At 36.6% G+C, this 144,179-nt stretch overlaps 2 protein-coding genes and 1 long non-coding RNA gene across 6 annotated transcripts; 1 reads left to right on the top strand and 2 right to left on the bottom strand.

Annotated features, from left to right (window-relative positions):
• On the bottom strand, positions 25,307-67,428 carry LOC109827318. Of its 3 annotated transcripts, none has more exons than XR_002243403.1 (3): positions 66,971-67,428; positions 64,816-64,882; positions 25,307-25,374 (listed from the first exon to the last, which is right to left on the bottom strand). It is a non-coding gene; the product is annotated as an uncharacterized LOC109827318 (long non-coding RNA). The 3 variants fall into 3 exon arrangements; XR_002243402.1 differs by lacking the exon at positions 25,307-25,374 and adding an exon at positions 46,713-46,996 and having other exon boundaries at positions 66,971-67,427; XR_002243401.1 differs by lacking the exon at positions 25,307-25,374 and adding an exon at positions 63,757-64,061 and having other exon boundaries at positions 66,971-67,427.
• LOC109827295 (DNA mismatch repair protein MSH7) lies at positions 69,381-106,174 on the bottom strand. 2 transcript variants are annotated; one of them, XM_020394292.1, is made up of 17 exons: positions 105,484-106,045; positions 103,329-103,869; positions 102,157-102,252; positions 100,883-100,938; positions 100,433-100,499; positions 99,253-99,348; positions 98,075-98,197; positions 97,972-98,005; positions 97,839-97,886; positions 78,297-78,496; positions 77,076-77,202; positions 76,686-76,963; positions 75,043-75,228; positions 72,890-73,306; positions 72,693-72,789; positions 70,901-71,028; positions 69,381-69,977 (listed from the first exon to the last, which is right to left on the bottom strand). In XM_020394292.1, exons 1-17 carry the CDS (start codon positions 105,777-105,779, stop codon positions 69,528-69,530), a joined length of 3,240 nt encoding a protein of 1,079 aa, XP_020249881.1. In that variant the 5' UTR covers positions 105,780-106,045; the 3' UTR covers positions 69,381-69,527. The 2 variants fall into 2 exon arrangements, with proteins under 2 accessions (XP_020249881.1, XP_020249887.1); XM_020394298.1 differs by lacking the exon at positions 70,901-71,028 and having other exon boundaries at positions 69,712-69,977; positions 105,484-106,174.
• Positions 112,615-115,164, top strand: LOC109837062. Its single transcript, XM_020405150.1, has 3 exons — positions 112,615-112,903; positions 113,035-113,231; positions 114,781-115,164. Exons 1-3 carry the CDS (start codon positions 112,615-112,617, stop codon positions 115,162-115,164), a joined length of 870 nt encoding a protein of 289 aa, XP_020260739.1.

Genomic DNA, 144,179 nt, shown 5'->3' with positions numbered 1-144,179 from the left:
AACTCGCAAACCTCACTAGGGCTATCGCCTAGTGCACGTGTGCATGACGCTCCACATGAACTTGAAGCCGGATCCGCCAAAGCTTGTTGGATCGCCTCCAAGTCATCTAACACACCATTGGGCATAGGGGAAATTATCTAATCTAGGAGCAATATTAATGGCATAACCTAAACCATGCATATCCATAATATAAAAGGCAAGCAAGATACAAATAAAGCTCAAAATTAGATTAGCACAATAAGCTAACTTGGATCTTTAACTCAAGGCGATTAGACCTTAAATCAAAGAGCACCAAGCTCTGATACCAATTGTTAGACCCTAGAGGGGGGGTGATTAGGGTCTTATGCTAATCTAATCCGATTTTATGCCAATTAATATATTAACAAGTTATATTCTTGCAAGATAGATATACAAAGAGTTAAGTGCAAGAATATGCAATATACACAAGGTGATATATCCTAGCAAAGAGGTATACTATATGATATATGCAAGGATATATAAACTAACACAAGGGTAAACAATATGAACTAGATAGTGGATCATATAAATAATGAGCTAATGACAATGGCGACAAGAATTATAAACACAAGTATAAATAAACGCCAAAGCACACTCAAACACAAGATATGATCACGGAGTTCGGACCTTCCGTCCTATTCGGCCAAACCTATAAAAGTTAGGGCCGAAATTAGAATTTTACCTCAATAAATGAGGAATTCTTTTCTTGGATTAAGCAACCAATCATATAAAAGTTAGGGTTGCTTGAATCTTTCTGATTCTCGGAGTGGAGATCACACTCCTAGTTTCACTTTTCTGGATTCTTAGGGTGGAGATCCCACTTCGAGTTTCCTTGACAACTGGAGATAGAATATAAAATTTTTCCTCTTTAGTTTTGGGAGATAGAATATAAAATTGTTCCTCTCCCATTTTTTTGACACCATCCTTCAACTCTAAAATCCATGCCTCACACGTACGGGGAATTTTATCTCGAATCCTAAGTAGGGATAAGTCAGCGCCTAACACGTGTTGTCGGTTTAGTCTTTCGCCGAGTGAAAAAGACACCAGAATCCAAGTCTGGTGATTTTTATCCTGAATCCTAAGAAGTGATAAGTCAGCGCCTAACACGCGTTGTCGGGTAGTCTATTCCCATGAGAAAGACGAAGTCTACGTATTCAATATAGTAGCACTAAAAGAGTTAACTCTTTTAGCACAACGTCACATGCGAAATGAACTTAAACAATCCGCACGCAATCCTAATTCAAATGGTAATCGGTAAAGGCACATCAAATCCGTTGAGGGCTGAGGATTTGCCAAAAAATTCTGAGTCTGCATCTGATACATGCGGTCGGATAGTCTATTCCTGTGAGAAAGACGAAGTCTATGTATTCAATATCATAGCAATAAAAGAGTTAACTCTTTTAGCATAACATTACATGCAGAACGGACTTAAACAATTCGCATGCTAGCCCGACTCAAACGGTAGTCGGTAAAGGCTCGTCAAACCCGTTGATGGCTAAGGGTTTGTCAAAAATCCTATAAAGGCAAGAGTTATTGACGCACTAGCTTCATTAGTTTGTCTCATGACTTGAGCATACAACAAACTTCATGATAAGATCTGTTAGACCCTAGAGGGGGGGTGATTAGGGTCTTATGCTAATCTAATCCGATTTTATGCCAATTAAAATATATTAACAAGTTATATTCTTGCAAGATAGATATACAAAGAGTTAAGTGCAAGAATATGCAATATACACAAGGTGATATATCCTAGCAAAGAGGTATACTATATGATATATGCAATGATATATAAACTAACACAAGGGTAAACAATATGAACTAGATAGTGGATCATATAAATAATGAGCTAATGACAATGGCGACAAGAATTATAAGCACAAGTATAAATAAACGCCAAAGCACACTCAAACATACGATATGATCACGGAGTTCGGACCTTCTGTCATACGTCTCCGCTCCCCACTCCCGGGGAGAAATCCACTATCACAACCGGGTTTTCTACGTTCACCCGAATAACGTTTACACCTCACAGTATCGGTTTTCAACGCTCATCGATCAACGTCACTCCTCACAATCGGTTTTCTAGTTCACCGAAAACTTCACAACACACTCTCGGTTTTCTAGCTCACCGAAAACCTTACAACACTCACAATGTAACAAATATAAATTTGTTCTCTACAATAGATGAGAACTCAATTAAGCACAACTCAATGTTACAATCTCTCACACCTCTAATATACTATGTATGCAAATACAATAAGCTCAAAGTGGGTGTGTGTAACAATGAGTGAAATCAAAATTAAATCTAAACTCAAATATAAAATCTAGCTTAAGAACAATGATAATCAAACAAGTATATAAATGTAAAGCTAGAGTTTGAGTTTAGAAAACTTCTCTAGATCAAGATGGAGAGATGGAGATTTTGAGGTCCAAACAATAAGTTAATCTCCTCCACTTGTGAAAGCTAAAACTACTTTAAACCAAACCCTTAAACAAGTTTAAACCCTTTTTAAAACCCTTGTTTAAAAACTTATTTTTCTTAGTTGAAAACTGAGATCAAAGAGAGTATTTATATCCTCCAAAACCTCAGCTAAAAATCCCAAGTCAAAAGACAAAAACAGCCCCAACAACAGTAATAAAACTAGCCGTTGGAAGCTGAAAAAGACATCGTCGGTTGACCGGAAATTTTATCGGTCGACCGATGGAGCTATCGTCGGTCGAACGGAAATTTCATCAGTCGACCGATGGAGCTATCAGTCGATCGGACCGGTCGATCGACAGACTCTCTGTCGCCCAGTGAACACATGAATTCAGGATCGGTCGATCGGATCGGTCGACCGGAAACTGATATGCAGAATAAACAGGTTTTAGAAGCTGATTTTGAGACTTTGGAAAATATGTTAAAAATAACAAATGAAGTCCAAAAATAATGAAACTTTGGGAAATGTATATAAACATGTAAATGAACATGTTACAAAAGGAATTTTCCAAATTGCATTTCCCAATTGTGAAAAATCATCATTTTGCAAAATAGTTCAAAACACGAAAATGTAAACATGTGAAATTTGATATTTTGGTTAAACCATGTTTTGAAACTTTGCACAATGATTATATAGACTTAATAAAATATGTATATGATTATTGTTAAGTCCAAAAACAATGAATACCATATTTTCACAAAATTGCATATTCTATGCAATATTTTCAAAACACTAAATATGATTTCATTAAATATAAGCTTGTTAAAGATGAAATCATATATAGACATATTAACATGAAACAAATTAGTATTTTCCAATTCTATTCATTTGTTTCATATATAAACTTGAAACCTATTAAACCAAAAACATATATGTATATATATAACTGTATATATACCAAATCAAAACCAAAGCGTGTATGTATGTATATGATTGAGCTTAAAGTACTAACACACATAATATAAAACCTAAAACTAATGTTACCCAAGCAAAGATCTAGATCTTCAATTAAGCTTGACTTGGTACACTTGCGGATGAAGCTTGAACTTGATCTTTAACTTGAATTATATAGGCTTCAACCCGACATTCCGCCAACCTCCTTTGGATATCATCGTTGAAGCGTAATCCATCCAACCTCCAACTACGTTGTTTGTCTACAATATATAGGAATGCACAAACACTAGACAAACAACATTAGTAGTAAATTGTTTGTAAATCATCATTAAAACAAGAAGGCCAACAAGATCCATACCTATAGACGAAACAACTTTAATAGTTGGTCCTGTAGCCCAACATTTGGGACCGTCATGCTCCAATACCTTAAGAGCTTAAACTGTATATACTCAAGCAAACGTACGAGTATAAACTATGTCAACGGCAAGCGATCTGAAACCCTAGGTCAATACCGGTCAACACGTAACCCTCGATCAATGCCAGTCAATGCGTTACAATGAAAAGTCAACATCAGGCTGTTCGAAACCCTAGGTCAATGCCGGTCAACACGTAATCCTAGGTCAACGCCAGTCAATGTGTTGCGATGAACGTTAACGTAAGTCAATATATCGTGATGGAGATAGTCAGTTCAAAGTCAACTTGACGATACGAGCCAAAATCAATTCACCAGTTTTGATTCAAGATTTTGATGACGGTCAGACGATAAACGCAGCGTCGAGAGAACTTCAGCTATTCGTTAAAATATTGAATAGATTAAAAAATCAAAGGAGTCAAGAATCAAAGCTAACTACAGGTCCTTTTTCACCGGCTGAAGGTTGGACCGATCATATCCAAAGAATTTCAGGCTCATCTATAAAAGAAACGAGACTGAAACACTTTGGAGGAGGTATCTGTAGGCGTCAAAAATTACCTATTGGTCCCCACACGCGGTTCGAGATGGAGAAGAGATGATGAACATCGCTATTCAAGTCATAGAAGCTCATTTAACAATGACAAACGCATGAAGTGAGTCGACGGACCATGCGAAGCAACGGAATTTCGGAATAATCGAAACACGAATGAATCGGGAGCTGCACGTCGCTTACGAAAGACGAAGCGCCCCTCATGTACCATTTACTCCACACATGATTCAATCATGGAAGCTTGTAGATCTCCTCGTCGGCTTTCCGACGCATTCTGGATCGCGTGATTTTGAGTTCGGATGATGAAAATACGGCGAAAACGGACGAAACACGTGAGACCAAGCCCTGAGCCAAACCGAGACACCACATGGTGTCTCGGCCAAGCCAAGGAGGAGATATCAGTGAATTCTTCAGCATAAAAAGAGGAGTTCGTCAGATCTACAGTCTGGTTCCTTCCCTTGAGATTGCCCCGTTGCGGTGATCTCGAAAAGAGTAATTATCTCACTGTTGCCGAGATAATTGCTTCGGTTTCTTGATTCCTTCACGAATCAACGAAGCTTTGGATCTGATCTGATCGTTTGGTGGTCCACGGATATCAACGTCCCCGTCACAGGCAAAGATCTCACGCAAGCAGTGAGCGATAAACACCCGTTGCGTTTGTTTAAAAGAGAGTTGTATTTTTCTTATTTTCATTATGTAAGAAAGTCTTATAAAAAGACTAATTTTACTTTGAATCTGTAATCGATAAACGTGTAATGGATTCCGCAATGAAGATATCAACTTTCACCGCAAACAGAAGTTAGATCTTAGTACACTATTTTTGGTTTTATGACCCAAAATGTTCAAGAATATTACAAGTTGTTCTTCAATCATAATGTGCCTAGAGTTTTAAGTAGACCCTCTATCGTCATCAAATTTACAAGTTTGTCAAACGTAACTTTACACATCCTTACATAGTCTTTACAACTAGTAGAATAACATTTCAATATCCTAGACAATTGTGCGTCTCAGTAGCTTTCATTTGCTTTCTTTTGTAATCTAGGTACATGAGTGATACGCCTTCTTCTAGATTGTAATCTTTTTAGAAAGGTAATCATCAACACTAACACAATCATAGCACCTCCAGATACAATCCTCATCATCATCTCCTCCTCAATATTTTCCATCTACAACACAATACATGAAAATTACAAACTAAGAGTCTATTTGAAAAATATATACATATAAGCATGAAATTGATCAATGGCCTAGTTGGAAAAAAAATATAAGCAATAAATTGAACACAACTTGTAGCAAACTAACAGTCTAGTTGATATTAAAAAATCATAGACAAAATAAATTAGAGCATGAAATAAAAGCATTAAATTGAACAAATCCAGGTTCAATCAGGTTGGCTAACCACCCAAAATTATATAAAAATATAAACAGTTTGAGTATGAAATTGAAAAATAGCCTACATGAATTAAAATGAAAAGTCTTCACGTCATGTACCAAACTAAGAGTCTAATTGATTAAAAAACTAATTTTTATTAAAAAGACAACTTTTACCTTACTTTTTTCTTTGATTGCAACTGCGTGATAACAACGATCGGAAAATGGGAAGATCTGAACACCAACAAGCTAAAAACAGAGATCTTTAGCCCTTTTAACGATCACCTCTTTTTTCCCCAATTCTAAAGATGAGAACGAGAGAGGGGGGGGAGATGTAGTGACAGGGGAATGTTGGCCTTCTTGTTTTGATGATGATTTGCAAACAATTTATATCTAATATTTTTTGTCTAGTGTTTGTGTTTTATATTTATTCTAGCCAAACAATATATTGGAGGTTGGATGGAATTGCGCCTCAACGATGATATCAAAAGAAGGTTGGCGGATATTGATATGAAGCTATGCACAATTCAAGTCAAGTTCTAGATCAAGCTTCATCCCACTAAGACGAGCCTATATGAAGATCACAAGCTTGGGTATATAGTTTATAGTGTTTGTAGTATAGGTTTATACTTGTGTGTTTAATACTCTAAGCTCAATTATACACACACACATATTTCTAGTTTTTTATTAAAATATGAGTGTTTTTGATAAAATATGGCTTTATTGGTTTATGGACTTAACGTTCATTATATACATCCTTTATTAAGTCTATAAAATCATTTTATATGTTTTCAAGACATGTATATGTATTTGTGAGTTTTTGCAAAATGATGAGATTTCATAAACAGGGAATGATATTTGAAAAATTCCTTTTTCAACATGTTCAATATCATATTTATAAACTTTCCCCAAAAGCTTATATATTTTGGAATTTATTTGATAATTTTAAAGTAGGTTTAAAGTTGAGATTTACTGTGCGTTTCATGTTCATGTATGTTTCTCGTAAAATGATGAGTTTTCATTTTTGGGAAGTGAAAATTGAAAAAATCTTTTTAACATGTTCATTTATATGTTTATAAAGTTTCCCAAAGTTTCATGATTTTTGGAGTTGATTTACTATGTTAAATTGATTTTACAAAATCGTGTGTCTCCCAAAGTTTCATGATTTTTGGAGTTGATTTACTATGTTAAATTGATTTTACAAAATCGTGTGTCTCAGCAGTTTTCAGAATCTGGATTTTACAAAATCGTGTGTCTCAGCAGTTTTCAGAATCTGGAATATCTGTGTTAAAATATTTATTTCTTACAAATGAGAAGTTATATTTTAGAAATTCTTTCTCTAACATGTTTATATACATGTCTGGAAACTTTCCTCAAAAGTTAATAATTTTTTGAGTTGATTTACTATTTTTAATTAATTTTATAAAGACAGTTACGCAAAATTCCAGAACTGCCAGAATCTGTCATGCATGTCATAAGTCGACTCATGAACAGTGTAAGTCGACTTGCTACAGTATAAGTCGACTCATGAACAGTGTAAGTCGACTCAGCAGATGTTTTTCAGCTTGTAACGGCTAGTTTATGAGTCGACTCATGAACAGTACCGAGTCAACTCATAACACTGTAACGGCTAGTTTTTGGCTAAGTTGTTTTTTGGTTTTTTGGACTTTTCACTTGGGTTTTCTTGGTTATTTGGGCTCCTATATATACCCCATATCCTCTAACTTCTGAGAGCACTTAAGAAAGTTTTTAAAAGAGGTTTAATAAGTTTTTTAGTACGTTTAAGGTTTGCTTCAAGATTGTTTAAGTGTGAAGAAGTTTTCACAAGAGGAGATCAATTTCGGTTTGGGCTTTCAATCTTCCAATCTCTCTCTCTTGTATTTAGAGAAGTGTTTCTAAACTCAAATTCCTAGCTTGTTTATGTTTTAAGTGTTATATTCATATTTGCTAGATTAATTTGAGTTTATATTTGATTTTCTCATTGTTTGCGCACACACCCACATGAGCTTATTGTATCTTCATACATAGTATATTTGGGTTGGTGAGAGTTGTAACAATTGAGTATGAGCTTTCATTGTGTTCTCATCCATATTAGAGAATAAACAATTGTTGTAATTATGCTTTAGTGTGAGGTTCACTTTATAATACACTTGTACACCGAGAGGAGTGTGTGGTAAGAGACGGGGTCGAATCCAAGAGGAGTGGCGTCGGTTGACGAACCTAGGGAGAGGTTGTATCCGAGCACTTGAGGAGGAGGACACGGGCTAGGCCAACATTTAGAGGGTGTGAAGTATATTTGCAAGTGTGTGAGTTGTAGAGTTTTCGGTGAACTAGAAAACCGTATTGTGAGGTGTAAACGTTATTCAGGTGAGCGTAGAAAACCCAGTTGTGATAGTGGATATCTCCTCCAGGTGAGGAGCGGAGACGTAGGTCGTGTGGACCGAACTCCGTGAACATATCATTTGTTTGTAATTGCATTGGTGCACTTATTTTCATGTCCACGTCTTATATCGCCATTGTGTATTGCTTATTGTTTATTTAACCCACTATCTAATTTATGTTTATTTTACCCTTGCGTTAGTTTATATATCCTTGCATATATCTCATAGTATATCTCATTGCTAGGATATATCACTTTGCTCATATTGCTTATTCTTGCTTATAACATATTGTATATCTATCTTGCAAGAATAGTTCTTTAATAAGTTTTAATTGGCACAAAATCGAAATTAGATTAGCATAAGACCCTAATCACCCCCCTCTAGGGTCTAACAAGACCCACTTGTACCTACGCGAGATGCTCCGTCGAAGTACAATCGAAACCTCGTCTTGTTCTTTGACGAGATCCCAATGCATATTCCCCAGGATGGAAGCATATTGGAAGTATGACAGAGGGAACATCCTCTCCATATTGGGCAAGAAGAGATTGTAGTCCCCAACTTTCCTCAGCCACTTGTAGTCCTCGTCATACATAAGCCTAGTCTCAATTTCAATGGGATCTCCGAATAAAAAGGCCATCTTGTTGAATTTCTTACGGTCTATGGTCTCTAATTTAATATCCGTGACCAGAGCCCTAAGAGTTATCGAAATTTCTTGAGTAACGGTTTTCGCGCGCTCTTGGTCTTGATCCTGGAAAACAAGAAGTTCTCGACGAAGACTGAGCTTCACATTATGGTCTACGCCACCTTCATGACCAAAGTGGCAATGGAATGAGAGGGGCTCGCCGGAGTAACACACTGCATACAAAAGGATAACAGTCAGTGCTTAAAACAACAGAGGAGCTAAGAGAAGTCTAAAAGACTTAGTTCAAAACGCGAGGGTCAACGCCGCATTTCAAGTTCAAAATGTGAGGGTCAACCCCGCGTTTCAAGTTCTAAACGTGAGGGTCAATCCCGCGTTTCAAGTTCTAAACACGAATGTCAACCCCGCATTTCAAATTTGAAACGCAGAGGTCCACCCTCGCGTTCCAATAATAAAACGCGGGTCTTGCTCATCGTTTAAAGTTCAAAACTTGTTAAAACAAGTTCAATAGTCCAACACTTACCACTAATGAGGGGAACTTGTGGTGGCGGTGCGGCCACCTGGACAGTAGCATTGTCGGCAGTCGAGGAGGCCAGTGTGCTTGAAGCCGTGGCGGCGGTTTTCTTAGAATGGGACTTCGAAGCAATCTTCTTGGGTGCTATCTAATCGACGGTGAATAGTGAAAATCGCCGAAGATTTAAACAAAAATTTTTGTTAAGAAAATTTGAGAAAAACCAAAGAGTCGGTGGACTCTTGATCACTTGAAGCCTTTCATCATCAAACTCTTCGATCTCCCTCAATTCTTTAAGAAACTCTTCCCTCCCTCAGTCTTTAAGGTTTTCCCTCCTTATTTTATCGAAGAATTTGAAAGTGTTGAGAAGATGAGTTCAATGAGAATGTGCACTTTGTTCTTATATCTCCTAAACTATTGAGTATTGATTTTTCTACATACGGCTTTTAGCATTATGTTGAGCGTTTTGTAAAACCCAACCAATAATAAAAGTATAAGAACCAACTATAAAATGTCTTCTACGATAATCACTAAGTTCATGTTGCTATGTTGGCTATCTTGTTCATGAAAAGGCAATTTTGCCTTTGTGAATAGTCCCACATTGGAAAATAAGATGAATAGTAAGGGGTTTATATTGCTTCACCTATTGTTGGGCTTTGAGTAGTGTTTTGGGTTTTGTATTGTTTGTGATTTGCATAACATGCACCGCACGCGCACACTCTTTTGTTTCTCAAACATTTATTTTTTGCACGTTTTACACATTTATTTGACTCAACAATGAACGTGTGTAACGGTAGCAGAGATCGTGCGGGGGTTATGCGGATTATGAGTAACGTGCGCGGATCATGAGCAACGGCTCTGGGTTTGTAAACCCTATAAATAGAGGCGTGATCAGTTTGAGAAAAACACTGAACAAACACAAAAATTCATTCTCTCTTCTGCATTCTCTCCTCCCTCTAGTTACGAAATTTGTGCAACTATATTTTTAAAGCTTTATTTTTGGGCAATCTTCTGCATCTGAGCTGAAGCTCTGCACTCTCGCCCGAGTACAGAGGCCGGTTATTTCTGGGGGCTTTTACCGCTTGGGGAAAGGGACCGACTACGCCAGGGCGATAGGCGACCCTCAATCTTCTAGGGCAGTGCTTGCACGACTGCTACCCGTATCAAGCCAGAATTTCTGATTCTTTATTTTCGGATTCTTAATGCTAATAATTTTCTTTTTTACAACAATTTAGAAAATTGGTCTTATAGTGTTGATTTACAAAATCCGAAATAAATTTTATCTATAATTTATTGCCTTTAATTATTATTAAATATTTTTGTTCATTCGGAAAAAAAAAATTTACTGTTAAACCGAAATTCTATTTTATTGTTTGTTTAAAAAAATTACTATTTATCAAGAAATTTATTTTAAAAATATTATATTCAGTTTCTGTTACTGTTCATCCGAATTTATAATTGCAGTAATTAATTATTATTGCTGATTATTGCTTAAATAATTACTGTTTATTGTAATTAATTGTTAACTTATCATAAATATTTTTGAAATAAATTACTTGATTTTCTGTTCTTGTTAGGAAATTAATTCAAAGAAAAAAAATTATATATATATATATATATTCTTGCAATTATTGCTTAAACTGGTTCATATCTACTAGTTAATTTTGTTCTTTTCATTTTGCATCAAACTCACCCTTTAAAGTCATAATCTTCTAAGTAACTAGTCTAGTGGTATTGACAAAACATTTATTCCCTTCAGATTTCATATACCTAGACTAGTAAAGTTTAATCGGACTTATGGCTAATCCTGATCATTCCAAGAGTATCAAACCTAAGAAGTTCACCGGTGTTAACTATAAACGATGGGCTAATCAGATGAGATACTGGATCACCACCTTAGGTCTCCTATCTGCCATAGACACTCCCGAATCTTCTACTAGTGGTTCTCAACCCTTGACTCTCGATCCTGGACAACCTGCTCCTTCCATTTCTAGTTCTGATGCTAGCTCCTTTTTTAACTCTATGAAACCAGAAGAAATTAACTATCATTGTTGCCATAGGATTCTTAGTGCACTCGCGGACAACCTTTATGGTATATATTATGAGTTTAAAAGTACTAAAGACCTATGGAATGCTCTTGAAGCAGAATATGGCTATGATGATGTCGGAATTCTGCGCTTCACCTCCTCTTCCTTCAATAAGTTCATGATGGTTGATGACAAACCCATTAATGAACAAATTCATGAATTCCAAGATTTCCTTCGTCATCTTCAATCAAAAGGAAACAAATTTACTGATGACTTTAAAATTTCCTGTTTGATTGATAAAATCCCTCCCTCCTGGTCTAGATTTGCTTGAGATCTCCGACACAAGCAAGGAGATCTAACCTTAACTGAAGCCCTCAAAGCTATTCGTATTGAAGACCAGCATAGGCAAAATTCCAAAACTAAGACCGAATGAAAGCTAAAGTAAACTTGGTAGATGATAAGTATAAATCTAAGGATTTCAAACCCAAAGGGAAGAAATTCAAAAAAAAAAACCAGCAATCCTTCAACAAATCATCATCCAAATCCAATGACAATCCTTCCAGACATACGTCTAATGGAAAGTTCCGCTATGTCTGTGGTAGAACCAACCATTTGGCATCCCAACTGTTTCTATCGAAAGAAGGAACCAACCAAACTTGCTCCTAAAGGAAATGGATCTAACAAAGTTAACATGATTGAAGAGAATCCAAATTCCTTCAGGTTTGCCTCTTCATCCTATCTTGTAAATTCTCTTACTTCTTCCACTGACTGGTACTTAGATTCCAGAGCTAATATTCATGTTTGCAATGATCACTCTTGATTTTGAACTTATCAGGAATCATGTGGAGGAAGCATAAGCTTAGCAGATGACTCCACCAAACAAATAATTGAAAGTGGATATATAGAGCTCACCATGACCTCTGAGAAAGCTCTGAATCTGCAAGGCGTTCATCATGTTCCTTCTCTTCGCCGCAACTTAATCAGTGAATCTCTTCTTCTTAGAGATAGCTTTAGGATTGTAAAGGAATCAAATAAATTTGTGATTACCAAGAATAATGTATTCATAGGAAAAGGTTTTATCTGTAATGGTCTTTTCAAAATCAATGTAATCAATTCCGGTTCTAATGAAACTCCTGAGTCTTCTGTTGCTCAAATTGTTGAGTCTTGTGATGTTTGGCATGGACGACTTGGACATGTCAATTTTCAAACCTTGTAGAGAATGACTAAATTGAACCTTATTCCTAAATCATCTCATGATCTCTCATCTAAGTATGAGATTTGTGTGCAAGAGAAACAACTAAAAAACCCTTCAAGTCTATAACTAGAAACTCTGAACCCCTCGAATTAATTCATAGTGGTGTCACTACAAGAAATCGAGTATTTAACGACCAAAATTAGCGAAGGGACCAGTTAACCGTCATTAATGTGTGTAAAATAACGACGGTTTTAAAGCCCTTCATCGAGTTATCATAATTATTAGAGAAATGATGTGAGATGGGATAACGGTTTTCTAATCCCTTTGTTGATTTGGTTCTAATACCGTCGTTATTGGGTCTCCTGAAAGGCGAAGGAGTATATTACCTTCGTTGATGATACTTCTAATCATAATAGGATTGATAGTTTAACCTATTACTATTAATTAACAAGACCCACAATCACAATCACCAAAGCCCCAAGTAGAACCCAAAACCCAAAATCCAAAATCGCCCATAAAATCTCCTATTCATCCCTCTACCGACCTAACGCCGCCAACTGCCGCTCAGTGCCTACCCTATCGTCGACCCGTCATTGGCGTCGCCCCAGCATCGCCAGATCTTCGCTGCAGCCCTTCGTCGCTGCCCCTGCCAGTCGTTCGTTTGTGTGGTATAATTGCACTTAAATCCCTATAGTTTAGCCAACTTTGCACTTTTGCCATAAAGACGCTATACATTAGGTATGAATTATTGTATTATAAGATTTAGATTGTCGGCTAGTCATAAATATTCAGCTATCCGTAAGTGGTGTTTGTCTGTTTGTCATTTTCTCTTCGAAAGAAATGGAGATTGGCTATTACGTATTTAATTTGTGTGGAAATATCTTCTGCCTAAATGGAAATATGTGGATATTTTGATTTTAGTGTTCGTTTCCTTATTAGACACTTAATCATGCTGAATTCTTTACTTTGCATTACAGGTACTCAAAAGATTAGCAATTTTGTTGTCAAGAGGTTACAGACAGTTTAACAAGAAAGCTCGGTTTGTAGGCTGTCGATTTATAGGTATGAAAACTTGCCATTTTTATTTTTCACACTGCCTGAAAGTATGATCTGTCTGTTCCAAATTGGTTGTGTTTCAAACCAACCTCTCTGCTTATAATTTTCTTTTGAGCTAATGGAAAGCAATCTCCTTGAGTTTACTTCTAGTTGATTTGGTCTCTGTTTTATGATATTCCTAGATCACTGCTTCTAGCCTTATCAAGGAGATTGCACGCTTCCTAGCATTCTATTAAGCATTGCTTGTTAGATTTATTATGTGGGCAGAATACATTGGCTATTAACTTGCATTAACTGGAATACACCACGAGTTGAAGGCAGTTATTTCATATTCATGAAGAAGGAACGAGTGTATATATTTACTAATGTTTATATGCTAAAGAAATTATTTATCGCCATAAATACAGTACCCACTCCAGCAAAATATCATCCTGATGGTGACAAACACAAACAAATATGTTTTGGTTAGGTGAAGCGTGACATTCAAAAATTTCTAAAGAATATAATATAATGCTTTGGCTAAAATGACAACTTCAGTAATGTCATGTTGTTGTCATATCTATTTGATGAGGTTAAAATATTTTTTTTAGAAAATTTTAGTACATTGCTTGAAATGGCGCCGAATAAAGATTGGATGGACCTAGTAGATTATGGTAGACTTGATCCAAAATATGAAGAAGGGGTTGATAAGTTTTTAGATTATGCATATGAGAAGCCGTTGGATAGTTTCAATAAAAAGGATGACAATTTTGAAATTCGATGTCTGTGTGTTAAATGCAGCAATGTGAAGTCTGGTAAACGTGAGTCGGTAAAGACCCACTTAATTGTTCATGGAATTATTAAAAACTACAAATTTTGGTGTCATCATGGCGAAAGACAGGGTGAGTCCATTTCGGAGTTTGATGAAGAACAAGAAGAAATGATAGAAGAAAGCCAGAGTGACGATGAAATGCAAGAAATGATTGGAGATTTATTTCATAATTCAATTGGCGTTGTTGCACCTGATGCCACGTCGAGTCAGGATATTCTTGAGCAGGAACCAGATGGACATGCAAAAAAATTCTACAGTCTTTTAGGTGACTCCAAGAAACCTTTGTTTGAAGACTCTAAATGTTCAAAGTTATCTGCTTTAGTGAAACTACATCACATAAAGATCCTAAATAGGTGGAGTAATAAATCATTCTCAATGTTGCTCCAGTTTTTGAATGAGGAGCTATTTCCAGGGGAATCAATACTGTCTAATTCGTATGACGAGGCCAAAGAGTTGATCCGTGACCTTGGCCTATCATATGAAAAAATTGGTTCGTGTCCATTCTCTTGCATGCTGTTTTGGAAAAGTGAAGAAGGTCTTGATACGTGTCAGAGATGTGGTGCTTCTAGGTGGAAACTTAATAAACATGGAAAATAGATCAAGCGAAAGGCAAATGGTAAAAAAATACCTCAAAAGACATTGCGATACTTTCCTCTTAAGCCACGATTGCAAAAGCTTTACATGTCTTCGAAGACAGCTTCTGATATGAGATGGCACCATGAAAGACAAGTTGAGGACGGAGTGATGAGGCATCCAGCTGACTCTGAGGCTTAGAAAAACTTTATTGAGCTACATGAAAGCTTTGCCGAAGATCTCTGAAATGTTAGGCTCATCTTGCAAGTGATTGTTTCCAGCCTTTCACAAATTCAAAAGTTTCTTATAGCATATGGCCTATTTTACTTGTACCATATAACTTACCACCATGGATGTGCATGAAACAATCCAATTTTATTTTATATATGCCCATTCCTGGTCCAACTGGTCCTGAAGATGCTATTGACAGCTACTTACAACCATTGATAGAAGAACTAAAGGAGTTATAGGCCTCAGGCGTTCGAACATATGATGTATCTCTGAGACAGAATTTTATTTTACATGCAACACTAATTTGGACTATTAATGATTTTCCTGCTTATGCAAATTTATCTGGATGGAGCACTAAGGGAAAATTAGCATGTCCTTGTTGTCATAAGCACACTCACTCTATCAGGTTATCTAATGGAGGCAAGCAGAGCTATATGGGACATCGTCGCTATCTTGATGAAAATCACAGTTGGAGAAAGGATAAGAAATCATTTGATGGCACTAGGGAGAGAGGGTATGCAGCGCCAAAGCTGACCGGAGATGACATCCTTAAGCAGGTGGAAGATCTTATAGGAATCACCTTGACCAATCATCCTGAGAAGAAAATTAAAATATCACACGAAAGATGGGGAGATAATTGGAATATGAAAAGAATTTTTTTTATTTACCATATTGGAGAACTCTCTTATTACGACATAATTTAGATGTCATGCATATTGAGAAGAATATTTGTGATAGTCTGTTGGAAACAATCATGAACATTAAAGGAAAGACAAAGGATAATATCAAAGCCCGTCTCGACTTACAAGCAATGGGTTTAAAACCGGAGTTACATCCAATCCATAGAGGAGATAAACTTGTGATGCCAGTAGCTTGTTATACTTTATCCCAAGAAGAGCAAAGCAAATTCTGTCGATTTCTGAAGGAGTTAAAAGTTCCAGATGGATTTTCATCCAATATTTCTTAATGTGTAAACCTTAAAGAGCGTAAGATTTTGGGGTTAAAGAGTCATGATTGTCACATTCTTTTGCAGTGCTTAATTCCTGTAATGATTCGTGGCCTTCTTCCTGCAAAAATGTGTGAACCAATTATTGAACTTTCCATATTCTTCACTATATTATGTGCCAAGACATTAAGGGTGGATGAACTAAAATAAATTGATGAGCAGATTCCACTTACGTTATGTAAGCTTGAGAAGATTTTCCACCTTTAATTTTTGATGTTATGCTGCATTTAGTAGTTTATTTAGCATCTGAAGCCATACTTGGAGGGCCTGTTCGATTTCGATGGATGTACCTAGTGGAGCATTAGCTTTATACTTATAAGTCATATATCAGAAACAGGTCACGTTCAGAAGGGGCAATTGCTGAAGGATATGTAGCAGATGAATGTATGACACTTTGCTCAAGGTATCTAAAAGAATTCGAGACAAAGTTTAATCGCCTTGAAAGAAATTATGAAGATAATAATAGAGAATATCATGAAGCACAACTATCTATTTTCAGACATAGTGGGCGAGCATTGGGTGCTGCCACCACCCGCTACCTTGATGAACGTGAGTGGTTGTAAGCTCATATTTATGTTCTAAAGAACTATGATGAAGTGCAACCACACATTGAGTAAGTCACTAAAGTTTAAGATTCTATTAATAAATTTACTATAGTTAATCAATGTTAATAATATTTATGATATTTTAATGTAGGGACTACAATGAATTCGTGAGAGAACCTATAAATCACTATGATGATAAAGATTAGGATAAGAACTTTATCGAGTGGTTCCAATCTCTAGTATGTACATATCTTGCCTTATTTTTTAATATCTTGATTGGTTCATTTTATTACATGTTCCATGATTTGATCATATTTTGGTTTTGTTTAGGTTTATCAGAGTTATCGAGAAGATGATGACTTACTTTCATTATCTCGTGGTCCAAGTAAGATTGTTAAATGTTTTACTGGATTTATCATAAATGGACATCGATTTCATACAGAAAGTCGAGATAATTGTTTGTCAACTCAAAATAGCAGGGTTGTAGTTGTTGGTGATGCTGGTGATGGTGGAGATATAAATTATTATGGTGCTTTGGTTGAAGTTGTCAAATTAGAGTATCTTGGTGGAAGAAATGTTGTTTTATTTCGTTGAAAGTGGTGGGATGTGCACAGCAAAGGAAAAGAGACCGCTTTGAAAAAGGATAAACATGGATTTGTTAGTATTAACTGTCGACATTTGCTAAAGACGAATGACCACTTTATACTTGCTGGCCAAGCATCACAAGTTTTTTATGTTGAGGATATTTTCAATGAAGGTTGGCATGTAGTTCTTAAAGCACAACCCCGTGATTCCTATGATATGCCACCAGATACAGATGATTGTGAGATAACTGACGATGGAGTTGAAGCTTATTTGCAAGATGAATCATTTGATGCTCAGGCTATTGCATCAACATCATTGGAAGATGATTATCAATTTGAGAAGGAGTGATATTGATCCAATTATTGTAAATTCGGTCTCAACTTCAAAAAAGAGGAAAAAGACTCAAGCAGAGAATTAGAACACTTTAATTAAAGAATAGAACACAAATGATATTGTGTTATTGAGATAAATTTTAAGTTGTATCTTACTATAACTATTCCTTTTTTAGACATATGATGTTCTTTTCTTCATATTTTGGATGTGGCTTTGACATTGCAGCAAGTGCTTCTACATTAGTGTATTATGTATTTATTATTATTCTTGTCCTTGGGGATTTCTTTTTCTTTTATTCATTTCTCTTTTGACATTTGTTTTATACATAGTGTATGATACTTAAATTCCTATTCATAGCAGAAAAGTAAAAACTCAAGAAGTCACTTCCAAAAGCAAAAGGGCACAATTTCTAGCACCCAGGTCATTAATTAGGAAGCGACTTCAAGCACTTGAAGAAAATTCATTAAGAAGGGAACAACTCCGTACTTATCATGACAAGAACTTGAATATTCAAAATACAATACAAGATCAAAATATGGGTACAAATTTTAGCGTTGATTCAGAAAACTTTGAAGAGGAGAATTTTGCACAAAATCGCAGGAGAAGTGCAAATACTAACAATGAAGAGAATGATGATTCTGCAGGTTGATGAGACTTAAAATTTATTATTATTTCTTTTTTATCTTTCAATTTATTTTTTATGATTGGATTAATAATTGCCCAATTTTTTGCAGAATCAAATAATCATCGAGTGCAAAGTGATGATGTAATACTAAATGAATCTCGACAAGAAGGTATATTCTTTATTAATTACAAGAAGTAATATTTTTATCAATTTCTTTTTACCTATATCTTGTTTCTAACATATGATATGATGTATGCAGCTGATAATTCTCAAAAGAAGAAAAATCCACCTCGTGGTAATAATAAGTGTCTAAAGTTGAATAATTTGTCACATGAGGAGAAAAAGATCATTATTTTTTATCAGAATAGAGCTATTGAGCAAGAATTTTCACGATATCTTGTAATTATTATTCGTGATAGAAATATTTGTCCAGTAGCTGTTGAGAATTGGGCCAAAATACCACAAGAAAATAAAGATCATATGTGAGCATCCATTAAGGTACATTGAAAATTAATTTTTTGCAATTGGTTTTTAATTCTTATAAATTAAATTTTGATTCAAATTTGATATAGGATAAATTTGATGCCGAGGATATGGAGCAAAAGAGAGAGTCCGTAATGAGACACTTGCGCGATTTGTGAAATATGTGAAAGAAAAATCATTACAAGTTGCACTTAGAAATAAACCTACAGAAGTGAGTGTTGATGACTGGGATTGGCTAGTTAAGGAACATTATTTTTCTTCAAAATTTTAGGTATTAATCTCCTAATTTTATTAATTTTGTTCCATGTATATTATTGGATTATTGAAATTATCTTTTAATCTTGATGTATAGAAAGCAAGCCAACAAAATACACTTAACAGAGGCAAAAGAAAGATGCTCCACCACACGAGCAGCAAACCCTTTAGACAAATTGCGTAGGAATTGGTATACGTTCAAAACTAATTTCCTATTTATTTAAAACTACTTTGTTTTTTAGTTTGATGTTGTACTCATTTTTATTTAACATTTGAATAAGGGTGGCAAGTCAGGAAATCCACCTGATGTGGCACAAATGTTTCATGAAACTCGAAAGAAAGCTAATGAAATACTAGATATTGGGGATCAAGATAAATATGTAAGTAGAACATGTGTTTAAGTTTGATAATGATGCATTATACAGTACTATAACATATGAATTTATTTTTTATAGGATGAAATTGTTCAAGTCAAACAAGCAAACCCTTCACTTTCTAACATTGAGATAGTTGAGAAAATCTGAGGAAAATAATCTCATGGTCACATCACTGTATTTGGTGACGGGACTACTTTGAAAGATTTAAGATGACCGCTCCCTAGTCGATCTGATCTGGAAGCATGAGTTATAGAAAAAAAGAGAAAGAACCAGATACTTCAGCAATGCTTAGATGAGCAGGAGCAACAACAACAAATTAAGGATGTCTGAGTTGGAGTCACAAGTGAAAACTATGCAAGAACTTTTTTTTAAGCAATCACCTTCATTGACTCCTCAAACTCGAGAACGTGTGCAGGACTAGATAATTATTTTTTGTAAAATCTCATATATACTTTTATGATTGACTACTTGCACTAAAAATGTGATTTTTACTTAATAAGATAATATTTGCTTAATTGATATTTCTTAATTATGTGATTTTTTTAAAATTTTTTAGGCTATCCAGCAAGATTAGGAGGGGGTAGCTCGAGTCTTCTTTTGACGATGATTAGAGATGAAAGAATGTGTCTTCCCTAAACTTTTATTTTAATTTGTTTTAGATAGTTTCATGTATTTTTCTTTGGAACAATTAGGATATTAACTATTGTTATTAGTATTGAATATTTGAGGATGATGGAATTTTATTTATTAATGTTATTAATGAATGGAATTTTTATTTTCCCTCTTACTCATTATTGGGTATTTTTAATATATTTTTATTGTGAATCTTAGTGTCAGGTTGAGAATAATATAATAGTTGTCTATGAATGAAAAATGTATTATTAATTTATATTAGAAATTTGTAGTCTACAATGACGGTTTTATAAACCGTATTTTATTCATCAACGAAGGAAAAGCACCGTCGTTGATGGGTGACTAATTACCCATTATGAGGACTTTTACGACGGTATCCAACTGTTATTAATTAGTCTTCAACGATGGAAAATATCCCCATAACTAATGGTAACGATGGAAAAATATCCTCGTAACTAATGGTAACGATAAAAAAATATCCCGTCACTGATGGTAACGATGGGAAAATATCCCCGTGACTAATAGTAACGACGGTGATAATTACCGTCGTAAATATTAATGACGATAATATGTTCCATCGTTATAGACTCTATAACGACGGGTAGTATATCCCTTCATGACCCTTTAGCGAAGAGGGCTTCAACGACGGGTGACGAAGGGATTTTTCCCCGTCGTTAGCATATAATAACGAAGGTTTTTAGCTCTTTAACGAAGGAAAATCCCTTCGTTAAAAATATAATTTCTTGTAGTGTGTGTGTGACTCGAACCGAGTTCTCACCCGAGGAGGTAGGAGATATTTTGTGATATTTATAGATGATCACTCCATATATTGTTACACCTATCTTCTCAAGACTAAGGATGAAGTTTTAGATAGGTTAAGATGTATAAAGCTGAATCTGAGAACCAACTTGACAGAAAGATCAAGATTCTAAGATCTGATCATAGGGGGGGTATACCTCAAATGATATGACTGGATATTACCAAGAACACGGTATTATTCATGAGGTAACTGCTCCCTATACACCACAGTCTAACGAGGTAACTGAACGAAAGAGCAAAACCCTGATGGACATGGTGAACTGTATGTTACTCAGTTCAGGAGCACCTGAAAATCTCTGAGGTGAAGCTCTTCTTTCTGCATGCTTCATTCTTAATAGGATTCCCCACAAATCTTCTGATACAACACCTTATGAATATTAGAAGGGGAGAACTCCTAGGTTGAACTTCTTCCGGATTTGGGGTTGCTTAGCTAAGGTAGCTATTCCCGAACCTAAGAAGAGGAAAATTGGTTCTAAGACGGTTGATGCTGCTTTTATTGGATATGCACTAGAAAACAATGTTAATAGATTTCTAGTAATTAACTCTAAAATCAGTGACATATCCAACAATACTATCATTGAAGCAAGAGATTCAGTCTACTTTGAAAATATCTTTTCTTTCAAATCAAAAATCTCAGAAAATTCTAGTTCATTTCTTTCTTCTGATCTGCCATCTTCCAGTTCTTCTCAACCTTTAGATATTGAACCTCAAAGAAGTAAAAGTGGTAGAATTTTTTTAAAAAATTGGAGAAGACTTATTTATCTTTCTTGTTGAAGGTGATCCAAGCTCATTCCAAGAAGCATTGGATTCACCTGAATCTCCTTTCTGGAAAGAAACCATTGATAATGAGATTAAATCTATCATGAAAAAATTGGATTCACCTGAATCTCCTTTCTGGAAAGAAACCATTGATAATGAGATTAAATCTATCATGAAAAACCATACTTGGATACTCACCGACTTACCTTCAGGTTGTAAACTTGTTGGTTGTAAGTGGATATTCAAAAAGAAACATAGAGGTGATGGTTCCCTTGATAAATATAAAGCTAGATTAGTACCTAAAGTCTATACTCAGCAAAAGGGTATTAATTACTTTGATACCTATTCTCCTGTAGCCCGAATCTCAACTATCCGAGTATTATTAGCCTTTACTACAATTCATAAGCTAATCATACATCAGATGGATGTCAAGACTGTTTTCCTAAATGGTGATTTAGATGAAGAAATCTATATGCACCAACCTAAAGCCTTCATTGCCAAGGGTCAGGAAAACAAAGTTCGCAAACTTGTTAAATCTTTGTATGGTCTTAAACACGCTCCTAAACAATGGCACCAAAATTTTGACAGAGTCATTGCATAATATGGCTTCACTGAATGAACACGATAAGTGTGTCTATTCTAAAGTGATAAATAATGACTATGTCATCCTCTGTCTCTATGTTGATGATATCCTTATCTTTGGAACAACTCTTGAATTAATCTTAAAGGTTAAGGATTATCTCTCCAAGAACTTTGATATGAAAGACTTAGGTCTTGCCGATATGATACTCAGAATGAAAATCACTAGAAACACTAGAGGAATATCCTTGAGTCTTTCTCATAGTATTGAGAAAATGCTAATTTAATTTAATTTTCATGACTCTAAACATGTCTCCACACCTTATGATTCTTCTATATCTTTGAAGAAGAATGAAGGTAAACATGTCTCCCAGCTGAAGTAGTCTCAGCTAATTGGATCTCTCCTATACATATCCAACCGGACCAGACCCGATGTATCTTATGTTGTAGGGAGACTGGGCTGATATACCAGTAACCCAAGCAAAGATCACCGGATTGCCTTAGAGAGAATATTCAAATACTTAACAAGCACAGTTGACTATTGCTTGACTTACACTGGGTACCCTGATGCTATAGAAGGATATAGTGATGCTAATTGGGTCACAGATTCTAATAATGTAAAGTTCACATCTGGATATGTATTCCTTTTTAGTGGTGCTGCTATATCCTAGAAATTCTGTAAGAATATAGTAATTAACAGGAGCATCATAGAATCTGAATTGATTGCTCTTGATACCACTTGCACAGAAGCAAAATGGTTAAAAGATTTACTCTCTGAACTTCCTTTGGTCCCTAAACCCTCTTCTCTAATTTTTATTCACTCTGGTTCTAGATCTGCCATAGAGCTTCTAAAGCAAGTGCATGTTAATAAAAAACTAAACAGACATATTCAAATAATATATAAATATGTACAACACCTCTAGGCAAAGTTATGATCTTGGACTTTGTAAAGTCTGAGAATAATCTTGCTGACTCTTTGACTAAGGGTTTATCCAGGAGTGTGGTTCTGGATTCATCGAGGGAGATGGGGTTAAGCCTATAAGTGAGGTCACTGACAGTGGTAACCTAACCTTTATTTAGAGACTTAGTCCCAATATAGGTTTAATGTGGTAGAAACAAGCTAAACTAGTAACACTCGTGTAGAGCATCGACCTAGATATATTCATATATCATTATGTAGCATCTGCTATTACCCCTTCTCTATGGTGACGATGCTCTTATAATACAGCTGGTTAGGCTGAGTTTTACCATTAATAAGTCCAACGCGTATATTATTGAGGGTATGATATCTAGCTGTAGTACCCTTGGCGGACTTACCTACGTGAGAGGAATCGTGATGATCGCGGTTGGGGGGGGGAGGAGTTGGGGTAACTCCTAGAAACTCTCATGAGTCGGTTATAGTGAGCATGGCCTTTAACGCTCAACCCTCTTTGCTCAATAGATAAAAACGTATTGTGTGTATTTTTATCAATACCTGGTACAATAGGCCTAATTTAAGGCATAGTCCATTATGTCCCTTAGGTGGCGATGAGCTCACTAAGGAAATGCTCAAAGCCGAAAGCTACCTCTCCCGAATTCACGATAAAAAAGGTTGCCCAATCTATATTTGTTTTGTAATTTATTGATTTATTTATTGTTTTGAGTTTTCAGTCAATATTGCCTTTGAGGGGGATTGTTGGCTATTTTGTTCATGAAAAGGCAATTTTGCCCTTGTGAATAGTCCCACGTTGGAAAATGAGATGAATAGTAAGGGGTTTATATTGCTTCACCTCTTATTGGGCTTTGAGTAATGTTTTGGGTTTTATATTGTTTAGGCTTTGCATAACACACACGTGTGCGCGCGCGCCACGCCACGCCGTGACGCGCACGCCACACGCCGCACTGTACCGCACGCTCTTTTGTTTCTCAAACCTTTTTTTTGCACATTTTACACATTTAAATAGGAAAAAAATAATTAAAAAATTAAAAAAATAAAATAAAATATTAAGGGATGATTCGCGTGGAGCCGTTTTTTTAGAAAAGAAGAAAGGAGAGAACGGGGTTGTTGGGGTAGCTGATGGGGGTTTGACGCGGGAAGCAAAAGCTGGGGTTATTTTCAAATGGGTTCAGGTATTTAAACGAAAATAATTAAAATAAATAATTTCGGGTACTTAAAAATTAAACTAATTACATAATAATTATCTACAAATAAAAACGTACATGTTGAGCTAATACAAGAGTTGATACGAAACTGTCGAAATATACCCATATTGTACAATTAAACGGAAATAATTAATAATAAAAATATTTTTACTTATATTTAAAATTAAATAATTATGTGATAATTATCTACACGATAAAACATACCAGTTATGCTAATACGACAACAAATACGTAATAATTAAAATAATACAATAATTTACACAAATAATACGTAATTAATAATTCAATATAATACAAGAATTAATACATAATAGTAATAATAATATGATGTATTATTTAAAAATAATACGTAATAGTACTAGTAACACAACGGATAAATCCCAGAAATTTTCATTGCACTAAATTAATTTATAAATATAAAAATCATTTAAATAAATATAAAACTTAGACTAGAAATCATAGAAAATTTCTAGAAAATCGAGAAAAAATACAAATACTCTTTTAAAAATCATAATTGAATATTTTAAAATACCAAAAATTTATTTTAACTAGTATCAAAATTTTACGGTCATTACAGCCCATCTCGACTTACAAGCAATGGGTTTAAAACCGGAGTTACATCCAATCCAGAGAGGAGATAAACTTGTGATGCCAGTAGCTTGTTATACTTTATCCCAAGAAGAGCAAAGCAAATTCTGTCGATTTCTGAAGGAGTTAAAAGTTCCAGATGGATTTTCATCCAATATTTCTTAATGTGTAAACCTTAAAGCGCGTAAGATTTTGGGGTTAAAGAGTCATGATTGTCACATTCTTTTGCAGCACTTAATTCCTGTAATGATTCGTGGCCTTCTTCCTGCAAAAATGTGTGAACCAATTATTGAACTTTCCATATTGTTCACTATATTATGTGCCAAGACATTAAGGGTGGATGAACTAAAATAAATTGATGAGCAGATTCCACTTACGTTATGTAAGCTTGAGAAGATTTTTCCACCTTCAATTTTTGATGTTATGCTGCATTTAGTAGTTCATTTAGCATCTGAAGCCATACTTGGAGATCCTGTTCGATTTCGATGGATGTACCTAGTGGAGCATCAGCTTTATACTTATAAGTCATATATCAGAAACAGGGCACGTTCAGAAGGGTCAATTGCTGAAGGATATGTAGCAGATGAATGTATGACACTTTGCTCAAGGTATCTAAAAGAATTCGAGACAAAGTTTAATCGCCTTGAAAGAAATTATGAAGATAATAATAGAGAATATCATGAAGCACAACTATCTATTTTCAGACATAGTGGGCGAGCATTGGGTGCTTCCACCACCCGCTACCTTGATGAACGTGAGTGGTTGTAAGCTCATATTTATGTTCTAAAGAACTATGATGAAGTGTAACCACATATTGAGTAAGTCACTAAAGTTTAAGATTCTATTAATAAATTTACTATAGTTAATCAATGTTAATCATATTTATGATATTTTAATGTAGGGACTACAATGAATTCTTGAGAGAACCTATAAATCACTATGATGATAAAGATTAGGATAAGAACTTTATCGAGTGGTTCCAATCTCTAGTATGTACATATCTTGCCTTATTTTTTAATATCTTGATTGGTTCATTTTATTACATGTTCCATGATTTGATCATATTTTGGTTTTGTTTAGGTTTATCAGAGTTATCGAGAAGATGATGACTTACTTTCATTATCTCGTGGTCCAAGTAAGATTGTTAAATGTTTTACTGGATTTATCATAAATGGACATCAATTTCATACAGAAAGTCGAGATAATTGTTTGTCAACTCAAAATAGCAGGGTTGTAGTTGTTGGTGATGCTGGTGATGGTCGAGATATAAATTATTATGGTGCTTTGGTTGAAGTTGTCGAATTAGAGTATCTTGGTGGAAGAAGTGTTGTTTTATTTCTTTGTAAGTGGTGGGATGTGCACGGCAAAGGAAAAGAGACCGCTTTGAAAGAAGATAAATATGGATTTGTTAGTATTAACTGCCGACATTTGCTAAAGACGAATGACCACTTTATACTTGCTGGCCAAGCATCACAAGTTTTTTATGTTGAGGATATTGCCAATGAAGGTTGGCATGTAGTTCTTAAAGCACAACCCCGTGATTCCTATGATATGCCACCAGATACAGATGATTGTGAGATAACAGACGATGGAGTTGAAGCTTATTTGCAAGATGAATCATTTGATGCTCAGGCTATTGCATCAACATCATTAGTAGATGATGGTATCAATTTGAGAAGGAGCGATATTGATCCAATTATTGTAAATTCGGTCTCAACTTCAAAAAAGAGGAAAAAGACTCAAGCAGAGAATTAGAACGCTTTAATTAAAGAATAGAACACAAATGATATTGTGTTATTGAGATAAATTTTAAGTTGTATCTACACTATAACTATTCTTTTTTTAGACATATGATGTTCTTTTCTTCATATTTTGGATGTGGCTTTGACATTGCAGCAAGTGCTTCTACATTAGTGTATTATGTATTTATTATTATTCTTGTCCTTGGGGATTTCTTTTTCTTTTATTCATTTCTCTTTTGACATTTGTTTTATACATAGTGTATGATACTTAAATTCCTATTCATAGCAGAAAAGTGAAAACTCAATAAGTCACTTCCAAAAGCAAAAGGGCACAATTTCTAGCACCCAGGTCATAAATTAGGAAGCGACTTCAAGCACTTGCAGAAAATTCATTAAGAAGGGAACAACTCCATACTTGTCATGACAAGAACTTGAATATTCAAAATCCAATACAAGATCAAAATATGGGTACAAATTTTAGCGTTGATTCAGAAAACTTTGAAGAGAAGATTTTTGCACAAAATCGCTGGAGAAGTGCAAATACTAACAATGAAGAGAATGATGATTATGCAGGTTGATGAGACTTAAAATTTATTATTATTTCTTTTTTATCTTTTAATTTATATTTTATGATTGGATTAATAATTGCTCAATTTTTGCAGAATCAAATAATCATCGAGTGCAAAGTGATGATGTAATACTAAATGAATCTCGACAAGAAGGTATATTCTTTATTAATTACAAGAAGTAATATTTTTATCAATTTCTTTTTACCTATATCTTGTTTCTAACATATGATATGATGTATGCAGCTGATAATTCTCAAAAAAATAAAAATCCACCTCGTGGTAATAATAAGTGTCTCAAAAAAATAAAAATCCACCTCGTGATAATTCTCAATTTCATTCTGATAATATGATCTATGCACCAAAATTTTGACAGAGTCATTGCATAATATGGTTTCACTGAATGAACACAATAAGTATGTCTATTCTAAAGTGATAAACAATGACTATGTCATCCTCTGTCTCTATGTTGATGATATCCTTATCTTTGGAACAACTCTTGAATTAATCTTAAAGGTTAAGGATTATCTCTCCAAGAACTTTGATATGAAAGACTTAGGTCTTGCCGATATGATACTCAGAATGTAAATCACTAGAAACACTAGAGGAATATCCTTGAGTCTTTCTCATAGTATTGAGAAAATGCTAATTAAATTTAATTTTCATGACTCTAAACATGTCTCCACACCTTATGATTCTTCTATATCTTTGAAGAAGAATGAAGGTAAACATATCTCCCAGCTGAAGTAGTCTCAGCTAATTGGATCTCTCCTATACATATCCAACCGGACCAAACCCGATGTATCTTATGTTGTAGGGAGACTGGGCTGATATACCAGTAACCCAAGCAAAGATCACCGGATTGCCTTAGAGAGAATATTCAAATACTTAACAAGCACAGTTGACTATTGCTTGACTTACACTGGGTACCCTGATGCTATAGAAGGATATAGTGATGCTAATTGGGTCACAGATTCTAATAATGTAAAGTTCACATCTGGATATGTATTCCTTTTTAGTGGTGCTGCTATATCCTAGAAATTCTGTAAGAATATAGTAATTAACAGGAGCATCATAGAATCTGAATTGATTGCTCTTGATACCACTTGCACAGAAGCAAAATGGTTAAAAGATCTACTCTCTGAACTTCCTTTGGTCCCTAAACCCTCTTCTCTAATTTTTATTCACTCTGGTTCTAGATCTGCCATAGAGCTTCTAAAGCAAGTGCGTGTTAATAAAAAACTAAACAGACATATTCAAATAATATATAAATATGTACAACACTTGCTAGGCAAAGTTATGATCTTGGACTTTGTAAAGTCTGAGAATAATCTTGCTGACTCTTTGATTAAGGGTTTATCCAGGAGTGTGGTTCTGGATTCATCGAGGGAGATGAGGTTAAGCCTATAAGTGAGGTCACTGACAGTGGTAACCTAACCTTTATTTAGAGACTTAGTCCCAATATAGGTTTAATATGGTAGAAACAAGCTAAACTAGTGACACTCGTATAGAGCATCGACCTAGATATATTCATATATTATTATGTAGCATCTGCTATTACCCCTTCTCTATGGTGACGATGCTCTTATAATACAGCTGGTTAGGCTGAGTTTTACCATTAATAAGTCCAACGTGTATATTATGGAGGGTATGATATCCAGCTGTAGTACCCTTGGAGGACTTACCTACGTGAGAGGAATCGTGATGATCGCGGTTGGGGGGGTTGGGGTAACTCCTAGAAACTCTCATGAGTCGGTTATAGTGAGCATGGCCTTTAACGCTCAACCCTCTTTGCTCAATAGATAAAAACGTATTGTGTGTATTTTTATCAATACCTGGTACAATAGGCCTAATTCAAGGCATAGTCCATTATGTCCCTTAGGTGGTGATGAGCTCACTAAGAAAATGTTCAAAGCCGAAAGCTACCTCTCCCGAATTCACGATAAAAAAGGTTGCTCAACCTATATTTGTTTTGTAATTTATTGATTTATTTATTGTTTTGAGTTTTCAGTCAATATTGCCTTTGGGGGGGATTGTTGGCTATTTTGTTCATGAAAAGGCAATTTTGCCATTGTGAATAGTCCCACGTTGGAAAATAAGATGAATAGTAAAGGGTTTATATTGCTTCACCTCTTATTGGGCTTTGAGTAATGTTTTGGGTTTTATATTGTTTAGGCTTTGCATAACACACACGTGCGCGCGCGCACCACGCCACGCCGCGACGCGCGCACCACACGCCGCACTGTACCGCACGCTCTTTTGTTTCTCAAACCTTTTTTTTTTGCACATTTTACACATTTATTTGACTCAGCAATGAACGTGTGTAACGGTTGCGATGATCATACGGGGGTTACGTGGATTATGAGTAACGTGCGCGGATTATGAGCAACGACTCTGGATTTGTAAACCCTATAAATAGAGGTGTGATCGGTTCAAGAAAAACACAGAACAAACACAGAAGTTCATTCTCTCTTCTGCATTCTCTCCTTCCTCTAGTTACAAAATTTGTGCAACTATATTTTTATAGCTTTATTTTTGGGCAATCTTCTTCATCTGAGCTGAAGCTCTACACTCTCGCCCGAGTACAGAGGTCGGCTATTTTCGAGGGCTTTTACTGCTAGGGGAAAGGGACTGACTACACCAGGACGATAGGCGGGTCCTCAATCTTCTAAGACAGTGCTTGCACGACTACTATCCGTATCAAGCTAAAATTTCTGATTCTTTATTTTTGGATTCTTAATGCTAATAATTTTCTTTTTTTATAGTAGTTCTGCACCAAAATAAAAGGGGAAAATGGGGAAAAGATTCTATGCTGAAAGCAAGCATTACCTAAAATAAGAATCATCTATAAGTCCTTTCTGCAAATCCTAATACCTTTTATCAGAATTGACAAAACAATACACTCTTCTTACATGTGGTCAAGAAAAGTAGGATACGTGATGGTTAAGTTAGATAGAGCCATGAATTAATACAAAATATAAGATTTGGTATTTAGGATACTTCAAAAAGTTTAACAATATTTGCAATTTGTATCCGTATATCAAATAATTCTAATATGAGCAGGAAATAGACCGACCAAAAGTTTATCATACAACTTGCCAGGAACCAATTCACTGTATTCACATTTATATGATTGTATAACCTCAGATAGCTTCTCGGTCTAGTGAATCATATGGGCATGTTGAATTGAGTAGGATACAAAATCCACTTTCTCTAAAAACTTACTAATGATGTCAATATCTTCATTTGATTTAGCAACCTTCTTCTTGCCTTTTGGTTTAATGCTAGTGTTAGCACCACTTGTTGACTTGAAGTTAGTAGGTTGTGTGGGAGTATAAGTGACATTTTCAACTTGCTCATCATCAATATTGCTATCATGTTTCCCTGAACTAGGTGTAGGAAATTCGTCCTCTTCGTCTGAAATAGGGATGGATTTACAAGACCCAAAACTAGAAAAAATATATGAAGTTAAGTCTCCTTTTTCTTTATCATCCCCTACGATAATTTGTTAATTCTCATAGTGTACGAGAGGCTTGTTGAAATAATCTTTCAGCTTAGAATTGGAAGCTTTTACCCTGTACATAAGAAAGCATAGTACATGTCTAGAATTAGATACAAATGACGTTAGGAAAAAATGAAATTGCAAAAAACATAAGACAAATAATACCTCAGACCACCTATCATATGAAACTTCATCCAATGTAATGGATTTGGTCTCATTGTCTCATCCAGCACCACTCATATTAGCACAAGCTTGCATCGCATAAAATTGTTTCTTCAAGCTCTTTATGTGATTAATAACATTTTCTTTACTGAAGTCAGACTTGCATTTGTTATTAATATAAGCAGCAACCATGCTGAATGCAATTTGTTTAAAATTTTTATCAGGTTTGAACCCATCTTTGGCCAACTTTGCAAGATAGGAAATGAGCATGTCATCATGATGATGTTCCCATTTCTTATTACATGAGCCCTTTGAACCCATATCAGATATATTATTGCTTGAAGTTCTTCTTTTCTTACTAGCCCTTTTCTTTTTCTTTTTTTTTATGTGGGAGAATTTTCTTCCACTTTCTCTATGAAAGTCCCCTTTGTTCCTGTAAGATCAGGAATAGCCCCTATGTCAAACAATAGTGGTAGAACCCCACCACTGCCTTGTGAACTATGACCAGGCTGGAGGTAAAGACTAGGGCTATTGAGCATGTTCATGTAGCTCATTTGTTGCTGTGAAACAGGAAAATAATTCCCTTCATAACTTGTAAAACATGAGTGGAGTGCGGCTGAGTTTGGAAAAAAAAACATAAAACCCATATTATACGCATTAGACTACCTTTCACTTGATGGTGAAGGAGTCATAGATTTGTTGGCATCAAGCTTCTTCGCACCAACAACCATACCTATGAAATGCATGTAAACCAATCATATATGAGGGGAAAACTAAATCTTATTATCACAATAATTATACAACACATAATTACATTGCACAAATAATATGAAATGCATTAAAACCAATCATATATTAAGAGAAATTTTAAACCAACTGTCATATTCATAAAACACAAATACGAAAAGTACATTGCACACATAATTATACAACACAAATACAAAAATTAATAAATTTAGTATAAGTCTTAAACAAATTAAAACAAAGTTTGACTCTAAAGAATTTTTAAGCATATTGCACACATGAAATTAGTCTATTCTAGTTTCAATTGTATCACCCGCATGATGCCGGTCACAATAATCTACCCATATTTCCTGAGCAATTTGATCCCTACAAGCTTTTCATTCATTTCTTGAATTTGTTTGCTCTCTTTGAGTCTGTGTTTGAGTAAAGTCTACTATGTTTTCTCCATCCTCATTTGCTAATTCACCATCATCATCTTCATCGTCCACAGTCTCATTAAGGAAGTCATCCTTGGGATCCTCTATTGCAATATAATTATGAAGTAGTGCACAAACGAGAGCAATATGGACTTGTGAGCGAAAAGGGTAATGTGGCTTTGCAGAAAGAACCTTGGATCGATTCTTAAGTATTCCGAATGCACATTCAATTTTCTAAGAGATGAGTGTCGTAAATTAAAAACTCTCTTCTATTTCTAGGTGTTTTTCCAACATGCTCTTTTAGATGATAGTGCACACCATGATAGGGAGAGATGAAACCATGCATAGTAGTGTGCCCCGCATCACAAAGGTAATATTTTCCTACATATTACATCATAAGAAAGTTAATAATTACCTAAATTTTTTAAAAAAAAAATATAGCAACTTTGTTAAAAAAATTAATTTCATTACCATCATAGACTCTCAATCCATGAGGTTGTGGTCTTGAAAGTGCTTCTTAAAGGACTCTACAATCGTTAGCTGAGCCTTCACATCCTGCTAGCATGTATGTGAATAATTTGTTTGGGATGCAAGCCGCTAGAATATTTTGTGTCACTCCTTTACGACCTCTAAAATGTGCTACAAGATTGTTAGATAGCATGGCTTTAATGTGTGTTACATCTATCATTCCAATACAGTCCTATAAATGTAGACAAGTACATACTTAGATTTGTTAACTTCAATTTTATTTGTAGGTTTTAGTGAGCTGTGTTGAAAATTTACCTTGAAGTAAGAATAATATCGAGGGTTGCTAGCAATCTCTGGTGGCACTTTATTTGGTGCTTGCCGAACGTAACAATCACGCAGTTGGAAAATGACAGCCTTATTGAAGTATCTACTAATTGTTTCTCTCGACCTAATAAAGTTATATCTTAGTACACTATTATTGGTTTTATGACCCAAAATGTTCGAGAATATTACAAGTTGTTCTTCAACCATAACGTGCCTAGAGTCTTTAAGTAGACCTTATATCCTCATCAAATTTACAAGCTTGTCAAACGTAACTTTACGCATCCTTACATAGTCTTTACAACTAGTAGGATAACCTTTCAATATTCTTGACAATTGTACGTCTCAGTACCTTTCATTTGCTTTCTTTTGTAATCTATGTACATGAGTGATACGTCTTCTTCTAGATTGTAATCTTTTTAGAAAGGTAACCATCAACACTAACACAATCATAGCACCCCCAGACAATCATCATCATCATCTCCTCCTCAATATTTTCCATCTACAATACCATACATGAAAATTACAAACTAAGAGTCTAGTTGAAAAAAAAATATATAAGCATGAAACTGGTCAATAGCCTAGTTGAAAAAAATATAAGCAAGAAATTGAACACACCTTGTAGCAAACTAACAGTCTAGTTGATATTTAAAAAAAATTCATAGACAAAATAAATTAGAGCATTAAATTGAACAAATCCAAGTTAAATCAGGTTGTCTGACCACCCAAAATTATATAAAAATATATAAACAATTTGAGCATGAAATTGAACAATAGCTACATGAATTAAACTAAAAAGTCTTCACGTCATGTACCAAACTAAGAGTCTAATTGATTAAAAAATCTATTTTTTTATTAAAAAGACAATTTTTACCTTACTTTTTGCTTGAATTGCAACTGCGTGATAACGATGGTCAGAAATGGGAAGATCTAAACACCGACAAGCTAAAAAGAGAGATCTTTAGCCCTTTTAACAATCGCCTCTTTTCCCCCAATTCTGAAGATGAGAATGGGAGAGGGGGGAAGATGTAGTGATAAGGGAAGATATCTACGGGTTTTTTCTCTCACTAAAGATAAGAACGAGAGAGGGAGGAAGCGGTGTTGATGATAGAAATCTAGGGGCTTTTTCCCCTTTTCTCTGATGAAGAACGAGAGAGAAAGGAATGGGTGGTGCGAGTGAGGAGATGAAACCAGATAATACCCGCTTCATCTATCCCATCATCAATAATTTAGTATTATCCCCTCCATTTTCCACCTCTTTCATTCCCACTTCCAGCAATTCGGCTGAGATTTTATTTCCACCAAAACCCGTCCTTTTCTCTACTTCTAAGAAACATTTTTCTTTTTCTTTTTTTTAACGAACACAACAATTGGAAAAATTATACCATTAAAATCTATATACCGACAATAAACAGTGCCTTTCCACCTCTTTCTTGCTTTTTTTTAAACAAACACACCCTAAACTAATGAACGCGAAACACTTATATTAAATCTCCGCATCAGCTTGGATCCCCTCGAGTCCAACTCTAACCCGAGCTCAGTACAGAAGACATCGTCTCTGTTTAAAATTTCACAAATAGAAAGCATCATACCAGTGGAAATTGACAACATGTATATCCAATCAAAAAATAAAGAATTGTGCAGTAGATCATTTTGTTCAAATATAGACGGGTTGCAACTGCTAATTAGTTACAAAAAATGTCCATTGCGACTGCTTGTCTTGTTATAACTACTAGTGTGAACACCGTGTTTTGCATGGCATTTTTTCCCGCTACAGTAATCCCGGTTTAACTGCTTTTTTTATTTTTTGAATTGCTATCGTATCTCTTCTGCTACAGTACTTCCGTGTGCTACAGTAATACTTTTCAAAAATAACACGCTGCTCAGTTCCCTGTTTTCTACAGTAATAATGCTGCTGTAGCATGAATAGTACATCATGGGTTCTCCCATTTGTATAGAGGAATAGATATACTACCATTGAAACTACAGTTATAAACATCTCAATTGAAGGAACCAAACTTGTAACGAGAATAACTTTTTGGCTCCCAGACATAAGTTTGTTATTAGTGTGAGTGTGTAATAATTAGTCAAGACCCATTGTTGAAAATTCGTTAAATGAGTGACGTTCTACTATAACACGGACGCTTCATATTTCTTTTTAATCCCTCTACGGAGTTGGCTAGGATTCCTTAAATCGCTCACGTTTTTCTCATGGTTTGAACGCGTTGAGAGACAAACGGACCGAGCACAAAGAGCGGCATATTTATCATTTCGTTAGAAATTATGACCCTAAACAACGATTTGGCACGGTCCACAAAGCGACCCATAACCAATGATCAGGTCCTCATTGGCTGCGTCAAGCTTTGAAATTTGAAAATTTCATTTAGGAAACAGCTAAGTTGGTTTCCTAAAAGTCACTCCTATATAAAGCCACAGACTTGAAGCCTTTCATCATCAAACTCTTCTCTCCCTCATTCTTTAAGAAACTCTTCCCTCCCTCATTCTTTAAGGTTTTCCCTCCTCATTTTATCAAAGAATTTGAAAGTGTTGAGATGATGAGTTCAATGAGAATGTGCACTTTGTTCTTCTTCGTCTACTTTTTCTCCGGGCTTATGCATCTCGCCCATGGTCAAGGGCCAGCGACTTCTCCGATGACGAGTGATGGCATGGCGATAGATCAAGGGATAGCTTACGTGTTGATGCTTGTGGCTCTTCTTATTACCTACTTTGCTCATTGAAGCTAATACAGCTCGCTCCTATTTGTTTTGAATTTTTGTATATTTAACTCGAGAGATCTCGCAAAAGAATATTCTTTTCTACAGACTTGATGCAAAATATGCTAGGAGAGTAAAATGATTGTAGTAAATTTTGCTATTACATTCTATGTAAATCTTATATATGTCTCCTAAACTATCAAGTATTGATTTTTCTACAGACGGCTTTTGGCATTATGTTGAGCGTTTTGTAAAACCCAACCGATTATAAAAGTATAAGAACCAACTACAAAATGCCTTCTACGATAATCACTAAGTTCCGATCCAAAAAAAAGGGAGGGGGAGGGGGGGAGGGGGATAAGATTCTATACTGAAAGCAAGCATTACCTGAAATAAGAATCATCTATAAATCCTTTCTGCAAATCCCAATACATTTTATCAGAATTGACAAAACAAATACACTCTTCTTACCTGTGGTCAAGAAAAGTAGGATATGTGATGGTTAAGTTAGATAGAGCCATGAAAATACACTCTTCTTACCTGTGGTCAAGAAAAGTAGGATATGTGATGGTTAAGTTAGATAGAGCCATGAATTAATACAAAATATAAGATTTGGGATTTAGGATACTTCAAAAAAGTTCAACAATATTTCCAATTTGTATCCGTATATCAAATAATTAATTCTAATATGCGCAGGAAACAGACCGACCAAAAGTTTATCATATAACTTGTCAAGAACCAAGTCACTGTATTCACCTTTATATGATTGTATAAACCTTTATATGATTGTATAAACTGAGATAGCTTCTCGATCCAGTGAATCATATGGGCATGTTGAATTGAGTAGGACACAGAATCCACTTTCTCAAAGAACTTACTAATAATGTCAATATCTTCATTTGATTTAGCAACCTTCTTCTTGCCTTTTGGTTTAATGCTAGTGTTAGAAACACTTGTTGACTTGAAGTAAGTAGGTTGTGTGGGAGTGTAAGTGACAATTTCAGCTTGCTCATCATCAGTATTGCTATCATGTTTCCCTGAACTAGGTGTAGGAAATTTGTCCTCTTCGTCTGAAATAGGGATGGATTTACAAGACCAAAAACTAGAAAAAATATATGAAGTTAAGCACCCTTTTGCTTTATCATCCCTTACGATAACTTGTTGATTCTCATAGTGTACGAGAGACTTGTTGAAATAATCTTTCAGCTTAGAATTGGAAGCTATGTTACCCTGTACATAAAAAAAACATAGTATATGTCTTGAATTAGATACAAATGAAGTTAGGAAAAAATAAAATTGCAAAAAACATAAGACAAATAATACCTCAGACCACCTATCATATGAAACTTCATCCAATGTAATGGACTTGGTCTCATTGTCCCATCCAGCACCACTCATTTTAGCACAAGCTTGCATCGCATAAAATTGTTTCTTCAAGCTCTTCATGCGATTAATAATATTTCCTTTACTGAATTCAGACTTGTATTTGTTATTAATATGAGCAACAACCGTGCTGAAAGCAGTCTGTTTGAAATTTTTATTAGGTTTGAACCCATCTTTGGCCAACTTTGCAAGTTAGGGAATGACCATGTCATCATGATGATGTTCCCATTTCTTATTACCTGAGCCCTTTGAACCCATATCAGATATATCATTGCTTGATATTCTTTTCTTACTAGCCATTTTCTTTTGTTTTTTTTAGTGGGAGAATTTTCTTTCACTTTCTCTATGAAAGTCCTCTTTGTTCCTGTAAGATCAGGAACAACCCCTTTGTCAAATGATGGTGGTAGAACCCCACCACTCCTTGTGAACTATGACTAGGCTGGAGGTAAATTTTAGGGCTATTGAGCATGTTCATATAGCTCATTTGTTACTGTGAAACAGGAAAATAATTCTCTTCATAACCTGTAAAACCTGAGTGGAGTGCGACTGAGTTTGGAAAAACATAAACCCCATATTATACGCATTGGAGTGCCTTTCACTTGATGATGAAGGAGTCAGATTTGTTGGCATCAAGCTTTTTTGCATCATCAACCATACCTACGAAATGCATTTAAACCAATCATATATGAAGGGAAAACTAAATCTTATTATCACAATAATTATACAACACATAATTACATTGCACACATACTATGAAATGCATTAAAACCAATCATATATTAAGAGAAAATTTAAACCAACTATCATATTCATAAAACACAAATACGAAAAGTACATTGCACAGGTAATTATACAACACAAATACGAAAAGTAATAAATTTAGTACAAGTCTTAGACAAATAAAAACAGAGTTTGACTCTAAACAATTTTAAGCACATTGCACACATGAAATTAGTCTATTCTAGTTTCAATTGTGTCACCCGCATGATGCCGGCCACAATAATCTACCCACATTTCCTGAGCAATTTGATCCCTACGAGCTTTCCATTCATTTCTTGAATTTGTTTGCTCTCTTTGAGTCTTTGTTTGAGTAAAGTCTACAATGTTTTCTCCATCCTCATTTTCTAATTCACCATCATCATCTTCATCATCCACAGTCTCATTAAAGAAGTCATCCTTGGGATCCTCTATTGCAATATAACTATGAAGTAGTGCACAAGCGAGAGCAATATGGACTTGTGTGCGAAAAGGGTAATGAGGCTTTGCATAAAGAATCTTGAATAAATTCTTAAGTATTCCAAATGCATATTCAATTTTCTAAGAGATGGGTGTCATAAATTAAACAATTCTCTTCTATTTCTAGGTGTTTTTCTGACATACTCTTTTAGATGATAGTGCACACCACGATAGGGAGAGATGAAACTAGGCATAGTAGTGTACCCCGCATCACAAAGGTAATATTTTCCTACATATTACATCATAAGAAAGTTAATAATTCCCTCAATTTTAAAAAAAAATATAGCAATTTTGTTAAAATTAATTTTATTACCATCATTGACTCTCAATCCATGAGGTTGTGATCTTGAAAGGGCATCTTAAAGGACTCTACAATTATTAGCTGAGCCTTCACATCCTGCTAGCATGTACATGAATAATTTGTTTGGGATGCAAGCCGCTAGAACATTTTGTGTCTCATCCTTTATGACCTCTAAAACATGCTACAAGATTGCTAGGTAGCATGACGTTAATGTGTGTTTCATCTATCATTCCAATACAGTCCTATAAATATAGACAAGTACGTACTTAGATTTTTAATTTTATATGTAGTCTTTAGTGAGCTGTATTGAAAAATTACCTTGAAGTAAGGATAATATCGAGGGTTGTTGCAAGCTCTGGTGGCACTTGATTTAGTGCTTGCCCAATGTAACAGTCATGTAATTAGCAAATGGTAGCCTTATTAAAGTATCTACTAAATATTTCTCTCGACCTAATGAAGTTGTAGGCGTCAAAAATTACCTATAGGTCCTCGCACGCAGCTCGAGATGGAGAGGAGACGATGAACATCGCTATTCGAGTCATAGAAGCTCATTTGACAATGACAAACGCATGAAGTGAGTCAACAGACCATGCGAAGCATCGGAATTTCGGAATAATCGAAACACGAATGAATCGGGAGCTGCACGTCGCTTACGAAAGATGAAGATCCCCTCATGTCCCATTTACTCCACACATAATTCAATCATGGGAGCTTATATATCTCATCGTCGGATTTCCGACGCATTCTAGATCATGTGATTCCGAGTTCGGATGACGAAAATACGGCAAAAATGGACGAAGCGCGCGAGACCAAGCCCTAAGCCAAACCGAGACACCACATGGTGTCTCGGTTTGGCTGAGACACTCACAAGTGTCTCGGCCAAGCCGGGACACTCACAAGTGTCTCCGCCAAGCCGACCGAGATACCCGGAGGTGTCTTAGCCAGGCTGAGACACTCACAAGTGTCTCGGCCACGCCGAGACACCCGCGGGTGTCTGCAACCCGAAAAAGCTAATTTTGGCTGTTTTTGGTGGTTTTTCGACCGTTAACCGCCTGGATTTACTCCAACTGATAAAATATCATTCATGAACATGGTTAAGTAGTTATAACTAAGGATAAGAGTAAATAAACCGTTCTTATCCAAAAATAGAGCTCCCGAAGGCTATAAATACAGCCATAGGACTTCATTTTTTCAGATCTGGAATTCTCGAGCGTTGACGAAGCCCTGCCAAACTGAAGACTGAAGGAGCACGAATTTCAGAGAGGAGGAGAAGATATCAGTGAATTCTTCGACATAAAAAAAAGGAGTTCGTCAGATTTGTAGCCCGGTTCCTTCCCTTGAGATTGTCCCGTTGCGGTGATCTCGAGAAGAGTGATTATCTCGCTGTTGCTGAGATAATTACTTCAGTTTCTTGATTCCTTTATGAATCAACGAAGCTCTGGATCTGATCTGATCGTTTGGTGGTCTACGGATATCAACATCTTCGTCACAGGCAAAGATCTCACGTAAGCAGCGGGCGATAAACACCCGTTGCGTTTGTTTGAAAGAGAGTTGTATTTTTCTTATTTTTATTGTATAAGAAAGTCTTATAAAAAGACTAATTTTACTTTGAATCTGTAACCGATAAACGTGTAATAGATTTTGCAATGAAGATATCAACTTTTACCGCAAACAAGCTGGTGACCACAGTGGGAGCCAACATCCTCTCTGCAGAGGCTGTCGTGACGCAACCGACGATCAAGATCGCGGTGAACGAAGAGGTCGAATACGAGTTCGACCAGCAGAAGTTTGAAGAGTATCTCTCTTCCTCCTCTTCCAGATCCGCCTCTCCCCGTAGGTGTAGGAAGGCCTTCTCTTCCAAGAACGCTCGCTGGACTTCAGGCTCGAAGATCCAAGATCCTCTCGCCGCCACCGCACTTACACCTCGCGACGTCCCTCCAGCTTCTAACGAGGTCCAAGCTGTAGATCTGGGCCTCCCCTCCAGCAAAAGCTTAGCAGGTGAAGATGTGCCAAATTTGTCGAAGAGGGCTCGACAAAGGCATCGTCAACGTCTTGCCCGCCAATTCACCAAGGTTTTGGGTCAGGTGGATGGACTCTGTTACCAAGCAGGTCTAGAGTTCAGAAAGCGCCGAGTGGCTAAGCCATCTCCATAGCAAACTTCGGGAACCTCCTCCCAATCACCTACTAATGAATGAGTTCATGTTAAACGAAACCATTCCACTCTTGAGGAGCGCATTCAGAAGCGTCGCGCACTTCTTGCGCATGTCCAGATTCTTGTGCGAAAAGCACAAGAAATTCAAAAGGAAGAGACAGTTAAAAGATCATCGAGATCCAAACAAATTTGGATGCCAAAGGCTAAATCAACGCCTAAGGCAAAAGCAGGCGACATTACTCCCCAGCCTTCGTCAACTTCGGATCCCGCTCCTTCCGCTCTCACGCCTCCGGTGGAACCCTACAGTGGTGTGGATCTCTCCAGAGTTAGAATTCCAAGAGGCAGAGTGCCTGTTAAGGAATGCTTGGGACCGTTGAAGGAACCTCGAGCAAACATCCAGACTGGGGGTCGTACGCGACCTCCTAACAAGTTGATTATTGTAACCGCCCGTTTTGGGGTGCGTACAGAAGGCCAGGAGCCCGTTAGGGTTTCACCATCAGAAAAGTGTGATTTCAAACGAGTGACTTCTACAGACGCCAACAAGGCATTGTTTACTCAGAAGAAAACGTGTCAGATAGATGAACGTGTTATACCTAAGAATTCATGTAAACAGCCGATAGATTACTCCGGGCATAATGCCGATGAGTTGTACTATCGGGCTGGGGATACGAATAAACCTCGAAAGAAAAGTACCCGGGAAACAGACTCTCACTATCCATGTACCAAACTTATCAATGTAGTATTATCAGCGTGTAGCTACCCCAAGACCGCTCCACAGAGGGTCTCGGTGTTCCAAAGGCTTTCCTCTGAAGCGTCAAAATCCAAATCAAGACGTTTTCACAAAAGAAGATCGGTCATTCGAGATAACAAATTCCCAGAAGTTACCATTAACATGGTCAACAAGGAAAAGTCTCCGATGGTTTCAAGCGGGTCTAGCCCTAACTTTTCTCCAGGAAGAAGAGTCAATTCGGGAATAGCTCAATTAATGTCTCGACTCCAGCTAGAAGCTGTAGGACCTAAACAATCCACGGTCACCATCAACATGGCTGATAAGAGAAAGTCGATTCGACCTTCCAATTCTGATCCCCTCACATCGTATCGTCTGACCCGTTTGCGATCGGGAACCACTAGACGCAGGGATTATCAAAGGATGAATAGAGGATTATCCTCAGATGACGAAGTGTCAGACGCTTGCTCCGCAATTGCTTCAAATGCTACTGTATCCAGCCCAGGGAAATCCCGTGAAGCGCTCACCATCACTCATGACCAAATAACTCAGATGATCGAAAATGCTCTTGCTAAGCAAAAAGAAGAGTTTAAAGTTGAAATAGAACTGAACATACAACGGATGAGGGAGTTACATGACCTGCAACTTCAAGCTTTATCAAGACAGGTTGGTGAATCCAATCATCGCAACGTTGCAGTAGAATAAGTCAATACAATAGATAGTGATCCAGAACCAAATGAGACTATCAATCATCGCAACGTTGCAGTAGAATAAGTCAATACAATAGATAGTGATCCAGAACCAAATGAGACTATCAACATTGATATCCCTCCCGACAACAATAACGCTAGGTGTGGTCCAACCGAAGATAACAACGCAGGGGGTGATCCTGTTGTTTCTCTCAAAAATTGTCAGAAGCATGATACAGATGAGGATGAAAAGATGAAGGATCTCGAGAACAAAATCAACGCTCTGATGTCTGTTCGAGAGGTAAAGAAGACCGACATTCCGTGTCCTTACCCGAGAGAGTGGGAGTCGATCCCGTATCTGGCCAAATTCAACCTAATCAACTTCATATCGTTCGACGGGAAGGGCTCGCCCACTCAACATTTGATCTACTTCAAGTCCCACTTGGACATGATATCCGGCAATAAAGCATTGATGGTTCGATCATTCGTTGGCACCCTTCACGGGCCTACCTTTGATTGGTACCGCCGTCTCAAGCCTGGAAGCATCAATAGTTGGGATGATATAGAGAGCTCATTCCTCGGCAACTTCTTTGATGACGAGGCTGAGGTATCCATCAGGACACTCTTCGATGAGAAGCAAAAAGACGGAGAAATAGTCGTCGACTTTGTTAAACACTTCCGGAACAAGGCGATAAATTGCCGAGATCCAATTACGGAGGAATTCATCCTACAAACTTACCACAACAACCTCTCTTTGGATGTGTTAGGAGTTATGGGATTAAACCTGTCCAAGACTTGGAAAGATTTGAAGATGCACGGTGAACAAGCCGAACACTTCCTCAGAAGGAAGAAGATCGAAAGAAGCTAACAGTCAATGCCTGCGCACGGTGAACAAGCCGAACACTTCCTCAGAAGGAAGAAGATCGAAAGAAGCTAACAGTCAATGCCTGCAGTTGCTAGTGATAATAATCAGACGTCACAACAACAACCTCAAAAACAGCAAAGGGCTCCAGATCCGGGACTCCAAAAAGAGTACTCTTTCAAGGATGAGGAAGTTCCGGATATTTTCGAGTACCTCCTGAATAACGGTGAGATTGAGCTACCACCTATTAAAGATTAGGAGGGAGCTAAGAGGATTACGGACCCAAACTACTATGTATATCACAGGAGAGTTAATCGACTCTGGCACCATAAAGCTAGAATAAGCCGAATGACGGTGCACCACTCCGAAGAGTATACGAGTATAAATTGCTTCTCAATCCTCCAACCGGTATAAGAGGTTAAACTGCTCCCTGACACTCCAAGAGGTATATGAGTCTAAACTATTTCCTTTCTTTCACGGGAAGTTCCTGGAGAGTGTCATGCCTAGTATTTTTAAGGATAACTCAATCATACAACTGAGTACAATATTAGACCCAGTTTCACGAAGAAAACTGGGGGTGGATAATTCATGTAACGGGAAGTTCCCGAAAGAATTCTATATAGTGTATTCTTAGGGATAACCCGGTTACTACAAGAAGGTGATGAATAAGAAACTCCCACTCAAACTCCCGCTACGTCTGTGCACTCAACATTCTCATTGTTAGAGTCCAGACATAGTATTCAGAATTTTAATCTCCTGGTCAATGACGATTATCAAACCCCTCCGTGTTAAGTATTTATCACTTAACACCAGGAACCCCCTCTGAGCAATTTGTGCAAGTTAACACTCCCACTATGATTTCTACTCCCACTCCCACTGTCTACTTGGTCAAACATTTAAACAGTTAGGACCACAACCAAAATCCCCTCTCGATTCCTTCCATGAACGAGAGGTCCACAAATTGAATGATCAAACCTTTAAACAGTTAGGGTCGTCTTAAATTTTCATCTTGGTCAAACCTTTAAACAGTTAGGACCACAACCAAAATTCCCTCTCAATTCCTTCCATGAACGAGAGGTCCACTTTTAATTTGAGCAGTTAGGACCACAACCAAAATTCCCTCTCAATTCCTTCCATGAACGAGAGGTCCACTTTTAATTTGAGCAATCAAATCTATAAAAGTTAGGGTTGCCTCCAACCTCACTTGGTCGAACCTGCAGATAGTTAGGACCAAGAGCAGAATACTCCTTTCGATAAACGAAAAACTTTCACCTTTTCCTATTCGGCCAAACCTATAAAAGTTACGGCCGAAATTAGAATTTTACCTCAATAAATGAGGAATTCTTTTCTTGGATTAAGCAACCAATCCTATAAAAGTTAGGGTTGCTTGAATCTTTCTGATTCTCGGAGTGGAGATCACACTCCTAGTTTTACTTTTCTGGATTCTTAGGGTGGAGATCCCACTTCGAGTTTCCTTGACAACTGGAGATAGAATATAAAATTCTTCCTCTTTAGTTTTGGGAGATAGAATATAAAATTCTTCCTCTCCCATTTTTTTGACACCATCCTTCAACTCTAAAATCCATACCTCACACGTACGGGGAATTTTATCCCGAATCCTAAGTAGGGATAAGTCAGCGCCTAACATGTGTTGTCGGTTTAGTCTTTCGCCGAGTGAAAAAGACACCAGAATCCAAGTCTGGTGATTTTTATCCTGAATCCTAAGAAGCGATAAGTCAGCAACTAACACGCGTTGTCGGGTAGTCTATTCCCATGAGAAAGACGAAGTCTACGTATTCAATATCGTAGCACTAAAAGAGTTAACTCTTTTAGCACAACGTCACATGCGAAATAGACTTAAACAATCCGCACGCAATCCCGATTCAAATGGTAATCGGTAAAGGCACATCAAATCTGTTGAGGGCTGAGGATTTGCCAAAAAATTCTGAGTCAGCATCTGATACATGCGGCCGGATAGTCTATTCCCGTGAGAAAGATGAAGTCTACGTATTCAATATCATAGCACTAAAAGAGTTAACTCTTTTAGCACAACATCACATGCGAAATAGACTTAAACAATCCGCACGCAATCCCGATTCAAATGGTAATCGGTTGGCTGAGGGTTTGCCAAAAATCCTATAAAGGCAAGAGTTATTGACGCACTAGCTTCATTAGTTGGTCTCATGACTTAAGCATACAACAAACTTTAGAATAAGATCCATACCTATAGACGAAACAACTTTAATAGTTGGTTCTGTAGCCCGACATTTGGGACCGTCATGCTCCAATACCTTAAGAGCTTAAACTGTGTATACTCAAGCAAACGTACGAGTATAAACTATGTCAACGACGAGCGATCTGAAACCCTAGATCAACGCCGGTCAACACGTAACCCTAGGTCAACGCCAGTCAATGCGTTACAATGAAAAGTCAACATCAGACGGTTCGAAACCCTAGGTCAACGCCGGTCAACACGTAATCCTAGGTCAACGCCAGTCAATGTGTTGCGATGAACGTTAACGTAAGTCAATATATCGTGATGGAGATAGTCAGTTCAAAGTCAACTCGACGATACGAGCCAAAATCAATTCACCAGTTTTGATTCAAGATTTTAATGACGGTCAGACGATAAACGCAGCGTCGGGAGAACTTCAGCTATTCGTCAAAATATCGAATAGATTAAAAATCAAAGGAGTCAATAATCAAAGCTAACTACAGGTCCTTTTTCACCGGCCGAAGGTTGGACCGGTCATATCCAAAGTATTTCAGGCTCATCTATAAAAGAAACGAGACTAAAACACTTTGGAGGAGGTATCTGTAGGTATCAAAAATTACCTATAGGTCCCCGCACGTGGTTCGAGATGGAGAAGAGATGATGAATGTCGCTATTCAAGTCATAGAAGCTCATTTAACAATGACAAACGCATGAAGTGAGTCGACGGACCATGCGAAGCAACGGAATTTCGGAATAATCAAAACACGAATGAATCGGGAGCTGCATGTCGCTTACGAAAGACGAAGTGCCCCTCATGTACCATTTACTCCACACATGATTCAATCATGGAAGCTTGTAGATCTCCTCGTCGGCTTTCCGACGCATTCTGGATCGTGTGATTTTGAGTTCGGATGATGAAAATACGGCAAAAACGGACGAAACGCGCGAGACCAAGCCCTGAGCCAAACCGAGACACCACATGGTGTCTCGGCCAAGCCAAGGAGGAGATATCAGTGAATTCTTCAGCATAAAGAAGAGGAGTTCATCATATCTGCAGCCCGGTTCCTTCCCTTGAGATTGCCCCGTTGCGGTGATCTCGAAAAGAGTGATTATCTCGTATCTGCAGCCCGGTTCCTTCCCTTGAGATTGCCCCGTTGCGGTGATCTCGAAAAGAGTGATTATCTCGCTGTTGTCGAGATAATTGCTTCAGTTTCTTGATTCATTCACGAATCAACGAATCTCTGGATCTGATCTGATCGTTTGGTGGTCCACGGATATTAACGTCCCCGTCACAGGCAAAGATCCTACACAAGCAGCGAGCGATAAACGCCCGTTGCGTTTGTTTAAAAGAGAGTTGTATTTTTCTTATTTTCATTGTCAAGCAGCGAGCGATAAACGCCCGTTGCGTTTGTTTAAAAGAGAGTTGTATTTTTCTTATTTTCATTGTGTAAGAAAGTCTTATAAAAAGACTAATTTTACTTTGAATCTGTAATCGATAAACGTGTAATGGATTCTGCAATGAAGATATCAACTTTCACCGCAAACAGAAGTTAGATCTTAGTACACTATTTTTGGTTTTATGACTCAAAATGTTCAAGAATATTACAAGTTTTTCTTCAATCATAATGTGCCTAGAGTTTTAAGTAGACCCTCTATCGTCATCAAATTTACAAGCTTGTCAAACGTAACTTTACACATCCTTACATAGTCTTTACAACTAGTAGAATAACATTTCAATATCCTAGACAATTGTGCGTCTCAGTAGCTTTCATTTGCTTTCTTTTATAATCTAGGTACATGAGTGATACGCCTTCTTCTAGATTGTAATCTTTTTAGAAAGGTAACCATCAACACTAACACAATCATAGCACCTCCAGATACAATCCTCATCATCATCTCCTCCTCAATATTTTCCATCTACAACACAATACATGAAAATTACAAACTAAGAGTCTATTTGAAAAATATATACATATAAGCATGAAATTGATCAATGGCCTAGTTGGAAAAAAAATATAAGCAATAAATTGAACACAACTTGTAGCAAACTAACAGTCTAGTTGATATTAAAAAATCATAGACAAAATAAATTAGAGCATGAAATAAAAGCATTAAATTGAACAAATCCAGGTTGAATCAGGTTGGCTAACCACCCAAAATTATATAAAAATATAAACAGTTTGAGTATGAAATTGAAAAATAGCCTACATGAATTAAACTGAAAAGTCTTCACGTCATGTACCAAACTAAGAGTCTAATTGATTAAAAAACTAATTTTTATTAAAAAGACAACTTTTACCTTACTTTTTGCTTTGATTGCAACTGCGTGATAACAACGATCGGAAAATGGGAAGATCTGAACACCAACAAGCTAAAAAGAGAGATCTTTAGCCCTTTTAACGATCACCTCTTTTTCCCCCAATTCTAAAGATGAGAACGAGAGAGGGGGGGGAGATGTAATGACAGTGGAATGTTGGCCTTCTTGTTTTGATGATGATTTACAAACAATTTATATCTAATATTGTTTGTCTAGTGTTTGTGTTTTATATTTATTCTAGGCAAACAATATATTGGAGGTTGGATGGAATTGCGCCTCAACGATGATATCAAAAGGAGGTTGGCGGATATTGATATGAAGCTATGCACAATTCAAGTCAAGTTCTAGATCAAGCTTCATCCCACTAAGACGAGCCTATATGATGATCACAAGCTTAGGTATATAGTTTATAGTGTTTGTAGTATAGGTTTATACTTGTGTGTTTAATACTCTAAGCTCAATTATACACACACACATATTTCTAGTTTTTTATTAAAATATGATTGTTTTTGATAAAATATGGCTTTATTGGTTTATGGACTTAACGTTCATTATATACATCCTTCATTAAGTCTATAAAATCACTTTATATGTTTTCAAGACATGTATATGTATTTGTGGGTTTTTGCAAAATGATGAGATTTCATAAACAGGGAATGATATTTGAAAAATTCCTTTTTCAACATGTTCAATATCATATTTATAAACTTTCCCCAAAAGCTTATATATTTTGGAATTTATTTGATAATTTTAAAGTAGGTTAAAAGTTGAGATTTACTGTGCGTTTCATGTTCATGCATGTTTCTCGTAAAATGATGAGTTTTCATTTTTGGGAAGTGAAAATTGAAAAAAATCTTTTTTAACATGTTCATTTATATGTTTATAAAGTTTTCCCAAAGTTTCATGATTTTTGGAGTTGATTTACTATGTTAAATTGATTTTACAAAATCGTGTGTCTTAGCAGTTTTCAGAATCTATTTTTGGAGTTGATTTACTATGTTAAATTGATTTTACAAAATCGTGTGTCTTAGCAGTTTTCAGAATCTAGAATATCTGTGTTAAAATATTTATTTCTTACAAATGAGAAATTATATTTCAGAAATTCTTTCTCTAACATGTTTATATACATGTCTAGAAACTTTCCTCAAAAGTTAATAATTTTTGGAATTGATTAACTCATGAACAGTGTAAGCCGACTCATGAACAGTGTTTATATACATGTCTAGAAATTCATGTCTAGAATCTAGAATAACACTGTTTATATACATGTCTAGAAATTCTTTCTCTAACATGTTTTTAATTAATTTTATAAAGACAGTTACACAAAATTCCAGAACTGCCAGAATCTGTCATGCATGTCATAAGTCGACTCATGAACAGTGTAAGCCGACTCAGCAGATGTTTTTCAGCTTGTAACGGCTAGTTTATGAGTCGACTCATGAACAGTACCGAGTCGACTCATAACACTGTAACGGCTAGTTTTTGGCTAAGTTGTTTTTTGGTTTTTTAGACTTTTCACTTGGGTTTTCTTGGTTATTTGGGCTCCTATATATACCCCATATCCTCTAACTTCTGAGAGCACTTAAGAAAGTTTTTAAAAGAGGTTTAATAAGTTTTTAAGTATGTTTAAGGTTTGCTTCAAGATTGTTTAAGTGTGAAGAAGTTTTCACAAGAGGAGATTAATTTCGGTTTGAGTTTTCAATCTTCCAATCTCTCTCTCTTGTATTTAGAGAAGTGTTTCTAAACTCAAATTCCTAGCTTGTTTATGTTTTAAGTGTTATATTCATATTTGCTAGATTAATTTGAGTTTATATTTGATTTTCTCATTGTTTGCACACACACCCACATGAGCTTATTGTATCTTCATACATAGTATATTTGGGTTGGTGAGAGTTGTAACAATTGAGTATGAGCTTTTATTGTGTTCTTATCCATATTAGAGAATAAACAATTGTTGTAATTATGCTTTAGTGTGAGGTTCACTTTGTAATACACTTGTACACCGAGAGGAGTGTGTGGTGAGAGACGGGGTCGAATCCAGGTGAGTTTTAGGGATGGAAATGGAGGAAATTGATGCTTTTGAGATTTCCATGACCCAATTTCCTATTCTTGATTTTTAGGAAACCAACCAAACAACCCCTACATGGAATTGCATTTCCCTATATCTAGGAAACGAACCAAACAACCCCTTATAGTATAGACAGAATGGCTGTCCAACTCTGTTAAGTGTTTGAATTATTCTTCCAAACCTTTATATTTTGGAATTAGTTCCTCATACCTTCCCAGCTCGCTAGCTAGAGGGCCAATTTCAGAACACCTAAAACGATTTGGGAGAACAATTTCAAAATGTAAAGATCGAGGAACTAATGTGTAAAAAACCCAAAACGAAAACTCATTCTGGTGCAGCGCACCGGGGTTCAGCATATCACAACTACGAGCAACGGTGAGTCGGCGACCACGACAGCATTAGCATAACCCCAACTCTAACCGCATTGAACGCCGCGCCGGTGGCAGCTCCGTGAATAAGAACAAGAGTGCGGGCAATTAGAAAGAAAGGTTGTCCAGCTGTTAAGCTCTGCTATCCGAGGACAGCAGGGGACCAGGGAGCGACTAAAAACGAAGAAAAATACAGAAGGCTCAACTCACAGAGGAGGAGAGAGAAAGGAGAGAGAGAGAGAGAGAGAGAGAGAGAGAGAGAGAGGGATGGGTGGCGCGAGTGAGGAGATGAAACCAAATAATACCCCTTCATCTATCTCATCATCAATAATTTAGTATTATCTCCCCCACTTTCCACCTCTTTCATTCCCACTTCTACCAATTCGGCTGAGTTTTCATTTCCACCCAAAACCCGTCATTTTCTCTACTTCTAAGAAACATTTTCTTTTCTTCTCTCTCTCTCTCTCTCTCTCTCTCTCTCTCTCTCTCTCTCTCTCTCTCTCTTGTTTTTTGTTTTTTGAAACAAACACAACAATGGCAAAAATTATACCCTCAAAATCTTTATTACTGACAATAAACAGTGCATTTCCACCTCTTTCTTTGTTTTTTTTCAAACAAACACACCCCTAAACTAAATGAACGTGAAACACTTACAATAAATCCCCGCATCAGCTTGGATCCCCTCGAGTCCAACTCTAACCCGAGCTCAGTACAGAAGACATTGTCTCTACTTAAAATTTCACAAATAGAAAGCAACATACCAGCGGCAATTGTGACAACATGTATATCCAATCAAAAATAAAGAATTGAGTAGTAGATCATTATGTTCAAATATAGATGGGTTGCAACTGCAATTTTAGTTACAGAAAATGTTCATTGCGACTGCTTGTCTTGTTACAACTATATACTGCCGTTGAAACTACAGTTATAAACATCTCAACTGAAGGAACCAAACTTGTAACGAGAATAACTTTTTTGCTCCCAGACATTAGTTTGTTATAAGTGTGAGTGTGTAATAATTAGTTAAATGAATTCATATTTCTTTAATCCCTCTACGGAGTTGACTAGGACTCCTTAAATCGCTCACGTTTTACTCATGGTTTGAACGCGTCGAGAGACAAACGGACCGAGCACAAAGAGCGGCATATTTATCGTTTCGTTAGAAATTATGACCCCAAACAACGATTTGGCACGGTCCAAAGCGACCCATAACAAATGATCAGGTCCTCATTGGCTGAGTCAAACTTCGAAATTTGAAAATTTCATTTAGGAAACAGCTAAGTTGGTTACCTAAAAGTCACTCCTATATAAAGCCACACACTTGAAGCCTTCCATCATCAAACTCTTCGATCTCCCTCAATTCTTTAAGAAACTCTTCCCTCCCTCAGTCTTTAAGGTTTTCCCTCCTCATTTTATCGAAGAATTTGAAAGTGTTGAGAAGATGAGTTCAATGAGAATGTGCACTTTGTTCTTCTTCGTCTACTTTTTCTCCGGGCTTATGCATCTCGCCCGTGGTCAAGGGCCGGCGACTTCTCCGATGACGAGTGATGGCATGACGATAGATCAAGGGATAGCTTACGTGTTGATGCTTGTGGCTCTTCTTATTACCTACTTTGTTCATTGAAGCCAATACGTACAGCTCGCTCTTATTTGTTTTGAATTTTTGTATATTTAACTCGAGAGATCTCGCAAAAAAAGAATATTCTTTTCTACAGACTTGATGCAAAATATGCTAGGAGAGTGAAATGGTTGTAGTGAATTTTGCTATTACATTATATGTAAATCTTATATCTCCTAAACTATTGAGTATTGATTTTTCTACATACGGCTTTTAGCATTATGCTGAGCGTTTTGTAAAACCCAACCAATAATAAAAGTATAAGAACCAACTATAAAATGTCTTCTACGATAATCACTAAGTTCATGTTGCTATGTTGGCTATCTTGTTCATGAAAAGGCAATTTTGCCTTTGTGAATAGTCCCACATTGGAAAATAAGATGAATAGTAAGGGGTTTATATTGCTTCACCTATTGTTGGGCTTTGAGTAGTGTTTTGGGTTTTGTATTGTTTGGGATTTGCATAACATGCACCGCACGCGCACACTCTTTTGTTTCTCAAACATTTATTTTTTGCACGTTTTACACATTTATTTGACTCAACAATGAACGTGTGTAACGGTAGCAGAGATCGTGTGGGGGTTATGCGGATTATGAGTAACGTGCGCGGATCATGAGCAACGGCTCTGGGTTTGTAAACCCTATAAATAGAGGCGTGATCAGTTTGAGAAAAACACAGAACAAACACAAAATTCATTCTCTCTTCTGCATTCTCTCCTCCCTCTAGTTACGAAATTTGTGCAACTATATTTTTAAAGCTTTATTTTTGGGCAATCTTCTGCATCTGAGCTGAAGCTCTGCACTCTCGCCCGAGTACAAAGATCGGCTGTTTCCGGGGGCTTTTACCGCTAGGGAAAAGGGACCGACTACGCCAGGGCGATAGGCGGATCCTCAATCTTCTAGGGAAGTGCTTGCACGACTGCTACCCGTATCAAGCCAGAATTTCTGATTCTTTATTTTCAGATTCTTAATGCTAATAATTTTCTTTTTTACAACAATTTAGAAGATTGGTCTTATAGTGTTGATTCAAAAAATCCGAAATAAATTTTATCTATAATTTATTGCCTTTAATTATTATTAAATATTTCTGTTCATTCGGAAAAAAAATTTTACTGTTTAACCGAAATTCTATTTTACTGTTTGTTTAAAAAAATTACTATTTATCAACAAATTTATTTTAAAAATATTATATTCAGTTTCTGTTACTGTTCATCCGAATTTATAATTGCAGTAATTAATTATTATTGCTGATTATTGCTTAAATAATTACTGTTTATTGTAATTAATTGTTAACTTATCATAAATATTTTTGAAATAAATTACTTGATTTTCTGTTCTTGTTAGGAAATTAATTCAAAGAAAAAAAATTATATATATATATATATATTCTTGCAATTATTGCTTAAACTGGTTCATATCTACTAGTTAATTTTGTTCTGTTCATTTTGCATCAAACTCACCCTTTAAAGTCATAATCTCCTAAGTAACTAGTCTAGTGGTATTGACAAAATATTTATTCCCTTCAGATTTCATATACCTAGACTAGTAAAGTTTAATCGGACTTATGGCTAATCCTGATCATTCCAAGAGTATCAAACCTGAGAAGTTCACCGGTGTTAACTATAAACGATGGACTAATCAGATGAGATACTGGCTCACCACCTTAGGTCTCCTATCTGCCATAGACACTCCCGAATCTTCTACTAGTGGTTCTCAACCCTTGACTCTCGATCCTGGACAACCTGCTCCTTCCATTTCTAGTTCTGATGCTAGTTCCTTTTTTAACTCTATGAAACCAGAAGAAATCAACTATCATTGTTGCCATAGGATTCTTAGTGCACTCGCGGACAACCTTTATGGTATATATATTATGAGTTTAAAAGTACTGAAGACCTGTGGAATGCTCTTGAAGCAGAATATGGCTATGATGATGTCGGAATTCTGCGCTTCACCTCCTCTTCCTTCAATAAGTTCATGATGGTTGATGACAAACCCATTAATGAACAAATTCATGAATTCTAAGATTTTCTTCGTCATCTTCAATCAAAAGGAAACAAATTTACTGATGACTTTAAAATTTCCTGTTTGATTGATAAACTCCCTCCCTCCTGGTCTAGATTTGCTTGAGATCTCCGACACAAGCAAGGAGATCTAACCTTACCTGAAGCCCTCAAAGCTATTCGTATTGAAGACCAGCATAAGCAAAATTCCAAAACCAAGACCGAATGAAAGCTAAAGTAAACTTGGTAGAGGATAAGTCTAAATCTAAGGATTTCAAACCCAAAGGGAAGAAATTAAAAAAAAAACCAGCAATCCTTCAACAAATCATCATCCAAATCCAATGACAATCCTTCCAGACATACGTCTAATGGAAAGTTCTGCTATGTCTGTGGTAGAACCAACCACTTGGCGTCCCAACTGTTTCTATCGAAAGAAGGAACCAACCAAACTTGCTCCTAAAGGAAATGGATCTAACAAAGTTAACATGATTGAAGAGAATCCAAATTCCTTCAGGTTTGCCTCTTCATCCTATCTTGTAAATTCTCTTACTTCTTCCACTGACTGGTATTTAGATTCCAGAGCTAATATTCATGTTTGCAATGATCGCTCTTGATTTTTAACTTATCGGGAATCATGTGGAGGAAGCATAAGCTTAGCAGATGACTCCACCAAACAAATAATTGGAAGTGGATATATAGAGCTCACCATGACCTCTAAGAAAGCTCTGAATCTGCAAGGCGTTCATCATGTTCCTTCTCTTCGCCGCAACTTAATCAGTGAATCTCTTCTTCTTAGAGATAGCTTTAGGATTGTAAAGGAATCAAATAAATTTGTGATTACCAAGAATAATGTATTCATAGGAAAAGGTTTTATCTGTAATGGTCTTTTCAAAATCAATGTAATCAATTCTGGTTCTAATGAAACTCCTGAGTCTTCTGTTGCTCAAATTGTTGAGTCTTGTGATGTTTGGCATGGACGACTTGGACATGTCAATTTTCAACCCTTGCAGAGAATGACTAAATTGAACCTTATTCCTAAATCATCTCATGATCTCTCATCTAAGTATGAGATTTGTGTGCAAGAGAAACACACTAAAAACCCTTCAAGTCTATAACTAGAAACTCTGAACCCCTCGAATTAATTCATAGTGGTGTCACTACAAGAAATCGAGTATTTAACGACCAAAATTAGCGAAGGGACCAGTTAACCGTCATTAATGTGTGTAAAATAACGACGGTTTAAAGCCCTTCATCGAGTAATCATAATTATTAGAGAAATGATGTGAGATGGGATAACGGTTTTCTAATCCCATTGTTGATTTGGTTCTAATACTGTCGTTATTGGGTCTCCTGAAAGGCGAAGGAGTATATTACCTTCGTTGATGATACTTCTAATCATAATAGGATTGATAGTTTAACATATTACTATTAATTAACAAGACCCACAATCACAATCACCAAAGCCCCAAGTAGAACCCGAAACCCAAAATCCAAAATCGCCCATAAAAATCTCCTATTCATCCCTCAAAACGCTCGCCGCAAAAATAATTAAACCCTAGAATCTCAACTTCCGTAATTTCTTCACCAAACTCGTCTAGGGCCTAGATTAACAATAAATCGCCTACTGTTCATTGTTCTTCACCAAACTCGTCCGTAATTTCTTCGTCGTCTTCATCTTGCCGACAGCCGCGCCGCCGCCTAACGTCACCAGCCGATCCAGCTTCGCCCCGATGCGTTGCACTCAGCACAAGTCCCAGCCCAGCAGCATCGATCTGTTCTGCCTACTGCCGCTCAGTGCCGACCTAACGCCGCCAACTACCGCTCAGTGCCTACCCTATCGTCGCCCCGTCATTGGCGTCGCCCCAGCATCGCCAGATCTTCGCTGCAGCCCTTCGTCGCTGCCCCTGTCAGTCGTTCGTTTGTGTGGTATAATTGCACTTAAGTCCCTATAGTTTAGCCAACTTTGCACTTTTGCCATAAAGACCCTATACATTAGGTATGAATTATTGTATTATAAGATTTAGATTGTCGGCTAGTCATAAATATTCAGCTATCCATAAGTGGTGTTTGTCTGTTTGTCATTTTCTCTTCGAAAGAAATGGAGATTGGCTAATACGTATTTAATTTGTGTGGAAATATCTTCTGCCTTAATGGAAATCTGTGGATATTTTGATTTTAGTGTTCGTTTCCTTATTAGACACTTAATCATGCTGAATTCTTTACTTTGTATTACAGGTACTCAAAACATTAGCAGTTTTGTTAACAAGAGGTTACAGACAGTTTAACAAGAAAGCTCGGTCTGTAGGCTGTCGATTTATAGGTATGAAAACTTGCCATTTTTATTTTTCACACTGCCTGAAAGTATGATCTGTCTGTTCCAAATTGGTTGTGTTTCAAACCAACCTCTCTGCTTGTAATTTTCTTTTGAGCTAATGGAAAGCAATCTCCTTGAGTTTACTTCTAGTTGATTTGGTCTCTGTTTTATGATATTCCTAGATCACTGCTTCTGGCCTTATCAAGGAGATTGCATGCTTCCTAGCATTCTATTAAGCATTGCTTATTAGCTTTATTATGTGGGCAGAATACATTGGCTATTAACTTGCATTAACTGGAATACACCACGAGTTGAAGGCAGTTATTTCATATTCATGAAGAAGGAACGAGTGTATATATTTACTAATGTTTATATGCTAAAGAATTTATTTATCGCCATAAATACAGTACCCACTCCAGCAAATTATCATCCTGATGGTGACAAACACAAACAAATATGTTTTGGTTAGGTGAAGCGTGACATTCAAAAATTTCTAAAGAATATAATATAATGCTTTGGCTAAAATGACAACATCAGTAATGTCATGTTGTTATCATATCTCCCTTTGTGAAGGCACTGCATTGAAATCTTCTTTAGCTAGATTTTTGACGCAAAATCGCCTCTTTAAATTGTATATTTTATGTGCTTTCTATTACTGATCTTAATGATATAACATGATGCAACTAATATACCACTAGAAATATACCATGTGCAACAATTTGCAATACATATTGCTTTGCTGTTATAGTACATACATTTTTAAAGAGTACACCAAGTTTGTTCATTTCAACAAGCATTTCTTTGTGTTTAGTATTTGATGAGGTTGAAATATTTTTTTTAGAAAATTTTAGTACATTGCTTGAAACGGCGCCGAATAAAGATTGGATGAACCTAGTAGATTATGGTAGACTTGATCCAAAATATGAAGAAGGGGTTGATAAGTTTTTAGATTATGCATATGAGAAGCCGTTGGATAGTTTCAATAAAAAGGATGACAATTTTGAAATTCGATGTCCATGTGTTAAATGCAGCAATGTGAAGTCTGGTAATCGTGAGTCGGTAAAGACCCACTTAATTGTTCATGGAATTATTAAAAACTACAAATTTTGGTGTCATCATGGCGAAAGACAGGGTGAGTCCATTTCGGAGTTTGATGAAGAACAAGAAGAAATGATAGAAGAAAGCCAGAGTGACGATGAAATGCAAGAAATGATTGGAGATTTATTTCATAATTCAATTGGCGTTGTTGCACCTGATGCCACGTCGAGTCAGGATATTCTTGAGCAGGAACCAGATGGACATGCAAAAAAATTCTACAGTCTTTTAGGTGACTCCGAGAAACCTTTGTTTGAAGGCTCTAAATGTTCAAAGTTATCTGCTTTAGTGAAACTACATCACAAAAAGAGCCTAAATAGGTGGAGTAATAAATCATTCTCAATGTTGCTCCAGTTTTTGAATGAGGAGTTATTTCCAGGGGAATCAATACTGCCTAATTCGTATGACGAGGCCAAAGAGTTGATCCGTGACCTTGGCCTATCATATGAAAAAATTGGTTCGTGTCCATTCTCTTGCATGCTGTTTTGGAAAAGTGAAGAAGGTCTTGATACGTGTCAGAAATGTGGTGCTTCTAGGTGGAAACTTGATAAACATGAAAAAGAGATCAAGCGAAAGGCAAATGGTAAAAAAAATACCTCAAAAGACATTGTGATACTTTCCTCTTAAGCCACGATTGCAAAGGCTTTGCATGTCTTCGAAGACAGCTTCTGATATGAGATGGCACCATGAAAGACAAGTTGAGGACGGAGTGATGAGGCATCAAGCTGACTCTGAGGCTTGGAAAAACTTTAATGAGCTACATGAAAGCTTTGCCGAAGAGCTCTGAAATGTTAGGCTCGATCTTGCAAGTGATTGTTTCCAGCCTTTCACAAATTCAAAAGTTTCTTATAGCATATGGCCTATTTTACTTGTACCATATAACTTACCACCATGGATGTGCATGAAACAATCCATATTTATTTTATCTATGCTCATTCCTGGTCCAATTGGTCCTGGGGATGCTATTGACAGCTACTTACAACCATTGATAGAAGAACTAAAGGAGTTATGGGCCTCAGGCGTTCGAACATATGATGTATCTCTGAGACAGAATTTTATTTTACGTGCAGCACTAATTTGGACTATTAATGATTTTCCTGCTTATGCAAATTTATCTGGATGGAGCACTAAGGGAAAATTAGCATGTCCTTGTTGTCATAAGCACACTCACTCTATCAGGTTATCTAATGGAGGCAAGCAGAGCTATATGGGACATCGTCGCTATCTTGATGAAAATCACAGTTGAAGAAAGGATAAAAAATCATTTGATGACACTAGGGGAGGGTATGCAGCGCCAAAGCTGGCCGGAGATGACATCCTTAAGCAGGTGAAAGATCTTATAGGAATCACCTTGACCAATCATCCTGAGAAGAAAATTAAAATATCACACGAAAGATGGGGAGATAATTGGAATATGAAAGGAATTTTTTTTATTTACCATATTGGAGAACTCTCTTATTACGACATAATTTAGATGTCATGCATATTAAGAAGAATATTTGTGATAGTCTGTTGGAAACAATCATGAACATTAAAGGAAAGACAAAGGATAATATCAAAGCTCGTCTCGACTTACAAGCAATGGGTTTAAAACCGGAGTTACATCCAATCCAGAGAGGAGATAAACTTGTGATGCCAGTAGCTTGTTATACTTTATCCCAAGAAGAGCAAAGCAAATTCTGTCGATTTCTGAAGGAGTTAAAAGTTCCAGATGGATTTTCATCCAATATTTCTTAATGTGTAAACCTTAAAGAGCGTAAGATTTTGGGGTTAAAGAGTCATGATTGTCACATTCTTTTGTAGCGCTTAATTCCTATAATGATTCATGGCCTTCTTCCTGCAAAAATGTGTGAACCAATTATTGAACTTTCCATATTCTTCACTATATTATGTGCCAAGACATTAAGGGTGGATGAACTAAAGCAAATTGATGAGCATATTCCACTGACGTTATGTAAGCTTGAGAAGATTTTTCCACCTTCAATTTTTGATGTTATGCTGCATTTAGTAGTTCATTTAGCATCTGAAGCCATACTTGGAGGGCCTATTCGATTTTGATGGATGTACCCAGTGGAACATCAGCTTTATACTTATAAGTCATATATCAGAAACAGGGCACGTTCAGAAGGGTCAATTGCTGAAGGATATGTAGCAGATGAATGTATGACACTTTGCTCAAGGTATCTAAAAGAATTCGAGACAAAGTTTAATCGCCTTGAAGGAAATTATGAAGATAATAATAGAGAATATCATGAAGCACAACTATCTATTTTCAGACATAGTGGGCGAGCATTGGGTGCTGCCACCACCCGCTACCTTGATGAATGTGAGTGGTTGTAAGCTCATATTTATGTTCTAAAGAACTATGATGAAGTGCAACCACATATTGAGTAAGTCACTAAAGTTTAAGATTCTATTAATAAATTTACTATAGTTAATCAATGTTAATCATATTTATGATATTTTAATGTAGGGACTACAATGAATTCGTGAGAGAACCCACAAATCACTATGATGATAAAGATTGGGATAAGAACTTTATCGAGTGGTTCCAATCTCTAGTATGTACATATCTTGCCTTATTTTTTAATATCTTGATTGGTTCATTTTATTACATGTTCCATGACTTGATCATATTTTGGTTTTGTTTAGGTTTATCAGAGTTATCGAGAAGATGATGACTTACTTTCACTATCTCGTGGTCCAAGTAAGATTGTTAAATGTTTTACTGGATTTGTCATAAATGGACATCGATTTCATACAGAAAGTCGAGATAATTGTTTGTCAACTCAAAATAGCAGGGTTGTAGTTATTGGTGATGCTGGTGATGGTGGAGATATAAATTATTATGGTGCTTTGGTTGAAGTTGTCGAATTAGAGTATCTTGGTGGAAGAAGTGTTGTTTTATTTCTTTGTAAGTGGTGGGATGTGCACGGCAAAGGAAAAGAGACCGCTTTGAAAAAAGATAAATATGGATTTGTTAGTATTAACTGCCGACATTTGCTAAAGACGAATGACCACTTTATACTTGCTGGCCAAGCATCACAAGTTTTTTATGTTGAGGATATTGCCAATGAAGGTTGGCATGTACTTCTTAAAGCACAACCCCGTGATTCCTATGATATACCACCAGATACAGATGATTGTGAGATAACAGACGATGAAGTTGAAGCTTATTTGCAAGATGAATCATTTGATGCTCAGGCTATTGCATCAACATCATTGGAAGATGATTATCAATTTGAGAAGGAGTGATATTGATCCAATTATTGTAAATTCGGTCTCAACTTCAAAAAAAGAGGAAAAAGACTCAAGCAGAGAATTAGAACACTTTAATTAAAGAATAGAACACAAATGATATTGTGTTATTGAGATAAATTTTAAGTTGTATCTTACTATAACTATTCTTTTTTTAGACATATGATGTTCTTTTCTTCATATTTTGGATGTGGCTTTGACATTGTAGCAAGTGCTTCTACATTAGTGTATTATGTATTTATTATTATTCTTGTCCTTGGGGATTTCTTTTTCTTAGCAAGTGCTTCTACATTAGTGTATTATGTATTTATTATTATTCTTGTCCTTGGGGATTTCTTTTTCTTTTATTCATTTCTCTTTTGACATTTGTTTTATACATAGTGTATGATACTTAAATTCCTATTCATAGCAGAAAAGTGAAAACTCAAGAAGTCACTTCCAAAAGCAAAATGGCACAATTTCTAGCACCTAGGTCATTAATTAGGAAGCGACTTCAAGCACTTGCAGAAAATTCATTAAGAAGGGAACAACTCCGTACTTTTCATGACAAGAACTTGAATATTCAAAATCCAATACAAGATCAAAATATGGGTACAAATTTTAGCGTTGATTCAGAAAACTTTGAAGAGGAGAATTTTGCACAAAATCGCAGGAGAAGTGCAAATACTAACAATGAAGAGAATGATGATTCTGCAGGTTGATAAGACTTAAAATTTATTATTAATACTTTTTTATCTTTCAATTTATTTTTTATGATTGGATTAATAATTGCTCAATTTTTGCAGAATCAAATAATCATCGAGTGCAAAGTGATGATGTAATACTAAATGAATCTCGACAAGAAGGTATATTCTTTATTAATTACAAGAAGTAATATTTTTATCAATTTCTTTTTACCTATATCTTGTTTCTAACATATGATATGATGTATGCAGCTGATAATTCTCATAAGAAGAAAAATCCACCTCGTGGTAATAATAAGATTTGTCCAGTAGCTGTTGAGAATTGGGCCAAAATACCACAACAAAATAAAGATCATATGTGGGCATCCATTAAGGTACATTGAAAATTAATTTTTTGTAATTGGTTTTTAATTCTTATAAATTAAATTTTGATTCAAATTTGATATAGGATAAATTTGATGCCGAGAATATGGAGCAAAAGAGAGAGTCAGTAATGAGACACTTGCGCGATTTGTGGAATAAGTGGCGGGGTGACATGTACAGAAAATATGTGAAAGAAAATTCATTACAAGTTGCACTTAGAAATAAACCTACAGAAGTGAGTGTTGATGACTGGGATTGGCTAGTTAAGGAACATTATTTTTCTTCAAAATTCCAGGTATTAATCTCCTAATTTTATTAATTAATTTCTTTCATGTATATTGTTGGATTGTTAAAATTATCTTTTAATCTTGATGTATAGAAAGCAAGCCAACAAAATACACTTAACAGAGGCAAAAGAAAGATGCTCCACCACACGGGCAGCAAACCCTTTAGACAAATTGCGTGGGAATTGGTATACATTCAAAACTAATTTCTTATTTATTTATAACTACTTTGTTTTTTAGTTTGATGTTGTACTCATTTTTATTTAATATTTGAATAAGGGTGGCAAGTCAGGAAATCCACCTGATGTGGCAAAAATGTTTCATGAAACTCGAAAGAAAGCTAATGAAATACTAGATATTGGGAATCAAGATAAATATGTAAGTAGAATATGTGTTTAAGTTTGATATTGATGCATTATTTAGTACTAACATATGAATTTATTTTTTATAGGATGAAATTGTTCAAGTCAAACAAGCAAACCCTTCACTTTCTGACATTGAGATAGTTGAGAAAATCCGAGGAAAACAATCTCATGGTCACATCACTGTATTTGGTGACGGGACTACTTTGAAAGATTTAAGATGACCGCTCCCTAGTCGATCTGATCTAGAAGCACGAGTTATAGAAAAAAAAAGAGAAAGAACCAGATACTTCAACAATGCTTAGATGAGCAGGAGCAACAACAACAAATTAAGGATGTCAGAGTTGGAGTCACAAGTGAAAACTATGTAAGAACTTTTTTTTAAGCAATCACCTTCATTGACTCCTCAAACTCGAGAACGTGTGCAGGACTAGATAATTATTTTTTATAAAATCTCATATATACTTTTATGATTGACTACTTGCACTAAAAAAATGTGATTTTTACTTAATAAGATAATATTTGCTTAATTGATATTTCTTAATTATGTGATTTTTTTTAAATTTTTAGGCTATCCATGCAAGATTAGGAGGGGGTAGCTCGAGTCTTCTTTTGACGATGATTAGAGATGAAAGAATGTGTCTTCCCCAAACTTTTCTTTTAATTTGTTTTAGATAGTTTCATGTATTTTTCTTTGGAACAATTAGGATATTAACTATTGTTATTAGTATTGAATATTTGAGGATGATGGAATTTTATTTATTGATGTTATTAATGAATGGAATTTTTATTTTCCCTCTTACGCATTATTGGGTATTTTTAATATATTTTTGTTGTGAATCTTAGTGTCAGGTTGAGAATAATATAATAGTTGTTTATGAATAAAAAATTAATTATTAATTTATATTAGAAATTTGTAGTCTACAATGACTGTTTTATAAACCGTATTTTATTCATCAACGAAGGAAAAGCACCGTCGTTGATGGGTGACTAATTACCCATTATGAGGACTTTTACGACGGTATCCAACCGTTATTAATTAGTCTTCAACGATAGAAAAATATCCTCATAACTAATGGTAACGACGGGAAAATATCCCCGTAACTAATGGTAATGACAGGAAAATATCCTGTCACTGATGGTAACGATGGGAAAATATCCCCGTGACTAATAGTAACGACGGTGATAATTACCGTCGTAAATATTAATGACGAAAATATGTTCCATCGTTATAGACTCTATAACGATGGGTAGTATATCCCTTCATGACCCTTTAGCGAAGAGGGCTTCAACGACGGGTGACGAAGGGATTTTTCCCCGTCGTTAGCATATAATAACGAAGGTTTTTAGCTCTTTAACGAAGGGAAATCCCTTCGTTAAAAATGTAATTTCTTGTAGTGTGTGTGTGTGACTCGAACCGAGTTCTCACCCGAGGAGGTACGAGATATTTTGTGATATTTATAGATGATCACTCCATATATTGTTACACCTATCTTCTCAAGACTAAGGATGAAGTTTTAGATAGGTTAAGATGTATAAAGCTGAATCTGAGAACCAACTTGACAGAAAGATCAAGATTCTAAGATCTGATCATAGGGGGAGTATACCTCAAATGATATGACTGAATATTACCAAGAACACGGTATTATTCATGAGGTAACTGCTCCCTATACACCACAGTCTAACAAGGTAACTGAACGAAAGAGCAAAACCCTGATGGACATGGTGAACTGTATGTTATTCAGTTCAGGAGCACCTGAAAATCTCTGAGGTGAAACTCTTCTTTCTGCATGCTTCATTCTTAATAGGATTCCCCACAAATCTTCTGATACAACACCTTATGAATCATATGGGCATGTTGAATTGAGTAGGATACAAAATCCACTTTCTCTAAAAACTTACTAATGATGTCAATATCTTCATTTGATTTAGCAACCTTCTTCTTGTCTTTTGGTTTAATGCTAGTGTTAGCACCACTTGTTGACTTGAAGTTAGTAGGTTGTGTGGGAGTATAAGTGACATTTTCAACTTGCTCATCATCAATATTGCTATCATGTTTCCCTGAACTAGGTGTAGGAAATTCGTCCTCTTCGTCTGAAATAGGGATGGATTTACAAGACCCAAAACTAGAAAAAAATATCTGAAGTTAAGTCTCCTTTTTCTTTATCATCCCCTACGATAATTTGTTAATTCTCATAATGTATGAGAGGCTTGTTGAAATAATCTTTCAGCTTAGAATTGGAAGCTTTTACCCTGTACAAAAGAAAGCATAGTACATGTCTAGAATTAGATACAAATGAAGTTAGGAAAAAATGAAATTGCAAAAAACATAAGACAAATAATACCTCAGACCACCTATCATATGAAACTTCATCCAATGTAATGGATTTGGTCTCATTGTCCCATCCAGCACCACTCATATTAGCACAAGCTTGCATCGCATAAAATTGTTTCTTCAAGCTCTTTATGTGATTAATAACATTTTCTTTACTGAAGTCAGACTTGCATTTGTTATTAATATAAGCAACAACCATGCTGAATTGCAATTTGTTTAAAAATTTTATCAGGTTTGAACCCATCTTTGGCCAACTTTGCAAGATAGGAAATGAGCATGTCATCATGATGATGTTCCCATTTCTTATTACATGAGCCCTTTGAACCCATATCAGATATATTATTGCTTGATGTTCTTCTTTTCTTACTAGCCCTTTTCTTTTTCTTTTTTTTATGTGGGAGAATTTTCTTCCACTTTCTCTATGAAAGTCCCCTTTGTTCCTATAAGATCAGGAACAGCCCCTATGTCAAACGATAGTGGTAGAACCCCACCACTGCCTTGTGAACTATGACCAGGCTGGAGGTAAAGGCTAGGGCTATTGAGCATGTTCATGTAGCTCATTTGTTGCTGTGAAACTGGAAAATAATTCCCTTCATAACTTGTAAAACATGAGTGGAGTGCGGCTGAGTTTGGAAAAAAAACATAAAACCCATATTATACGCATTAGACTACCTTTCACTTGATGGTGAATGAGTCATAGATTTGTTGGCATCAAGCTTCTTTGCACCATCAACCATACCTATGAAATGCATGTAAACCAATCATATATGAGGGGAAAACTAAATCTTATTATCACAATAATTATACAACACATAATTACATTGCACACATAATATGAAATGCATTAAAACCAATCATATATTAAGCAAAATTTTAAACCAACTGTCATATTCATAAAACACAAATACGAAAAGTACATTGCACACATAATTATACAACACAAATACGAAAATTAATAAATTTAGTATAAGTCTTAAACAAATTAAAACAAAGTTTGACTCTAAAGAATTTTAAGCATATTGCACACATGAAATTAGTCTATTCTAGTTTCAATTGTATCACCCGCATGATGCCGGTCACAATAATCTACCCATATTTCCTGAGCAATTTGATCCCTACAAGCTTTTCATTCATTTCTTGAACTTGTTTGCTCTCTTTGAGTCTGTGTTTGAGTAAAGTCTACTACGTTTTCTCCATCCTCATTTGCTAATTCACCATCATCATCTTCATCGTCCACAGTCTCATTAAGGAAGTCATCCTTGGGATCCTCTATTGTAATATAATTATGAAGTAGTGCACAAACGAGAGCAATATGGACGGACTTGTGAGCGAAAAGGGTAATGTGGCTTTGCAGAAAGAACCTTGGATCGATTCTTAAGTATTCCGAATGCACATTCAATTTTCTAAGAGATGAGTGTCGTAAATTAAAAACTCTCTTCTATTTCTAGGTGTTTTTCCAACATGCTCTTTTAGATGATAGTGCACACCATGATAGGGAGAGATGAAACCAGGCATAGTAGTGTACTCCGCATCACAAAGGTAATATTTTCCTACATATTACATCATAAGAAAGTTAATAATTACCTAAATTTTAAAAAAAAATATATAGCAACTTTGTTAAAAAATTAATTTCATTACCATCATAGACTCTCAATCCATGAGGTTGTGGTCTTGAAAGTGCGTCTTAAATGACTCTACAATCGTTAGCTGAGCCTTCACATCCTGCTAGCATGTATGTGAATAATTTGTTTGGGATGCAAGCCGCTGAATATTTTGTGTCACTCCTTTACGACCTCTAAAACGTGCTACAAGATTGTTAGGTAGCATGGCTTTAATGTGTGTTCCATCTATCATTCCAATACAGTCCTATAAATGTAGACAAGTACATACTTAGATTTGTTAACTTCAATTTTATTTGTAGGTTTTAGTGAGCTGTGTTGAAAATTTACCTTGAAGTAAGAATAATATCGAGGGTTGCTAGCAATCTCTGGTGGCACTTTATTTGGTGCTTGCCGAACGTAACAATCACGCAGTTGGAAAATGACAGCCTTATTGAAGTATCTACTAATTGTTTCTCTCGACCTAATAAAGTTAGATCTTAGTACACTATTATTGGTTTTATGACCCAAAATGTTCGAGAATATTACAAGTTGTTCTTCAACCATAATGTGCCTAGAGTCTTTAAGTAGACCTTATATCCTCATCAAATTTACAAGCTTGTCAAACGTAACTTTACGCATCCTTACATAGTCTTTACAACTAGTAGGATAACCTTTCAATATTCTAGACAATTGTGCGTCTCAGTACCTTTCATTTGCTTTCTTTTGTAATCTATGTACATGAGTGATATGTCTTCTTCTAGATTGTAATCTTTTTAGAAAGGTAACCATCAACACTAACACAATCATAGCACCCCCAGACAATCATCATCATCATCTCCTCCTCAATATTTTCCATCTACAATACCATACATGAAAATTACAAACTAAGAGTCTAGTTGAAAAAAATATATAAGCATGAAACTGATCAATAGCCTAGTTGAAAAAAATATAAGCAAGAAATTGAACACAACTTGTAGCAAACTAACAGTCTAGTTGATATTTAAAAAAAATTCATAGACAAAATAAATTAGAACATTAAATTGAACAAATCCAGGTTAAATCAGGTTGTCTGACCACCCAAAATTATATAAAAATATATAAACAATTTGACCATGAAATTGAACAATAGCTACATGAATTAAACTGAAAAGTCTTCACGTCATGTACCAAACTAAGAGTCTAATTGATTAAAAAATCTATTTTTTTATTAAAAAGACAATTTTTACCTTACTTTTTGCTTGAATTGCAACTACGTGATAACGATGGTCAGAAATGGGAAGATCTGAACACCGACAAGCTAAAAAGAGAGATCTTTAGCCCTTTTAACAAATGCCTCTTTTCCCCCAATTCTGAAGATGAGAATGGGAGAGGGGGGGAAAATGTAGTGATAAGGGAAGATATCTACGGGTTTTTTCTCTCACTAAAGATAAGAACGAGAGAGGAAGGAAGCAGTGTTGATGATAGAAATCTATGGGCTTTTTCCCCTTTTCTCTGATGAAGAACGAAAGAGAAAGGAATGGGTGGTGCGAGTGAGGAGATGAAACCAGATAATACCCGCTTCATCTATCCCATCATCAATAATTTAGTACTATCCCCTCCATTTTCCACCTCTTTCATTCCCACTTCCAGCAATTCGGCTGAGATTTTATTTCCACCAAAACCCGTCCTTTTCTCTACTTCTAAGAAACATTTTTCTTCTTCTTTTTTTTTTAACGAACACAACAATGGGAAAAATTATACCCTTAAAATCTATATACCGACAATAAACAGTGCCTTTCCACCTCTTTCTTGCTTTTTTTTAAACAAACACATTAAAATCTATATACCGACAATAAACAGTGCCTTTCCACCTCTTTCTTGCTTTTTTTTAAACAAACACACCCTAAACTAATGAACGCGAAACACTTATATTAAATCTCCGCATCAGCTTGGATCACCTCGAGTCCAACTCTAACCCGAGCTCAGTACAGAAGACATCGTCTCTGTTTAAAATTTCACAAATAGAAAGCATCATACTAGCGGAAATTGACAACATGTATATCCAATCAAAAAAATAAAGAATTGTGCAGTAGATCATTTTGTTCAAATATAGACGGGTTGCAACTACTAATTAGTTACAAAAAATGTCCATTGCGACTGCTTGTCTTGTTATAACTACTAGTGTGAACACTGTGCTTTGCATGGCATTTTTTCCCGCTACAGTAATCCCGGTTTAACTGCTTTTTTTTATTTTTTGAATTGCTATCGTATCTCGCTCCTGCTACAGTATTTCCGTGTGCTACAGTAATATTTTTCAAAATATCACACTGATCAGCTCCCTGTTTGCTACAGTAATGATGCTGCTGTAGCATGAATAGTACATCGTGGGTTCTCCCATTTGTATAGAGGAGTAGATATACTACCATTGAAACTACAGTTATAAACATCTCAATTGAAGGAACCAAACTTGTAACGAGAATAACGTTTTTGCTCCCAGACATAAGTTTGTTATTAGTGTGAGTGTGTAATAATTAGTCAAGACCCATTGTTGAAAACTCGTTAAATGAGTGACGTTCTAGTATAACACGGACGCTTCATATTTCTTTTTAATCCCTCTACGGAGTTGGCTAGGATTCCTTAAATCGCTCACGTTTTTCTCATGGTTTGAACGCGTTGAGAGACAAACGGACCGAGCACAAAGAGCGGCATATTTATCATTTCGTTAGAAATTATGACCCTAAACAACGATTTGGCACGGTCCAAAGCGACCCATAACCAATGATCAGGTCCTCATTGGCTGCGTCAAGCTTTGAAATTTGAAATTTTCATTTAGGAAACAGCTAAGTTGGTTTCCTAAAAGTCACTCCTATATAAAGCCACAGACTTGAAGCCTTTCATCATCAAACTCTTCTCTCCCTCATTCTTTAAGAAACTCTTCCCTCCCTCAGTCTTTTAGGTTTTCCCTCCTCATTTTATCAAAGAATTTCAAAGTGTTGAGAAGATGAGTTCAATGAGAATGTGCACTTTGCTCTTCTTTGTCTACTTTTTCTCCGGGCTTATGCATCTCGCCCGCGGTCAAGGGCCGGCGCCTTCTCCGATGACGAGTGATGGCATGGCGATAGATCAAGGGATAGCTTACGTGTTGATGCTTGTGGCTCTTCTTATTACCTACTTTGTTCATTGAAGCCAATACGTACAGCTCGCTCTAATTTGTTTTGAATTTTGGTATATTTAACTCGAGAGATCTCGCAAAAAAAGAATATTCTTTTCTACAGACTTGATGCAAAATATGCTAGGAGAGTGACATGGTTGTAGTGAATTTTGCTATTACATTCTATGTAAATCTTATATCTCCTAAACTATTGAGTATTGATTTTTCTACAGACGGCTTTTGGCATTATGTTGAGCGTTTTGTAAAACTCAACCGATGATAAAAGTATTAAGAACCAACTACAAAATGCCTTCGAAAAAAAGGGAGAGGGGAGAGGGAAAGAAGAATCTATGCTGAAAGCAAGCATCACCTAAAATAAAAATCATCTATAAATCCTTTCTGCAAATCCCAATAGCTTTTATCAGAATTGACAAAGCAATACACTGTTCTTACCTGTGGTCAAAAAAAGTAGGATACGTGATGGTTAAGTTAGATAGAGCCATGAATTAATACAAAATATAAGACTTGGGATTTAGGATACTTCAAAAAAGTTCAACAATATTTGCAACTTGTATCCGTATATCAAATAATTCTAATATGAGCAGGAAACAGATCGACCAAAACTAAACAATATACATATACATATGCTCCCATCATTTTCTACTTGATCCATAGTAGCTCCTCATCTCATGCCATAAGCAAAGCAAAGTATCAGAGGCATCTTCATCCCAACAACTTTCTTCAGTCTTCGCAACTGCTAACAAAGTTCTCAACCATTCTTCATGAAGACTAGAAAACTCAGACCTCCCTTCACTACTCTTGAAATTTTTACCGATCATCGCCTTCATTCTTTGGCTAGCCTTTGATGCAGCCTCAACAACCTGATTGGGGATTCCGGCCATAAGAGCAACTTGAAGTCCGTAGCTCTCAGGTGAAGGGCCAGATGCAAGTTTGTAGAGAAAAACTAGGCCGTTATCTTTAAGAGCACATGCCATATGTTGAAGGTTTACTCGAGGATGAGATGCGAATTCTTTGGTGAGGGGGTGATAGTGAGTGGCAAAGAGCAAGCGACAACGAACGGTTTCTACCAGATGACGAAATACCTAGAAACATAGTTTGGATGATGTTAGAGAGCAAGCACTTGAAGGTAACGCATACATTGAAGGGTTAAGATACACCCAATGTACTATGGTAAGACCTATGCCCCGATCTATTTTATCAGCGCTTAAAGTCCCAAATGGTGGCCTTTTTGCCCTCTATTTAGAAGGAAACATATGGCGAACTTTTTGCCCTCTATTTAGAGGGGAATATAGTCCTTTTCCAGTTAAACTAAACGAAAGGCATACTATCGTCTGGAGTTCCACTAATAATTAACCCTATATTCAAAGTAGAGAACAGTTTGTTTATAAAGAAAAGGGTAGAGAATAGTGCATAATATTGAATGTAATAAGTTGAGTTTTCAATATTTTATGCAGTTTTCCTCAAGAAAAAGAAAAAAAAAGTCAATATAACAAACAAACAAACAATTATCTTGTTTCCAGAACTCACGGTTCCTTCTAGTAATGCAACTTCTACTAATCTTTAGAATTAAAAAAAAAAATTATGCAGCCAATTACTGATGAAGAATCTGATGCAACATGATGCCTTATAAACTGCCAGAATTCTACATAATTTAGGTTGTGAAACTGGAGGGTTCAAGTTTCGGGCGGAATTGGTAAGGAATCAAAGAGAGACTTCAGTTGACTGACTAGGTAAGTGCTAAGCTACTGATCCCATCCAAGCCTCAAACAACCAAATCATAGTTCTAAGCACACAATAAGAAATCAAATCACACCAGACCCTCAGATTGATACGAGATGAATCTAGTTCATTTTCATAACCCTTGACACTATAGCTAGTATTTTAAGATTTAAATTAGAAATCGAGATTGAGCATGTGGTCTGGTAATACTGTATCTTCTTTGCTAACAAACTAGAAAATAGTCCTAAACCACAAGTAATTGGACAATTAAATCAGAGTTACCCACAGCATATGCAATTGCATAACCATCAAATGTGCTCGTCCCTCTACCGAGTTCATCAAGCAACACAAGAGAATCTTGAGTAGCATGCCGAAGAATTGTTGCTGTTTCTGAGCACTCAACAAAAAAAGTGCCTACAGAGAAAGTGTGTATAATTACCTTCAGCATGAAATAAGTATAGTCGCAATATATCCAAAAAATGTGATTAAACCTGATAGCATGAAAATTTCTGAGTAAGACTTATCTTCCTTCCAATATAAAAGTAGGGAATATTAAAATATTCATGTTTCAGCAGGTAGTATCCACTGTATGTGAATACAGATATCATGAATGCATGTAACATGCAAACTTAGAGATGTAGAGAATTAACTGGAACTTTATCTGCTTTTTTTCCCTTTGTTCCTCCATCAAAAAAATATTAAGAATGCACACAAGAGTGCACACAAACACAAGCAAAGCACATGAAGATGCAGACAGATACATGCACGAATGCAGAAACATGTTGAAGCTTTTGCTCATTGGTATTACCTAGGAAAATAAAGGACTTAGAATTACTGGGAGTGGACAAAGTTTATGAATTTGTTTATGCAGCATTATGGACTCTATTAACAAAATGCTCAGCTTCCGCATGACACAAACTTCTAGCACATTGCTGGACATCAAAACATTTATTGTAAATAGCCATCTCTGTACAAGCAGGCTGTTGACTACTACACTACTTTTAGAAGTCTCTTCTAAGCAACTTTTATGGTTGGACAAGACTTAATATTGTTCTTTCCAAAGGCACTCTATTGATTATTTTCCCTACCTATCCTTGATCAGCACTAAAATTTAAAAAAATATATGATCCTAATAAACAACGGGGATTGGGAGGGTATAAAAGAAAATTAAAAAGTTTTGGGGATTGGGAGGGTATAAAAGAAAATTAAAAAGTTTTACCAGAAAAGCAATTCTAGTGGTGTGTTATAGTTTAGTGTTTGTTATCCTCAAATAGATTTCCTTTCTTTTTTAAATAAAGTAACCAGGAGTATTTTATTTTAGATGTTAACCTAACAGTTGGATTATTCATCTACATCAAACTTTTTCACATCTTAATAATGTTTTAAACTACAGCCTTCTAGCAAGGAACACTTTGGTTTTTATTTTAGTCGAGTAGCTAAACTGTTTCATCTAAAGAAATATATCTATAAATCTGCAGAATAGAATATCATGTCTCCTTAAGTTAGAATTATTTGATTCCAACAAACACCAGTTAACATCTTTAGAACAATAATAAAGACTTGCTTTCATTCTTCAAGGCTGCTAGACATCCATTCACCACTCTGATCAATTGGAAGACAACACCAAAAGAGATTCATAACATACAAATCAAATGCTAGCTTTTGTCGATAACGACCAATAATAAAAACAAACAATCCAATGTTCGATTTGTGTGTTGTCAGAAGAATGCTGCACTATGTCAAAATCTTCCAGAACGTCGAAATCTTTTGTGATCCCTTCATTTCAAAAAATTTGTCTTATAATACATAATTTATGATGCAAACTTATCATAGAATGACAGAAAAAGATATCAGGTGGAAGTGAACACATCATAATCATACTAAAGCATGAGATTCTGATTTACATTTTTATACCCATACTAAAGCAGTGGCCTATGATGAAGAGGAAAAAGAAGAGAAAGGCATGTCGATCTGACTTTTAGCCACTAGAATTTACGTAAAAAGAAAAATCATGGCATATTAACTGATTATGGATAATGAGCAAATGATGTAAATGTTGTTCATATGAGGGCACTTACTTTCTCCTGACATGATTCGATCAGTTGCCCCAAGCCGCGTAAAGATAACATCAACTGGTGACAGCACACACTCATCACAGGGGACATAGCAGCCTACCTATAAAGAGGCACCGGAAAAGATGAGTAGAAGCAGTTTAGTCTCTAATAACTTATTGAATTTTCGGTTTATAAGGATTAAATAATGTAGATGAACTAACCTGAGCCAGTATAACAGCAAGACATGTGGCCCTCAGCAACGTTGATTTCCCACCCATATTCGGTCCAGTCAGTAGCAATGCTCGTGGATGAGACCCAGCTGCACCTTCACCAAGATATATGTCATTGGGAACCAGACTGTTCCCATTATCTACAACAGCATAGGGGTGCCACAAACCCTTAATCCTTAGAATTGGCCCTTTACTCTCTGGGCATGAGATTGTAGAACGAGACTCTACTGGTAAAAGAACAGGCCTAGTCGTAGAGCCACATGAAGAAATTGCAGCGACAGCAAAGGATTGTAGCACATCGACGCTATTAAGTGCCTCGATCACATGAGACCATTCATTAGACTTTGCCACAAACAGCTCAACAAGAACAGATAATGTTTCAGCATCTGAGTCTTCAATGGTATGGTCCTGTTTGTCAGAAATTCAGCAGATCAAGGATACTGGTACTAGCAAATTAGATTTGATTATTCATACAGGCATGTTGTGCATATGTTTAAAGATAACTACTACCATGTCACAGTACAAGTTTCAAACATCAGATGATTATTTCAATTAAGATCTTGAAAACATATAACTATAAAAGCTCTCTGCTTTTAAGGCGTAATACTTGCCATAATGCCATTTGATTTCAGAGTTTAAAATGGCAAACATAATAAGCCAAAGCATTGAACCCCATTGTGAGGACCAAAGACTCTCGCCTTCATCCCTCGCACCATCCACCAATTGTGTGGCAGAAGTCATAATCTTGTAACAGTTACAGATAAATCATATTTATTTGATTAAACCTGATCATTATACATGGATAGTTGGATTTTGTGATTTGCAGTATTATTACTCAGAGCCTTTTCCTGCTCCTCCTTCAGTAAAGTGGGAGGAAGAAGAGGAACAGAAACAGAGAAGAGAATGTAGGGAATGGAAGGCAATCAGGCATAACGCATATCAGATGCCAGCGTTGGATGGAGATTGATGATTACATCTGAGTCTACAAAGGAAGACTCCAACAACATCAGCATGCAACAAACCAACAAGATATGTAAAGGTGAATGACCAGTTAACAGGAGGTAGGTACGCTTTTCAGTTTACTCAACATTTATCAACCACATCAACTTCAAGCATACACTTCAAACTTAAGGTGACGGGACTAGACAATTATGCTTTTGAGAAGCATCTCACTTTAAGATTCTGTGCCTCCTATTTCCATGTGCCTCAGGACATGCATGCATAAGGTTCCTTGCAGCTAACCACCTTTTAAAACAGCAAGCAATATGTAACCATAGTATCACGAAACTAAAGAAAAAAATTGGCTTACCTGAAATAAGGATTTTTTTTAACTTATATATACTCAAGTTAACAATACTTTTAAATTTACCTCACATATTTAGATATTTGCAAATATACACCTCAATTCNAGCCACATTCATCTGAGGAGAAGTCTGAGATTTCCCCAAAACCATTTTGAATCCTTTTGCTTCTAAAGGTAATCCTAAGATTTGAGGGGTATTTGTCGTGACTTTGGGGGTTCAATTTGCAAATAGGATAGATTTGGGGAGGTATTTAGGCCAAAGCCCTTTAAAATAAATAATAGAATAGTAAGTTCCGATCCATTCAAATAGAGTATGAGAACAGTAAATGTAGCCATGCTTAAGAGCTCTACACGCAACTAAGTGACCCATTAAAATTTTCAAATCACATAATAAGAGAGATGTCATTGAACAAAGGTACAAGGAGCATATTTGAACTAAAACTACCCATATTACTGTATTATAACATTATTTTGCTTTTCAGTGTTACCAATTATCAGAACAGTAATATTATTATTCCAGATTTCTGTCAATGAAATATTCCTTGACATGCATCAAGCAAAGAGCGCAAGATTATAAATCCTAGGTCATGTTAGACATCTAAAGAAAATCTTGCTGGATAGGATTATGACATTAGAACTGCAAAAGTTTGTACTCCCTTTAACAAGTAATTAAAAGAACTTTGATGTATACTGAAATTTATAAGAACCTACATGGTATGGTAAGTAAAGGCTTGACAAATAAAGCAACAGAAGACTACCAAATAGGGGACAAAAGCGTGGCTATTTAAAATCAGCAAGTGATGGCATTAAATAATCAAAGCAGTGTTCATGTATAACAAACCTGGTACTGGGGGAAATCATCATTGACAGCAACCTCAAACTGTTTGAGCAGTTCATCAAGCTCACTTAGCACTGGAAGATTTAGAACTTTTAAAATTGGCAAACTCCTGCTGTCCTCTTTTAGTAAGATAATTAGTAGGTCTGTTCCCATTCGAAGACCCTTTACAAGAGTCCCAAATGCTTTGATCTGAAACAGGTATGCATGAGATTTAGTATAAAGTCACTGCTCAGTTTGTCCTTATAACTCAGCATAACTTCTTTTATGTTAATTATTAAATCTTTNGAACCACAATTGTCAAAAATATCCAAACAATTAATAGATGAAAAAAAATTAAAGCAACAACTAGAGGAATTGCTGCTACCTAGGCAGCCAATAAACTCACTTCTACTTTCAAAAGACATGTTAATACATTCCATGAAAAATGGCAATTAGGGAATTGGTCTAAAGGGCTTCTTTACAAGCTATACGGAAAAACCAAACAATAAGAAAGTGTGAAGGAAATGATAAAACTTGTTGCATTGCAAACCCTTCTAATCTGTAAACATGTCGACTAAAGCGTACTGCACAAATGCAGCACTAGCTAACTTATCTACCTCCTTAGCTAACTACTCTAGAGTCTAGATATACAAATTATTTAGTTTATAGTGATGGATATGCTTTCAAGTGTCAGGCTTAAGAAACACACACCATTGTGTCAAGAGTGGCTTGCAATACAGATACTTTTACCTAATGCTATTGCTAACCATATTACGTAAGGAGTTCAAAGTTTAAAATAAATGAAGGCGCGAGAAGTCCTTTTGGGCAGCGGATAGCAGTTTAATTGGACTAGGCATTACGGTTGAGCAGACACTCACTTTTTCAAATATTTTAGTAAGTTGTTCTAAGTCCTCATGTGCCAAAAGTTGATGTTTTCCCTGTTCATCTTCCCCTATTCTTTTTAAGAAACATATAACACTGAAGTACTGAACAGATGTCGGAGCATAGCCAGTATAAGAAAGCCTGAGCCTAGCCTCCATAATCCATATACAGGTTAACCGAATAAACTTGGTTATGATCTCTACTGTATCATATCAAATTTGACATGCCTAAATTTATGTTGTTTTACTGAAACATTTTACTCTAAAAGGAGGAGCATCTTTCAAATCATATTAACTTGTGAGACATATACCCCCAACCACGAGAAGCTTGCTATGCGATATACTATCTGCACATTATTCCTCCCTCCAAACAAAATAATTTAGTCAGAAATTCTGAAATTATTAATGGATCATTAATACATAATACAGCAAGGGGTGCATAATATGGGTTTTGTAAAACACATAATTATGTTGGTACTAGTTGTCAACAATTTAACTCTTCCAAAAGGAAATAAAAATACTATAGCTCACTTCTCCAAAGTACTATAATGAAGAGGGAAAAAACCAGCTCTATACAGTTCGTTATCATGCATGAGATGGTATAAAGGTAATATAGTAAGCCACATTGTACCTTCAATGCAAATGTGAGCACACGCATAATCATATATTATATTAGCACAGAGATAAGCCTTTTCCAATTATTTATACAGAGACAGATTCATTAGGCTAGAAAACACAGATTATGTGGGAATATAAAACCTCTAAAAGTGGTATTACTCTGCATACCCTTTGTTTCAATATCTTCTCTCCCACGAAAGGTAGCAGAACCATAGAAGAAGACCCAACAGTAGCCTTAACTTGTCCTAACAATCTCTCAAGATCTGGAAGCCTACGCAAAGTCTCACTCATGATGGATACTACCCCACATTGATTCACCAGTCCTTCTACAATGTTAAGTCTATCATTGATTTTATCAATGTCTTTTAGTGGATGGCAGATCCACCTCCTTAGGAGCCGTTTGCCAGATGAAGTTATACAGTGGTCAAGATGCTTTAGCAATGTTCCTGAAATTTTAAAGAATAGACTCCATAAGGACTAAAAAATGAATAATTGCACCTGAAACATTCGTCGCAAAGAAATCATATATGAATAGGAGCAGAAAATGTAGATGATTGCCTGCTAGACCCCCATCAACATTATTGCTGAAGATCTCAAGATTCACAAGTGTCTGCCCATCCATCCTTAGGCAGCTCTTATATACATGATATGGCAAAAGTTCCCCATTCCGTAAAGCGTCATCTAGCTGGTTTGAAATCAATCAGGCATAAGAATTCATGCCAGTAAATTGTATGGTGTTTTTATAGTGAGGTTACTGAATATCACTAGTTACAGAGAATGCTTTATGGCACCAGTCATTATACAATCTACAATGACTAAGATCAATTTGCATAAACACCAATTGACTTTCTTCTGGCATTAGAAGAATCAAGGGGGCATATAACATTGCCTTTCATGTTTAAAAGAATAAAAATGAGGAAAGACAATGGTTGTTGTCTCTCATGTTCAGATTATAGGTAAAGTAAATTATATAGACAATTGACAAGAAGAAGAGAATTGAAATATACAAATTCCTTTTCAAGTCAGGAGACAACTGACGATGCAATAGAATGACTTACAGGTATAAATCAGAGAAGATTAAGAGGGTTACAAATTATTTATATCCACATGTTTCTGCCTATTAACATATGAAAGGAAAATTTCTTTCTGCCCATGCACCTAGCCTATTTATAGACCAATTGTGTGAAAAGAGCACACAAAACAAAATGAGCATAATATAGCATGATAAACCTTTAGTTATTTTTGAGTTCAATAATCCAGCGGGTAGTCTAAATTTTAGTCATAAGAAGCTCAATTAATTAGTTAGGTGATGAGCTAGCAAATTACTATAAATACAGTTTTAGTTTTCTTACCAGAGTGTTTGTGCCATGGTAAATTCTCAAATTTCTGTGGTATCTATATCGACAGCAATTTTACTGTAATGATCAATGAATATTCTCTGATTTTTCCTAAAAATGAGATCCAATATGAACAACTGCCCAATACAACAAATTCCCAAGAAGAGTGAGGTTTTTTTTTCAGTTGACTTGCTGAACTATACTTTGATCCATATTTTATTATTTTGGCCTAATCAGTTTTCCTTGCTGTGTTATATGATATTTTACAATAAAATGATGAATTCAAATCTAAATACTCTATGAGAAATAAAACATTGCAAGTGCTGTGAGTCATCCAGGCCATATATAATCATGGAAAAACCAGAATTATATTAACAATTAAGAGGTATAACAGAAGAAGACTCCTAAATAAGCAAATGATAGTATTTCTCCACCCACACACCTTTAGCCTACTTAAATGTTCAAGCAGTCCACCCAGAGCACAGATAGTAAGATCATAATAGGTTGCACAATCAAATGCCGAAGTCCATGAACTAGAAGACCCTGTAAAAAATCTTTTAGAGTGTATCAGATTTCTAACTTCTTCAGGACCCAGAAAATTTGCACTAGGCATCACGGGAGTTAGTTGCATTGTTGTGCGACCTGTAACGTAAATTAAAATTAGTGTTTCAGTGTCGGATGGCAATTACGAAATAATAAACAGACACCAGAGGTATTTATGCAGGCTTCAAACGTCTTTGTTTTACAAAATCTTTCTGTTAGACCAGAAACATACTTTCTTAACACAATTCAGAAAAAAGGAACGTAAGGTCGTACACCCCACCCAGAACACACCTAACATGTCTATCTGAAGTTGATAAAAAGACACTGCGAAAGCCCATGGTTTCAGCAGTAAAAAATGATGGTGTACAACCGCTGTAGAGCATAGAAGTACAAGTATTATCTTTAACCCTCGTCATTGTTCTGGAGTTAAGAATTATAATTTAGATTCAGCCCATTTGTTAAAGAAAGCTTTGTGACTAGTGTTGAAAAGAATCGTCTAGCCATATCGACAATAGGATGCTGTCTTTATTGTTGCGACCAGATGTAATTTAACAGGCAAAAAATGTGACTGATCACTGCAATTTATATCACTAGATTATCCTTCTAGCTGGCTGACATAAATCACATAATAGAACCATGTTTGTTCCTCAAGGAATTTTATAAATTATTCAAGATAAAACATCATGATTGCATACCAAAGAAATACCGAGATCTACAGATCAAATTACAGAGATTCCTTTTAGTAATTTAAGCACAAGTCACTATGCCAATGTTTATCTAAGAGATCATTTAACACCCAAAAAGCACACATTGCTTTAATTAAAGAATGAAATTTTTAGCATTCCATTTGCCTTCAGCCTTCAGTACTTTGATGTTATTAAGAAAGGAAGAAGCATTTATTTTTGTTTGTAGATGGTGCAAAATTTTAAAATTTACATATGCAAGCTCAACAATAAATGTAGACAGGAAAAAGAGATAGAATACAATTATGTTAGGATTTTTTTAAATCATCTGGAAAAAGCACATGTACGCCTGCCGTCAACCACACACCAAAGAAATACAGACGCACACCAAAGATTTTTCTAGCACATGTTATGGGGGACAACAAAAAAAATATGGAAGAAATAAAAAGAACTAAGAAAAAGAAATAAAAATTTCAGCCTCACATGTAGATCAATGATCTCCCTGCACCGTTTTGGATTGTTGATTTGGACTCCGACAATTGTCCATAAATCTGACATTCTTGGATTGGGACCTAGACTCAGATTTTATGGTTAAGAGCCCCGGACTCGTCGGATTGGATTTTGATTTTTTTGAGTAGAATTCTTGAACTTTTAGTTTGGATTCTTGAACTTTTGTTTTTGACTTGTAGACTGAGGCTTGGATTCTTGAACTTTTGTTTTTGACTTGTAGACTGAGGCTTGGATTCTTGAACTAAATTTTAGATTCGTGGATTATTGGCATTAGGATTTTCAAATTAAATTATTATGTTAAATAGTAATTATTAACAAACAATGAACATTAATTTGAAACACCACCATCATTTTGATCAATGGATGACAACAACAAAACTGAATACATCTTATAATCCATTTAAACAGTTAAAATGATGCCACATAAAAGAAGATAACTAATGCTCAAGCACATAAATTTTAATAACTAGCGTTCAAGTATATAAAAGAAAATGACTAGTGTTTGATCATATGAAAACTAATTTGAATATTTAAAAATCTAAATATAAAATATATTATTTCATATCAAAAAATTATCATCAAATATTTGAATGATTTGATATTAAATATTTTTGTTATTCAATACATTAAAATTTTTAATATTATATATATTTAATATTTACGTATTTAATATATTTAATATATTTAATATTTATGTATTTAATATATTTCATATCTAACATTTAACTAAAATTGAAATGTATGAAATACAATAAAATCACAGTTGGAGAAAGGATAAGAAATCATTTGATGGCACTAGGGAGAGAGGGTATGCAGCGCCGAAGCTGACCGGAGATGACATCCTTAAGCAGGTGGAAGATCTTATAGGGATCACCTTGACCAATCATCCAGAGAAGAAAATTAAAATATCACACGAAAGACGGGGAGATAATTGGAATAAAAAAAGTATTTTTTTTGATTTGCCATATTGGAGAACTCTCTTATTGCGACATAATTTAGATGTCATGCATATTGAGAAGAATATTTGTGATAGTCTGCTGGGAACAATCATGAACATTAAAGGAAAGACAAAGGATAATATCAAAGCCCGTCTCGACTTACAAGCAATGGGTTTAAAACCGGAGTTACATCCAATCCAGAGAGGAGATAAACTTGTGATGCCAGCAGCTTGTTATACTTTATCCCAAGAAGAGCAAAGCAAATTTTGTCGATTTCTAAAGGAGTTAAAAGTTCCAGATGGATTTTCATCCAATATTTCTCAATGTGTAAATCTTAAAGAGCGTAAGATTTTGGGGTTAAAGAGTCATGACTGTCACATTCTTTTGCAGTGCTTGATTCCTGTATCAATTAATGACGTTCTTCTTGCAAAAGTGTGTGAACCAATTATTGAACTTTCCATATTCTTCACTATATTATGTGCCAAGACATTAAGGGTGGATGAACTAAAATAAATTGATGAGCAGATTCCACTTACGTTATGTAAGCTTGAGAAGATTTTTCCACCTTTAATTTTTGATGTTATGCTGCATTTAGTAGTTCATTTAGCATCTGAAGCCATACTTGGAGATCCTGTTCGATTTCGATGGATGTACCTAGTGGAGCATCAGCTTTATACTTATAAGTCATATATCAGAAACAAGAAATACAATGTAAAATATTTAAAACATTTATATATTTAAGAATTTTTAAATAATAAACATATCTAATTTAATAATAAATATTAAATATATTAATTGATTACATATTATCAAATATATTTTAGTTTTAAATGAATTTATAGAACTTGATTAAAAATATTTTAAAATTAAATACATTCAATGTTAATATATAAATAAATTAGAAGGTGATTACATAGTATTAAATAAATTAGAAATATGGATTATTTTAAATTTAAATATATTTAATTTGATATATATTAAATATTTAAATAAATAAAGAGGAGAAGAGAGAGAAAATACGCAGAGTAAAGATAACAAACCACCAATTTTAACTTGTACTTTTTTTGAAAATTCTCATTAAAAACCATAGAGTTGGAATGGAGTGTGGATTTTAAATCTTAGTCCTAATAGCAATCCTAAACAACCAATAACATCTTAAACTCAAATTCAAACCCTAATCCTAAAATAATAACATGTTAAATTCAAATCTAAATCCTAGTCCTAAACCAATAACACCTTAAATTCAAATTCATATCCTAGAAATAAACTAATAACTCATTAAATTTAAATCCAAATTCTAGTCTGAAACGACACCACCCTAAACTGAAACCCAAGAAAAAAATCTGAGTCTAAATCAACAATCCTTAACCAATAACAAGAAAAGGAGATAGAATAGCATTATGTTAAAGAGTATTTTTTTCTATCATCTAGAAAAAGCACATATATGCTTGTCCTCAACCACACCAACCCAGACCCAAAGAAATACAGACACACCAAAAAACATTTAGCACATGTGAAGGGGACAGTGATTTAATAATCGGCCGATATTATCGAAATATCGGCGATATATTAGGTTTTTACTCCTTCCAACACGATTTTTGAAAAATAAAATAAGTTATCGTTTTCACCCGATTTTGGCCTATATATCAGCCAAAATCCAATAAATCGGCGATATATATCGGCCCAAAAACAGGTCGATGTATTGTGCCAAAAAAACCAAAATGCTTATTTTGGTTTCGAGTCAAATAACCAAGAATTTTTAGACCAGACCCGCAACTTAAAAGATGTAAACCACTAGGTGTTTCCTTCACCCAAAACCCTAGCCGTCTCTCTCCTGCCTCCTTATTGTCTCTCTCCAAGTCTGAAGCCTCTCAAGCTCCCGTTGAAGCTCCTCTGGGTCCTCACAAGCTGCCAAGCTCCTCTCTCAAAGCCGGCGGAGCTCCTCAAAGGCTCTAAAAGCTTAAAGATACTGAAATAGGTATGTATCATTTCTAAAAGCTTGATTTTAGAGATGTTTCTCATTCTCCATGTAACTAGTACTTTTATGTGGGGGTTTTTTGCATACAATTCACCGTACCAGCATATATGGTGGTTTACATTCACATTTTGGAAGTTATTTACATCTTTTCTTAACAACGTAGTAAGAAATTAGTAGTGAAATTAGTTCTTCATGCCGTTCTTATCTTCTCTTGACTAACAATTTTACATGAAAGGCAACTGAAGCTTGGATATCTCATAAAACTAACTACATTAGAGATAACTTGATGTATGATTTTAAAAAATTGAAGTTCAAAACTAAAGATTAGAACTAAAGTTAAAAAAATGAAATTAGAAACTGAAATTGCATGTGATTAAAACAAAAAACTGAAATTAGAAACTGAAATTGCATGTGATTAAAACAAACAATATGAATGTTAATTTATGATTATTTTCTGTTTTATATGCTTGTTGATTATTTTCATAAGTTTATCTAATACGTTGAATCGTAAATGATTTATAAGAGGATGTCGTCTGAAGGTCAAGGATCTAGTCAAGTAGCTGCTCAAGGATCCAACAAACCAGCAAAAGTAGGAGGCAAAGATCCTTGTTAGACATACGGGGAGAGGGTTGGTAATGATGCAACCAAGGTTAAATGCAAGTTCTGCATGCAGATTGTGAGTGAAGGGATAAGTCGATTCAAAACACACTTGGCAGGAATTAGAGGCAATTGTACGAGTTGTGATAAGGTTTTGAAAGATGTGAAAAAGAAAGCTTCAGAAATATTGCAAAGGGGGAAGAGTAAGGATGAGAAGGAGTTGAAAGCGCAGGATTTGCTTGATTATGTCCATATATGGGAGGAAGAGGGATATGACAAGAGTGTCTGTACCTACTCAAAGTAGAGTTGTTGGGGATTCGAAACAATCAATCGAACCCTTGCCCTTCCGGACCTTGTGTTGAAAGTAGGAAAGTAGGAATAAAACCACAAATAAAGATCTAACTTGCAAAAAACAGTAAGGGAGATGAACACACAGATTTAACGAGGTTCGGCAACGTGCCTACGTCCTCGGGAGCCACACCACACAATCTTTTTATTAATTGAAGAAGAAAATACAAGCTCTCAAATAAGGGGTTAATCTCTCTGAGATTCTCTCTCTATTTGCAGTCAAAAAGCTCTCTTTTTGATGTCACTCAAACCCTTAAAACATTTTGGGTATTTATAACAAACCCCAGCCAAATAGGATTCCTAAATAAAATAGGAAACAGGGAATCTGCGTCGCGGTCGACCGCTTTACCAAAGTCGGTCGACCGGTCAGAACAACGAAATCCTACAGGGTCTTGTGCACTATCTCGGTCGACCGCAGAGACCACTCCGGTCGACCGGCCAGAGCGAAAGTTTCTTCTCAGTTTCCTGCAGTGCACGCGGTCGACCGGATCTGCCACTGCGGTCGACCGCACAGTCTTCTGACTGTTTTCTTCATCTTTTCGATTGCAGCTTTGGGTCTACACACTTAGACTAACAATCTCCCACTTGGAGACCAAAGCGCCATCAATGAGCTCACCCGAACTCTCCCCTTCTTCGCATGTATCTTTTCCCCCGAAAAAGTTCTTCCTTCAATCAACAAAATGGGCCGATCCTCGTAGTGTGGCTCCGCCTTCGTCTTCTACTCGTGAAGGCCAACTGAAGTTGCGCACAACTCCAGTTTCTCAATGGTGACTGCCTTCGTCAACATGTCCGCCGGATTTTGACTCCCCAAAATCTTCATTAAATGCAACTTTCCGTCCTCGATCAGCGAGCGTATAAAATGGTATTTGACGTCGATGTGCTTCGTTCTGGCATGATATACTGGATTCTTGACAAAATGTATAGCGCTCTGGCTATCACAATAAAGAACTCATCTCCCTTACTTCAGATCCAACTCTTCCAAGCACCCGTTCAACCAGATCATCTCCTTGCTTCAGTCACCGCGACATACTCAGCCTCGGTTGTAGACAAAGTCACAATCTTCTGCAGACGTGAGACCCAGCTCACTACTGTCGACGCTAAGGTATAAACATACCCCGTGGTGCTTCGTCTCGTATCATGATCACCGGCGAAGTCCGCATCCACGTATCCCTGCAGTACCAACTCCTTATTCTGCATGTTGAACCTCTGAAGTACCTTCTCAATGTATTCAGCTTGGCTCAAACTCAATGTCCCTTCAGCTTCATCCCTACTGATTCGCATCCCTAGAATCTGCTTCGCTGCACCCAGATCCTTCATTGCAAATTCCTTTGCTAGCTGCCTCTTCAAACTGTTTATCTCTTCTAAACACGGTCCTGCTACCAACATGTCATCAACATATAATAACAAAATAATGAAGCTGGACTCGAACCTTTTGAAATAACAGCAATGATCCGAATTGCATCTTCTGTAGCCATTGTTCTGCATGAAGTTATCAAACTTCTTATACCACTGTCTCGGAGCCTGTTTCAAACCATATAAGCTCTTCTTGAGCTTGCACACCATTTTTCCTTTCCTTCTTCAATGAAGCCAACAGGCTGCTTCATGTAGATTTTTTCATCCAAGTCACCATGAAGAAAGGCAGTCTTCACGTCTAACTGTTCAAGGAAGAGGTCTTCTGCAGCTACCAAACTCAACACCACTCTGATGGTTATGAGTTTCACAACAGGGGAAAATATCTCCGTGTAGTCAACTCCTTCCCGCTGTTGAAACCTTTTCACTACTAATCTGGCCTTGAATCTCTTGCTTCCATCACTCTCCTGCTTGACCCGGTAGACCCATTTATTATGCAAGGCTTTCTTCTGTGCAGGTAGCTAGGCTAACTCCCATGTTTTATTAGTGAGTAGAGAATCCATCTCCTCCTGCATCGCATGCTCCCACTGCTGAGATTCACTCACTTACACTGCCTCTTCATAACACTCCGGCTCTCCGCTATCTGTTAAGAGTAGATAATCAAGTGACGAGAGGTATTTGGGATTTGGTTTGGGTACCCTAGATGACCTCCTAGGCTCCACGCCCTGGGTAATAGCTTCTGCACCTGTAGTCTCCTCCGTTCTACGGTCAGAACTGACATCGTCGCCCCCATCTGGAAGTTCCTTCAAATCCATGTACTCGGATCCATCTGTATCCGTAATGCTGCTCTCACTGCTTTGACTATCCTTGGTATTATCCCTGTCCTTGTACATCACCTCCTCATTGAATATCACATCCCGGCTCCTGATGATCTTCCTGTTCTTCTCATCCCAAAGGCGATACCCGAACTCATCAATGCCGTATCCAATGAATGTGCACTTCTGTGACTTAGCTTCTAGCTTGTCCCTGACATAGTCACTGATATGAACATAAGCCACGTAACCAAATACCCGCAAGTGTGAGAGATTTATCTTCTTTCCACTCCAAACCTCCTCTGGAATCCCAAAATCTAATGGAACTGATGGCCCGTGATTAATAAGGTATGCTGCCGTATGTACCGCATCCGTCCAAAATGTCTTAGGCAGACCTGCATGTAATCGCATGCTCCGCGCACGCTCTGTCAAGGTCCTGTTCATCCTCTCTACAATGTCGTTCTGCTGCGGCGTCCCTGGAGTAGTCCTCTCTAAGCGAATCTCATTCGTAGCACAGAACCTCTTGAACTCCTCCAGCTCGTATTCTCCACCATTATCTGATCTCAAGCACTTCACCTTCAGATCTGTCTCGTTCTCAACCATGGCCTTCCACTTCTTAAAATTCTCGAACACCTCTGACTTGTGTTTCATGAAGTAAACCCACACCTTCCTCGAGTGATCGTCGATAAAGGTGACGTAGTATCTCGAACCGCTAAAAGAAGACACACTGGCTGGGCCCCATACATCTGTATGAATCAACTCTAGCTTCTGAGCCTTAGGTGGCCTTCCACCCTTCTGGAAACTAACTCTCTTCTGCTTCCCAAAGATGCAGTCTTCACAAACCCCGACTTCCACGGTGTCGATCTCGGTTAGCTTTCCTTGTGAATGTAGAATTTTCATCCCTTTCTCACTCATGTGCCCCAGCCTATTGTGTCACAGATCTATACTCTCCATGCCAGCTGCAATTGCGAGGGTGTCACTCGCATGTGAAGTGAGGTAGAGAGTTCCCGTTTTATTGCCTCGGGCAACAACCATCGTACCGTTGGAGATTCTCCACGAATCCCCGGTGAATGTCGAAACGTAGCCTTCTGCTCCAAGCTGTCCCACCGAAACAAGATTCCTCTTCAGCTTCGGCACGTATCTCACGTTCTTCAAATTCCACTGAGAGCCCTTTATCTGTATCTGAACGTCGCCCTTTCCAACAATATTGCAAGGTTCATTATTCCCCAAATATACTTTACCAAAGTCCCCTGCTACATAGTTCTGAAGTAGTTTCCTATTTGCAGTGGCGTGGAAAGAAGCTCCTGAGTCGATGACCCAAGAATCAGAATCGCTATCCATAGCAAGGATCAAGGCATCCTGCACGATATGAGCCTCCTGCTCACCCGCATCCTTTTTTGGTGCTTTACAGACCGAAGACATATGGCCCTCCTGGCCGCAGTTCCAACACTTCCCTTTGATAGACCTAACCTTCGAGTTCGGCCTCTTCTTCACTAATTTCGACCGATTCCTGTTCTGGTTCCCTTTCTTCTGGCTTCTGCCTCTCTGATCGAAACTTAGGGCTGAACCTGAACCTTCCGATTCGGATGATTTTCTTCTAACCTCCTCAGATAGAATCATGCTAACAACCTCATTCAGCTTCAACTTCTCTTTCCCCGCCGAATTGCTGATTGTCGTCACACAACCTGCCCAACTATCCGGCAACTGCGATAGTAGTAGAAGGGCTTGCACTTCGTCATCGAACGTGATGTTCACGGAGATAAGTTGATCAACAATCATGTTGAACTCGCTGAGGTGCATCGTGAAGGACCGTCCTTCTGCCATCTTGAGGTTGAAAAGAGTTTTGACTAGATGCACCTTGTTTGCTGCCGACGGTTGCTCGTACATCTTCGCGAGCGCTTTCATAAGCCCCACCATCGTCTTCTCCTTCAGAATATTGTGGGCTACTGATTTGACGAGCGACAACCAGATTTGCCCTATAGCATTCCTATCCAGTACCTCCCAATCACCATCTGACTCCTCTTTCTTCTTTCCCTTTTCCTTACCCAACAGCGGGCGATACAAGTCCTTCTGGTACAGATAGTCCTCCATCTGCGACTTCCAGTAGGTGAAATCCGATCAATCGAACTTCTCAATCTTTGATTTGCTTTCCTCTGCCATGGCTTTCACACAAATTGCTGAACGAAGCTCTGATACCAGTTGTTGGGGATTCGAAACAATCAATCGAACCATTGCCCTTCCGGACCTTATGTTGAAAGTAGGAAAGTAGGAATAAAACCACAAATAAATATCTAACTTGCAAAAAACAGTAAGGGAGATGAACACACAGATTTAACGAGGTTCGGCAACGTGCCTACGTCCTCGGGAGCCACACCACACAATCTTTTTATTAATTGAAGAAGAAAATACAAACTCTCAAACAAGGAGTTAATCTCTCTGAGATTCTCTCTCTTTACAGTCAAAAAGCTCTCTTTTTGATGTCACTCAAACCCTAAAAACGTTTTGGGTATTTATAACAAACCCCAGCCAAACATGATTCCTAAATAAAATAGGAAACAGGGAATCTGCGTCGCGGTCGACCACTTTACCAAAGTCGGTCGACCGGTCAGAACGACGAAATCCTACAGGGTCTTGTGCACTATCTCGGTCGACCGCAGAGACCACTCCGGTCGACCGGCCAGAGCGAAAGTTTCTTCTTAGTTTCCTGCAGTGCACGCGGTCGACTGGATCTGCCACTGCGGTCGACCGCACAGTCTTCTGACTGTTTTCTTCGTCTTTTCGATTGCAGCTTCAGGTCTACACACTTAGACTAACAAGTTCGTCATCCTTCAAGACAAAAGATCCAATGGATGCTTTTGCAAGTCGCTCCCCTGAGGTGACGACTGAACTAATATCAAAAGGGAAACAACCTACGATGGATAGTAAATACAGAAAAAAGGCTAGAGAGGATGTGAACAAGTATATTACGAGATGGTTCTACGAAGCCAGCGTCGCCTTTAATACCTCAAGTCTTCCTTCTTTCAAGCAAATGGTGCATGTAATTGCAAAGTTTGGAGGCTATTTAAATCATCCATCATCGTATGAGTTGAGGGAGTCAATTCTACAAAGAGAGGTGGATGCAACAAGGGAGGTTGTTAAACATTTCAAGAAGAACTGTGCACGTAACGGGTGCTCCATAATGACCGACGCGTGGAGTGACCGGAAGATGATGAGTATCATGAATATAGTGGTGCACTCAGAAGGAGGATGTGCTTTTTTAGCTTCAAAGGATGCATTGCGCAACAAATATGATGGGAATTACATATTGGACTTTGTAGTGAAAGCAATTAAGGAGGTAGAGTCGAAAAATGTTGTGCAAGTTGTTACCGATGAAGCTTCAAATAACATGAAGGCTGCAAAAAGCTTAGCACTAATTAAGCCAAATATATTTTGAACCACTTGTGCAGCACACACCATCAACTTGATGTTAGGTGATATAGCTAAAATCCGTCCTATTCAGAATGCGATTGCGATGGGAAGAACCGTGTCGGTGTACATCTATAGCCACACTAGGTCTCTTCATATCATGAGAGGTATTGCAAAGGGGGACCTTGTGAGACCCGGGGTGACACGATTTGCTACCGCATTCCTCACTTTGGAGTCATTGAGAGACAAGAAGAAAGAATTAAAGCAAATGTTTGTCTCTAACAATTGTATGGAATGCGAACTTTCGACAAAAGAAGTGGGGAAGAAGGTATAAATTTGTTTATTTTTTTTCCTAACTAATTCCTAATTTACTAGTTTCTTTTATATTGTTCATTTGTATGTTTGTCTTATTGAGTCTTATTTTATTTGTGTGTAGGTTGCTGAGATTATTCTCAACAATAAGTTTTGGGATAATGTTGATCTTTCCCTTACTATATTTTCTCCTTTTGTGAAAGTTCTACGGAGAGTTGATGGTGATAAAACTCTATCTATGGGATATGTGTATGGAGATTTGTTGGTGGCTAAGAATGAAAATAAAGAGGGTCTTAAGGACGAAGAGAAGAAATATCGACCTACATGGAAGGTTATTGATACGAGATCGGATGACAAGCTTAAAGGATCACTCCATAGAGCGGGTTATTATCTGAATCCCTACTACTATTATCCATCATAGAGATTGAAAAAGATAGAAGCTTCATGAGTGGTGTTGTAGATTGTTTGAATAAATTCTATCCAAATGACAATGAGGCTCTTACTAAAATTTCATCTCAACTCTCGGATTATCAACACAAAAAAAGGTCGTTCGGGAGAGAGGTTACCATGAACCAAGCAAAAAGACATGATCTTAATCCAAGTATATTTACATTTTCCATACAAATGTAAGAATAATTCAATGATTTCTATTTGAAAGTTACAATGTACTAATTATTTTCACCTATGAATTAACTAGTTGATAGGTGGAAGCTTTTCGGAACCGATGCTCCCGAATTAAGGATGATGACAATGAGAATTTTAAGTTTGACAACTAGCTCTTCGGCTTGCGAAAGGAATTAGAGCACTTTTGAGATGGTATCATCTTTTTTAAGTTATAATTATATTAAAGCACATTTTACAATATTAGACTAATTTGTTCTTTTTGTTCTAATTTGTAGATTCATACGAAGAAGAGAAATAGACTAACACACAAGAAACTACATGACTTAGTCTATGTCAAGTTCAATGCGAAATTGAAAAATAAACATGCTAATAAGGATAGAGATCCCTTACTTGCCTACGACGACGAGGAAAGATCCTCTGAATGATTGATGAATATAGAAAAGAGTGGTCGTGATGATGAGAGTAATGATGAAGTGTTCATGGGGGAATCTTTGACTTGGAGACAATATGGAGAATTTTCTAGAGCCAATCCCAAGAAGAGAAAGAGTGCAAGAACAAAGACATATAGAAGAAGGAAAAAGTCGGGGGAGTCTTCGTCAAAGGGAAAGGAGTTGTTGGAAGATGACATGGTGGAAGAGGAAGACATGGAGACATTATCATCAGGGTCCGATTGGGAGGAGGGTGTTGTGGGTCCAGCCCACTTTGTGGCTAATATTAATTTGCAAGCCCAAAACTTACATATTTGTTGTGGCCCATTCTATGAGTAAGGTTTGTAGCTTCTTGGAGAAGCTTTGAGAGAGGGCCAGTTGTATCCCAATAAGTCAGAAAAGGGCTGTTGGGGACTGATCATCTTCCACACAGAAGAAAAAGAGGAAATCAGAGGGTTTGAGAGAGGCTGCCCCTGTTCGGATTCTCAGGACCAGTCTTCATCAAGTCGTCCGATCAAGGTGCAATCATGGTCCGATTTTGAGTCGACTCATGACAGTCATGGGTCGACTCATGACTCATGGGTCGACTCATGATATAATGAGTCGACCCAGTAGAGACTAAATGACAACATGACTCGATTTCGTGAGTCGACTCATGACAGTCATGGGTCGACTCATGGACTAGAAACTGCATACTATGACTCTGCTGCATATGATTCGAAATCTTGCACACTCAACCTCATTACTGATGTACATATACATACTAAAAAATCTACGGGTCTTACATTCTTCCCCCCTTAAAAGAATTTCGTCCTCGAAATTCAGGAAATCACATCTAACTCATAGTGATATTTCTCACTTTTGTTCCTCAAATGATGAATCTCTTATGTATGTTCCTGTTGGTGGGTTGTGAAACTTTGTGAGACTGATTTGGGTTTCTTTTACCCTCAACTTATCATAATAAGAAAAGAAGTGGTGGACTCCTCCAGTCTCGTGGTTTTTACTCTTCACATTGAAGAGGTTTTCCACGTATAATTCGTGTGTTCTTTGCATGCTTTTATTTCTCTGCCTATTTCGTAATGCTTGGTGAAAGTTATCGGATGTAACTTGGGTTTTGAAGATTGGTTGTCTTGTGTTGATCTTGTGGGTGTTGGTGTAATTGTTTACTACCCCTCTTGCAGCCCTACAAGTGGTATCAGAGCAAGGTTATAAACATGGAGTCTAGTAGTAATAGTTCCATGGTTAAATTGACTTCAACCAACTATTCCATCTGAAGGCCGATGATGGAGGACTTGTTATATTGCAAAGATTTATATGACCCAATAGAAGCAATCACAAAGCAAGATGGTAGTACTTCTAAACCTGAAAAACCAGAAAAAATGGAAGAAAAGGAATGGGCAAAGTTGAAAAGAAAAACTTTGGGGACTATTAGACAATGGGTTGATATTAGCATTTTCAATCATGTCTCTCAAGAGTTCGACTCATATGATTTGTGGAAGAAATTGGAAGGTCTTTATGAAAGAAAGACCGCACATAATAAAGCTTCATTAATCAAGAGACTTGTTAATTTGAAATTGAAAGGTGGGAAGTCCGTGTCAGAACATCTTAGTGACTTCCAAGATATCATTAACAAGTTGACTACTATGAAGATTGTTCTTGATGATGAATTGCAGGCTTTGTTCTTGTTGAGCTCTTTGCCAGATAGTTGGGAAACCTTAGTTGTGACTATTAGTAACTCTGCTCCGGATGGTGTACTATCTTTGGATGTGATTAAAGAAAGCATGTTTAATGAAGAAATAAGAAGAAAGGAGATGGGAGTTGACAATTCATAAGCTCTTGTTGTTGAGAACAGAGGAAGAGGCAAGAGTAGAGGTCCCAAAGGCCGTGCTAACTCAAAGGGAAGGTCCAAGTCCAGAGATGGGAAGGAGACTAGGACATGTCATTATTGCAACAAATCTGGTCATATCAAGAAGTTTTGCTACCGTTAGAAGAAAGAACAAGGTAAGAAGCAAGACTCTCAAAAAGAGGGAGATGACAAAAACACTGCAGCAACCACCTCTAAAAGTGATGATGAGGTCACTTTGATTTGTGCAACTAGTGAATGTCATCATGTTGATAGTTCAGACACAGAGTGGCTTGTAGATACAGGAGCTTCATATCATTGTGTTCCCAAAAGGGAGTACTTCATGAACTACAAAGCTAAAGACTTTGGTAGTGTCAAGATGGGAAACCAGAGCTCAGCAAGCATTGTTGGGTTAGGTGATATTCTTGTGAAGACAAGTGTTGGGTGCATGCTTACATTGAAGAATGTGCGCCATATTCCTGATTTACGCCTTAACTTGTTATCTGCAAATGTTCTTGATCAAGAAGGCTTTCGACATACCTTTGGTGATGGTAATTGGAAACTCTCCAAGGGTTCGATGACAGTTGCTCGTGGCGAATTGTGTTGCTCTTTGTATAAAACATACTTGAATGTTTGTTCTGGTGAGCTGAATGCAGTTGAAGAAAAGAATTCTCCTAACCTGTGGCATCGAAGATTGGGACACATGAGTGACAAGGGGATAAAATTATTAGCAGGTAAATCTCTTATTCCTGTTGATAAAACTGTTTCTCTTGACCCTTGTGATCATTGTTTGGCAGGAAAGCAACATAGGGCTTCCTTTTCTAGGAAGTCTACCAGCAAGCAAGAGAAATTGGAGTTAGTACACTCTGATGTTTGTGGTCCCATTGAAATGCAGTCTCTTGGTGACAACAAATATTTTGTCACTTTCATTGATGATGCTACTCGAAGGACTTGGGTCTACATGTTGAAGACAAAAAGCCAAGTGTTCGAGATCTTCCAGAAATTTCATGCCATGGTAGAAAAGGAGACAGAAAGAAAGTTGAAGCGTCTTCGAACTGACAATGGAGGTGAGTATACCTCGAATGAATTCAAGAGTTATTGTTCACAACATGGCATAAGACATGAGAAGACGGAGCCCGGCACACCACAACACAATGGAGTTGCGGAGAGAATGAATAGAACCATTGTGGAGAAAGTGAGATGTATACTTAGAATGTCTAATCTTCCAAAGACATTCTGGGGTGAAGCAGTCCAATGTGCTATGTATTTGATCAATCGAGCTCCATCAATTCCTCTTGGTCTTGACATTCCAGAGAGAGCATGGAAGGGATGTAATCCCACTTATTCACATCTGAGAGTTTTTGGATGCAAGGCATACATGCATGTACCGAAAGAGCAAAGATCAAAGCTTGATTCTAAGACCAATCCGTGTGTATTTGTTGGGTATGGTGATGAAGAGTATGGTTTTAGACTATACGATCCAGAAAAGAAGGTAGTAAGAAGCAGAGATGTAGTATTTTTTGAGCACGTGATGGGTGCAGATCTTCTGAGTACCAGGTACACTTCTACTCCAGAGTTGTCCTTTAATACTACTGATGTTTTTTCTTCTGCTCCTTCTATTGACCAGCCAACAAATGATGTTATTGAGGTGACACCTGATGGTGATGAGGGTGAGGTACAACCAGATGGTAATGTACCAGAAAATGATGAAGATGATGATATTGTTGAGTCTCCATCTGATGATGAAGAAATTCATGAAGAAGAGCATCATGAGGAAGAAATTCATGGTGAAGAGGTTCATGAGCAGGGGGAGCAACATACCCCTCAAGTGGAGGGTACACCGGTTCGAAGGTCAACCAGAGAGCGCAAACCTTCAACGAAATATCCAAGTTCAGAGTTTATTCTAGTCACTGATGAAGGGGAGCCGGAGAACTATCAAGAAGTCTTGTCTCTTGAAGAGAAAAATCTTTGGCTCGATGCTATGAAGGAGGAGATGGACTCCTTGCAAAAGAATGAAACATATGAGCTAGCAAAGCCTCCCAAGGGCAAGAAAGTCTTAAAAAACAGATGGGTGTTCAAGAACAAGAAAGATGGTGAGAAGATAGTGAAGCGAAAAGCGAGATTGGTGGTTAAGGGATGCAACCAGAAAAAGAGCATCGACTTTGATGAGATCTTCTCTCCCGTTGTCAAGATGACCTCTATCAGAACCGTTTTGGGTTTAGCTGCAAGTCTTGATTTGGAGTTGGAGCAGCTTGATGTACAAACTGCTTTCATGCATGGTGACCTGCATGAAGAGATCTACATGGAGCAACCTGAAGGATTTGAAGAAAAAGGGAATGAGAAACTTGTTTGCAAGTTGAAGAAGAGTCTTTATGGGCTTAAACAAGCACCAAGGCAATGGTATCGGAAATTTGATTCATTTATGACAAGCAATGGTTATAAACGAACTTCTGCCGATCCTTGTGTGTATTTCAGAAAGTTCCCAGGTGGTAATTTCATCATCCTTCTTTTATATGTAGATGATATGCTGATAGTTGGACAAGATGCAGAGATGATTCAAAATTTGAAGAAAGACTTATCCAAGTCATTTGACATGAAAGACTTAGGCCCTACAAAGGAAATCTTAGGCATGGAGATTGCTCGTGACAGGAAAGCTGGAAATTTATGGTTATCACAAGAAAAATATATTGAACGGGTGCTTGAAAGGTTCAATATGAAGCATACCAAGCCTGTTAGTACACCACTAGCAACTCATTTCAAGCCAAGCAAGAGAGGTTGTCCTACAACAGAGAAGTTAGTACACCACTAGCAACTCATTTCAAGCCAAGCAAGAGAGGTTGTCCTACAACAGAGAAGGAGAAAGAATTTATGTCATCTATTCCTTACTCTTCTACAGAGAAGGAGAAAGAATTTATGTCATCTATTCCTTACTCTTCTGCTGTTGGTTCCTTGATGTATGCTGTGGTGTGTACGAGGTCAGATATTGCATATGCTGTTGGTTTAGTGAGCAGATACTTATCTAACCCGGGTAAAGTTCACTGGGAAGCAGTGAAGTGGATCTTCAGATACCTGCGAGGCACTTCCAAATTGAATTTGTGTTTTGGGGGTGGCAAGCCTATTCTTGAAGGATATTCTGATGCAGACATGGCAGGTGATCTTGATAACAGAAAATCTACCTCAGGTTATGTGTTTACTTTTTCAGGGGGAGCTATTTGTTGGCAATCCAAGCTACAAAAATGTGTAGCATTGTCGACCACTGAGGCGGAGTATATTGCAGCTGTGGAAGCAAGCAAAGAGATGTTGTGGCTTAAGAGATTCCTTCGAGAGTTGGGTTTGAAGCAAGGTGAATATGTAGTATTCTGTGATAATCAGAGTGCTATGGATTTGAGCAAGAATGCAATGTATCACGCTCGCACCAAGCATATTGATGCTAGATATCATTGGTTGCGAGATGTGATCGAAGAGAAGCAAATGAAGCTGAAGAAAGTTCACACTGACAAGAATGGTGCAGATATGTTGACAAAGGTAGTTCCCTTGTGCTTTGTAGTAAGCTTGCGGGGATGATGTTCAAGTGATCATCAAGGTGATCGTGTCTTCCCCCGTGATGGGCTGGAGGGGGAGATTGTTGTGGGTCCAGCCCACTTTGTGGCAAATATTAATTTGCAAGCCCAAAACTTACTTATTCGTTGTGGCTCATTCTATGAGTAAGGTTTGTAGCTTCTTGGAGAAGCTTTGAGAGAGGGCCAGTTGTATCCCAATAAGTCAGAAGAGGGCTGTTGGGGACTGATCATCTTCCACACAGAAGAAAAAGAGAGGAAATCAGAGAGGCTGCCCCTGTTCGGATTCTCAGGACCAGTCTTCATCAAGTCGTCCAATCAAGGTGCAATCATGGTCCGATTTTGCTGAAACTTGGTCAGCTTGTTGGGGACACATAGGGCTTCAATCTGAACGGTTGGATCGTCGATGTGAGCTCCGGATCGTCGAGTATTGCAGCTGGACAGAACCTCTGTGTTTTGGTGATATTTCTCACTTTTGTTCCTCAAATGATGAATCTCTTATGTATGTTCCTGTTGGTGGGTTGTGAAACTTTGTGAGACTGATTTGGGTTTCTTTTACCCTCAACTTATCATAATAAGAGAAGAAGTGGTGGACTCCTCCAGTCCCGTGGTTTTTACTCTTCACATTGAAGAGGTTTTCCACGTATAAATCGTGTGTTCTTTGCATGCTTTTATTTCTCTGCCTATTTCGTAATGCTTGGTGAAAGTTATCGGATGTAACTTGGGTTTTGAAGATTGGTTGTCTTGTGTTGATCTTGTGGGTGTTGGTGTAATTGTTTACTACCCCTCTTGCGGCCCTACAGAGGGAATGGCAGATATTCCATCTTTTGATTCCGATAAAGATTGATTTACTTATATTTGCATTCTTTTGATGTTTAACAATTATGAACTATTTCTAGCTTTAGAACTTGGTTGTTATTTGCTTATGTTTGATTATGGATGTTGACTTGACTATTAATTCCTGAGTTAGTTTGAATCTTCAATCTTGTGAATCTGTGATTACATAACAATTATGTTGATAATTCTTCATTTTTTATGTTATCTTGGTATTTCTTTGTATGATATTCTATTTTTACTTATATTATTTTCTCTTTTTGAAGGTTATGCACTCGGATGGTTCCATTACGCAATCAAGAAGCAAGTTTCAACAATTAGTTAGTGATCTAAACATGAGTTGTTTACATTTAGTATGTTTATACTTCATTAAATATGCTTAGAATTTTAGATTATATTTTAGGACATTATATTATATACCCAATATGACACTCCGATTTTCACTACTTATCCCCGATATATCCCTAATAACCGGGATCCGATATGAATTTTGACTGTCTGATTATTTCTGATAACCGATTTTTAAAACCTTGGATGGGAGACAACAAAGAAATGGAAGAAATAAAAAAATTAAGAAGAAATTAAGATTTGAGCCTCACGTGTAGATCAATGATCTCCCTGCACTTAAGATCTCACGCTTTGAAAAGTAGCGTCTTTAATCCAAACTAGCAGTTTCACATTCCATAGAAATCATACTGTTTCATAAAACTTTCATATATTTATTTAAGAAAAACTAGCCTTTTTGTAGGCTTACAAAATCTTGACCACTAAGAAACTAATTTTAATAAGAAATTTTAAGCATACTAAAGCAAAAACTTACCCAGTAATTAGATTCTAAAAAGGGCTCGTAAATTAATTAAACTATGGAACTAATTATTTGCCTAGCTAAAAAAGAATTTCTACTAAAATCAAAATTCTTATTCTTTTCTGGATTTTCCAAGAGAAAGTCATCCTACATCAACATGTCATCCACATGAGATGGAACATAATCAGAAAATGAAGTTATTAGTCAAGGGTCTGGACTGTTGTTAGATTGGCATTATACTTTGATGATCTTCTAATTATACTAGCATTCAAACTTGATGGAATCTATCTTATTTATTTTATCCTAGTATAGGACCCGTCAATTGGCAGAACATTCGCAAAATTTTACACTACTATAGTAATTTAACAGAAAATCATTGAAATACTTTCTTTTCATTTAACAAGTTCGAACAGTCACCGGCTGAAGCATATTTTATGAGAGCCTTATGAGCTTCTTTGGAGAGCCCTGTAATGATGAAAATAATAAATTATAATCTTCAGTATAACAGATAGTGTAATAATACAAAATAAAACACATGCACAATGCTAACCTGAGCTTTCATAAACAATTTCCCTTGGTGAAACCTACATCAGTGAGATGAATAAATTATGTTGGCTACAATACTGAAACCAGAGATGGAGGATAGAGCTTACTTGCATCAGCAAAGCCCCCAAACCAGCAAACGAACCATCATCAGAAATAGAACCCACCCAAAACTTTAAAGCAGCATAATCGAGGAAAGCAAACCCATAAATGGGGGAACCATTCTTCACCCCCTAAATGTTGAAACAGAAAACTGATAAATTAAACTATAACCAGCAAAACAGAAACTTCATCAAGTAAAAGTTCCTGCAAAAATATATGGGGCAAGAATCATCAAAAGCATACAAACACAGAATAATACACAGTTATGATATCTTATATCCTTTATAATAGACGTGCAATGTTATTTAAAAAAACAGAAAGGAAAAGATAAGAAATTTATAGACTGATGAATAGTTAAAAAGGTAAGAAAGAATAAGGAAAAGGAAATTTATGGACTACTCCGAAGTACAATTAGCATAACATGTTCCAAAAGGAATTCCCTCAGCCAGTTCAGGATCATAGCAGATTTGAATCTGATAGGTTACAATAGTCAACATCTTTCATTGAAGAAACCAGCTAATGGCAATTAGGTTGAAACAACTGATTGCTAGCATCACATACAAAGATGTCATCTCATCTCCATATACCATAGTAGAAGCTCTAGCCATCTTTCATCTGCTGTAGCATATCTAGTTTGTAATGCTTGTCTTAAAGAAGTACAGATTTTGAGATCTTGAAACATGCCTAAAACTAGATATGAACTTTGCTACACACACATTGCACTTGCCCCCAACTCCCCTTTGCGTTCATGATTCCTTCCATAGGATTCGGCAACCACTAATGGAGGATTTATATCAGATAAAGTTGACAGTCACCAAAGAGACTTGTTTTTTTTTAAAGAATCCTTGGACATGAGTCCATAGCCAACCACATTTTGATGGGATAGATTTCAATGATGGTGATGATAATGGACAAAAGTAATACACCTATATGACACCACAATAAGAATGTGAATATAACAACCAAACATTTTGGGAATAGCTATTAATTACCCTACTCTGAGCTTTCATAGTGCTTGCGCATCTATATCAGACAGGCATGAATTATGGTCAGAAGTGTATTGAATGGAGAATGTGGACAACTAACAGAGAAAAATAATGATGCTTGAGAGTAAGAAATATATTTTATCAAGATAAAACTTTCATTATTAGTAGAAGATGAAGTAAATAGGAAAAGGAAGTGGTACCTCTTTTAGTGCAAGAAGATGAACAGCATATGGTCCAATGTTATTGTCAATTGTGGTGGATGGAGTGGACACATGAACCAATTTTCTTTCAATTACCTGAATTGATGGCATTCATTGACATTTGTAAGGCATTTTATACTTCCAAGAAGATGGATTAGCGATATATGTAACCATTTTCAAAGATAAAGCTCAAGAGCAATATATAATATATATATATATATTATATATATATATATATTATATATATTTAATAATATAATATATATATATATATATTATATATATATACTATATATTATTTATATATATTATATATATATATTATATACTATATATATATTTATTATTATATAATTATATATTAATATATATATATATATATATATATATATATATTATATATATATATTGTAGGGTATTATATATCTAAGGTTATACACATCTATAAAATACTTGGCCAATGTTGATGATGTGAACCGCTTCATTATGATGAACATATCATAAAATATATGCTCAATTGCGCATAGAACCCCCCCCTTAGTATTGCCCAATTGCAGAGACCCCTATAGTTGTAATTATGCGGATAGAACCCCATGTACTATATTATACTATATTGCTATTTGCCCAATTGCGGATAGACACCCCGAGTGAACTTTTTTTTATTCCTTTAAGAATCAAAAAAATTAGCAATTGGGAGTCTATCCGCACTAATAGAATAGTAGGGCGTCATCCGCCTCTATTAAAAATTTTGACTTTTTTACAAGTAAAAGAAATTCAAATTCACTCAGGGATCAGATATATCTTTTTCTAGCATATGAGCGTACATCTGTTTATACTATGCATATATTAAAACATATCCAATGGTCATAGTTCATTCAAACACTATTGTTGATCTGTTGACCATATAAATACAGCCATTCAAGTGGTGAACATATCATTTTCTCCTCGCATTTCATGAGCCAAACTAGTTCAAACTGAAAGGAAACACTAACAAAAATATACTGATTGTATTTATTAACTTCTACAAAATTATCCTGAACACTTAAGTTTCTCTGACCAGTGATGCTATACCCCTCAATATTCAATAGTATCATGATGCACAGAGATATTAAAGGGCCAAACAAAAATGAATAATAATTCTTAAAAAATAAAAGCAACATCAGTTTTAAGTTATGCTTACGGAACTTTTTCCTCTCGCTTTAGCTTGATCTGAAGTCTCAAGTTGCTCCATTCGCCCAACTTTATACCTTGTGAAACATATAAAATCAGTGTAACTGACACATCACATTGTAAGTAAAACGAGAATTCTTGCCACAATGAATACCTTTGTCAGAAGCAAATGCATTTTCAGTAAAGTAAAACTATCACAAGTCAATTATCCGGCAGTTACTAATTTATTAGTATGATGCTTACGAAAAACAAAACTGCACTCTTCGTGAATATAAAAAACTCTGCTTACAAAGAACACAATATACATTCTCAGAAAAGGATATGATGCTCTAAGAAGGATTTGAAGATTATAGTCATTCTCTTCAAAAGTACAGTTCTTATGTTTCCTACCACTTAAAGGCTCCAACCATCACTACTTGATCTATGACAATCAAGTAAGTGCAGTAACCAATGTCCTTACCCACGAGCAATTAACTTCTGAACAGCACCAGCAATTCCAGATTCAGAAATTCCAACCTGGTCAGATGGCAAATACTATTAGATAAATAACTCATGCAGTCCCACAAAATTATTTTGTCTTCAACGTTGACCTCATCTCATGCATATCAAGAAACTTTTTATTAAGCATTGACCTTTTACTTACATATACATAGAAGAGAGGGGCATGCACGTGTATGTGAAATGAAAAATAAGAACATAGCACCATAAGGAAAACATAAACGATGTTCGAATTCTTTAGTGTTATCACTATTGAAGATGACAGCGTTAAAGATTGCTAGAATGTTCTTCTCATGTGAAGCATTAATTATATGGAAGACTACAATCAACAACTAGTAACAAAAACTGCAGCCTAAAGATTATGTAAAAGATGTACAACTTCTCTGATGCATACACCACCTATAACACTGTCATAAAATGGTCGAAATATTTTTAGAAAAGAAACATTAGTTTTAAAATGTTTCAGTTTGTCTCCTACAATTAAACTGCAGCAGAGAGATGACTGCAATTCCAAACATCAAGTCATATCATATTCTTCCTCGAACTATGTAACATGGCAACGCTCATTAACCTAAAGGAAGGAAAAAGTAAATTCTATCTTACAACTATCGAACTGAGGCAATCATGGCAAGAGGACAACTAGCAACAAAGGATAGGGATAGAAATAATCACCTAAAGGGAGAAATATTAAATTCTTAATTAGCAAGAAATAATCACCTGATGCAGTTGTGCGGTTATGATGGATATGCAGTGAGAGTGACCTAAAGAATGACTTTTGATACTTCTTTTGCCAATATTAACATAACATGGAGATAGCATTTGTCTCACTGATAGCGTCATAAATCCTTAACAGTCATGTGGATGTGAAAAGAGATTTTCATATTGGAGAACTAGCCTGTAGAACTTTTCTATGGTAACTCTATCATTAACAAGATATATGATAGATATAAACGAATCATGATTCATTCGTTCGAAGACGTACTACAGCAAACAAATTGCTTTGAAAAAATATAAATCGAAGAAAGTAATCAGGTTGAGAAAATGTTATCAGAAAGGAGCAAAATATAGGATGCTAGTAGCCCATATTGAAATAAAAAAATGAGTACAACCAGGATAATAACAAAACAATATTCTAAAATTATGGAGAAAGGACAAATAATCGAGAAAGAAAATTTGCTTAAGCAATAAGAACATAATTTATGTCAAAAAGTCTTATTGAGAATTGTGCAATTTTACCTGTCTGCAGTTGCCAACGCCACTGATAGTCATTTTCCAATCAAGCTCTTTCTGCCCAATCTCAGCATCTACCTCGTACAGTTCATAGAATTTCCCCTAATTAGCAGAAACATGAAATTATGACCAAACCAATATGCTACAAGAAGTCCATAACCTGAATGAGACCATTACTCTGCATGTAGCAGATGCGAAAGAATATGCTGGAACTTGTTTCTGAAAGATTTATGACAGATGAAATAATTGAAAGCAAGTTCTTCAGTTAATTAGGAAAAAAGGACATAAGCTCAGGAGGAAAAAGAGTTTGGCTAAAACAAGTGTAATTTAGGAAGTATCCAAGAAGAGAATGAAAGCATACATCTGCTTGTGCTTGAAAATGCTCGAGTTTAAAAACATACATTTAGGTAACAATATTGGAAGATGTTATATAACAATATGTAAAGTCCCAACTTGCTTCTCTGCAAATATAATATTACAAGCTTACCTATAAAAGTTTTTTACATTTTTATGGACTCCTAATCTTTTCATACATTCTGTGTAAAATCAAAGTAGATTGCAGCTGGTAACTTTGCATGCCAATTCAGGAGGATGAAATATAGAGGCTCCAAACTTGCTTTTTTCTCCACAGGATCTTTGCACAGGTCCCAGGCCAACGTGTAGCTTTTATTAATTAGATGGCAGAAATAGCCACAATCTTATACAACAGGGAGGGGGTCATGGATTATTCCTTTGGGGCATTTGATGAATACCGGGATATTATAGAACTATCCCAGCAGGCCGGCACCATACAGAACAAGTGCCAATAAAGAAGATTTCAAAGACCCTAAAAAACGAAGACATAAGAGTGCCAAAAGGCTACAAATGATGTAAACGTTGTGCCAAGCTATGCTCTGGCTCCAAACTTGCTATATACAAGACAGGACTCTAAATATAAGAGAATGGAGGAAGAAGAGAAATGGTATAATCTGTAATTGCTATGATGAAACAATACTCTCAGAAAAAAAATTTTAAATTAACTATGATAAAACAAGTTAAATATTTGAACCTTGTACATCACCTGCCCCATGATTTTAAACATAGTGTACTATGACCAAAAATCTAATCTTATGATAATGAAAAGGTTTACGTTTGCATGGCTGTAGGACACAAAATCAGTATAAGATTCTAGATCTTACCACTTTGAAAAAGAGGACAATATCCATATATTTGCATTTCACACTCCAGTACTGTTTTTGACACGCTGACATTTTTTTCAATGCATCTGGGGGTATGTATAAAGTTCTTTTGTCGTAAAGCAGGTCATCAGGTCGTCTTCCTTTTGCGTCTCGAATAGTTGAAGGATTGAGCCACTCAAACTTACTGCTATTCTCATATCTTTCAACATTAGATGTTTTTTCTGTTGCCAAATCTTGAGTACACTTGACTTTTTTTCTGGAACCAAAAGAGGAAGACTCGCGCACAGTTTCTGCATTACGGCAGTCCTCTTGCACGCGTTTCAAACGGGGAACAAGTGGGCGCATGGCTGGGGTTTCTGGTCCCATAATATCAGGGCAAAGTTCAAAACTGGGAGGATCACTGCTATAGGCATCATTAGACATGGACATAGAAGTTTTTGAGTAATCCTTGCCAGGTGTATTTTTCCTCACATTTGATTCATTTTCATCAAATTCACCAAAATCAAGGTGAGAACTAAGGGATGCATGGTCATTATTTTTCCTGCCAAAAAACATTACGGACTAGTTAGTGCTAAAAAAGCCCCCCAGAGCATTTGTGAATGTAGTTATCAACAAAACATAGATGCTTGCTAAACTTATGTATCAAATATTTCTAGAACTTTAAAAAAGGAGAAGAGGAGATCCAGATTAAGACTCTCAGCAACAAGCTACTCAGCAAACATTACAAAATACAACCTAACAAAAAAAAAGTTTCTGTCATAGCATGGTGAAAAACTATGTTTATCTTACACGGTGAAGAATAATTCAAGGTCCTATCTTTGTCCAGTAGCAGAAAATCATTGCAAAAGGAAGATAAAACATTATTGAAAAAATATTGAAAAATGGAGGACAAAAAAATCACAATAAAACAAACCAACAAAATATTCGAAATATAAATAAATGGAAAAAAAAAGGCAATATATGGGCTTGCTAATAAAAGAACCTTGAAAAATAAGTCACATTACATGAACCATTAAATAAAAACAAAAATGTACGGATATATATAAAATGAGTTGAGCTATGTTAACATTAGCAGTATCCAAGATACAATACTATGTATCCAAATTTAAGTTTTGAATATCTGAATTAAAAATATGTACAGTTAAATGTGATGTAAACACACATTGACTACTAGAACAAATTTTTCAATAATTTTGATGTGTTTTTGTATCATGTATAAAGGAGTAAAAGTTACTCAATTCTAAGAAAATTCTGAATTGTCGGTTTTGGCAACATAAAACACATGGCTGAAACGCATTAAAATCATCTAAGATTTCATTTTTAAGGGATTGTTTGGTTGTATGTTTTTATCATGTAAAAGGATGGAAAGTGTAAAAAAGTGGACCCCAATGTCAGCTTTCATCACTTTCAATTGTTTGTTTGTAGTTGTGTAAATAGTGTAAAGTGGTTTCATATGCTGATGTGGCTTGTAAAGTGATTTCATAAAAAAAAGACATGATTTTAGGAAAAAGCTGACATTGAAGTCAGGAAAAAATAATAAAAAATAATTCCAACCAATATGATCATTTGAGTATGGACCATTTTTTACACTTTCCAAACAAACAATTAAAGTTACATTTGCAAACCAAACAAGCAATTTATGATTCTAATGGAATCAAAAACAAACAAAGAAAAATATTAAAGTAAAATTGATGAGGTGGACAACAACTTTCCAAGTTGTGTTATAAATACACAACTTTACCAACAACAACCAAACAGCCCCTAAATAGTTAAATTTTAGTATACCACATTCAGCATTAAATATTTTGAATTTAAAAAATCCAAAAACTTCAATTTGGCTCTATAGTATCCGCATATCAGATAGTATTGATAGTAACCTAGCTCGATCCTATACATAATTGTTATAAAATAACTTAAAAGACAAAATTACTCAAGTTAAAATAACTTAAAAACAAAGAGGAAATGCACAATAAAAATAAAAATAGAAAATAAGACAGCCTTATGATTATACTGGAACCTCCTGATTCTTTTAAATAACAAATAGAGTTAATAGTGCCCCTGAGCTAGATTGAGGAAAAGTTGACAGTGAGATCGATATCGATAGTATCAAAAATAGTGAATAAAAAAACCCTAGATCCATCGGAATCATCGATACCTCATATCGACGCTTCCTGGTCCAGCATCCCTCTTGAACTTGTGCATGATGCTGGAGAACTTACTGTCGGAGCGTTTTTTGCCGCCGTTCGCCGGAGAATTGGCCCGAAAGAACGAGCACTGGCGCTTTTCCGGGGGCGTATCGGTTCCTCTGATATCGGGATCGGGATCGGGATCGGGATCGGAGGCTGGATTCGGATCCGGACGAGGCGGCTCCTGGCAGTGAAGGCCGCCGGAGCTGGACTTTCCCGGCCAGGGTTTTTGGAGGAAGTAGAGGATCGATTTTTGGCTCTTCATTTTTTTTCAGATAGAGGAGTAATTCGTGTCAGGAGAGGGGATTTGGGAAAGTTGATTTTATAGAGGGAAGAGCTTTTTGGCGGGAAAGTGAATTTTAGCTCGAAATTAGAGCTTGCATTTTCTCTCTCGGAAGGAAAGGGAAGGGGGCGTTTTTACTGTGGTGCAAGAGAGGTAAAATTATGCTTTCGTTTTTTTTATTTTTTTATTTTTATTTTTTGCAATATCCGTCCCACCACATTTTTCATATTCTAAAATTAGTTCCCAAAATCATCATATTTTGAAACTAGTCCCTCAAACTTTTTAACTGTTATAAAATTAGCCCCTCTAAGATAAAAAAAAATCCATTTTCTTTGGCGCCTCTCTAAATGGGCCTTAAGACCACAGTGGGCTTCTGCTAATTTAGGGTTTAAAGAAGTTGTGTCAGAAGCGTTTGACAACCATGGTGTTTTTGTCGTTTCTGTTTTTTTTTCCAACAAAACAAAGAAACATGTTTGGCAACCGGATCATTTTTTTGACTTGTTCCTTTACAAAATCTAAAAATTAAACACTTTCCTCAAAACACCAAAATGGTGTTTTAAGATTCCGTTTTTTCATCGTAAGTCATTCGGTAGCCGCGCTAGCCGCGCCGCCCGCTGGGTCGGCCACTGCGCCACCGCGGGCCACCGCCGGACGCGCCCGCGACCGCGCCCGCCCGTTGGCGGCGCCGACCGGTCCGCCGCCCACCGTCTACCACCACGCCACCGCCCGCCCATCAGCCGCACCGCTAGCCACCCTCACCCACCGCCACCACCGCCATTCGTCGCCACCCGCGGCCACTAGTCGGCACGCCGCCGCCACCCCGCTCACGGCCATGGCCACCAGTTGTCCCGCCGCCGGCCGGCCTGTGCCAACAGCCGCCGCCGCCGTCGCCCGTCGACAGACCATCGCCATCCGTCGGCCATCCGCCGCCGCCTCGGCCCGGCCACGCGTCACTCCGCCGCTACCCACTGGATAGCCGCGACAGTCGTCGTTCGACCTGTCGTCCGTCCGTCGGTTGCCGCGCCACCGACCGTCGTCGCCGCCGCCCACCCACTGTCGCTATATAAATGGTCAAACTAATTTGACCAAAATGGTGTTTTCAAAACACATTTGAAAAAGAAACACAATGGCATGGTATTTTTTACAAAAACACAACAAAAAAACACATTGATTACCAAACAAAAAAGAGTCTATTTTGGTCAAATTTTCATAGACTGTTTCGTGCATGCTAATAGTAGTAATCATACTTGGCACATTTGAATGTTGTGTTCTCCCCAAATTCTTCTTCTCTATTAAAAAATATTTTTTGTCACCCAAAAGGGTCCAGCCAAGTTAGTTAGCTGCCTATGAACAGTTGTTGCCTTATGATTTTTAAATAGTGGTGTCATAACTAATAATTAAAATATTTACAATTGTCCTCAACGGCTTCTCATATTTTAAAAAATATATAATCATGTCATTAATAACATTATCAAATACACCTTTCTCAATGTATGTCACTGAGAAATCATTGAGTCAATCATCACTCATTATATTGTACAGCTTATTTTTTTATCAACTTCACTAAGAAAAGTTCTATTCATAATTGTCTTAGTCACATGCAAGATCAATGACATCCTTAAAAGCAAATACATCAAGGAATAAATTTTATATTTTTTAGTCTTCACCATCTTTTTTCAAAGATCAAATATCCCCTTCAAATTGTCAAATCATGCATCTTTACGCATATCAACATTGTAATCCCCTTGTTAATTCTTAAGTTTCAAGATCTCAATGCTGGAAAATTCACATGGATAGAATTCGACCATTTTAAGCAAGCCCTCCACATAAAAAATTTTGAATGAATCATTGTGACTCAAGCAAACAACGCAAAAAAAGCAACTCACTGCTTATCTCATAAAAAAGATCGTTAAGCCCCTGAATTTGCATATCTATCATCGTATAAAATAAGCCGACTTGATAACGGTGTAGATTGGTGACTTTTGAAGCTTTTGTGCCATCTTCCTTTAACATATGTATCTTTCATATTTAGAATAAGAATCTAATGCTTGTTACAAAATAATTAAAGTTCATTCAAGAAAAGTTCACATCTTTAATCTCTCAATTGTTGCAATTTTTCATTAGCTACTTAAATAAGGTTAGGTCTAGTTTGAATTTTAGTGTATTTATTAACTTATTAGTTGATCAGATTATTAGGTTGGTCGGATTTATTTAGGTGTTTTTTTAGGATTCGGTCTGGGTTGGCGAGGAGGAGAGATGCGGGTCACTGGGATTTATAGCGGGGCCACATATTGCTAGGATAATTTTAATTTCTTAGTATTTTTTTTAAGCAAAGTGGGATCAAACGATCCTACTTAATTTGCTGTACAAGGATCTACTTATACCTATGAGTAGTACTTCATGCCTTGGGTTTAAATTTTTTAGGGAACACCCACATGAAATTAATTTCCTCAAATACTCGAGGTCGTGCATTGGAACGTGGGGGAAGTTCCTTTGTCAAACAGGAAAAAAGCTTTTTTTGTCAGTTTTTCCCTCTTAAAATAATTGCACTCATCATCTCTCTCTCGCTCATTTTTCTTCCTCGATCTCTTTCTTTCTCCCATCATAGTCTCTCTGGAGTTCTTAACATACTCTCTCTCTCTCATTAAGGATTATTGTTTTAATTTATCTCCTATAGTAGAGAGTTAACCATGCATGCATATTTGGGTAAAGCATTTGAATGAAAACCATCTATATGGGTGAAAATAACTCATGAGAATTAGAGGTCTTAGTTAAAAAAGTTGTTAAAGAGGAGAGATATTGGAGGCTCTGATGTACATAGGAACAGAGGAGAATTGGAGGCCTTGTATCATAAAAATAAGAACGATAAACTCAGAGGCGTGGCTGACAATTTGGGGGCCCTGTTCTAAATTTGTGAGAAGGACGGGGAGGCGATGGACGGTGAAGAGGGAAGGTGGCGGAGGAAAGGGAGGAGGAGGCTCGGACCGTCAGATGGCATAATCGATTCACATAAAGTGCAAAAAAATTCCATTTGTTATTATTAATTCACAGTAAGTACTCAAAACCTCCATTTAGCAGGAACAGGAAAATATTGAGAAAGATGAACCATTACCATGACAGGCAGAGGCGTGCCAATCCCGCAGAAATTGCATCTCTCCACCCAGTGCAGACCCCCGATGCAACGATAACAGTCCGACCATCAATGAGCGAAACAATCCTCAATAAGAGTTCCATTGGAAGATCCTTCCATCCATTCAAGGCCATTCCTTCCATGTTCCCCTTGCTAACCACGAGGTTACTAAACCAAAATCCAAATTCCCAGTCACTGGTCTCCCACTGACCATCTCAATTAAGCTCCTACACAAATAGGAAATAACCCAATTTGATCACCAATTTGTACCCAAAAAAAACCCACACGCGATAATCACAATTTCAAGGAAACACCCAACCGCAAATAATAAAAAAACCGAATTTTTGCTAAAAAAATGAACGGAAAAAATATGTCAGCTTTTTCTAGTTTAGCTAGAAATAACATTAAGAAAACAATGAGTACCCCTAAATTTGTCCAAAAACAAGACAATAATTATTTAAATCAAATCAAGGAAATAAACAGAAAGATAAAACTGCAAGAAATTTGAAATTGCACAAATAAAACAAGAGATTTATCAGCTACCAGCACGAAATCGAAGAAGAACCGCAATCGCTAGGGATTCCAAAGGGGCAAAAATGAGAATTTTTAGGTTTCAGCCGCCAGCTGGGGGTGGTTGCGGGTCACCGCCTCAACGACGGCTCTGGATAAACTCTACTCCAAAGTCCCATCCCATACAAGCTCAAAGTATAAAGCATTAAGTTTCTTAAACTTTACATCTCCGATGGGAAACAAAATCACAAACACTATCATTCTCTACTTCCTAGTCGAGGTCGAAGTATAACTCCTCCATGTCAAAGAGGAGAGATATTTTCTATTCTGAATACTAATCGTATTTCCAAATTTATAGGAACCTTACTCTATATATAAAGTTCTCAACTCTTAAGACTATAGTATTCTTTTATTTCCTCAATCCTCTCTTCGATCTTCTTCAAGTTCAAGATGTGTCTCCTCTCCTTCAATGACCCACCAAATTCATGTGAATGGTATGCAAACATATCACACAACAACTACTACTACAAAAACAAAGTGTTTATCGAGATTGTTCCTATCTTCTTCTTCTTTATCCTCTGCATACTCGTACTTCATTTCAAGTAATGCCAACATCCCCCATCAAGATCATGCCATCGTTATCGCTGATAATTATGTGGTTCTCACTATTGAGCCATCACAATATTCAAACGAGTCTACTTCTATGGTCGACAAATGTAAAAATTATGAGTGTGTGATTTGTTTGGAAGAATACTATAAAGCAGCAGAGAAGATTATATGATGCTCAATTGCATAGATTTCACAAAGAGTATATTAATAAATGGTTATTACATTTCATACAGTGTCTATTGTGTTGACACTAGTACAGAGATGGTCAGCCCCAGACGATAAATGTTGGGACAAAGTGTGATCCTAACCGTTAAAACCTTTAGTGCCTTTAAAACCCCACGTTGGGATCGTAGTCGAATGGGTAATTATTATCCCAACGGTTATCTAATGGTTGAAATCGCTATGATATTTTGTCAGAATTATTATACCCATTGGGAAAACTAAATTATCATTTTTAATTATAATAAAAAAATAAAGCCCCAACAGTTTTAACTGATGGGGTTACTTTTACCCCCCAACAGTTTTCATACATCAATATCATCCTTTGATTTGCAATCCAACAAAGACAAAACTAATTAATTACATACTAAACATTTAATTTAATTTGCACACCTTCTTTTTTTAGAAGAGAGATATTAGATTATGTGGCCCACGTATTAACTATTTTAATGGCTCACTTTAATTTTAATTTTTAATCATGTTTTAAACTAACTTTTAGTAGACACGTTTTCTAAAATTACGTTTTAGTGGTAACAGTTTTTAAACCATATTTAGTTAAAGGATTGTTATGGTTTAATAATTGTTTAGTTAAAGGATAATAGTGCTAAATTCCTATTAGTCGGTTTACTAAGAGATAAGATTGTCAAATAAATGCACACATTGATGGAACGTGTGATAATTGTTCTATTTAAGGCTTGATCCTCTCTCTACCCATAACGTGAAAAATTTTCTCTCCATCAAGAAAATTCAAAAAAATCAAAAGGGCTAAGAGAGAGAAAACTCAACTCTTCAACGTTATTCTTCCTGCAATCATGGATCAAGGTATGCTCTCTTAATTAAATTGTGAAAATCATATTGTTCTAAGATCTTGATATTATGATGATCAAATCAAAATTAAAGTTTAGTTTAATTTGCTTAAATTAAGAATTAGGTTTATATGTGGTATCAGAGCACAGTTGGTTAAAGAACTTATGATTTTCCATCATGATTTTTTTATTTCTCGTTTTCTATTGTTCCATTACTGTTATTTAAATATTTACGCTGATTATTAAATACTATTTTATTTTGATAATTTCGTATTCAATTGATTACATAAACAATTACTGCAGTTGATGATTATGATTAATGTGCATATGAATGTAAAAGGTCACTATAAAATTCGGAACTCCCTGTTCATTCATTATGTATACATTTTTTGATTGAAGTAAATACTTTAGGAAACATAGCCTAGTGGTAAGGTTTGAGAGTTTGGCCAGGAGGTCAGGGGTTCAAACACCTAGGGCAACACTATACCGTTAAAGTCTTTGATTGGGCTCCGGCTCTTTGATTTCTAATGATGTTTTTATGTTCGTTTTAATTTTTACCCTGCCAGCTATTTCTGTTTATGCATGTTTATGTCGGTGCACTAATTATGTATGAATTGTTAATTTCCATGAATTGTTGTTTGCAGGCTTATTATAACATTGTTGTCAAGATTCTACTATACAATTTAAAATTCAATTCACTCATGGATGGTTTGTTAGTCACCAAAGTGGTCATACCTTGAAGTTCCATACTTATCAAATTGTAATAATATAATTTTTAATTACTCATGATTAAGTAATGCTACTAATGAAATGGCATGATCGTATATATTGTCATGAGTAAGTTGAAGTTTGTTGATTATAAAATATTTAAGAATCGTCCAAAGGTTTATTGGTAAATTTTATAGTCTATAAACATGACTGTGGTTAATTAATATATCTGATTAGATATGTCTAGAATATCCAAAGATAGCAAGCATGTCTAATTGGAATGTATATAAATGCTAATTATATGAAATAAAACAAAACATCAATTATGTTTATTGTTGTACATTGAAGGATCACCCAAAGAGAACTTTGATGTACGTTTGTTGTTTAGTTTGAATGTTATATAAATATGTATTATGTGTTTAAGTTGAAGTTTATGACTCAAAGCATTAATATGTCAGTATTCTATATATTTGCAGCACATGTTTCTCTTCATTCGTAAGCTTCATCTATTGTAAAGTTCAATGGGCTTAATTTTCATGAATGGTGTGAACAAGTTCAGTTTCACCTAGGTGTTCTCTATTGTAAAGTTCAATGGGCTTAATTTTCATGAATGGTGTGAACAAGTTCAGTTTCACCTAGGTGTTCTGGATCTTGATTCAGCACTCCTGTATGATTCATGAATGGTGTGAACAAGTTCAGTTTCACCTAGGTGTTCTGGATCTTGATTCAGCACTCCTGTATGATAAGGTCGCTGTTATTACTGATTCTAGCAGTGCTGAAGAGAGATTTTTTCCATAAGGCTTGGGAAAAATCAAATAAACTTAGCTTAATGTTCATGCGGAAGACGATAGCAAACAACATTAAATCCACAATTCCTAAAACTGATAATGCAAAGGAATTTATGAAGTTTGTGGAAGATCTCTTGCAATCTGACTCTGCTGATAAGTCAATTGCAGGGACATTAATGAGTACGTTGACCACCATGAAGTTTAATGGTTCTTATACCATGCATGAGCATGTAACTGAAATGGCAAACACAGCAGCAAGATTAAGATCTATGGGAATGGAAGTGAGTGAAAGTTTCCTTGTGTGGTTTATCATTAACTCTTTGCCTTCTGAGTATGGTCCATTCCAAATAAACTATAATACTATAAAAGATAAGTGGAATGTGACTGAATTGCAAAATATGCTCATTCAAGAGGAAGCAAGGCTTAAGAAACAAGGAATTCACTCAATTAATCTCATGGGTTGTCAGGGAGCTGGAAGAAACCAGGAAAGTATAATGGAAAGGGCAAGAAAGGACCACTGAAAGTTAATGCGTCGTCTGTCCAAATCCACAAGAAGGAACGAAAGAACGATAAGTGTCATTTCTGCAAAAAACCTGGAAACTATCAGAAAGATTGCATGAAACGTAAGGCATGGTTCGAAAAGAAAGGTAAAACCCTTGATTTTGTATGTTTCGAATCAAATGTGACAGAAGTTCCTTATAATACTTGGTGGATTGATTCTGGTTGTACCACTCATGTTTCAAATACGTTGCAGGGAATCTTTATGGTCCAAACCATAAATCCAAATGAAAATTTTATCTTCATGGGAAATCGAGTCAAAGCTCCAGTTGAGACCGTTGGAACCTATCACTTGATTTCAGACACTGGACATCATTTAGATCTTTTTTAAACCATCTATGCTCCTACTGTTTCTCGTAACTTAGTTTCTTTGTCTAAACTTGATACCGATGGATACTCTTTTAAATTTGAGAATGGATGTTTTAGTTTGTTTAAGCATAATTTTTTTATTGGTTCTGGTGTTCTCTCTGATGACTTATACAAATTAAAGCTTGATAATCTTTATGCTGAAACAAACCTTGCCTCATAATGTTGGAACTAAACAAAGTTTAGTGGATGAAAGTTCAGCTTATTTGTGGCATAAACGTTTGGGACACATTTCCAAAGAAAGAATAGTGGCATAAACGTTTGGGACACATTTCCAAAGAAAGAATACAAAGATTGGTAAAGAATGAAATCCTTCCTAATTTGGATTTTACCGATCTTACAAAGATTGGTAAAGAATGAAATCCTTCCTAATTTGGATTTTACCGATCTTGGTATTTGTGTGGATTATATTAAAGGAAAACATACAAACCTACAATTAAGAAAGCAGCCACAAGAAGCACACAGCTCCTTAAAATTATACACACTGATATATGCGGACCTTTAGATGTTCCATCCTTTAATAAGAAAAATATTTTATCACCTTTATTAACGATTTTTCACGTTATGGATATGTTTATTTGTTGCATGAAAAATCTCAATCAGTAGATGCCCTAGAGGTGTTTATTAATGAGGTTGAAAGACAATTAAACAAAAAGGTAAAAATTATTAGATCTGATAGAGGTGGTGAATTTTATGGAAAATATAACGAAACAGAACAATGCCATGGTCCATTTGCTAAATTTCTTAAAAAATGTGACATATGCGCTCAGTACACGATGCCAGGTACACCGTAATAAAAAGGTATTGCAGAAAGGCGTAATCGTACACTAACGGGCATGCTTAGGAGTATGTTGAGTTATTCCTCTTTACCCTTGTCATTGTAGATGTATGCTTTAAAAACTATAATGTATTTGTTAAATAGGATTCCTAGTAAGGCAGTTCCAAAGACTTTTTTTGAACTGTGGATAGGAAGGAAACCCAGTTTGAGACACCTTCATGTTTGGGGTTGTCCTGCAAAAATACAAATTTATAATCCACATGAAAAGAAACTGGACTCAAGAACAACCAATGGTTTCTTCATTAGTTATCTAGAAAAATCTAAAAGGTATAGATTTTATTGTCCTAGCCATAGTACGAGATTTGTTAAAACTGGAAATGTTAGGTTCATTGAAAATGGTGACGTTAGTGGAAGTATGGAACCACGTAAAATGGAAATCCAAGATGTTAGAATGAACGTTCCTTTACCTGTAACTTCTTCTTAAGTTGTTGTTCCTACAGTTGTTGAATAGTTTAACGACTTTCAAAAACAACAAATAAATGATCAAACACTCCATGAAGATGTTATTACCGATGAACCTACGATAGATATACCACATGAAGAAGTAGCTTTAAGAAGGTCTCAAAGACCGAGAAAATCTGCTATTTCTGACGATTATGTGGTTTGTCTACAAGAGTCAAAATTTAACCTTGGAATGGATAAAGATCCAGTTTCATTTTCACAGGCCATGAAAAGTCATGATTCTAATAAATGGTTTGACGCCATGAAAGATGAGTTGAAATCAATGGAGCATAATGAAGTTTGGGATCTTGTAGAATTGCCTAAAGGTTGTAAAAGAGTTGGGTGTAAATGGGCCTTTAAGACCAAACACGACTCAAATGGCAATATCGAATGATACAAGGCCAGACTTGTTGCCAAAGGTTTTACTTAGAAGGACAGCGTTGACTATAAATATAAAACCCCACAAATTTGAATATTTTGTGATAAATGATATTTAATCTGCTATAATGTGATAAATAGCATATTTTGATGTTTGAGTACATTAGGAATTGATTTGAGATCAATTCGACGAATAAAATTTTGAGTATGACATTGTATCAGCTTGCACAAACTCTTAGTAGTCGACTAATGATCAGTGTAGTCGACTACTAAGAGCCCGTAGACAATTGATAGAATCTTATATATAACAGTGTAGTCGACTACTAAGAAGGAGTAGTCGACTATCAGGAATTCCTGGACATGTCAGTTTTTAATTTTCGAGTCAGATTTGTATTGTTTTCGAACCTAATTAATATCTTTAGTTTTTTAAACACGTAAAAACCCTAATTCTTGAGAGGTTTCATCAGAGTTTATAGCCACCTCCTCCCTCTAAACCCTAGATCCGATTCTTTGTGTTCCCCGAGGCATTTGAGACGTGACATCGAGTAGAGGGAGAGATCAAGGGCTGTAGCTGAGGAAAGGAGTTTGCACACACGTTCAGGAGATCAACAACGTGATTGAGGCAAGATCTCATACATCCAAATCTTACCCATAGTGTAGATCTTGGGTTTATTAAGTAAATATTGATTTTTGATGCTTAGATCTAACTGTTTAACGTGATAAAAAAGGATTTTTGATATAAAATCTTAACCTGATGTTAGATCTACATGTTTTACTTGATGTTTATAATAGTAACGTGATCATGATCATTAGGTGGTGTAAATCTTCGTTTGTATCTTGTTTTCTATGTGTTAATCATGCTCAAAACCCTAATCTTGTGATACAAAGAGCTTACATGATAATTAAGTTTGATTAAACCCTAGGTGTGGGATAATTATGGTTCTGTAAATATGATTAAACGAAATTATATAAGTTTCAAACTTAATATGCAAATCATGTTCATGTTGATCTAATCGATAACTAGGGTTTATGTCAAATTCATGTTTAATGAGGAGATTAAACCTAATTAGTTGAATTAAAGGTTTAAATAATCATGGAGATGATTCTTTTGATTTGTATCTACTAGATTTGTATTGTATTAAAACACGATAAACACATGATGATTGCTAAGTGTTACATGTACATGGATGTGTGCATGTTTCTGCTTAGTAGTCGACTACTAAGAGTAGTAGTCGACTACTAATGTCTAGTTTAGGTTTACAGAATTTGTCCAATTACAGAGTAGTCGACCAATGTACAATGTAGTCGACTACTAATATTGATTCATGTATTGTAGAGTCTAGATGGACTCAGTGTAGTCGACTACTAAGGTTAGTAGTCGACTACAAAGACTTTTCCTGAACATATTGTTGCATTGTTTTGAGGTGCGATCGCGAGGTTCGAGTCACATGATAGAACAATTATAAACATGAATATACATGAATAGTATCATGGCACACACAAGAGTATCCCAAAAGGGGATTTGACAAGTGTTGAGTGATTACACTTGAGTTGGAGTAGTCTATACACATGTCGGTTATCATTAACAAGCTCAGATCAGTACTGTATGAGATAGTACATCTATATGACAAATTTGTATAGTTTTTACATAGGATGGATATCGTTGATGAGCTTAGTTCAGTACTACGTGGGGGTAGTGCATAGATATTCCATTTGTACAGACCATTGAGTCGGGTTTGGATGCTTTGTCTAGCAGTCTGTCCGTTGATACGAGTCGTCGTGCGAGCACCTTTGATCACGGAATTATCAAAGGTGGTTGAGAAGAAAATAACAAGAACACAAGGATAATTCAGTGATGGTGAAGGAAAATTCCTTCTCTAGATTATGAGAATTAAATAGTTTACAATCTCTCACAATCTCACTAGAATTAAAGAACAATCTCTCTCAATTCTCAAATGCAATCTAATCTCTCTTGATTAGAATCTCTCTCTAATTATATCTGATTGATTAGAAACCCTAAACAACACCTTTTATAGATGTAACAACGTGGATGGTAAAGTGGTAAATAACCAAGCCTAAACCCCACAGGAATTTGTGCAAACAGAAACCTAAACAAACCAGGAAACTATCGATGAGTCGTCTCATGTACACATATGGGTCGTCTCATGACACATGGGTCAACTCCTGAAATATTATCTAAGTTACAAGGAAGGTTTGGATGAGAGAAAATCTTGCCTCAATGCTGTATTGAAATGCGTTGTACGAGATCCTCCTTCACTGTGATAGCTATCCCTTGTTTCGTCTCCACAAATGTCACAAGAAACACTCTCAGAACTCACAAACAGACTTTTAACAAGGGGCAGAGATACTGCTAGGTATATTTGGAAACTGGTAAAAGGTTTGGAGACTTAGAAATTTGTTTGGGGTTGAGCTCTTTGACAGAAAGCTCTTTTATGCAAGATGGAATACTGTGCACCCAAATTCACATCTTCAGTTTCTTTTATAAATGATAATTATGCACTGTTAACTTTACAGAAAGAAGAAAGAAAAATGCAATTGTTTGCTTAACTCGTACAATCATTCAATTAGCTTTTTATTGTTTAAGGTAGTGAGATTTTGTTGGATATTTTGTTGGAGAAAAGGCAATTTTGCCTTAATGAATACTAATAAATTTTGTAATTAAAATATATATATATATACCTATATATATCTCCGTATGTTGAGCTCAAAATAATAAGAAAAATATACAACAAGTTTCTCTTGTTTTTTCTTCTCTCCCCTACATATTACTTTCATCTACATCTTAGTTTTGTTTTATGGGCAACTTCCTTCATCTGAGCTGAAGCTCTGTATTCTCGCCCGAGTGCAGAGGCCGACCATTTCCGGGGGCTTTTACCGCTAGGGGGGAGGGAACCACCTGCTGTAGGCGTCAAAAAAAGCTGAAAGATATCCAAATACAACTTAAGAGGAGATCATCCAAAGATCAAAAGAACACAAGAAACAAGTGTTGGCTGTCTCGCACATCCAGACAGTGTTTGCTGTCCGGGACGCGCAGACAGTGTTTGCTGTCTGGGACGCCCAAACAGTGTTTGCTTTCCGGGACGCCCATACAGTGTTTGCTGTCTCGCACGCCCAGACAGTGTTGTTAGACCCTAGAGGAGGGGTGATTAGGGTCTTATGCTAATCTAATCCGATTTTATGCTAATTAAAACTAATTCACAAGTTATCCTAGCAAGTATGAAATACAACAAGATATGTAAGCTAGGATAAACAATATGAACAACAAAATATATCCTAACAAAGAGATATAGGTAATGTATGTGCAAGGATATAAAACTAACACAAGGTGATATATCCTACCAAAGAGATATACGATATGATATATGAAAGGATATGTAAACTAACACAAGGGGTAAACCATATGAACTAGATAGTGGATCATATAAATAATGAGCTATGGACAATGGCGATATAAGATAAATGCAAAAGCAAATACGCCAAAGACAAACTCAAACAAGCAATATGATCACGGAGTTCGGACCTTCCGTCCTACGTCTCCGCTCCCCACTCCCGGGGAGAAATCCACTATCACAACCGGGTTTTCTACGCTCACCCGAATAACGTTTACAACCACACTATGTCGGTTTTTAACGCTCACCGAACAACGTTCACTCCTCACACTCGGTTTTCTAGTTCACCGAAAACTTCACAACACACTCGGTTTTCTAGCTCACTGAAAACCTACAACACTCACAATGTAACAAATATGAATTTGTTCTCTACAATAGATGAGAACACAATTAAGCACAACTCAATGTTACAATCTCTCACAACCCTAATATACTATGTATGCAAATACAATAAGCTCAAGGTGGGTGTGTGTAACAATGAGTAACTAGCAATAAGATTGATATGAAATACAATAGTAGAAATGCTAGGAAATAGAGTTAAGGAAACTTCTCTATAAACACAAAGACAGGATGAAAGGATATTGAAGATGAATTCCTCAACAGATGATGCAAACTCCTCTTTGTAATAGCAAACCCCAAAAACAAACTAAACAAACTTAAACTCGTTTTTAAAACTTGTTAAAACATTCTCTTGGGTTAAAGAGAACTGAGATCAATGGGGTATTTATAGCCTCCAAGAACCTCAGCCAAAAACCCCAAACCAAAAGACAGAAACAGCCCCAGCAACGGTAACAAAAATAGCCGTTGGAAACAGACCTGACTGAGCGGCGGTCGACCGACGAAATTTTCGGTCGACCGACGAAATTTTCCGGTCGACCGCGATCCAGATCGAAAACGAGAAAAACAAACAGAGACTTCATCGGTCGACGTACGGTGGACGACAGAAAAATAGCCTTTCGGCGACCGCATCGGTCGACGCAACCTTGCTCGCTATGGCTGATAGAAGATAGAAATGAGGCGTCGACGATGCGTCGACGGGCTGCCGACAGCGAAACTGATATAAACAGATTTATAGAGACTTTTAAAAATATGTAAAATAACAATGAAGTCCAAATATGAAACTTTAGGGAAATGTATATAAAATGAAAAACTGTTAAAAAAGAATTTTTGCGCAAATTGCATTTGATTTTGTGAAGAATCATATTATTGGAAAATAGTCAAAACACGAAAATGTAACATGTGAACTTTTGAACATTTTGATAACATGTTTATAAACTTGCAAAATGATTATAGTAGACTTTAAAGTATTGTATATGATTATTGTTGAAGTCAAAAACTAAGATATGATATTTTACAAAATACATTAGAGATGAACATAGAGTATGTATAATGAAAATATATTTGTTTCATATTAAGTAGTTACGAAATCACAATATAATATGAATATGTGATTTCATATTATAAACATGAAACCATAGATGCATGTATATATATAAAATATATATATGATAGAAGAAGAACTTCTGTAATATATAATATATATATACTATATATATATATATATATATATTTAATAATATATATATATATATTTATATATATATATATTATGTATATATGTATATTATATTATATATGTATATTGTTATATATTTATATATAGTATATATAGTATATCGTATATATATATAATATATATGATATATATATATATATATATTTATATATATATTATATTACAAAAAGACCATAAATGTGTGTATAGATATTGAGCTTAACGTACTTAACACGCATAATATAAATCCTAAACTAAATTACCCAAGCTTGATCTTGATCTTCATTGAGCTCAACTTGGTACACGTTGCGGATGAAGCTAAACTTGGATCTTGAACTTGAATTGTACGATGCTTCACTCCACAATTCCGCCAACCCCCTCTTGATATGATCGTTGAAGCTCTATTCCATCAATCCTCCAACAACGTTGTTTGTCTATAATAAATAAGAAAACACAAATACTAGACAAACAACATTAGAAGTAAATTGTTTGTTAAACATCATCAAAACAAGAAGGCCAACAAGTGTTTGCTGTCCGGGACGCCCAGACAGTGTTTGCTGTCTCACACGCCCAGACAGTGTTTGCTGCCTCGCACGTCCAGACAGTGTTTGTTGTCTCGCACGCCCAGACAATGTTTGATGTCTCGCACGCGAGACAATCCTGAGGAGTTTAGAAACCGCCAAGACACGTGGCCATTCACTGTTAAAGAACGTGGGAGACAGTTACTAACTGATATAGGCCCACTAACCTCATAAAAATATGGTATTTAAGTGGTGGGATGGTGGTTACAAAAGGGGGCTGAGCATTTTTAGAGCAATTCCAAGGAAAGAGAGCAGAGAGGCTATTACTTGAGCAATTGGGCAGAGATTTTTAAAAGACTTTGGGAGAATTTCAAGAGTTCATCTCCTTCCAATAATTAGGAGGTTCCTTAAGATCTAAGCTTTGACTTGATCTTGAGAAGAGTGTTCATCTTACTTCGATAAGATATTCACTAAAACTATTCTTGCTTCTAAACGAAGGAAGAATCCCCAAAGCCTTCACGATTCAATCAGAATTCGTGATTCGGTAGTCCACGGGCTAACGCACGCCCGGCACAGGCAAAGATCCCGCGCAAGCAGCGATCCAAACAACGATCCTGCGTTTGTTTCTAAGGAGCTTATAATTTAATTTTTGTTGTAAAGAGTAGTTTTATAAAGTACGAAGCTCACTCTTTTGTATTTATTGTAATCGATAAACAGTTATAATGAATTCTACAACAGAACTTGTTCCTGACGTAAACAAACTGGCGACCACAGTGGGAGCCAACGGTCTCGCTGCCGAGACTGTCGTGTCGTAGCCAATCAAGATACTGGTTGAGTCCACGGTTGAATATGAATTCGACCAAGCAAAGTTTGAGGAATATCTGTCATCCTCATCCTCAAAGTCTTCCTCGCCTTATAAATGCAGGAAGATTTTAACTTCTAAGAAAGTTTTCAAGTTTTCGACTCCGTCGAACGCTACAGATGAAGACTCTCGCCTGATTGTTGCTGAGGATTCTACTCGTAACACCTCTGCTCACAATAACTCTTATCTAGTTAAAGAGTCATCGAATCAAAGCACACCGGCACCGACGAAGAGGGCTTGTCAGAGACAACGTCAGCGCCGCGCTCGTCAAATAGCTAAGGCATTGGAACAAACCGACGAGGTTCATTATCACGCAGACCTAGAGTCAAGGAGGCATCGAGTGGTTCAGTTGTCTCAATAACCAATCACTCATATCTCTGCTAAACTAACAACGGATGAATGGACTCTTGTCAAAAGGGCTCACTCGACCCTCAAAGAACGTTGTAGGCGTCAAAAAATGCTTACAGACATCCAAATACCACTCAAGGCAAAGAGAAGACGATAAACGTCATTCTCTTAATCAGAGGGGATCATTCAAAGGAAGCAAGACAACATGGAAGAATAATGTACACACCAACAGACAGTACATGGCGGCACGGCTGAGACGCGGTAGTACATGGTGCCGCGGCTAAGACGCGACAACCCATGGTGCCGCGGCTAGGGCGCGGCAGCCTATGGTGCCGCAGCTATTATAGGGGGGTGCTGCGGTGGTTACAAGGTAGTTATGCGATGATTTTTTAAAGCCCACGTGGCGACATATCAGAAATAGAACGTGTGCTGACGTGGACAAGCAGTTAAACCATGAAAAAATATGGTTAAAGGTCGTGGGAGAACAGGTTCAGGCACGAAGGAACGTGGGTGTAACTGCCCATTTAGCCGCGGCAACCCACACTGCCGCGCCAATAGCCGCGGCAGGGTTGACTGACGCGGCCAAAGAGCATTTGTTTGGTCAGTTATCTCGCCCCCATTTTCACTGTTATGCACTGCTACCCCTATAAATACCTCCCTAGACACGAAATAAAGGACAGAGAGCAGATTGTAGCATAAAGACTGGGGTTTTCGATAATCTTGAGGAAGAGAGAGAGAGTCTTCCTTCTTCACAAACATCCTCAAGAAGCTTTTGGCGATTCCTAGAGATCTATGCTCAGACTTGATCTTTGGAAGAGTGAATATCTTACATCGATAAGATATTCTCTTTAAGTTCTTACTTCGATAAACGAAGGAAGAATTCCCAAAACCTTCACAATTCAATCAGAATCTGTGAATCGGTGGTCCACGGGCTAACGCACCCCCGGCACAGGCAAAGATCTCACGCAAGCAGCGATCCAAACAACGATCTTGCGTTTGTTTCTAAAAAGTTATAATTTTCCTTTTGTTGTGTAAAAGAAGTCTTATAAAAAGACTATTTTTTTTGAATTTATTGTAATCGACCGAAGATATAATGAATTCCACAATGAAACCAACTTTTGACGAAAACAAACGTATACACAAACATTGTGCAAATACCGTTCATGCCCATGTTCTCTTGCAACAAAGACGAGAAGGAAAGAAGGAAATGGTGTCTAAAGAATCACCAAAGAACCTCGAAGTTTGGATCCCTAAATCCGAACTTGTGCAAAAATTGAATCATCAGAATACATCCTGTATCTGAGACACTTGCAACTATCTCGGACAAAGTAGTAGTATCCGAGGCCAAAGAAAGACTTCCAATTCCTCTCCTTTGATGCCGTCGACATCCATTCCCAATCCGTCTACTACATCCATATCTGCTATGTCACCAGTGAAGCCGTGAGTTAGTCCTGACCTGTCAAAATTCAAGGTTATAATGGCGGATCGTCTTGGTCCTTTACCTGATGATCGAGACAAAGCCCTAATCAAAGAACACTTGAATCAAGTGAACAAACCCCGAGTAAATTCTTATATTGGGGGTCGTCAATATCTTCCTATCAGGACGAAGCAATGCCAAGAAGGAAAAACTCTGATTTCCTCTCGCTTAAGGCCTGTAAAGATTCCATGCCCGCAAGGGGGTGGATCTAAAAATATAACCTTGGATCGCTCAGAGGCGACAACAAGTCGTCCTGGGTATGTTAACAAGGTTCAAACACAAAAACAGAAGATAGGTTGCTTCGGTCACCATGCTGATGAGTTGTACTATCAAACTAAAGGTGGAAACAAATCACAAAAAAGGATTGTTCGAGAAACAAGTCCTCATTGTGTATGTGAAAAACTTATCAAAGCAGTGTTGTCTGAATGCAGCTACTTTAAAGCCATTCCGCCGAAAGTTTCTGTGTTCCAGAGACTTTCTACCGAAATGTTAAAGCCCAAACCGAGACGTTTCAGCAAGAAGCTTGCTATTCAAGAGGACGAATTCCCTGAAGTCACCATCAACATGACTGATAAAGGAAAATCTAAGTGGCATTCAAGTGAATCAAACCCCGACTTTTTCCCGGGAGGAAAAGTTAATTCAAGAATTGCCCAACGGATGTCTCGACTCCAGTTAGGAGCTATCAGACGTAGAGATTATAAGAGAATGCATGAAGGAATTTCCTCGGAGGATGAACTCTCGGACACTTGTTCTGCGATTGCTTCGGATGATATAATATCTAACATGGGGCAAACCAGAGAAGTGTTCACAATCACTCCTGATCAGTTTGCTCAAATGCTTTAAGAAGCTCTAGCCAAGCAACGTGAAAGAAGTGTTCACAATCACTCCTGATCAGTTTGCTCAAATGCTTTAAGAAGCTCTAGCCAAGCAACGTGAAGAAATTAGAGCTGAGATGAAGACAGAAATATGCTCAAATGCTTTAAGAAGCTCTAGCCAAGCAACGTGAAGAAATTAGAGCTGAGATGAAGACAGAAATAGAATTGGCTATCCAACAAATGAAAGAGTTACAAGCTCAACGGCTTTAACCCCCTGAGTCCAGTCAGCGAGCTGAATCCAGCCACCACACTAGTAATGTTATAGATGACAACGATCCAGAAGTGGATGAAGTCATTATGGCTGATACACCTCCTAATGACAATAACACTTGGGGTGGTTCAACGGATCCTCCCAATAACGATATTGGGGGTGGTTCAATTACACCTCTTAATAACACTGGGGGTAGCCTAATTATTTCTACTCAACATCACTCAAAAAGAGATAAAGATGAGGACAAGAAGATGTAAGACCTTGAAGACAAAGTCAATGCTTTGATGTCCGCTCAGGAAGTAAAGAAGACGGGTATTCCGTATCCCTATCCAAGAAAATGAGATTCAATACCGTACACGGCAAAATTCAATCTGATTAACTTCACACCATTTGACGGAAAGGGTTTACCTACTCAGCACTTGATTTATTTTAAGTCTCACTTGGGTGTGATCTCTGGAAATGAGGCTTTGATGGTCCGGTCATTCGTTGGCACCATTCGTGGGCCCGCCTTCGATTGGTACCGACGTCTCAAACCGAATAACACCAATTGCTGGGATGACATGGAAAGTTTGTTCCTCGGCAATTTCTTCGATGATGACACCGAAGTGTCAATCGGAACTCTTCTGGATGAGAAACAAAGAGACGGAGAGTCAGTTGATAATTTTTTCAAGCGCTTTCGTAATAAGGCTATGCATTGCAGAGATCCTGTCACAGAGGAATTCATCCTGCAGACATGCCACAACAATCTTTCAATCGATGTTCTGGAAGCCCTGGGGATCGTGCCTTCAACCACCTGGAATGAGTTAAAATTACGCGGTGAATAGGCCGAACGCTTTCTTAAAAGAAAGAAAGTTGAGAGAAGCCAACCGACAACATTTGCAATCGCAGTGAACGCGACTCTCGATCCAAAGTTCCAGAAGGAGTATTCTTTCAAAGATGATGAAGTTCTAGCCATCTTAAGATACCTCCTTGCCAATGACAAGATCGAACTACCACCTATCAAAGATCAAGAGGGAGCTAAGAGGGTTACGGATCCAAACTACTGTGCATACCACAGAAGGATTCTTCATCCCACCAAGGTTTGCTTTGGACTCAAAAATAAAATCCAAGCCTTAATTGACTCCGGTGTCATAACGGAAAAACAAGCCAAATAAAGACAACCATAATTCCATTGGGTGCACGAGTATAAACTGTTTCCCCTGACTCCGATGAGTATACGAGTATAAACTGCTTCTTCACGCCACTCTGAAGAGTATACGAGTATAAACTGCTCCTCGATACTCCAACATGTATATGAGTCTAAACTATTTCCTTTCTTTCACGGGAAGTTCCTGGAGAGCGTCATGCATAGCATTCTTAAGGATAACCCGATCATGCAGCTGAATATAATAATAAATCCAATTTCGTAAGAAAAGCTAGGGGTGGATGGTTCATGTAACGGAAAGTTCCCGAAAGAATTCTATATGTAATTTTCTTAGGGATAACCCGATCATTACAAACAAAGTGATAAACACTAAACCCCCACGATGATTTCCGAATACTCTTTTGTTGAGACGAGATTTGATCACTTCGTTGGATCAATCTTCCCTCACAAAACTCCTATTATTGTTTGACGACTCATAGTCTTCCATCACAAAATCCCCACCGATCAGAATAATTAATGATGAGACCACCAAAATTCCTTTCGTTGGAATCCACTCAAACTTCCAATGCGTCTGTACACTTAACATTCCCATTGTTAAATTCTAGGCATAATACTTGGAATTTTAATATCCTGATCATTAACGATTGTCGAACCCCTTCGTGTTAAGTATTTGTCACTTAACAACAGGAACCCCCTCTGTGTGACTTGTACAAGTCAACACTCCTACTGTAATTTGCACTCCCACTCTCACTATCTACTTGGTCAAACATTTAAACAGTTAGGACCAAAGCTAAAATCCCCTCTCGATTCCTTCCATGAACGAGAGGTCCACAAATTGAACGATCAAACCTTTTATCAGTTAGGATCGTCTCAAACTCCTATTTGGTCAAACCTTTAAACAGTTAGGACCAAAGTCAAAACCCCCTCTCGATTCCTTCCATGAACGAGAGGTCCATAAATTGAACGATCAAACCTTTAAACAGTTAGGATCATCTCAAATTCTCATTAGGTCAAACTTTTAAACAGTTAGGACCAAAGCCAAAATCCCCTCTCGATTCCTTCCATGAACGAGAGGTCTACAAATTGAACGATCAAACCTTTAAACAGTTAGGATCGTCTCAAACTCCTATTTGGTCAAACTTTTAAACAGTTAGGACAAAGTCAAAACCTCCTCTCGATTCCTTCCATGAACGAGAGGTCCATAAATTGAAAGATCAAACCTTTAAACAGTTAGGATCATCTCAAATTCTCATTAGGTCAAACCTTTAAACAGTTAGGACCAAAGCCAAAATCCCCTCTCGATTCCTTCCATGAACGAGAGGTCCACAAATTGAACGATCAAACCTTTAAACAGTTAGGATCGTCTCAAATTACCATTTGGTCAAACCTTTAAATAGTTTGGACCAAAGCCAAAATCCCCTCTCGATTCCTTCCATGAACGAGAGTTTCACAAACTGAATGATCAAACATTTAAACAGTTAGGATCATTTCAAACTCTCATTCGGTCAAACCTTTAAATAGTTAGGACCAAAGTTGGAATTCCATCTCGATAAATGAGAAATTCACTTTTAGATTGGATAATCAATCCTTTTAACAGTTAGGGTTATCTAAATCTTCTCGATTCTCGGAGGGGAGATCCCACTCTTAGTTTCACCCTTCAGATTCTCAAAGTGGAGATCCTACTTTAAGTTTCTTTTACAGCAGGAGATAGAATATAAAATTCTTCCTCTCTAGCATCGGGTTCATCTCTACCAACAAAAAAGAGACCAGAAGATAGAATATAAAATTCTTCCTCTTCATCATTAGGTTCATCTCTACCAATAAAAAAGAGACCAGGAGATAGAATATAAAATTCTTCCTCTCCATCATCGGGTTCATCTCTACCAACAAAAAAGAGACCAGGATACTCCAATAGGTACATGAGTTTAAACTGTTTCCTTACCCTCAACAGGAAGTTTCTAGAGAATATCACTCAGAATATTCTTAAGGATAACCTGACGGCCTCCTAACGGGTATATGAGGTTAAACTATTTCCCAAAAACTCCAAAAAAAATACATAAGTATAAATTGTGTTCTTATGAAGACTGATACAGTGATAAAGAATCCAGTATCAATTTGGTGACAAAAGCTGAACTCACAAGTACAAATTCCAGGTTCGATTCAAGATCTCGACAATGGTCAAGCGATAAACGTAGTACCGGATGAATCTTAACTATTATACAAAGCACTGGATAGATTGAGAGATAAAGAGGTCAAGAGTTGAAACCATTTACGGGCCCCTCTCCACGATCTACTCAACCAAGTATTAAAGGGACTGTGAGTCAGACCTATCTTATCCAAAGTGTCCCAGACTCCTCTATAAAAGAATAAGTCTGGAATACTTTGGAGGGGGTATCTGTAGGTGTTAAAAAATACTGAAAGATATCCAAATACAGCTTAAGAGGAGATCATCCAAAGATCAAAAGAACACAAGAAACAAGTGTTGTATGTCTCGCACATCCAGACAGTGTTTGCTGTCCGGGATGCACAGACAATGTTTGCTGTCCGGGACGCGCAGACAGTGTTTGCTGTCCGGGACGCCCAGACAGTGTTTGTTGTCCGGGACGCCCAGACAGTGTTTGCTGTCTCACACGCCCAGACAATATTTTTTGTCTCGCACGCCCAGACAGTGTTTGTTGTCTCGCATGCGAGACAGTCCTGAGGAGTTTAGAAACCGCCAAGACACGTGGTCATTCACTGTTAAAGAACGTGGGAGACAGTTACTAACTGATATAGGCCCACTAACCTCATAAAAATATGGCATTTAAGTGGTGGGATGGCGGTTACAAAAGGGGGCTGAGCATTTTTAGAACAATTCCAAGGAAAGAGAGCAGAGAGGCTATTACTTGAGCAATTGGGCAGAGATTTTTAAAAGACTTTGGGAGAATTTCAAGAGTTCATCTCCTTCCAATAATTAGGAGGTTCCTTAAGATCTAAGCTTTGACTTGATCTTGAGAAGAGTGTTCATCTTACTTCGATAAGATATTCACTGAAACTATTCTTGCTTCTAAACGAAGGAAAAATCTCCAAAGCCTTCACGATTCAATTAGAATTCATGATTCGGTGGTCCACGGGCTAACGCACGCCCGGTACAGGCAAAGATCCCGTGCAAGCAGCAATCCAAACAACGATCTTGCGTTTGTTTCTAAGGAGCTTGTAATTTAATTTTTGTTATAAAGAGTAGTTTTACAAAGTACGAAGCTCACTCTTTTGTATTCATTGTAATCGATAAACAGTTATAATGAATTCTACAACAGAACTTATTCCTGACGCAAACATCTGCGCCAGGACGATAGGCGGGTTCTCAATCTTCTAGGGCAGTGAATACACGACTACTCCCGTCAGGCCTAATTTTTCTTATCTCTTATTTATTTTGATTTTGGATTTATTTCATGCTATAATATTAATTTATTTGATATATTTCTAACAATCTAGAAGATTGAGACAGTTTTATAGCTTTTAATTTAAATCCAAAAAAAATTTATGTTAAAAGTTACTACTCATTTGCAAATTTTTCAAAATTTGGAAAAGGGGAAAAATTATTTGTAACTGTTACTGTTCATTCTGAAAATAAACTTTTTCCTGTTCATCAGAAATTAAAAAAAAATATTGCTACTAAATTGCTTATCTATTAATTAAAAAAAACAGTTTTGGTTACTGTTCACGCAGAAATTTGTAATTAAATATTTCTGTTAAATTTAATTAATTGTTGTTATTTAAGTTGTAATAATTACTACTAATTAATTCTAACAGTTACTTACAATTAATTGTAATTAATTGTTTTAATTGCTTTTATTGCTTTAATTGCTGTTTTAAGATGTTACAAGTGGGCTCTTTGCCTTCCAGTACCTCACGAGTCTGAAGTTCAAGCTCTTCCACAAATTAAATTGTTCTCAGCCTTGATGTTCAAAGCTTGCTGGGGCGAGCCGGAGTTGTTCTGACAAACCCCACAAAACAAAATTTACTCTCACGACATGTAAATCATGAGGTTCGAACATCAAAAGGTAAAACCCTCCTCGGCCTTATCCAACATATGTTTGCAGTATAGTTTCTAGGTAAATTAAATGCTTGCAGGAAATATTTTAAAGTTTCTATATACTGTTAAGGAACAAAAACTCATTGAGTGAACAAATTCAAGTTTTCTTGGATTAGTTGGTGTCTAAGGTAAGGATTAGGGGTTGCGTAACGCGCTCTGCAAGGAACGAGGTACTTAATTGATCTTTGATCAACCTCTATTACTATCCTTACCTGGCTAACTGCCCGGGTAAAACTTTAATCTTTTCGCTTTAGGAGTTTTTGGCTTGGAATAAGAGGACCGGAATTATGAGAAAAATTCATATGCATTTATTTAATTTCGCTTCTTGCATCATATATTGTCTAATGATAAATGATCAATATATGAGCGAACCAAATCAAAGAGGTGCATCTTTTAAAATTCTATTTTATATGATGGATTATATTTCGAATCTTCAAATGTAAAGTTCATCTCCTTTATTGCATCATGATGGATATTGCAATAAATGTTCATATGTCTTTTTAGATAACTTACATTTGTTACATGATTAATTACAAGGTTTTATACAAGAATGCACTTGTAAAAATTTAAAGCACGTATGTACAATTATTATTATTATTATTATTATTATTATTTAAAATTTTAAGCACGTAATTATTATTATTATTATTATTATTATTATTATGTGTTTAAAAGGTGGTACTAGAAAATGGCAACATAAATTTGGAAGGTCTCTTTTGAAGGCAACCAATTTAAATTTGGAAGGTCTTATTTGTAGGCAACCGATTTAAATTTGGATGGTCCCTTTGAAGGCAACCAAATTTGCAACCTCTTATAATAAAAAAATTTAAAAAAAAATTGTGCATATGTAGTGAAATATATTTTAAGATACGAAATCCTATTATAAGGTTCTCTTTAATGTTTTGCATGTATCTATTAGTAATGTTATTCTTATATGTGCATACGCATGCATGTGAAGATATAACTAAAGTATTTTAGTTTTCTTTAATGCAGTTACATTTTCAGACATAGAATACGATCTTTTATGCTCATAAACCATGACCTTTTATGCTTACATGTTGCATTCAAAAATGCTGTTTAATTTTTTTTTTGTTGCTAAATTGATTCCTCTATCTTTTGAACTCTAAAGGTTCTATTAGCAATGTTGGGTTTTAGTTCTTTAAATGTACAACATATTGTGTTTCCAAAGAACCCGGAAGTTATGGCAAACCCTTTGTGCTTTTGTTTTCTATTCCTTCATTGATAATATTTGATCATTACAATTTCTACTTGATATGAACGCATATCAAAATTTGTTTAGACACGTAAAATGAAAATGTCTAATTATTACTATCCATTGTTTCTTGATAAGAGACATCAATAACTATGCTAACATGTTTTGATAGTGACTAGAAAGAATCATTTTATCGCTCTTCATTTGACTACATGTATAATGCTTTCTCTTGAGATTTCAGGAAATGATTAGAATTGATATAAATATGATCTGTCAATTAATATGTCTAGTTACAGAAGATGTGATAAATCAATGTCCTGAAAAATCAAATCAAGAGGTATATCTTATAACTTCTTTCTATATGATGAATAAAAGTTCAAAATCATTGAATTATATTCAAATTAGTCCATCAAATAAAATAAAATAAAAATTACTATTAGGCTTATCCTTATAAGTTGTTTGAAATTAATATATCCTCATACTTCTTGTACTCCTTACTGGAGAGACTAATTTTAAATAACTTAACAAGAAGATGACCTAATGTCAATTTCAAACAATATGAAGGACTAATTATAAAATAATTTAAGAACTTGATAAATAAATACAACACCTGATAGGCAAAGTTGTGATCTTAGACTTTGTAAAGTCTGAGAAAAATATTGCTGACCCTTTGACTAAGGGATTATCCAGGAATGTGGTTCTGGATTCATCGAAGGAGATGGGGTTAAGCCCATAGATGAGGTCACTGACAGCGGCAACCCAACCCTTATTTAGAGACATAGTCCTAATGTTAGTTCAATATGGTAGAAACAAGCTGGACAAGTGACTCTCGTGTGGAGCATCGACCTAGATATATTTATATATCATTATGTTGTATTTGTTACTACCCCTTCTCTATGATGACGATGCTCTTATGATACAGCTGGCTAGGCCAAGTTTTACTCTTAATAAGTCTAACGTGTGTATTATGGGGGGTATTAAATAAGCAGCTATAGTACCCTTTGAGGACTTACCTATGTGAGTGGAACCGTGATGGCTGCGGTTGGGGGGGGGGGGGGGGGGGGGTAGAAACTCTCATGAGTCGGTTTATTGTGAGCATGGCCTTTAACGCTCAACCCGCTTTGCTCAATAGATGAAGCGTATTGTGTGTGTTTTCATCAATACCTGATTAAAGGGGCCTAATTCAAGGCCTAGTCCATTATGTCCCTCAGGTGGCGATGAACTCACTAAGAAAAGGTTCAAAGCCGAAAGCTACCTCTCCCGAATTAACAATACGTAAGGTTACCCAACCTATTTTCTTTTTGTGATTTATTGATTTGTTTATTGATTTTGAGTTTTCAGTCATTATTGCCTTTTGGGGGGACTGTTGGATATTTTGTTGGAGAAAAGGAAATTTTGCCTTAATGAATACTAATAAATTTTGTAATTAAAATATGCTTTAATTAGAATTTAAAATGAGCATAATGGCTATACATTATGATAAACGTTACAGAATTAATTACGGGTTTTGTAACGTTTTTTCCAACCCTATATATATATATATATCCATATGTTGAGCTCAAAATAATAAGAAAAATATACAACAAGTTTCTCTTGTTTTTCCTTCTCTCCCCTACATATTACTTTCATCTACATCTTAGTTTTATTTTATGGGCAACTTTCTTCATCTGAGCTGAAGCTCTGCATTCTCGCCCAAGTGCAGAGGTCGGCCATTTCCGGGGGCTTTTACCGCTAAGGGAAGGGAACCATCTGCGCCAGGGCGATAGGCGAGTTCTCAATCTTCTAGGGCAGTGAATACACGACTGCTCCCGTCAGGCCTAATTTTTCTTATCTCTCATTTATTTTTGATTTCGGACTTATTTCATGCTATAATATTAATTTATTTGATATATTTCCAACAGATTTGTTGTCATCACATCACTAGTGGTGTCCGCAGGCATAAAAACAAAAGCACTGATTCAGAGGGTTCACACTTCCCATCTTTTAAGGAAAATATTCTCTTTTTAATGTAGTGACACACACTACATTCCACTAGCATGGATCTCACTGCAGTTCCAAATACATGTGTACAAAACCTACACATCGCTGGAAACAAGACGAGAACAAAAATGATCTGGAACGAAACATGCACATGAGTTGACATTATGACTGACTGGACGAGTCGGAACAGTGGTGTTGACTCGAAGGGATCTCGACCGACTGACTCGAGATGACACACTCTTGTGTCGACTCTAAAGTTGACGATTCAACTGACCAGACGAGACGACACAGAGGTGTCGACTTGAAAGGCGATGTGAGTTGGCTCGAAGCCCGACCGAACGAGACGAGGCAAAATCAGTCGAGACGAGCCCAGATGAGACGAGATCATACGAGTGTCGACTCGAAGGGCGGTACGAGTCGACACGAAGCTCGACCGAACGAGATGACAACGTGGTGTCGACTCAATGAGCAGTGCGAGTTGACACGAAGCTCGATCGAATGAGACGACAACCTGGTGTCGACTTGAAAGGCAGATCTAGCCAACTCGAGTATGCTAGCCTCTCTATTCTGAGTCTGATACACTAATATATACATTACTTATATATATACATCGAATTGATCTCAAATCAATTCCTAACATACTCAAACATCAAAATATATCATTTATCACAATCCAACACATTTATATAAAAATTTTCGGGGTTTTACTAGAACCAAGTGTATCATGCCCGAACAAAGCACATTGATGTCAAGTTCTATTTTGTGCGAGATGTCTTGGATGATGGAGACATTACATTAGAGAAGATTCACACAAAGGACAAACTGGCAGATATGTTAACCAAAGTTGTCACTAGGGTGAAATTTGGTCGTTGTTTGGAGTTGTTGAATATTCTTCGTTGTTGAGGGCCTTTGGAGACCATTTGGGTGAACTACGTGAGGCTTGATTCCTTGAAAGTGGATACATAGGCAGTCAGTTTGATGAGTTAATATCGACACGGTAGAGATTGCTAGAGCTCTCATTTGGGTTCCCGACTTGTTGTGGATTGAGTCCGTTGTTGTGAATTGATTCCACTTCATATTGGACGTAACAAGTGGGATGGTTGGTATTAGGGTCAGCTCAGTTTTATTAGAAAACTTCATCGAGATGGAGATTTGTGGAGACCCCATAAAAATCAATTTTTAGTGTCATGAGTCGACTCATGACAGTCATGAGTCGACTCACGCATGTCATGAGTCGACTCATGATTTGATGAGTCAACTCATGAAGTGCCCTGGAATCTTGATTTCGGCTCTGACCAGTCGACTCATAGATGCATGAGTCAACTGATATCGGGTTTTTAGGCATGTTTGTGTTTCCTGTTCGTTTTCTGATTGTTTTGATATAAATAGGAAATGTGTTGTTTTCTAGGGTTACGAGAGACGGTTTTGAGTAGACATTGAGAGAGTTTTGAGCATCTTTTGAGAGAGAATTTGTGAGGATTTGAGAGTTTATATTTGTGAGATTTTTGACTGATTGTAATATTTATTTGTACTCTCTCTCTCTCTCTTTATTAGTGAAATCTCCCCCCTCCTTGCCCCGTGAACGTAGGCACATTGTCGAACCACGTAAATTTGATGTCTTAATTGTGTGGTTCTTGTTTTGGTTGTTGATTTGTGCTCCTATCTCGTTTGTGTTCTTGTTCTTCGATTCTTTTGTGCACGACAAGTCGGTTAATTAATTTTAGCATTTACTCTTTCTATCTACAGTGCAGACCGTCTTATTCCTATACAGATAGTTCTGATATGATCATTATTTAGATTTGAAAGAGTCGACAGTAGTTTCAACAAGTTGAGGGATTAATTTTAAAATATAAAAGATTTAAGGAACCATTACCGAAAGAACCCTATAGATTTGTTAAAGCATTTCTAAAACTAGGTGAGTCTAATTCCATTAGAAAGAATACAAATATAATTTTAAATCAAAATAAACCACTGTAGAAACTTTTCCCTTCGCTTAGTTCGCACCTTATTTTTGGAGGATTTGACAGAAAAAAACGTCCCAGTGGGGAGAGAAACGAGAACAACGGTAAGTTTGAAATGCCTCAGTCCTTCATCCATTCGAGATGCGAATGGAAGACGACCTGGTGACGCTGTGACAAAAGAACTTTACACATACCCCCCCAGATGCATCGGCAAAAATGCCAGACTCTTAAAAGAAGTACCGTAGTGTGAAATGCCAATGTGTGGATGTGTTTAAGATTTCATAATAGTGTTGATTTTGGGTCATTGTGCATTTTGTTTAAAATCATGGGGCAGGTGATGTTAAAGATTCAAATGTTTACCTTGTTTCATCATAGTTATTTGTTTTATTTCTGAGAGTAATTTTTCATCATAGTAATTACAGAATATCTCCTTATCTTCATCCTCCCTTCTCTTATATTTAGAGTCCTGTCCAGTATATAGCGAGTTCAGAGCCTCGACATTGTTGGATGCTTTGTTCATGAAAAGGCAATTTTGCCTTTGTGAATAGTCCCACATTGAAAAATGAGATGAATAGTATATTGTATATAATGGTTCTCTCCTTATTGGGCTTTGAATAGTGTTTTGAGTTTTGTGGGCTTTGCATATCTACCACACACGCCGCATCGCACATGCACACATTTTTGCTTCTCAAAGCTTTTATTTTTGCACGTTTTACACGTTCTGTAACGGCTGCATGCGGGGAACGGAAGCAAGATTTGTGGGTAACGGTCCCTTGGATTCAGCGGGGGTTACACTTCTCCTCACCTATATAAGCAGGCTTGGAGCTCATTCAGAAGCACACCAACGAAGAGAAGAACTTCTAAGCTCTCTTCTTTCTCTACTCTCATTTTCTCCAAGAAATTTCGGCTACATATTTATATTCATTTTTTGGGCAACCGTTTTCGTTTGAGCATAAGCTTTGTGACTCACGCCCGAGTGCAGAGGCCGGCCGATTCCGGGGGTTTTTACCGCTAGGGAAGAGGGGACAAATTGTGCCAGGGTAATAGACGGGTCCTTAATCTTTTAGGGCAGCGACATCACGACTGCTCCCGATCAGGCCTGAATTTTCTAACTTTTTAATTTGGATTTTATATTATTATATTCCTGTTTTGACAGCAATCTAGAAGATTAAATAAAATTTCTTGCTGTTAAGTTAATTAGTTAAAAAAATAAAAAAATCTACTGTTCATCAGGATTATTGTTCACCCGAATCTTCATATATTGTAATTACTTGTTGTATTAGTTAATTGTTTTAATTTGTTGCATCTAAATTAGTTTAAAAAAATTATATTTATTTCTTTGCTGCTTTCTGTACTCAATTTCTACACCTGTCACTTTTCATATATATATAGTAAAGAAACAAAAAATATTTAAGTGAACCGGTTCAAGTTTTCTTGGATTAGTTGGTGTCTAAGGTAAGGTTTAAGGGTTGCGTCAAGCGCTCTGCAAGAAACGAGGTACTTAATAGATCTTTGATCAACCTCTAGTACTATCCTTACCTGGCCAAACTACCCGAGTAAAACTTTAATCTTTTCACTTTTAGAGTTTTTGGTTAAGAGCAGGTTTAATTTAAATTTCTGGTCTAGTAGTATTGACAAAATCCTTTATTATATCAGATTCCATCTACCTAGACTAGTAAACTTGAATTGGACTTATGGCAATTCCTGATCATTCAAAAAGTGTCAAACCTGATAAGTTCACCGGTGTTGACTATAAACGGTGGGCTAATCAGATGAAATACTGGCTCACTATCTTAGGTCTTTTATCTGCTATTGACACTTCTGAGTCATCTACTAGTGGTTCTCAACCTTTGACTCCTGATCCTGCTCAGCCTGCTCCTTCCACTTCTGGTTCTGGTACTAGCTCCTTTTCTAGTTCTATGAAACCAGAAGAAATCAACTATCATTGTTGTCATAGGATTCTTAGTGCACTTGCGGACAACCTTTATGACACATACTATGAGTTCAAAAGTGCAAAAGACCTATGGAATGCTCTTGAAGCAGAATATGGCTATGATGATGCCGGAATTCTGCGCTTCACCTCCTCCTCCTTCAATAAGTTCATCAAGCCCATTAATGAACAAATTCATGAATTCCTAGATTTCCTCCGTCATCTCCAATCAAAAGGAAACACTTTTACTGACGATTATAAAGTTTCCTGTTTGATTGATAAACTCCCTCCCTCCTGGTCTAGATTTGCTGGAGATCTCCGACATAAGCAAGAAGATCTAACCTTAACTGAAGCCCTCAAGGCTATTCGTATTGAAGACCAGCATAGGCAAAATTCCAAAACCAAGAATGAATCAAAAGCTAAAGTAAACTTTGTAGAGGATAAGCCTAAATCTAAGAATTTCAAACCCAAAGGGAAGAAATTCAAGAAAAACAAACAATCTTTCAACAAATCCTCCTTCAAATCAAATCTCAATTCTTCCAGCCATAAGTCTGATGAGAAGTTCTGTTTTGTCTATGGTAGAACCAACCACATGGCTCACAACTGTTTCTTTCGAAAGAAGGAACCGGCCAAACCTGCCCCTAAAGGAAATGGATCCAACAAAGTTAATATGATTGAAATGAATCCAACCTCCTTCAGGTTAGCCTCTTCATCTCATCTTGTAAATTCTCTAACTTCTTCCACTGATTGGTATTTGGATTCCGGAGCAAATATACACGTCTGTAATGATCGCTCTTGGTTTTCAAATTATCAGGAATCACGTGGAGGAAGCATAAGCTTAGCAGATGACTCCACTAAATCAATAATAGGAAGTGAAAGTATAGAGCTTTCCATGACTTCTGGAAAATCTCTTCATCTGCAAGGTGTTTATCATGTTCCTTCTCTCCGTCGCAATCTGATTAGTGAATCTCTTCTTCTTAGAGCTGGTTATAGGATTGTAAAAGAATCCAATAAATTTGTGATTACAAAGAGTAATGTTTTCATAGGAAAAGGTTTTATCTGTAATGGCCTTTTCAAACTCAATGTAATCAATTCCAGTTCTAATGAAATTTCTGAGTCTTCTGTTATTCAAATTGTTGAGTCTTGTGATGTTTGGCATGGACGACTTGGACATGTCAATTTCCAAACCTTGCAGAGAATGAGTAAATTAAACCTCATTCCTAAATCTTCTCATGATCCCTCATCTAAATGTGAAATCTGTGTTCAAGGGAAACACACTAAAAAACCCTTCAAGTCTATAACTAGAAACTCTGAACCCCTCGAATTAATTCATAGTGATGTGTGTGACTCTAACCGAGTTCTCACCCGAGGGGGTAGGAGATATTTTGTGACTTTTATAGACGATCACTCCAGATATTGTTACACCTATCTTCTCAAAACTAAAGATGAAGTCTTAGATAGGTTTAAGGTGTTCAAAGCTGAATCTGAGAACCAACTTGACAGGAAGATCAAGATTCTAAGATCTGATCGTGGGGGGGAGTATACCTCAAATCATATGACTGAATATTGCCAAGAACACGGTATTATTCATGAGGTTACTGCTTCCTATACATCACAGTCTAACGGGGTAGCTGAACGAAAGAATAGAACCCTAATGGACATGGTGAACTGTATGTTACTCAGTTCAGGAGCACCTGAAAATCTCTAGGGTGAAGCTCTTCTTTCTTCTTGCTTCATTCTCAATAGGATTTCCCAGAAAAATTCTGATACAACTCCTTATGAATATTGGAAGGGGAGATCTCCTAATCTGAATTTCTTCCGGGTTTGGGGTTGCTTGGCTAAAGTAGCTATTCCCAAACCTAAGAAGAGAAAAATTGGTTCTAAGACTGTAGATGCTGCTTTTATTGGATATGTACTAGATATCAATGTTAACAGATTTCTAGTCATCAACTCTGAAATCAGTGACATATCCAACAATACCATCATTGAAGCAAGAGATGTAGTCTACTTTGAAAACATCTTTCCTTTCAAATCTAAAATCTCAGAAAATCCCAGATCATCCATTCCTTCTGATCTTCCATCTTCCAGTTCTTCTCAACCTCTTGATATTGAACCTCGAAGAAGCAAAAGAGGTAGAATCGAAAAGGATTTTGGAGAAGACTTTCTTACCTTTCTTGTTGAAGGTGATCCAAGTTCATTCCAAGAAGCAATGGATTCACCTGAATCTCCTTTCTGGAAAGAAGCCATTGATAATGAAATTAAATCTATCATGGAAAACCATACTTGGATACTCACCGACTTACCTCCAGGTTGTAAACCTATTGGTTGTAAGTGGATATTCAAGAAAAAACTCAGAGCTGATGGTTCCATAGATAAATTTAAAGCTAGATTAGTAGCTAAAGGCTATACTCAACAAAAGGGTATTGATTATTTTGATACATATTCTCCTGTAGCCCGAATCTCAACTATCCGAGTATTATTAGCCTTTGCTATTGATTATTTTGATACATATTCTCCTGTAGCCCGAATCTCAACTATCCGAGTATTATTAGCCTTTGCTACTATCTATAAGCTAATCATACATCAGATGGATGTCAAGACTGCTTTCATGAATGGTGATTTAAATGAAGAGATCTATATGTTAGGTCTCAAGTTATGAGCCTACATCTTCTAATCTTGTTTTGATGATTACAAACAATTCCTAATATTGTTTGTCTAGTGTTTATGTTTCCTATTAGGTATTCTAGACAAACAATATAGTTGGAGGTTGGATGGATTGAGCCTACACGATCACATCAAATAGAGGTTGGCGGAATATCGGTATGAAGCTATGCAAATTCAAGTTGAAGATCCAAGTTCAAGCTTCATCCGCAAGTTTACCAAGTCGAGCTCATTGAAGTACACACACATATATATTTGTGATTTTCGTAAATATAGGTGTTTTTATGAAAAATATGTTTTGGACTATATATACATCATAAACATCTTTTATTATGTCCATACAAATATTTTACAAAGTTTCAAAACTTGGTTTATGTCAAAACATCAAAATTCAAGTATCTCATGTTTACATGTTTTGGACATTTTTGTAATATGACAAGTTTTCACAAATGATAAGTGAAATTCCAAAAATTCCTTTTGTAACATGTTCATCAACATGTTTATTAATATTTTTCAAAGTTTTATATTTTTTAGAATTTATTTGTTATTTTTAAAGGCACTTTAAAAATCAGATTTTCAGCATGAATAGTGTTTGTGCATGTTTATAAGTCGACTTATAAACCCTGACAAGTCGACTTATGAACTCCTCTAGAAAGTGCATTTTCTCCTCTGCTAAGTCGACTTATAAAGCAAGGCAAGTCGACTTATAGTAAGTCGACTTATACAAGTCGACTTATGAAGTGTTGCACAGTTATGTATTTTCGACCAGTTTACAAAATAAATTATTTCTCTCAAATAGGAAATGATATTTAAGAAATTCTTTCTGTAACATGTTCATATACATGTTTAGAAACTTCCCACAAAATTTTATAATTTTTAGAGTTGATTTACTATTTTTAATTGATTTTACAAAACCAGATACGCAAAATTTCAGACTCTGCCGAAAACCTGTACTGTCTGTTAAGTCGACTTGAAGTCGACTTATAAGCTGAAAATTTGGCTGTAACGGCTAGTTATAAGTCGACTTATCACTGTAACAAGTCGACTTATTACTGCATAACGGCTAGATTTCCAGACTACTTGTTTTTCGGGGTTTTTGTCCTTTTGCTGGGTTTTTCTTATGTTTTGGGTCTCCTATATATACCCCCTTATACCCAGCTCTATAATTATCCAAGAAGAGTTTTAAAGAGAGTTTTAAACAAGTTTTAAAGGAGATTAAAAGTTTATTTAGTTTGGGGTTTGTGTTTACAAAGGAGGAAGCTCACGTTGTCAATTGAGGGATTCATCCTCAATCTTCTTCATCCTCTCTTTGTGTTTATAGAGAAGTTTTCCTAACTCTATTCTCTAGCAATTCGTTTTTATTTTCATATTATCATTTATTGCTAGTTTGTTAATTGAGTTAGATTTTATTTATACTCATTTTATCACACACACCCTATTTGAGCTTGTAGCATTTCATACATTATATATTGGGTTGTGGGATTGTGATTTGTGAGATTGAGCTTACATTGTGTTCTCACCTATTATAGAGAATAATTTATTTGTATTGTGCTTATTGTGAGTTACACATTGTAATACACTTGTACACCGAGAGGAGTGTGTGGTGAGAGACGGGGTTGTCCCAAGAGGAGTGGTGTCGGTAATAAAAGCCTAGAGAGAGGTAGTAAATCCGAGCACTTGAGGGAAACACAGGCTAGAGACCAACACTTAGAGGGTGTAGAGTGTGAGTGCAATTGTGTGTGTTGTAAAGTTTTTGGTGAACTAGAAAACCGAATTGTCAGGTGTAAACGTTGTTCGGGTGAGCGTAGAAAACCCGGTTGTGATAGTGGAGTTCTCCCCGGGAGTGGGGAGCGGAGACGTAGGACGGAAGGTCCGAACTCCGTGATCATATTGTTTGTTTGAGTTTGGCTTGGCGCACTATCACTTGTTTATTTACTCTTGTTCATATATCCTTGCATATATCAAATTGAATATTAATATTATTAGGATATATTTGTTAATTAATTTTAATCGGCATTAATATCTAATAAGATTAGCAATAACCCTATTCACCACCCCCCTCCTCTAGGGTACTTTCACTATATGCACCAACCTGAAGGCCTCGTTGCCATAGGTCAGGAAAACAAAATCTGTAAGCTTGTTAAATCTTTGTATGGTCTTAAACAAGCTCCTAAATAATGGCACCAGAAATTTGACAACGTCATTGCACAATATGGCTTCACTGTGAATGAACACGATAAATGTGTCTATTCTAAAGTGATAAACAATGACTATGTCATTCTCTGTCTCTATATTGATGATATCCTTATCTTTGGAACAACACTTGAATTAATTTCAAAGGTTAAGGATTATCTTTCCAAAAACTTTGATATGAAAGACTTAGGTCTTGCTGATATGATACTTGGAATGAAAATCTCTAGAGATACTAGAGGAATATCTTTGAGTCTTTCCCATAGCATTGATAAAATGCTAATCAAATTCAACTTTCATAACTCTAAACCTGTTTCCACACCTTATGATTCTTCTATATCCTTGAAGAAGAATGAAGGTGAACCTGTCTCCCAGTTGAAATATTCTCAGATGATTGGATCTTTTCTTTACATATCCAACCGAACTAGACCCGATATAGCTTATGCTGTAGGGAGACTGAGTCGGTATACTAGCAACCTTAGTAAAGATCATTGGACTGCCTTAGAAAGAGTATTCAAATATCTGAAAGGCACAATTGACTATTGCTTGACTTACACTGGTTACCCTGATGCTATATAAGGGTATAGTGACGCCAACTGGGTCACGGATTCCAAAAGTGTAAAGTCTACATCTGGATATGTATTTCTTTTTGGTGGTGTTGCTGTATCCTGGAAATCATATAAGCAAAAGTAATTGCCAGGAGCACAATAGAATCTGAGCTGATTGCTCTTGATACTACTTGCACAGAAGTCGAATGGTTAAAAGATCTTCTCTCTGAACTTCCTTTGGTCCCTAAACCCTCTCCTTCTATTTCCATTCACTCTGATTCTAGATCTACCATAGAGCTTCTAAAGCAAGTACATGTAAATAAAAAATATAACAGACATATTCAAATAAGATATAAGTCTGTACAACACCTATTAGGCAAAGTTGTGATCTTGGACTTTGTAAAGTCTGAGAAAAATCTTGCTGACCCTTTGACTAAGGGATTATCCAGGAGTGTGGTTCTGGATTCATCGAGGGAGATGGGGTTAAGCCCATAAATGAGGTCACTGATAGCGGCAACCCAACCCTTATTTAGAGACGTAGTCCCAATGTTGGTTCAATGTGGTAGAAACAAGCTGGACAAGTGACTCTCGTGTGGAGCATCGACCTAGATATATTTATATATCATTATGTAGTATTTGCTACTACCCCTTCTCTATGATGACGATACTCTTATGATACAGCTGGCTAGGCTGAGTTTTACTCTTAATAAGTCCAATGTGTGTATTGTGGGGGGTATTAAATAAACATCTGTAGTACCCTTTGAGGACTTACCTACGTGAGAGGAACCGTGATGGCCGCGGTTGGAGGGGGGGCAGGGCTGACCCCTAGAAACTCTCATGAGTCGGTTTTTTTTTAGCATGGCCTTTAACGCTCAATCCGCTTAGCTTAATAGATGAAAACGTATTGTGTGTGTTTTTATTAATACCTGGTCCAAGGGGCCTAATTCAAGGCCTAGTCCATTATGTCTCTCAGGTAGCGATGAACTCACTAAGGAAAGGTTCAAAGCCGAAAGCTACCTCTCCCGAATTCACGATACGAAAGGTTGCCCAACCTACATTTATTTTGTGATTTATTTATTGATTTATTATTTTGAATTTTTAGTCAATATTGCCTTTTGGGGGGGACTGTTGGATGCTTTATTCATGAAAAGGCAATTTTGCCTTTGTGAATAGTCCCACATTGGAAAATGAGATGAATATTATAGGGTATATAATGGTTCTCTCCTTATTGGGCTTTGAATAGTGTTTTGGGTTTTGTGGGCTTTGCATATCTACCACACGCGCGCGCGCACGCATGGCACGCCTCGCACGCGTGCGCCACGCCATGCCGCACCGCACACGCACACATTTTTGCTTCTCAAAGCTTTTATTTTTGCACGTTTTACACGTTCTGTAACGGCTGCATACGGGTAACGAAAGCAAGATTTGTGCGTAACGGTCCCTTGGATTCAGCGGGGGTTACACTTCTCCTCACCTATATAAGCAGGCTTGGAGCTCATTCAGAAGCACACCAACGAAGAGAAGAACTTCTAAGCTCTCTTCTTTCTCTACTCTCATTTTCTCCAAGAAATTTCGGCTACATATTTATATTTATTTTTTGGGCAACCATTTTCGTCTGAGCATAAGCTCTGTGACTCACGCCTGAGTGCAGAGGCCGGCCGATTCCGGGGGTTTTTACCGCTAGGGGAGATGGGACAAATTGCGCCAGGGCGATAGGCGGGTCCTTAATCTTCTAGGACTGTGACATCATGGCTGCTCCCGATTAGGCCTGAATTTTTTAACTTTTTAATTTGGATTTCATATTATTATATTCCTGTTTTGACAGCAGACATTACCTGCTCCTGAATTTGGCATGTGAAGAGATGAGCTGAGACCTACGTTGATTAATATGTGAGTATAGTCCCACATCGGATAAGATAAGAAAGAGTGATGAGTTTAAATAGGAGTTTGGGTCAATATCTGATAGCTATAGCTGCAAATTTACATATACTGGTATATAACAATTTCTAAACATAGTTACCTAGATGTGTATGTTTTGAAACTCGAGGTATTTTTGTGCGCAAGCAGATG

Source organism: Asparagus officinalis, chromosome 1 (assembly GCF_001876935.1).
Source record: "Asparagus officinalis chromosome 1, Aspof.V1, whole genome shotgun sequence".
In the NCBI taxonomy this organism is placed as follows: domain Eukaryota; kingdom Viridiplantae; phylum Streptophyta; class Magnoliopsida; order Asparagales; family Asparagaceae; genus Asparagus; species Asparagus officinalis.
This window is presented reverse-complemented; position numbering and strand designations above follow the sequence as displayed.

Coding starts and splice junctions, on each gene's coding strand:
- LOC109837062 (XM_020405150.1), top strand. CDS start 112,615: ATGCGGAAGACGATAGCAAACAACATTAAATCCACAATTCCTAAAACT. Junction 112,904..113,034: donor CTCTTTGCCTTCTGAGTATG/GTCCATTCCAAA, acceptor ATGGGTTGTCAG/GGAGCTGGAAGAAACCAGGA. Junction 113,232..114,780: donor AAGGTAAAACCCTTGATTTT/GTATGTTTCGAA, acceptor GTTGTTGAATAG/TTTAACGACTTTCAAAAACA.
- LOC109827295 (XM_020394292.1), bottom strand. CDS start 105,779: ATGAAGAGCCAAAAATCGATCCTCTACTTCCTCCAAAAACCCTGGCCG. Junction 97,887..97,971: donor AATTGTTTATGAAAGCTCAG/GTTAGCATTGTG, acceptor TCATCATTACAG/GGCTCTCCAAAGAAGCTCAT. Junction 75,229..76,685: donor AGAAGATATTGAAACAAAGG/GTATGCAGAGTA, acceptor TACCTGTTTCAG/ATCAAAGCATTTGGGACTCT.